General features: G+C 41.4%; 1 protein-coding gene across 4 annotated transcripts; it reads right to left on the bottom strand.

Annotated features, from left to right (window-relative positions):
- Positions 1-27,002: 27,002 nt before the first annotated feature.
- LOC126284476 (uncharacterized) lies at positions 27,003-118,231 on the bottom strand. Of its 4 annotated transcripts, none has more exons than XM_049983431.1 (9): positions 118,150-118,231; positions 107,096-107,215; positions 101,891-102,016; positions 101,049-101,165; positions 93,199-93,324; positions 87,771-87,887; positions 77,717-77,842; positions 33,521-33,637; positions 27,003-27,120 (listed from the first exon to the last, which is right to left on the bottom strand). In XM_049983431.1, the coding sequence occupies exons 1-9, from the start codon at positions 118,223-118,225 to the stop codon at positions 27,092-27,094; spliced, it is 954 nt and encodes a 317-aa protein (XP_049839388.1). In that variant the 5' UTR covers positions 118,226-118,231; the 3' UTR covers positions 27,003-27,091. The 4 variants fall into 4 exon arrangements, with proteins under 4 accessions (XP_049839388.1, XP_049839387.1, XP_049839390.1 ...); XM_049983430.1 differs by lacking the exon at positions 77,717-77,842 and adding an exon at positions 53,679-53,804 and having other exon boundaries at positions 27,032-27,120; positions 118,150-118,228; XM_049983433.1 differs by lacking the exon at positions 27,003-27,120 and adding an exon at positions 39,314-39,418 and having other exon boundaries at positions 33,550-33,637; positions 118,150-118,228.
- Between the last annotated feature and the right edge of the window lie 25,948 nt (positions 118,232-144,179).

Here is a 144,179-nt window from a genome sequence, read left to right as displayed (position 1 = left end):
AGTTTGTGGAAGTTTTCTTCAGTTTCGTGCATCAGCGTGCTGTTTAATAGCAGTAGTGTGACTTTTACGCAAATTTTTTGCCAGCGGTGGCTTGCCCAAGCGGTCTTCAAGTCGGGCCGTTTTTTTGCTCGCTCCGCTGAGTCGCTGAGTGGGGGGCGCCCTGGGGTTTACGAGCGGTGAAAATCCGGTGTCCCTCCACGGGTCTCTTCTGGCGTCCCGGGTCTCTTATGGTGTCCCGTGGCGCCTCTACAGGGCTGTCACTGTGCGGCTCCCTGTTCTATCCCAGCAAGGTTCCACCTAGCGGGCAAATTTATTGCCCACTTTCGCTACAAGGGCTTTCTGTTAGTTTCGCTGTCCTTTCCCTTTTCTCGACGCTCCTGCTATGTAGGAATCGTGTCTTGCTAATTACGTCCTTTTCTTTCTTGATACATCTCGCGTTGCAACTTGTGGGTTGTTGCATCTCTTCCTTGCTGGAGTTTTTACAATGGTTCTTACAAAAGTTTTACTTATAATCATGTGACATATATCTAGTACCTACTTGTTATATGCCTGCTTAATAAGCTTTACAAATTTTGGCGCCCTTTCCATGTTATAATTCTAAGATATTTGTAGTCTTAATGTCTACTCAAGAATCCTCAAATTCGTTTTTTATTTTTGTGTAGTGTCGTGGTGTATGGCATTTTAGTATTTCATGCTGTTAGACTATCTACCCTTTATCCCTTCACCTTAATCTATGGTATTATATGTGTTATTATTGAAACTACTTTTTCTTCCCACCTTCCTCTCTCTTCATTCTTCTTTCACCTGACGATCTTATGTGCAACATAATCTTGAAATATTGTGCTGATTATTTACCAATAATAAAATTAGTCTTCAAACTTTTTTATACGGCTCACATGGTGAAGTCCTAAGGTTTTGCCTGTTTTTGGGTTCATTAGTTCCACAGCATTATCATGAGCAATTTGGCTAATTATGACAGGTCCTTTGTATGCAGCTTAAAATTTATCTATTTTGTGTTTCTGTTTGCTGGAGAGATGGTGTCTTTTTACAAATACTTTCTGGCCTACTGAGAATGTTCTTTTAATTGCTGTTCTGTCTCCTCTTTCTTTTCTTTTAATGGCTGCCTTTCTGATGTTGGAGATTGCTGTTGCTATGATTTGTTTGTGCTGTCTACATGGTACAATATGAAATCTAACATTTTCTCTGGTTATGTTTGGGGGTTCAATATTTTTAAGTACAGTAACTGGAGGTAGTAGTGTAGTGCTATGTGGCATTTCATTTATTACTTCTTGAAAATCTTTAACGTATATATCCCAAGTGTTGTGTCTTTTGCCTGCATATAATCGGCACAAAGTGCCTATGTCCTTCATAGATCGTTCTGCTGGATTTTCGCTAGGTTTGTACTTAGATATGTAGACGGGTTACAGTAGTACAAGTTTATATGCCAACTAGCTCTGCAGATGATGAAGAAATTGAAGAAATGTATGATGAAATAAAAGAAATTATTCAGATAGTGAAGGGAGACGAAAATTTAATAGTAATGGGTGACTGGAATTCGAGTGTAGGAAAAGGGAGAGAAGGAAACATAGTAGGTGAATATGGATTGGGGCTAAGAAATGAAAGAGGAAGCCGCCTAGTAGAATTTTGCACAGAGCACAACTTAATCATAGCTAACACTTGGTTTAAGAATCATGAAAGAAGGTTGTATACGTGGAAGAACCCTGGAGATACTAAAAGGTATCAGATAGATTATATAATGGTAAGACAGAGATTTAGGAACCAGGTTTTAAGTTGTAAGACATTTCCAGGGGCAGATGTGGACTCTGACCACAATCTATTGGTTATGACCTGTAGATTAAAACTGAAGAAACTGCAAAAATGTGAGAAATTAAAGAGATGGGACCTGGATAAACTGAAAGAACCAGAGGTTGTACAGAGTTTCAGAGAGAGCATAAGGGAACAATTGACAGGAATAGGGGAAAGAAATACAGTAGAAGAAGAATGGGTAGCTCTGAGGGATGTAGTAGTGAAGGCAGCAGAGGATAAAGTAGGTACAAAGACGAGGGCTGCTAGAAATCCTTGGGTAACAGAAGAAATGTTGAATTTAATTGATGAAAGGAGAAAATATAAAAATGCAGTAAATGAAGCAGGCAAAAAGGAATACAAACGTCTCAAAAATGAGATCGACAGGAAGTGCAAAATGGCTAAACAGGGATGGCTAGAGGACAAATGTAAGGATGTAGAAGCTTATCTCACTAGGGGTAAGATAGATACTGCCTACAGGAAAATTAAAGAGACCTTTGGAGAGAAGAGAACCACGTGTATGAATATCAAGAGCTCAGATGGCAGCCCAGTTCTAAGCAAAGAAGGGAAGGCAGAAAGGTGGAAGGAGTATATAGAAGGTTTATACAAGGGCGATGTACTTGAGGACAATATTATGGAAATAGAAGAGGATGTAGATGAAGACGAAATGGGAGATACAATACTGCGTGAAGAGTTTGACAGAGCACTGAAAGACCTGAGTCGAAACAAGGCCCCCGGAGTAGACAACATTCCATTAGAACTACTGACGGCCTTGGGAGAGCCAGTCATGACAAAACTCTACCAGCTGGTGAGCAAGATGTATGAGACAGGCGAAATACCCTCAGACTTCAAGAAGAATATAATAATTCCAATCCCAAAGAAAGCAGGTGCTGACAGATGTGAAAATTACCGAACTATCAGTTTAATAAGCCACGGCTGCAAAATACTAACGCGAATTCTTTACAGACGAATGGAAAAACTGGTAGATGCAGACCTCGGGGAGGAGCAGTTTGGATTCCGTCGAAATGTTGGAACACGTGAGGCAATACTGACCTTACGACTTATCTTAGAAGAAAGATTAAGAAAAGGCAAACCTACGTTTCTAGCATTTGTAGACTTAGAGAAAGCTTTTGACAATGTTGACTGGAATACTCTTTTTCAAATTCTAAAGGTGGCAGGGGTAAAATACAGGGAGCGAAAGGCTATTTATAATTTGTACAGAAACCAGATGGCAGTAATAAGAGTCGAGGGGCATGAAAGGGAAGCAGTGGTTGGGAAAGGAGTGAGACAGGGTTGTAGCCTCTCCCCAATGTTATTCAATCTGTATATTGAGCAAGCAGTAAAGGAAACAAAAGAAAAATTTGGAGTAGGTATTAAAATTCATGGAGACGAAGTAAAAACTTTGAGGTTCGCCGATGACATTGTAATTCTGTCAGAGACGGCAAAGGACTTGGAAGAGCAGTTGAGCGGAATGGACAGTGTCTTGAAAGGAGGATATAAGATGAACATTAACAAAATCAAAACGAGGATAATGGAATGTAGTCAAATTAAATCGGGTGATGCTGAGGGAATTAGATTAGGAAATGAGACACTTAAAGTAGTAAAGGAGTTTTGCTATTTAGGAAGTAAAATAACTGATGATGGTCGAAGTAGAGAGGATATAAAATGTAGACTGGCAATGGCAAGGAAAGCGTTTCTGAAGAAGAGAAATTTGTTAACATCAAATATAGATTTATGTATCAGGAAGTCGTTTCTGAAAGTATTTGTTTGGAGTGTAGCCATGTATGGAAGTGAAACATGGACGATAACTAGTTTGGACAAGAAGAGAATAGAAGCTTTCGAAATGTGGTGCTACAGAAGAATACTGAAGATAAGGTGGATAGATCTCGTAACTAATGAGGAGGTATTGAATAGGATTGGGGAGAAGAGAAGTTTGTGGCACAACTTGACTAGAAGAAGGGATCGGTTGGTAGGACATGTTTTGAGGCATCAAGGGATCACAAATTTAGCATTGGATGGCAGCGTGGAGGGTAAAAATCGTAGAGGGAGACCGAGAGATCAGTACACTAAGCAGATTCAGAAGGATGTAGGTTGCAGTAGGTACTGGGAGATGAAGCAGCTTGCACCGGATAGAGTAGCATGGAGAGCTGCATCAAACCAGTCTCAGGACTGAAGACAACAACAACAACAGTGCTGTCGAATGTCTGGAAAATCCTTACTTCTCCACTTATGTTTGATTCCTAGTATTTCGGGATCCTTGTCCTGTTCTTTGCCTATGTTTTTCAATGCTGTCGTAATGTAGTTTTCGAAAGGTACTTGTTTCATATACTACATTGTAAACTGGTCTTCTGGTGCTTCCAAACCTATCTTTATGGATGCACCCTGTGGACATCGTGATAAAGCAACTGCTAATACATTTGCTGGTCCTGGTATGTGTGTAATAGTGAAGTCAAATTCTTGTAGTATTAACATCCATCTGGCTAACTTCCCATGAGTTAGTTTGGCGGATAACAGAAATTCTAATGCTTTGTGGTCAGTATATACTTTTGTTTTTCTTCCGAAAAGGAAGTATCGAAAAGGTTCGAAGCCCCATACAATGGCCAATGCTTCCAGCTCCGTGACTGAATAGTTTTTCTCTATTTTTGTGAGTACCCGACTGGCAAAGGCAATTGTTCTATATGATCTTAGCCCTGCCTGTTCGTATTCTTGGAATAACACAACTCCTAAACCTGTTTTCGCGCTATCATTGGCCATACAAAAATTTTGTGTTAGATCAGGATGTGCTAAAATCTGTGCTGTTGTTAGTGCGTTTTTCACTTTTAAAAATTCTTCATTGGCTTGTTGATCCCATACCCATGGCGTGTTTTTTCCAGTCAGTGCACATAGGCGTGGTGTTGCGAGAGAGTCGATCCAAATAAATTTTTTATAGAATCCGGTGAGACCTAGAAATCCTCTGAGAGTTTTCTTATTATATGGAGTACAGAATTCTTTGATTGCCGTTAGTTTTTCTGGGTCAGGCATTACCCCTTTCTCGGAAATTATGTGTCCTAGAAATTTGATCTCTCGCCTTCCAAATTTGGATTTTGTTATATTTACTGTGACCCCATGCTCTTTCATGATCTGTAAAAACTGATTTAATGTGTCGTTGTGATGTTCCCAAGAGGGTTCTGCTATAATCACATCATCAACATAACAAGTAATTTTTTGTAAAATTTCAGGACTGAGTATAGTATTAAATCCCCTAATAAATGCTGCTGATGATATGTTTAAACCGAATGGCAATCGTGTAACTGGTAACATCTACCGAATACGATAAATGCTGTAAATTTTCTACATTATGGGGCCAATTCTATCTGCCAGAAACTACTCCGTAAATCAATTGATGAAAATATTTTAGCACCGTGGAAGTTTCGTATCAATTCCTCTAACTTTTTCTGGGCGATCTGTCTCAGTGATTATGATTGTGTTGATCTGTCTGGAATCAAGCACTAACCTGATGTTCCCATCTCGTTTTTGTACAATATGGAGCGGGCTGTTATATGTGGAGATAGCTGGTTCAATAATATCGTCATCTAACACTTTGGATATCTCCTGGAATACTTTATTCCTGTAGCTTAATGGGATTGTATAGGGTGGCACTCTAAATGGTTTGTGCTGTTTTACTTCAAACTTGTACTGAAAGTGCTTAATACTGCCAGTCTTAGGTAAAAATACCTCTGCTTTATCTCGTAAAATATCATCTAATTCTCTTTTACTGTGTTCCGAAATACCTTGAACTTCTTGTAATTTTTCGTCGATTTCTTTATGAACTTCTAACATGAGTTGCGGGCGATTCCCCCTTTTGTGCATACCACTCTAATTCTTCATCCTCTTTATCTCGCATCATTCTTAATTGTTTGTTTATAACTGGTATCTCTTCTCATTTTAGCTTTTGCTCAAAGAGAAGTTTGACATTCTCGAATGTTACGCTACCTTTCCCCATATCTATTATCGCTCGTCTCTCATTTAAAAAATCTGCACCTATAATCAAATCTACAGTTAGTTTAGGTATAATCACGAAGTTGGCTTCGATCTTTTGTCCTTGGCACGAAAGAGTTAACCTTGTTTGTCTCGTAACTTCCTCAGCATTGTTTCTAATAGGACCTCTTACTTTAATCTTACGTGTTTTCAGAACTGGCAATTCCTCATTGGCATTACACTGCATGAATAAATTTTCTGACATCGCAGTCAGTTCACTTCCACTATCAATTACAATATTGACTGGGATATGCTTTACCATGGCCTTCACAATTGGTTGAATTTGAAAGGGTTGGTTCTGTTCTTCTTCCTCTTGCATCAACGAATCCTCCACTGAATCATACATGAGTTTTTTTAGGAATTTCCTTTGTGAATTCGAACTTTCTGTAGGATAAGCTTAGACTGCTACTTCTCTCTCTTTTATTTCCTCTTCTCTGTTTCATCCTTCATTTACGCTTTCATCTACATCCTCTACATCTTCCTCATCCTCGTCTATCTTCTCCTTCTTCGTCGCTACTTCCATATAATCGCATCTAAATGCTCTTATTATCGCTTCATAACTTCCTTCATTATATACGTTGGGTTGTGTGCCCACTTGTAACTTATTTTCAACTTCTGTCGACTGCGCATTATCCTCATTGAATTCGCTTTCCCTGGTTTTCATGTCAAACAGCTCTGCAATACTCATTACTTCGTCCTTTCCTCCTACATTCGTTGCGCATGCCTCTGGTAATTCATCTTCCTTGTCAGTATTCTCCCAATTAATTTCGTCCCAACACAATATTGTTGTTTTCTTGTCTTCGTTTTCATCTGGTCCCTGCGGATTTGTTTCTTCCTTCTTCTCTTCTCGTGATAAGATTTTTACTTCTCTGTTCAAGGTGCTGCAATTGTCCTGGGTCGGTGCGTCATTCTCTTTGGCATGGGCGCTTAATAGTCAATCCGAACGTTTAACGGGTTTTGGTGGTCTTACCTCAACCTCTTCTATCTGCATTCGCTTTTCTTGTTCAGCTCTGTTGATAGTGGTTTCTTTGTTGATTATTTGTCGGTCTATTGGTTCTCCAGTACCCGTTCCTGTGGTCGTTATTCCCTCTGTAATAGTTGTTTGCGTTCCTGGATGAATTATATTTATTGCCATATTCTCTTCTGAATCCACATCCGGTTCTTTGTTGAAATCTATTGTCGTTTCTTGGTGCAAAGTTATCACGTGGTTCGTAATTATTGTTTCTTCATGCTGTGTCTTGTGGATTCCACTGCTTTTTGCTTTCGTTTTCACGTGCGCTTCTTCCTTTTCTTGCATCATATTCCGAAAATATGAACTCTAGTTCCCTTAGGATACCTTTAAATGCTTCGACGTCATCGCCTTCGCGACCTACTAATGATTGCTGGTATTTCAATGGTAGCTTCGTCGCGCATAATTTAATCAACTCTCCGTCACTGTATGGTACATCTAAGCATTGATTTTTGTTTGCCATTAATTCGAAAAATTTCACGGGACTCTTCTCTCCTGAATTTTCAAAATATGGGTTCTGTAATAATCCGTACTTCACTCTGTTCTGTGCTTCGCTGGACCAGTACCGCGAGAGAAACTTCTCTCTGAAATCTTCGTACGATCGGCATGTCGCTGCAACATTTTGCATGATTTCTGCGACTGTTTCTGACATGTGTGCACATATAAAGTCTAATTTGTGTGCTAGCGTCCAGTGTTCTGGTAATCCTACTCGGAATTGATGAATAAAAGTTCGTGGATGTAATGAGTTTCCTTCTCGAAAGCGTTGAAATTTTCTGACTGAGAGGAAATGATCGTTGTCGTACTTCGTCATAGTTCCATATGAAATTCGCGATTCTTCGCTACTTTTGTTTCTGATCATTTCTCCCACCGTTCTTTCCGGTTGTGGTAGACCCATTGCATATTGTCCACTGTAACTTTCGCGTACCCACGGTGCAGGCTGTCTGATTTCACATATGCTACTTTCCGCTTGTGATTGGAATCGCAAATGCATAATGTCTTGCTTAATTACTTGTTTTTCCGGTGCTGTTAGATACGGATGTGGTTGCAGACTCAGTGCTTGTTCGATCTTGTTCACTACGCTCTTCAATGGTTTGCAACAACTCTGTTCGTAATTTCTGAAATTGTCGCTTCGTTTGCGCTTCTATTTTGACTATGCGGCTATCATATCTTTTCAGTGCTGCTTTTGTGATACGTTTGTGTAACACACTGTTTTCAATAACTTCACACGTTGTACCTGCTGCTTGTCTAGTAATTTCGTTTATCTGTTTCTCTAGTTTCTTGACTTCTCCCTGGGTGTTTTTACGTAATGTTTTGATCTCGTCCTGAATGTCATTACGCAGTGTTTGTACGTCCACTTGTACCTTGTCAATGTCTGTTCTCAATTGATTGTGACCTGTTATTAAGTTTCCTATCACTCCTCGAGATTCTTTTGCCTCGTCTTCAATGACTTAGGTGTAAATGAATTTTTTTGTTTAGTTCTTTAATCTCACGCATTTGTCCCGTGGTTTCTGCATTCTGAATTTGAATTTGGTTCGCTACTTCTTTATTTTGCCTTGTCGTAATTTCCGTAATTTGTTGTAATAATTCTGCCAGATTGTTGGGTCCTATTGCCTTTTCTTCCGACGTCCTATGCTCTGTGTTTTCTCCCAAGTGTTGGTTTGCAACCGATTGCATTGAACTGTGCTGTGACACGTTTCTGTTCGCATTCCTTGTACTCTGTGGTGAGGGAGCTCTGATTACTTGTACTATGGGTTCTACGTATTCAAGACGTAAGTTAGAATCCTCATCGATCGTATCACTACTTTCCTGCTCCTCTGTCGTATGCTGGCCTAGGTTTTCTGTGCCTTGGCGTACATTATCCTCGTTATGGTTCGTTATCTGTCCTGGGTCTCTACCTCATTTCTGTCAAGGTCTCGATCTACCATTGCTAATCTTTCCGAATCCCTTATTTTCTGTTTTAAAAGCAATTCACGCGCCCTACTTCGCGTCACCATACGCTCATACGATCTTACGCGTTTCATAAACTTTTTGTTCACACGACTTGACAAACAATTCACTTACTTGTTGGGTCAGAACCAACTTGTATCCGCCACCTGTGCGCTTGCATAGGAGAGAAAACTTAATTCTAACAATTTTCAAAATTCATAATTAATTATGCTATTGTCTCTGCCAGAACGTCTCACATTTTTAGAATACTTTCTTACTATTTATCGCAGCAGCTACTGATTTCGACTATGTATAACTTCAAAAAAAAATTTTTTACTACCAAAATTTTTCAACAGGGTATTTTTCTGACCTAGTTGGGTATATGTGGTCGACCTTCAATCATGGTATTTTACCATCCTGGCAGGGTCGCCATTTTCTAAACATTCATAGTGGTGTCTGTTTGCTCTATATCGTGTCTCCCTACCACTTTCACGCAACGACGCTCTGAGCGTGTTTTTTTAGGGAATTAACTAGTTTGAACCTGGGACCTGTTGCTGCTAAGGAGACGCCAGACCACATATGACATGTAGAATTCGGAAGAGTTCAGTGAAACTATCGATGATATAACCAAATACTAAATGATCTCAGCGTCAGCTCCATTGCACTGCCTGTAAAAGAATCTTAATACTAACTAAATTTAGTGGAAAGGGTTCAAGGCTTTCCTATTTTTAGTTAGCTGGTAAAATAACGTCGAAAAGCAGTTAAATTTACCATTGGAAGTTTTATTCTACTCACAAAACATCGTTTATAAATTGCACTATTGATAAAAGGAAATGTTTTAATACAGGATGGTAAAAACCAACTGAGTTCAACAAAAATGTGAACGAATATTCCCTGAAAGGGTTTCCAAGTTCTACAATCGATCGAAGGATGACCTATGCCATATCACATCTATAATCTAGGTGTAATTTAAGTTTCAAAAAAGAGAAAACTATCAAAATGGTCTACAGTGACCCTCAATTATCTTTAACTACTTATCTAACTTGTAAATTACAGTGGCTGATGTGGCTTCTCAATAACTATATAACAGAAAAATCATTGCATTTCAGATCTGTTCTTCAAGTGGCAAATGTGAACACCATGAGTTTTAATTAACGATCGACATTAGTACTACGCAGAAAAGGGGTGTAACAGATGAGTCTTCTGCAGTTCTGAGTGAAGCCTTATGCGCTCAAAAATGCAGCATCGCGTGCGTTTATTACCTTGTCGGTGTTTAGGCAGCGTCAGGGCGACAGCGGACGGCGCACCAGCCATCCAGTTCGCCGTCTCGGAACTCACTCTTAACTTCTCCTTACCACAATTCACCGAAGTTGGTTTAAAAAAAAAACTATCTGGCTGTGTTTTAATCTGACCAATCAGGGTCTCAATGTTAACCTTAAGCTCCGCCTACAAAAATTCTGTCTATCCAATGAGAAACGTTATACTTTTCGTGGTGGGGCAATGTTTTTAAAGTTTGCAACGTAACAGAGACGCTAAAACATGCGGGTGGTGTGGTTCTTTTAGCGTTATCGTAAGATCTATACTGTTCTTCTGGAGGGCTCTATCTTTTAACATGGGATGGGGGGTGGTCCTTGACGTACCTGAGACACTTAAAAACCTCACACTAAAACTTGCGGGTGTTAGTCGCCCTTTTTGTGCTATCGTAAGATCTATACTGTTTTTCTGGAGGGCTCTAGCTTTTAACATGGGCTGCGGGGTGGTCCTTGACGTAACAGAGACGCGAAAAAGCCTCACGCTAAAACGTGTGGGTGGTAGACTTAGCGGTGGGCTAGCGACGTGGGTGTCCACTCCGTCCGTTATCGTAGGGCCTTCTAGCTTAACACGGTTCTGCTCTCGGCTTCTGTCCTCGTTTCTCCCCTCGGAACTGCGTCTGCTTCACGGTGGGAAGGTACGACATGCATTTAGGCATTCTTGTGTTAGTCTGTGGTATTCCATTTGCTCACTCGTTACTCGTATTACTTTGGTTAATTTAATGTCACGATTTATTCAGAGCTATGTGACTTACTACTGGATTTGCTTATTATGTCAGGGTTTTAATGGAAGGTGTTGGATTTAACTGACACCTTTCAAAACTCTATTGTATTTTCTATAACAACACACAAATCCTCAGGCAGTTGCTACCTTCGCCTTACACGTCTAATCACAGTTATATCTTTTTATTGGTTGTTGATTTTCAGCACTTTGTCACACGCAATGCTGATGGTTATCACTCACAACAATCCTAACTGCAATCCATGGTTGTTGCAGGCCGACGAGGATGACGCGAAGCACGTAATTTGGCATTTGTCACTTTCTGTTTCATATCGCTCACAAATCGGTATTAGTGAGGGTCAACCCCTCGACAATCAGGGGGACCCGCTCACTCGTAATACTCCGGTGAATTTTTCCATTTACAACTCACTTGACCATCATTCCTGTCTGTCTCTCCAACACAGCCACTCGCTCAACACTCTCCAGTACTACTCCTCACTCGACACTCTACACTACTCTGCACTCAACAGTCGTCTCACTGCCTAGTGCAGCACTCGACAATCGACTCCTGTCTACTATCGACCTGGGCGTCGGATACTAGCATCTATGTTCATGGAATCACAGATCCCTTAAATCCCTGCCCTAAAAACCTTCTTTGTAGCCACAGGCGAAAAAGAATAATAGGGTAAAATTATCTCATAGCTTATGCATGAAATTGAGGAACATTAGATTCTGGTTCACATAGAGAAATTTACATCATATAACAAATAATACCCTATGGACTGCTGTACAAATTGCCCCTACAGAAACATCTCACACTATCAATCTATCTTAATTAACATGGCATGGTAAATATTTTTATTAACTTGTGTCTTACATTTAGTTACCAAAAATCTTCACATTCAAAGGTTTGTCTGGGACATTAACTACATATTTGTTACTGGTCCATCTTTTATAACTATCTACAGCTATGACAAGAAAACAAAGTAGTTGAATGCCAGCTACCCCTTTGGTCCATACTACTATCACTCTAACTTATAATTCACTTGTCCAAAACACATCAAAGCTAAGGAAGAAATTCACAACTTCTTCATTTGAGTCTTTAACACAATCAAATTGAATATGAGAACAAAATATAGCATTTACACCTTGACGTACGCAATTATTTTACAATTCCTCATACCTGTACACATTGATTCAATAATATGAAATACTCCGTTGTGGCACTAAATATGTCTCACATAACTATTTGCATCGCTATAACTAATGTGGTCACCCAATGAAAAATATTAAACTACTGATCATTTTGCCAAACATTTATACTGCAATATGTAAATTATGTGGACATTAATTCAAATCTGCTGTATGGATATTTTTTTATTCATTACACAGTGCCAGAATTCCGCTTCTAAAGCTTGATGTAAGCATAACCATAATTGACTCTGATAGCTAATTGGATACATGAGTTACTCATTAGTCATAAGTTACACTTTCTGTTTTATCAGTATACTTCAGATAAACATGTATACCTACAAATAACTTGTAAACAGATGTTGCTCATGTGCTAGATGACATACTTCAATACTTCAAACATCTCATACTCAATACACTTCATTACACATAACTCCCTCAACAGCAATTTCAAATAGATGTATATCTATCAACTCCATCAACCCTCCATATTTTCTGCAATAATTACATAAAAATATTACTCCAGGATCCTTGGCCTCTCTGTTCATCACATTTCACATCGTTTATTCGAGCAACTATCTCCTCATGTTTTTGTTTCTTTATACGCCATCCTAATTACAAGCTGATACATTACTTTAACTTTCTTACAATAGTTTGACCTTTTCATGCCTCACAAAACAACTCTATTACACAAACTATTGTTTGACTAATTAGCTCCCCACAACATTTTATAAACGTTAGCTTTCTGATCTGGTTCTCATTTTATTACTTTTGGCACTATTAATTTTATAATGTACTGACACTAAACTGAGTTTCACCTTATTGATTCTTTGACATCTCACACACTACATCAACAGTAACTACTTATCCTCATTTTAAGTCAACTATAAATCGGCTAGATGGTTCCTGACTGAATTACAGGGATGATCACTACCAATCCTAACTGCTACACTAACTTTCTTAACCTATGGATAGAGAAATATGGTAGAGGAGTGAAACTTGAAATGAGAAATAAAGTCTCACCCAGCTGGGAGTGTACCAGTCGCCACTTGATATACCCGCAAAAGAGTTGCTGGCTCCCTACACCTAACTTTCTTCAATTCGCTCCTCATGATCCCTTTGTCCATCCTCTCTTCTCTCATAATTCCTGTCATCATCACCTCTCCGATGATTGTGATAAAACTGTCGACCATTTCCATTGTTCCTATGTCCATTACCCCCACCTCTACCTCTGTAATTTGGTGGGCCATTAAACTGACTTTGACAGTAATTATTTTCACCTTGGTCCTGACTATGCAACTGATCATTTTTCTGTGCATGAATAGTTTCTAACTGCTCCAATACTTCCATTAAGGTATCTTTATCTTTAACCAGGCTTCTGAATAAGTTTTCCTGCATCCTGCGACTTAACCTTCTTTTAATTGCTGATATCATTATGTCATCATTCAATGGCTGCTCCAATGTTTCATTCAAGCCCATAGATGCTCAGGAAATTCTCTCAATGTACCTCTCCAGATATTAAGGGACTTGCAGTGTAGTAAATCTTCAAGTGATGTCCACTGGTGACGTTTGGACCAGTATTTCTTTAAAACCTCTTCCTCAAATTGACTGTAGCTGGTAACTTCTTCTTTCTTCCTAACTTCTCAGGTGAAAGCATCATCTTCCATTCTGTCTATTGTGAACTGAATTTCATCTGCATATTGTAAATGTGCTGGGAAAACACCTAGTAACCACTTAGTAAATATCACTGGATGCAATGCCCTTTGGGTTTATATTTTTGTCCCATATTTTCAGCATTTATTAATGTAACGAGCTTGCCCTCCCCTACTGTTAAGGTGGCACTATTTATCTTCCTAACAATCTCTTTGGTTTTAGTTTCTAGGTGTTGGACTCCCTCCTGTAGCTTTGTGGTCTCATTTGTGGCTATATGTTCCACTGCCTCCTCCAATTTCACTTGCCTATTTCCCAATTTACCAATATTTACCTGACACAGCTGCTGTACTTGTACTACGTCTTTAATCTGCTGGTGTTGTTGTGTTTCCATTTTCTGCAGTCTCCCTTCTAATTCAGTTTTGACACCCTAAATATCTCCCTCAGCTTCTTCAATTATATCTGTCTTCATATCGTTCATCCCTTCTCGGAGTTGATCTACCTTCACCTGTAGCTTGTCATCTCACTCCTGAAGAGTTATTCTCATCTGTTCCTGGAATTCCTGCAGTCCTTTCCGTAAACTTTCTTGGTTTTCTTGGGACATCTGTGCTATGTTTTTCTTGAATTATTTGTTCTCTTTCTCGATTTCGTCATTTCCCTCTTCTATTCACTTCTAATCGGTTTTACCAGTGTCTCAGGATAACTGGTTGAATGACCCAATGGGCTGTCCATTGAAATTCCACGATTACCAATTCCTGACTCATCCTTGTCGTCCTGAACTATATCCATTTTTCTAACCACCTCCTCCACAACCTTTTCTTTCAATTCGGGATCCATTCTAACTATTCACTATGCACAGACAAAAAGAAGGAATAAAATAAAATTAAAATAACCTTCTAGTAACCCAAACACTTACTAATTAGCTAATAACGAAATAATCCTTCACTGTATTAGGTTAATGCAGAGTGGCAAAGAACATAAATTACAGAAGAACATAAATTAGAGAAGCCTATCCACATCAAACATCAATGACTGCATTTATACACAAAACCTCGATGTAACATACACCAACTTAAAAGACATATAAACATGTAATTTACAATAAGTAATGCAAATGAGACACTATTCTATGCTGTGCAGCATGAAAACACACGCATATTAGCATACCATGCTTCACAGTAAATTCGCAAGGAAATGTTAAAAAAAATATTGTTTTTATCATTTCTGCAATTGTCAAATTTAATGTGATGTTCCTTCCGCACTGTGAAGATAGTGCAATATTAATTAGTCTCGTGCCAGCAAATCGTCCTCACTCACTCCTCGACGCTTGTCGAAGTCGCGATGTTTTGACGTTTGAAGTTGCGCTACTAGTCGTGTTGGCTTTGGCTCCTCCGGAGCGGCGGCTGTCAGGCGATGCGTTGCTGTAGCTGGTGTGTGGTGCCGTGTGAAAAGCGAAGCTCGCGGCGAATCGCGCTGACGCAGTCTCGTAGTTCGTTGGTTGGCGACAGGATGGAGCTGATAGATATTTCGTTGATCGACGGGTAGGTTGCGCAGACATCGTATACTTCGAGGGTTCGCCATTAGATGTCGAACTCCGCGTCGTCGTTGTTTCTACTTCTACCACTTGGCTCCGCTGTAGTCACTGGTTAGTGTGGTACATCTCCGCTGTCCAAATCCTTGCTGTCGCGGGGCGTGGAACTGCTGCACTGCTTCAAATGCTCTGGCTAGCTGCTCATAGTCTGGGTGACGTCATTCAACAATTACGCCACAGTCAACACTCGCAAAAGCGGTAACAGTTTATGGGTCCACATCAAATAGAGCGATTTACACCGTTTAAAACACAATTCCGGATACGAAGTCACTCGAAAACATGTTGCTGATACTTTCATAACGGAATTTTGGCGGTTCACTCGCTATTATGCACAAACGCGCCTCTTCTTAGAATATGAATATTACAGTAATTAACGCGGGTTCTCGTGTCCATACTTCATTGTTTATTAACACTGCTCTTGTCATTTCAACTCGTAAAAACAACTGTTTACTGATTCTCAGTCACTTCTGCACTGTATCGTCTAAATAATGTGCTTCGTTCCCGCGATTTCTAATTTCACCATAAATACGTTACATTTCACTGTTTCTAGTTGGAATACTATAATTTTTGTCACGGTAACGACAATACCGAATTATTCTTGCACTAAAATCGTCCGATAATTGCAAATGCCTTTCCACTGAAACCAAAAATGGTGCTTAATAAATCATTGTTTGGATCCGAAGTTTGCAACTGTCCTTTTCGTGGGATCCAAGACGAAATACCCCCGTTTAAAATTCCTTCATTTGGTTTCGTGTAATTTATCGAAGCCGACAAATAGTTAATCATTATGATTATATGACCGTGTGCTTCGTGGATGAAAGGCTATCGATTTTAGTGCTGTGGTTTCGGGGATATTTCAACCGAATGCCGTTATTCTAACACTGAATAGTGGAATGATTTGAAAGTTTGTCTTTTATTAAGGACCACGAAGGTTGCGATGTACAAATTCTGTTGTATTTTCTATAATAACACACAAATCCTGAGGCAGTTGCTACTTTCGCGTTACACGTCTAATCACAGTTATATCTTTTTATTGGTTGTTGATTTTCAGTACTTCGTCACACGCAATGCTGATGGTTAACATTCACAACAGTCCTCACTGCAATCCATGGTTGTTGCTGGCCGACGCGGTTGACACGAAACACGTAATTCGGCACTTGTCACTTTCTGTTTCATATCACTCGCGAATCGGTATTATGAGGGTCAACCCCTCGACCATCAGGGGGACATGCTCACTCGTCATGCTCCGGTGAATTTTTCCGTTTACAACTCACTCGACCACCATTATTGCCTGTCTCTCCAACACCGCCGCTCAATCGACACTCTCCAGTACTACTCCTCACTCGACACTCTACACTATTCTGCACTCAACAGTTCTCACTGCCTACTGCAGCACTCGACAATCGACTCCTGTTTACTATCGACCTGGGCGTCGGATCACAGATCCCTTACAATTTCCACAGTGTGTGACATTATAAAATGTAATAGTTCCCTGTGAAAATTTGTATAAAATAACATTATTGTATATACCTTCCCTCTTATTCCTCAGTAAAATATTAAAATAAGTTAATTTAAAACAGTTGTCTGTGAGTCAAGAAATTATTACTAGACAACGTAGGTCTGCACAGTAGATTTTTGTAATAAATGCAGAGACTTATGTGTACTTAAATGAAGCTTACCTTTTCGACTTTGGAATCGTATCTTTAATAATATTATACGAGGGGTAAGCTTATGTTTACATTAATCTTTGACTTCCATGGAAAAAAATTAACTAGATACCATAATAAATTTTAGTAGAGATCAATAATTACGCCTGCAGTGATCAATAATCAGTTATGTTCAGTGATTACTGATCATTGAACAGTGATAATCAGCAATCTCTGATGGTTAGTGATCGGTGGTGGTAAGTAATCAATAGGTAGTATACATAAGCCTTTAGCGATATCTTTTAGTGATAAAGATTTATCGTTTGGTGGTAACTACCGTAGTGTGAACGGTGGCCATAAAACGGAGGGATGTTGGCCATGTGTGGGAATGGTTGCTATATAGTAGGGGATTTGTGAGCACTTAGGGCGAATGGTGGGCACCTAGGGGAATGGTAACCGCCTAATAGATAAATGGTGACCACTTCGTTGTAAACTAGTGCTGCTTAAACAAAAAATATTTATCAGTAGTGACAATAAGCAAGCCGTGAGTATTTTAGAAAGGAATAGACGATTTAGATGCAGCGATATTCATTCTGCTTGCAATGTTCGAGAAATACTATATATAATGATGAAATTTTTGTTTTGTTAGAATTTTCTTAGGTCTTGCATATCTTACGGTCACGATGCAGAAAGTGCTGAGATATTCAGTGTTTGAAGCATCAGGGTGCTCACGAAGTGTGAGAAACCTCACAAAAATGAAAATTTTATTTATTCTCAAAATATCGACTCTAACAACGTCTTTGAAATTGCCACATCCCTCAATGTAATCGTCTTTGACTGTCTCTCTTCTGAGTGTGTGTTTGTAAACAGTCGACGTCATTTTGCAGTTGAAGTGATACGTCGTAAGAAAAGGCCTTCTTCCTTCCTAAAATCGAACATCTTATTATTTCCTTTCCTGAAAAAATCGTTTTGCGCATGTTGTGGTATCTTTTATTACACGTTGTAACAGTTGATTACTTTTAGCGATCCATAGTTTACTGAAATGCCACAGCAGTTTGTCTTCAGTAATACGTAACGTCTACTGTATTTTTTATTGTGATGCATGATCTTCGCTCCCTTCTCGTAAAATGTTGATGAAAGAAAGAAATGTTAGACGATAATAATACACATACTTCATCGAACTAAACACACTTTACATATTTAGATATTGTTCCAACATATTCATTACATATTTTCATTCGTTTTAGAGTATATTGTGATATCATAGCTTTGTATAGTGATTAATTTGAGCTTTACTATATTTTTCTTGTACATGACAAGACAAGTGCCTAATCATTTTTGTAATAATTGGTATCTATTATATTTTTCTAGTGATAAATTATCTTCACTCTCCCCTTACCCCTGCCAATAATTTTGATGTAAACAGATTGTGACAATCTAAGCATTAACATCACACTTTTTGCACAAATTTTACGTACTTCAGGTATTTAGATACTATTGTAAAGTAAACATTACATTTTCTGTCGTATACTGTATGCTCACAGATGAGGTAAAACAATTGATCTTAGCCTCATAACATTTTTTCTTTCACTCACCTTGAAGTAGGTTCCCAGATAACGGATGTAATCACTGCACTTTTTTACATTCCCGACGTATTTTGCAGACATTTAGAACATTGTGAGACCATGGGTATGGAAAATAATTAGTTTATAGCTCCGATGTATCTCAAACCATGTGTGCTTCACAGATCGAACTCTGAACGCTTCTACCCATAACAGAAACCTGTTGGTGACAGTGAGAACAACTCGTGGTACAGAGCACAAACTTTTTGTCACTTTAAAAGTGGAGCCATCTGTTGATGACAGTATGTAACTGTGGTGAGAAACAGGACATCGATTGTATTGCATGTTTTCAAGGGTATGGAATAGTATTTACGATAAAACTCTTGTTCAGCAACTACACGTTTCTAATTCGTTACTTCTGTTTTATGAGAAATACTACGTTTTAATAATTTATAGAGAAATAATTTCTATTCTTTCCAATAATGTACTGTGAATGATGTGTAGGTTCTAATGCAATTTACAAATGTGATTGCTAAGCCAGTCCATAAACGAATTTTTATATCTCAGAAATGCAAACATATTTGACACAGTTTTCGGTATTTTATTCAATTCAGACACTTTAAATCATTTTTTGTTGAAAGATATTTTGACTACATTTCAGAAAGTCCAGAGGGAACTACCTAGTAAAGGTATACTAGGCTGTGCTTGTTGAGAGAGGAGACATAGGTGTGATATTCTTTTATAAATGATTCAGGTCGTTCGGATACTTCTGAACACACATCCCAGATGAGGCTACATTGAAACTGGCTCTTGCAGGTTAGTACTAGGTTTTAACTAGAGGAGATGAGAGAAGAGAGAGGTGAAACACAGAGCAGAATGTGCCTCATGTTACGTATGTAATGAATATCTTTGAGCTTATAGCCATTTTAATTACTTACTTTAGAGATATATATGCGTGTGTATATAATGTAATTTGGCTCTCTTTTTATGTCCTTAGGAAATAATGAATATACTTGGCCTTAATCTGAGGGTTATGTAATTTTATACCATTACATGCGCCCGTCTTTAATACTACACTCTGATTACCCTCCGTAACCTCAAGTGTGAAACTGCACTATCACCTCACCAACGTATCACCTCGGTACTGGTCCCTACAGGTTAATCTGCCACAGAATAACCAACAGGGAGTGCTAGTTTCTCTTTTTAGCCCCCCAACAGGTAGTGTTAGCTCGCTTTTAAGTCCTCGCTTCCCCCATCAAAACTGGAAACGTACTTAAAGACACAAAACTGACTCCCATTCGAAAAATAAGTTACGAATTTGACGTATGGTTTAAATACAAGCTCTTTTTTGCTCTCTATTTGATGGCCGTGTCACATCTTAGAGTTTACCACTTTTAAATCGCGAGTGTTTTTAATACCGACCGAATTAACTTTTAATTAAGTAAGTTAGATACCATATAACTTAGACTATGTCATAAGGTTAAATAGGGAGATACACAATGAAGAGCCAAAGAAACTATTGCATCTGCCTGATATAGTGTAGGGCCCTCGCGAGCACGCAGAAATGCAGCAACACGACGTGGCATGGGCTCTACTAATGTCTGAATAGTGCTGGAAGGAACTGACTATGAATCCTGGAGGGCTGCCCATAAATACGTAAGAGTACGAGCGGATGGAGATCTCTTCTGAACAGCACATTACAAGGCATCCCAGATATGCTCAGTGATGTTCATGTCTGGGGATTCTGGTGGACAGCTGAGGTGTTTAAACTCAGAAGAGTGCTCCTGGAGCCACTCTGCAGCAATTCTGGACGCATTGTCCTGCTGGACTTGCCCTAGTCCATCGGAATGCACAATGAAAATGAATGCATGCGAGTAGTCAAATACAATGCTTATGTACGTGTCATCTGTCAGAATCGTATCTAGACGTATAAGGGGTCCCATATAACTCCAACTGCACACGCCTCTCACCATTACAGAGCCTCCACCAGCTTCGATGATGTTTGGTTGAATGGTTCGGACGCTGACACTTGATGATGGCCCAGCATTGAAATCTGCAGCAATCTGCGGAAGGGCTGCACTTCTCACTTCTCTCACGTTGAACGATTCTCTTCAGTCGTGGTTGGTCCCGATCTTGCAGGATTTTTTTTCGGCCACAGCGATGTCGGTGATTTGATGTTTTACCGGGTTCCTGGAATTCATGGCACATTCTTGAAATGGTCGTATGGGGAAATCCCCACTTCTTTGCTACCTCAGGGATTCTGTGTCCAATCGACCATGCGCCGACTATAACACCACGTTCAAAGTCACTTCAATATTTATAACCTGCCATTGTAGCAGCAGTAAGCGGTCAAACAACTACGCCAGAAACTTGTGTTATATAGGCATTGCCGTCCGCAGCGTCGTATTCTACCTGTTTACATATCTCCATTTTTTGAATAAGCATGCCTATACCAGTTTCTTTGGCGCTTCATTGGATAAAGAATGCCATACTTCTTTCATCTGCAGTATAACCGTGGAGAATACGATGATGTGACAAATTTACATAACTGAAAAAATATAAAAATCTAATAACTCAATAAATATAGCGTTTCAATACATAGCTTACCATTAAGAAAAAAGGGTACTTGATTTACTCCTGTACAGGAGAGCTTAGGAGAAATGAAAATGATTAAGCTGAATGTCGAAAACTTCAACAATATTCATTTTATGTGTGGTTGCAGTTTTTCGTAAGAGCATAATAAAAGTGGCTTTCTTGCTTACTTCCATCCATTAACGTCGTAAAGAATAATTAACTACCACAATTCCACAGTTGGGTTTAAGGCATTAATTGCTTATGAACATCTTGTTAGGGCAATGTCCAATGTTCATCCTCGAAATTTGTAACGGTACATACACCAGTACCTTCACCAACGACCTAGCTGGCATGATTCACTAGCCAGTGTGCCTAATCTTCTAGTATTTCCTCATTATGGGACGTTGTCCTGTCGCGCCGATAATGGTTTTAGTAATAAGCACGTGAACTCAACTTTTTGGGTGTGCTTACCACCTGATGCAAGAGTCACAGGAGATGACCAAGTGAAACTGGGGAAATATTTAGAAGTCGTCGCAAGCAGCATCCCTCGCTGCTATATGCAGATGAGTGAGGAAGAGCAAATTCGAGAGTGGTTCGGGTCGAGCAGGAATGAATTTGTGGAACAGAAGGTAACTTAGGCGATTCATGGGTAATACGTTATACAGGCTGTTCGGAAACTCCTGTTCCAAACTTCTAAGACTTGTAGAGAGGAATGAGTTCTTTGATTAGAAACCCATGTCCGTAAACTTACCGTTTCTATTCTATATCCATTTGATAATATATTTTGCTAGGTAGGTATGCAACAGGAGTGTCATGATGGGTGGTGGTTACGTGGAACGACTGATGTCATTCGACGTCTATCCTACCTCTCCGACCCAGCTTGTGCCTCATTTATGTGTGTGTGATCGTTAGAGAAATACGGTTAGGTACACGTTTGCAGGATACACTGAGATGATCCTTCTGAATCGTTCTCGCAAGACTTGCTCATCGCCTTTATCAAGATGGTTCTCCACAACGTCCGACCACGTCGCACACCGTTTTCGCCACAGTTAAGAACGGCTTCGAGAAAGGGTACCTTCACCGTCAGCAGGCGTGACCGTGGTGCTCCAAGGAGATGCCGGACAGCCAGACTAGAGGAAGCTGTACTCCATCACGTTAAAGAGAACCTATCAACGAGTACATGAGCAGTTTCTTTCACTAATAACGAGTGGAACTGTGAAACAAACGGTGTAATGGGTCACGCCTAATCACTCAGTTTATAACGGTACTTTGCGGGCAGGCGTGTCAATTAGCATCATATTAATTAAAATCGGGGATAAATAGACTTGATTTTGGAAGAATTAAAAAGGGGAAAGTAATACGAAACTTTAATAACTTCTCAGTATTGCTAAGAAGCAATATAATGAAAAGTAATAAAAAGCAAAGTAGCAAAGACCAAGCGGGACAGAAAGATATAGCGGCGCGTTTGTTTTTTAATACATATAAAAGAACATGTAACACATTATTGAGCTCTCTACCTTCAGTTATCGCGATCGGGCTTGTCAATCAAAAACTGGTACGCGACTGCGAAATCCGTTAAGGAGATTATTTAAAGACTCTTCAAGCACGTTTAAAATACATTACGTGTGACGAAGTGATCAGAGACGTTTATTGTCGGGTGAAGTGAAAATGATTCCGACAACATAATTCGACCTTTGTGTTAGCTGGGAAAAATACTCGTGGGAAACTATTATGGTTGTGGAACCCAGAAAAGTTGTAAGCAACGGAAAGCTATAGTTTACGTAATTCTGCATTTTATGAAATGGTGAAACGCGTGTGCGCGGAACATTAAGAGAATCTTATCCTTTGACGGTTGCGGGGGTAACTGATACAGCCGGCCGTTGGTGGCCGAGCAGTTCTAGGCGCTTCAGTGTGGAACTGCGCGACCGCTACGGTCGCAGGTTCGAATCCTGCCTCAGGCATGGATGTGTGTGATGTCCTTAGGTCAGTTAGGTTTAAGAAGTTCTAAGTTCTAATGGACTGATGACCTGAGATGTTAAGTCCCATAGTGATCAGAGCCATTTGAACCATTTTTTTGAAATGATACAAACAACGCGTCAGCATAAAAATAGTTCGCTTATTAACTACCAGATATTAATTAACGGGGACCTAAATTACTAAAAACAGTGCATACATAAATTGAACCCTGCGTGTAAAAGACAATCACATCGAACCTTTCGAGAGCGAAGAATAGACATTTAAGTGCCGAATTGAGAGCCTGGGTAGTGTCGGTATTTGGACATTATATGACACGCGTTATTCAGAACACGATATAGACCATTTTAATGCTGGAAAGAAGGATAAAATCGTCAACCAATCCCGATTCATATTTCATATTTAGTTAGTGAAAAGAAAAGTGCTAATAAACAAACTACATTTCAATTTTATACACGATTTTGGCTTCATTACGTAGTCTCGACTACATGATAAACAATATCTGTGGAAGTTGTATACAACGTATCGTCATAATATTTATCCAACCAATATTGTGGGACACCAAAAATGTAAATGCATTAAATTGTTCTTACAGTGGATGTATAATGTGTGAATGCGACGAGCTATATTGAGAAATTGAACACCCATTACGTACTTGCATGTTTATCTGCGAAAATGGTCATTGTCGGTACATCAGCATAGAGTTCGAATAGAATCGCTGGAACATTGCAAACCATTCAGATTAATCGAACATCTTAACACACATAATGGTGGTACCACCAGGATGTGTTCTTTCTCCTCACCCCCGTGGCAATAATTGAATTAAGAGGTAGCCGGGAATAACATTTAAATCAACTGACGACCATTGAGACAGCGTCATGAATTTTCAAACGTCCACTGCCATGTATGAAGGCGAGTGACACCACGAGTGCTAACGTCGATCGAGGGGTGTCGTCGTGATCGTCTTGAATGACATTGAGCGGTCACACGTTGTAAAAGTGGTCGCGTTACCAACATATTTTCCAATGGTTGTTAACACCGGAACGATAGGTTGGCAGTCACGCGTTCAAATTCAGAATATTATCTACTTACTGCCCTTGCTTGTAACGGGAATTTCCGAACATCTTGTAGACACGATTATTCGAATTAAATTGAGATTCGTGCTTTGATAACGTAAATAGTCTGTAGTTCTTTGGAATCAGGGACCTCGCTCTGTAAATTACTTCAGGGTGAAGTTGTGGGAAATATTTACGCTTGTTTTATTGTTTGATGTTCTATAAACCGGGTAAATGGACATCGTCTTTCATTGGAAAGTATCCTTGTCCTCATTCGTGATTAATTTTATGTGACATTAATAACACACACGTCACAAACAATTATCGTAACAGTTTTTCTTTCCTGACGGTCGTGGTCTGCTGTATCGCCTCACGGTTTTGTCGTCAAACATTAGAAACACAGTGATCCAGTTAGAATTTTTAACTGAGAATTTACAACCTCATGCAACAAGGCATGCTAAAAGGCACAACAGTACATCTGTTCTCTTATGAAACTTTCTGTAAAGAACCAGATGCAAAATGAAATTAGTAGTTACGTTCACTATGAACAGTAATACGCTTCAAAGTCCATACTCCTAACTCTTACAGAGAAAGTAGCATAGCATGCAGACATTGTATTATTTTATTAGCTTCCTTGTGAACTGAAGCTGGTGGTACATAATGAAAGTTAGAAGACAAGTTCAAAACAGGTTCTGCTTGACAATTCCTGCTGCTGCTGCTGGTTAACGCTTTGAAGAGACTGAAGATCGGAGGTCATCAGTCACCGAGAGACCACTCAGGATGGAATCAGCATACCGTCTAGAGGTAATGTTGTGTACAAGTGTGAGAGCATTCTCTATGTGCGTTGTGTGTGCCTGAGATGGAACGTGGGTACCAATCTGCCATTTATCAATTGCAGTTGTAGAACTGACTACAAACCACATTCAGGCTGTCTGGTTCACAGTCCCTAGAAGTTATTGAGGCAGATATGATTCAGGCCAGGGGAGCCTCCCCAAGTTCCAGATGTGGCATGTTGACGAGCCCGTATATCCGGATGGAGCGGGGGTGACAACACGAAAAATGTGTGGAAGAACTTTACTTTCAAATTTTTTCTTTTGCTATTAATGGTGTTACAGTCTTTTTAATTACTTCTTTTAGACTCTATTTTATATAGGTATGGGCGTAAATGTGGACACCCAGTTTTCTTTTACTGTATAAAAGAAATGTTTGCTTCTTTTTCAGCTTCAAAAATTAGCCAAAGCTAATTCATAATGTTTTAGCAATGAATGTAATATTATGAAACACATAAACTAAATACGTTAAAAATTAAAAAACAAACATTTTCTGCACAACAACTCACTAATTTTTCAAGAAGTGCAGGTAATGTGGAAACGCCTTAAAATTGTTGGAAACTGACTACTTCAAACGAAAACTACTGAAAATGTAAGAAACTATTTTATTTTATATTAAATTTAAATTACACAAAAACACATCTGTATGAGAAAAATGCTTCATAAGCGAAGTTCGATTGCAAAAATCGCATATGTCAATATCTCCTTCATTTCCGTCGCCCAAAGAGTGACTCCACTCCTCACACACTACACACTTAATCCTCAATTCTCCCCGTATGTCTTTGGAAAATGCGCCTTTACAAAAATTCAAATTGTATCCTCTTCAGTAGGTTTTTCTTCCCCAACTGCGAGATCCAAATGTGACTCGCCTGAAGAGACAGTTGGTGCATTGGGCTCTTCATCTGAATCCTCAGAAAACTTAAGCCGTTTTGTGCACGGTTTTCTAGGAGGAGCTTCAAGTTTTTTCTTGCTTTTGGCAGGTGCCTTACGAAGCTTCTGTTTACCCTTCGGTAAGGAGTCTTCAAGGCGTGTTTTATAAGGCGAAGATGTCAAAACAGCTGATGAACCTGGCTTACGACCTCTGTTGGAAACTGTCCTCTTTAGGGGAGGGACTGGCATGATATCTCGTGGAGACACACACGCATTTGATGAGGTATTTTACAACGTTGTTTACCTTCTGTTTTATCCAATTCAATGAGATACTGTACCAACTGTTTATCAATAGCATCAGGTAGTACAAGATTACGTCAAAGTCTAAAAGAAACACATTCTTCAGGTGACATATCACTATGCACAAACCTTTGACGTGTCGTCTGAGGTACACTGAAAGCTTTTACTGCTCTTCTCAACCCCACCTGCTTCCTCTTGAGGCTATCATAGCCTTAATCATGTTTTTAGCATCCCACATCTTGACAATATCTCTTGGTTTCCTATCAGTTAGCTTTAGTGGCATCTAGAACCAGACGCAAAACGTATTAGAAGTAATGTATTTGATGTTGGTATTGTGGAAACGTTTCCACAATGCCACCGTATGTATGCTTCCACATTACCTACACAATGGCCATTTTAAATTTCGGTAGATTACCTTGAGCAACTATCCATTTCAGGTTGACAAAGGACTGCTAAAACCTTCTATGCACCTCCCTTCATAAGCTATCAGACGTAAAGAAAGATAACTACAAAGTATACAGGTAAATATAATAGCACAACTTACCTCGAAAAAGGTTTAGAAAATGCGCGATCGTAAATTACATTACAGTCACGGTGTCTTTTCCTGAACCGACTTCTGACCCTCTACCGTGACAAATAGGAACTATTGCAACAACTTCTGGCTGCCCCACTACAGTGCAGCACTCTGCAGGCCAGACACTAGACGTTTCCGTATTACCCACACGCTTCCACATTTACACCCCTACCTCTACTAATTTCCTCGCAAACTAAGCGTCAGCTTACAGTGTAAATCTTCCGGCATGCTGTTAAGGAGGTATGTCATCGTTTCTTGATGATTTTTTCTTTCACTTGCTTAAATTGTTTGCCTGTTCCTCCGTTTCTTCACAGGTATACTCTTCAGCGTACAGAGACAACTTATGTCTGTAACGTTCTCGCATAGCTGTCACGAACGTGCAAATGAAAAGAACATCTGTAGTTGCGAAATTAATTTATTTCTTTTTACACAACTTTGGTATTATCAATTAATTTCGACATATCTTCTTCATGTGCCTCGTTTGATCGTCAGAAAGCGACCCAATATTCAGCGGACACTAGAAAACAAAAGATAAAATAAAATAAGCAAATAAACCTGCAACAACTCTTGAGAGACACTCTAAACTGTCTCCTCATTTTCAAGAAAATGCCACAGCAAGTAAGTATTAATTAGCTTGATAGGTTCCCGGGAATTACGCAGGATAATATTGTAGAAACCGCACAATATTCCCGCTATCTTCAGGTGCTGAAGATGGCACCTGAAGATGGCGGGCAGTTGTCTCGCTGAAATATTGTGCGGTTTCTATAATATTATCCGGCGTAATTCCCGGGAACCTATCAAGAAGATGCAGGGCCGGGAAAGCTTCAAATAGCACATCAAGTATTAATTACTCAAAAAGTCTGAGGAAAGTAAAATAGTCAGTTGTAATGGAAGCCCGTAGGTATATAGCTTATCCAGTATGGAAAATGAGAGCGTTTAGAATAATTCACAACACTTATGAACAAGATATACGGACTATGAATTTTTCCATGCGTAGTGATTCTCTCTAATCATGAGGCAAAGCTGTATATCCATTTTCAGGGATCGAAATCGATGCTCGCCATGGAAGCAGCACTTCTCGAGGAGTTATGACTGCATGGGGAAACTATGAACGGCACTAATGTGGAGTGTCCCTCTGCATTATTCTGTCAGGGGACTCTATTATGAGTGAGAAAGAGCTGTGTGTCCACCAAGTAACGATGGAGACTGACCAGTAATACCGTTGGGGAAGAATTGACTATGGCCCAGCGCTGGTTTCCACAACAACACAGGTAAATACCTGACACTTCACAACAGGTCGGACGCACGCAACGCCACACCGTCCCCATTATGATGTTCACTAAGAAAGAAATAATAACGTCATGCATACAATTAAAAAATAGTATATCAACAGGAGTAATGTTTCCAAGACTGATGCATGGAACGTACATCGAAAAGATTTGCATTTTGTGGTAAGTTCTTGGGACCAAACTTCTGAAGTCATCAGTTACTAGGCTTACACACTACTTAACCTAACTTAAACTAACTTATGCAAAGGACACACACACACACACACACACACACACACACACACACACACACACACACACAGCCATGCCCAAGGGAGGACACGAACCTCCGAAGACGCCTTAGACCGCACGGCTACCCCGGGTGGCTCGAAAAGACGGATTAGACGCAGTAGTATGGGAATGTACATTGCAGTATATCAAAATGGAAACTGAGTCTGACGGTGAAGTTATTTAAGCACGTGTAACCGATATAGGTGAACCTTAGTTAACTATGGTATGTTCTCACTGGTCACCCGATCCCGAAAGATACAGGTAGCTCTGTACACGAGGTAGTAATTGACAGCGCCTTTCATTAACAAAATTAACATTACCCCTGACGCTAAGGTTTTCGACACAAGGAGTCAGTGCCAACCGTGCCTACAGGGCTGCAGTACACGTCGAAAAAGTTGCTCCATCGAAATCCGACCATTTTGTCCAGACAGCCAAGTGTTGGGATCAGGTCTTCTCTAAGAAGAAGTTTGAAAGGAAGACAGCGTAGACAGAGTAGTGGACATGGGTTACTTAGAGATGTGGTTCCATTGATATCTGCAGGCAGCCAAAAGGGGGGACCAGATATGTTACAGCTAGTGCCATGGATTACTGAACTTCTGAACTTCGCCTTTGTTGCTCTAAGTGTTGTGCTGAGTTGCAGCAGAGCCTGTGTGAATGAGCGAGAAGTATCCATACGAATCATTTGAAAAGGTTTGTTGGCCTCTTACATCTGTGGAACAAAATTTGCTTATTACTACACTGAGCACTATATTCACAGGGTTTGCTGATTTTTAAACAGTTTTTCTCTCCTGTTTGCGTGTTTTACAACAGTAATTTTCCACATTGTGTTCTGTGACTCAATGACTTTTCTTGCACTGCTAAGATAAAGTCGTGCGCATGTCTTAGAAATTTGGCAACACAACTATAAATCGTCCTCACATTGTTTTTTATGCACTACCCCATTATGAGCTCAAAACTGTGCCTGAGTCACAATGTGTTGACAGTCTTGGTTAGTGGCCTGAGGCTTTTGCCGTAAATTTGCAGAAATGTCATAAGATTCTACCATTTGTACCTTATGACACTGTTCATCAAAGCAGCTGTTTGTTTTCCTTTAGAGCTGTATTACTTCAAAACAAATTGACTCAGCTGTAAAGCTAATCAGGTCAAGTGGATTGTAAGGGCCTTAAGGCTAATCAGCCATTTTTATTATTCATGATTCATTAAAACTTTGAAGTTCCTGAGTAACATTGCAAATATGTAATACCATAACGCAGCCTAAGCATCTCCTTTTCTGTGGTAGAGTAATACTTTTCTGCCTTATTCCAGATGTGTGATGTATAGTGATAGTACTAGAAAGATAATGTGTTTAATTTTCCCAGTTCTTTTCGTTTTGAGAGAGAAGGGCTAGAGCACACATAATACTGTTTATGTGGGATAATGTGGGAGGTGATCCCAAGGCAGTATTTGATCCCTGAGGATGTGCATCTGCAGATGTAGTTGAAGGAACGTTTTGAAGCCACAGGCAGACACAGTGACAGAATAAGAGCCATCGAAGTGACAGTGTGCTGCTTCATAGAAACAGAGTTGTTATTGTGTAAACTAAAGGCTGTAGTACCTAAGTACATATATTGGGTTTATACTTATCCTCGTAGCTACAGAATTTTAAGATCGTGATATTGTATATGTTAATGAACAAGTAATGGATATAAAGATGATTAAATTTTTCCTAAGAGCTATAATAACAGCTTAACAATTACTCCTGATCTCAGAGTAAAGAGTAGATAATATTTTTCAGTTCATGTGAAGAGTGTTGGTCTGAGTGGTATGGCCAAATGGCCAATCTCTCCTACCAAGTAGCTTGTGGTGCACTCAAAGAGTTCTTGTGAAGTGTGGTTCGTAACATACTAACCGTGCCCAATGGGAAATCGTATGCATTAATGCCCACCTCTGAGTTGTTACAATGTTGGTCTAAGCGAGTTACAGTATACCCTTCAAAGCTCATAACATGGTACCATGGTATTGTGAACCCAACCTATTCCATATGGGGAAGCCCCGATGTGGAGCTCTTAGGAACTAATTATAAATAAAAGTGATTACTTCCAAAGGGTAGCCTCACATCTGTTATTGTCAGTGACCGAGCTGGTCGCTATCATCTTCACTTGAAGCGATCAAGGTCACTTAAGTACCACACAAACGTTAGAGATGCAAGGGCAGGTTTAACAACCAATGGAACCTGTTGCACAGGGTGTTACAAAAAGGTACTGCCAAACTTTCAGGAAACATTTCTCTCAGTCAAATAAAGAAAAGATGATATGTGGGCGTGCGTCTGGAAACGTTTAATTCCCATGTCAGACCTCATTTTAGTTTCGTCAGTATGTACTGTACTTTTTCGATTCACCTCCACTTGGCCCAATTGAAGGAAGTTAATGTTGACTTCGGTGCTCGTGTTGACATGCGACTCATTGCTCTACAGTACTAGCATCAAGCACATCAGTACGTTAACATCAACAGGTTAGTGTTCATCACGAACGTGGTTTTGCAGTCAGTCAAACAGATGCCCATTTGATGTATGGATTAGCACGGGGCAATAGCCGTGGCGCGGTACGTTTGTATCGAGATGGATTTCCAGAACAGGAAGACGTTTGATGCAATTGATCGGCGTCTTAGGGAGCACGGAACATTCCAGCCTATGACTCGCGACTGGGGAAGACCTAGAACGACGAGGACACCTACAATGCACGAGGCGATTCTTCGTGCAGTTGACGATAACCCTAATGTCAGCGTGAGAGAAGTTGCTGCTGTACAAGATAACGTTGACCACGTCACTGTATGGAGAGTACTACGGGAGAACCAGTTGTTTCCGTACCACGTACAGCGCGTGCAGGCACTGTCAGCAGCTGATTGGCCTCCACGGGTACACTTCTGCGAATGGTTCATCCAACAATGTGTCAATCCTCATTTCAGTGCAAATGTTCTCTTTACGGATGAGGCTTCATTCAAGTGTGATCAAATTGTAAATTTTCACAATCAACATGTGTGGGCTGACGAGAATCCGCACGCAATTGTGCAATCACGTCATCAACACAGATTTTCTGTGAACTTTTGGGCAGGCATTGTTGGTGATGTCTTGATTGGGTACCATTTTTTTTCCACCTAGGCTCAATGGAGCACGTTATCATGATTTCATACGGGATACTCTACCTGTGCTGCTAGAACATGTGCCTTTACAAGTACGACACAACATGTGGTTCATGCACGATGGAGCTCCTGCACATTTCAGTCGAAGTGTTCGTACTCTTCTCAACAACATATTCGGTGATCGATGGATTGGTAGAGGCGGACCAATTCCATGGCCTCCACGCTCTCCTGACCTCAACCCTCTTGACTTTCATTTATGGGGGCATTTGAAAGCTCTTGTCTACGCAACAATGATACAATACGCCATTCTCCATGGCTGCATCAGCGCATCAGGGATTCAATGCGACGGAGGGTAGATGCATATATCCTCGCTAACGGAGGTCATTTTGAACATTTCCTGTAACAAAGTGTTTAAAGTCACGCTGGTACGTTCTGTTGATGCGTGTTTCCATTCCATGATTATTGTGATTTGAAGAGAAGTAATAAAATGAGTTCTAACATGGAAATTAAGCGTTTACGGACACATGTCCACATACCATATTTTCTTTCTTTGTGTGTGAGGAATGTTTCCTGAAGGTTTGGCCGTACCTTTTTGTAACACCCTGTATATCTATGGTCCCACTTCTCAGTTACCTGCCTCCATTACCAGAACAACATATTGATATACAACTTATTCCCAACTCTGATTTCCCGATATTCATTTCGAATTCGTTCCTATAGATGGCCTTACCTATCTGAATGCTACCATGGACTCGATTCCTGTTGCCCCTCCAGGTCCAAATATTAACCACCCAGATTGGGGAGATTTCTGTGGACATGTATTTGGGCATATAAGGCAGTATCATAACGAACATCAGCGTTAAGTTCATTGTGTGAGACCCTCAATGTTACTCTCTTTATTTTCATGGCAACAGCCGCCGTGTATTTCTATACCGAGTTGCACAGACCCCACCTCTACTTATCTTCCATCTCCAGGCATATACCAACAGTTTCAGCACTGGTGAGAAAGCAGTTTAACTGTTTGAAAATCTAGAATGAACTCTTGCAAATAGTGTGGGACAAGTACGAAATGGTATGTTCCTGAAATGGAGTATGAAAGCCGACGGGTTTCGGATTTAACCTCAAAAAGGAATTCGGAGGGCTGACTTCTTCTAAGAGGAGGAGAGTGCAACTTTGAGAACCGTAAGGCAAGGTCTCGTTGCTGAAAGCGTACTGCTTGTCACAACCTGCTGGCACTGCGTGACTTCACACCACTAGCGCAGGCGCCGCAGCACTCCTGTTCAGACGAGGGTTAACGAAATCATCACAACCCGGGACTCTCAGCACGTGGCGGCCAGCATTAAATAAAATTTAGAATGGTCTTCGGGCGGCATGTTACATATCCTGTCCCACCTCCACCAAAGAACAACTGTGTCCCTCCACAGAATATGGATATAGATTAAGAATGGTTAATATTACGTGTGTACACTGCAGTCAGAATCTTGTCGCTTGATGTAAGATTGTATGAAAAATCTTACCAGACTAATGTGTAACGTTTTTACAAAATAATGTTTTTACAAAACTTAACTGTATGTAGCGTAGACAATAAAAGGCGTGATGTCAGTTGGATTGCAATGTGAATTACAGTGTATGGAGGGGCACATGTACCGTTCAGACACAGAGGTGTGGGCGATGTAGCGTTATTATACCAAAATGCAGTTCCAGAATGAGATTTTCACTCTGCAGCGGAGTGTGCGCTGATATGAAACTTCCAGGCAGATTAAAATTGTGTGCCCGACCGAGACTCGAACTCGTGACCTTTGCCTTTGGAGGGCAAGTACTCTACTATCTGAGCCACCGAAGCACGACTCACGGCCGGTCCCCACAGCTTTACTTCTGCCAGTGTCTCGTCTCCTACCTTCTAAACTTTACAGAAGCTCTCCGAGTTCGAGTCTCGGTGGGGCACACAGTTTTAACATGCCAAGAAGTTTCAAAATCCAGTTGCTTATAAGGCACACCCCCAACATCACTTCCAGGTTTAGGCGACGTGGTAGCACGTACTGTCTTTCCTTTTCCATCTCCAATGTGCTTACAAAATTCTCCCTTGCAACTTCTACTAATTGTGGAATCCACTCCCCACCCCCTCTATATTAAGTATTGACAAAAATTCTCCTTTCATAACATTATTGTTACCAGCCTTTAGAACTGGTGTGTTACCATGCCAAGTAGAAACGTGAATGGCGTTCTCGCTCAGTGACTCACCAGGCTTCTTGGGGCACAGCATTTTCGTACACCTCCCGGGCTTCCCGTCCTCACCGCACCAACACTTGTTGCAGTCATGCTTGTATGATGTTCCAGGTTTGCAGGGTTTTCCTGGAACTGTCCAGAGGCAGCTGTTAGAAAAACAACACTTCGCTGGTGATACACGTGAGTATCATAAGCAAACCCCAGCAGCTGTATAATAACAAGAGGAGCAAGAAATCAAATAAGCTGTAAAATATTGATTGGTTTTCAGTCAATGTCTCTATCAACAAAATTAGAAAAAAAAAGAACTGTAATAGAATTCTGTACGTAGTAGGGTATGTATTATCATCATCAGTTACACAGAAAATGTGGTTGAGACAAATATGTAAAAATGAATGTTTAGAATATCAGAATTTTTTGTGTTAGCAAAGAAACTTGTTGCTGGAAAACGATATAGACGTAGTGCTGCAGTGCCATTAAGGACTTAGTCTCTGGACAGCAGTAGGCGAGAGGCGGGCAAGGTGACCATAGTGGGGAAAGTGGCCACTGGATTCCTGGGTGTCACAAGTGCTGGAGTGACGAGGGAAATGCACGAACTTGTTCTCCATGGAAGGCCTGGTCACGCGATGAGGTCTAATCTGCTGCGGCGCTCTTCAGATATACAGCAACGTTTATTTTTAGTAATTCTGGCGTAAGGTAAGTGGTCAGTTTGTGTATTTATTGTGCAGAGGTATTGTCTTTATGACAAAATTGCGTTGAAACCGTCGTACCTTGACTCCATAATGCCACTTTAGTAACTGAGAGTTCGGTCATGCTATTACAGGGTATACGGTTTTGTGTAATGGCGTCAATGTCGGCAAGGTGGCTATCTCAGCGGTGGCTTCTGACAACTTTGTGTAGGGGGGAAAACGTAAAAAGCAGCGGCCGAAAGAAAGGCTCCGCGACGATATTTGCACCAAGTTCTTGTAAGAGTCATCGAGAAGCGGCAGATAAAGAAAGAGAAGAACCAGTAAAAAGATGGAAAAACGGGATGCAGCCTAGGAAAGGAAAGGCAATAAAAAGAAAGAGTGCGAAGGACAGAAAATCCACCCCTAGAAAAGTTCTTTTCGACGACAACGATGAAGACACAGAATGTATGTACCGCGAAGAAAAATTTTTCCAATTCAAGACCAGAAGAACAGTGGATTTAGTGCCAATTTTGCTCCCTCTGGCTCCACGATCTCTGTATAGGTATTGGGGAACACAATGTAAATAATTTAATCAAGTTTTGCAATGAAATATACTTAGTTTTTTGTTAGAACGGTTATTTATCCCTTATTTTTTATTTTAAAACTAAGTGGTCACGTTATGAAAATCGAATTGTTTGAAGTACTTAATTTTATCCTTAGGTAATTAAATAATTCGATAATACTCTTCAGGAGTTGCACATTACCATCACTCATTTCTATGTATCTGCGTCTACTGCTATACCGATTGAAAAATAGGAATACCGTAGCCTGTGGCTCCACTCTGTTGCTGATCATTATTTTCTCACGGACCAATTTCCTGTTGTATGAAATATTTGTGCAGTCATAACAAGATATTTTGTGAGTCATAATAAATAGGAGTTGTTTTAATTGGAGTAATTTGTTGGACTATTAGTTTCAGAACGCTCCGCGAGCGCAGTCGGTAATAGGAACTTAGCTCAATAGAAACAGAGAGCCCATCGCAAGACTGAAGCAGCGAGTATTATGACTTGACAGCTACACCTACGCTTCAGTCAATACCGGAGCAAGGAACGTCCACATCAACTACATTTCTTCAAGTATTTGGCACATTTATAGTCAGCCGTGGAAGTGGATATTCATGAGTGGACACGTTTGTACCCCACTGAAGGTGTGCAGTACAGTGTATTTTTTCTAATTTTTACATATTGCCGGCCGCGGTGGCCGAGCGGCTCTAGGCGCTTCAGTCCGGAACCGCGCGACTGCTACACTCGCAGGTTTGAATCCTGCCTCGGACATGGATGGATGTGTGTGATGTCCTCAGGTTAATTAGGTTTAGGTAGTTCTACGTTCTAGGGGACTGATGACCTCAGATGTTAAGTCCCATAGTGCTCAGAGCCATTTGACCCCTTTTTATATCTTCTCGTGTTGACTTCAGAGCTTTCATAACTTATGGACACAGTGGTCGACGCAAAACTCTCTCTGAACTCCCGTCTCATTTGCAGGATATTAAATAAATTTGATTATTTGGTGGACACCGCGTTAAAGAAGGAGTATCTTAGCGGGTGGAGAGGTTTGTGGACGCTGAAGAGGCTACGGGATACGTCGGCGGCAGCATAGCTGCAGGTAGGGTCGCCATTGCCGATAAGCCCCTGACTGAGGAGCCAGGCCAAGTCTGTCCTGCATCGATCTGTCATTCCCTCTGTTTTCCCCATCGGCAAGAGCCAATGAGGGTAACGAAGTAACTCTGTGTCTGCTGCTATCCTTGGATATTACTTCTCCATCTTTTCCTGCCTAACATATTGTAACCACCGTCATAAGAGTCCCTAGCCACCCATGTTGGTAAATTGTGCTTAGGGCTAACAACCCTCTCAAGCAGAAACAAATTGTTGTGAATCTCTCGCTTACGCTTCGGAATGATATAAGGAACAACCTTATACGACGACGTGGCAAACGAAAAATGGATTTACGAATCGGTACGTAGGATACAAAGAGTCTGTAGAAACCTGGACGTATGCAAAAATTGCAAGACGCATACGAGAAATACAAAGTAAAAATTTCTGCAATATAAGATAAAAAATTTGCTAGAGAAGTCTTACAGGAATCCGGAGAATAAACTACACTCCTGGAAATGGAAAAAAGAATACATTGACACCGGTGTGTCAGACCCACCATACTTGCTCCGGACACTGCGAGAGGGCTGTACAAGCAATGATCACACGCACGGCACAGCGGACACACCAGGAACCGCGGTGTTGGCCGTCGAATGGCGCTAGCTGCGCAGCATTTGTGCACCGCCGCCGTCAGTGTCAGCCAGTTTGCCGTGGCATACGGAGATCCATCGCAGTCTTTAACACTGGTAGCATGCCGCGACAGTGTGGACGTGAACCGTATGTGCAGTTGACGGACTTTGAGCAAGGGCGTATAGTGGGCATGCGGGAGGCCGGGTGGACGTACCGCCGAATTGCTCAACACGTGGGGCGTGAGGTCTCCACAGTACATCGATGTTGTCGCCAGTGGTCGGCGGAAGGTGCACGTGCCCGTCGACCTGGGACCGGACCGCAGCAACGCACAGATGCACGCCAAGACCGTAGGATCCTACGCAGTGCCGTAGGTGACCGCACCGCCACTTCCCAGCAAATTAGGGACACTGTTGCTCCTGGGGTATCGGCGAGGACCATTCGCAACCGTCTCCATGAAGCTGGGCTACGGTCCCGCACACCGTTAGGCCGTCTTCCGCTCACGCCCCAACATCGTGCAGCCCGCCTCCAGTGGTGTCGAGACAGGCGTGAATGGAGGGACGAATGGAGACGTGTCGTCTTCAGCGATGAGAGTCGCTTCTGCCTTGGTGCCAATGATGGTCGTATGCGTGTTTGGCGTCGTGCAGGTGAGCGCCACAATCAGGACTGCATACGACGGAGGCACACAGGGCCAACACCCGGCATCATGGTGTGGGGAGCGATCTCCTACACTGGCCGTACACCTCTGGTGATCGTCGAGGGGACACTGAATAGTGCACGGTACATCCAAACCGTCATCGAACCCATCGTTCTACCATTCCTAGACCGGCAAGGGAACTTGCTGTTCCAACAGGACAATGCACGTCCGCATGTATCCCGCGCCACCCAACGTGCTCTAGAAGGTGTAAGTCAACTACCCTGGCCAGCAAGATCTCCGGATCTGTCCCCCATTGAACATGTTTGGGACTGGATGAAGCGTCGTCTCACGTGGTCTGCACGTCCAGCACGAACGCTGGTCCAACTGAGGCGCCAGGTGGAGATGGCATGGCAAGCCGTTCCACAGGACTACATCCAGCATCTCCACGATCGTCTCCATGGGAGAATAGCAGCCTGCATTGCTGCGAAATGTGGATATACACTGTACTAGTGCCGACATTGTGCATGCTCTGTTGCCTGTGTCTATGTGCCTGTTGTTCTGTCAGTATGATCATGTGATGTATCTGACCCCAGGAATGTGTCAATAAAGTTTCCCCTTCCTAGGACAATGAATTCATGGTGTTCTTATTTCAATTTCCAGGAGTGTATGTTTAACTGCGGTGTAACAACTGAAAAGCACGAATTAGGAACATGATTCGTCAATTCAAAGGAGTTGGTTGAAACAGCCATCACGTTTGAGACAGTTAATGAAAGAATGTATCACACACAAGGGAAACGTCAATGCGCCTACAAACGACAAAGAAGATGCTATAAAAGTACTCCTGCATGACAGCCTACCACAAACTCGTGCTGGGAGACTTAATTTAAAAGGTAGGAAAAGAGATGCACTTTTAACTGACGATCGACAATGAAAGTAAACATGAGGAAACCAATGAAAATTGACATCATTTCCACACAAAGGCAAACACGAAGACACTTGGCATTTGGGAGATCGAAAGACAGCAAACGAAATCGACAACCTATGAATCTGAAACACACATGGGAGTGTCATTGATATTCGTAAACACCGGCATGCCTGTTCTCATTGTAACTTTGTGATTGTACATACGGAATTCAGACTGAAAACAAATCTCGGGAAGCACCAAGGGCACACAGTGCAGTACTAAGTTCAACCATTGAGGAACAATCCTAATACTTGTCGGTATGAAGTGGAAATTAGCTGGAGGTTTTTAGTACTAAACAAAGATACGCAGAAAATGGATGTGATAGTAAAGACATAAATGGATTCTGGACGCACTTCAAGAATGTGTTTCAAGCGTCAACCAAAAACACATTATCAAAGGTAGTACTAAAGAAGCGGAAGTGGTTCAACGACATATGCAAAACGGCGATAGAAGCTATCATCACGGCAAAGAAGGCGTGGCTACAGGAGAGGAAAGACGAGGAACTAGAGCAGGGTTACAGAAGAAAAGAAACAAAACCAAAAAGAAAAAAATTCCCGAAAAGTTTATGGCATTGTAAATTACATCAGGAAGGTATACCAACTGCCGACAGCAGCTCTTCACAACACCGATGCAAACATTGTGGTAGATTCAAAATGGTTCAAATGGTTCTAAGCACTATGGGACATTACATCTGAACCGGCCGTTGTGGCCGATAGGTTCTAGGCGCTTCAGTCTGGAACCGTGCGACCGCTACGGTCGCAGGTTCGAATCCTGCCTCGGGCGTGGATGTGTATTAAGTCCCATAGTGCTCAGAGCCATTTGAACTTAACATCTGAGGTCATCACTCACCTAGAACTTATAACAACTTAAACCTAACTAACCTAAGGACATCGCACACATCTATGCCCGAGGCAGGATTCGAACCTGCGACCGTAGCAGCAGTGTGGTCCTGAACTGAAGCGCCTACAACCGTTCGCCCCTAGCGGCCGGCTGGTGGGATCATATGAAATATTACAGGCTATGACAACATCCAACAGCAGATAATTATTTGACAGCTGTAAGACTCCTCCTCATCCCAGATCTATTTACCAGTAGCCATTCGTCTTCCAAAATATTGGAAATGCAGCACATCCCCCTATCTAGTCCTCCCTCCCCCCCCTCCCCCCCCCCCCTCACACACTCAACTATCGTATAAGCGCACTGTTCCGCCATGAAGATACCTGATTACTGTCATGCACAGTTTAAATGTCTCGTTATGCTTCTCACCTCCGTTTTCCGGGGGACACAGCCGCTCGGTGCACAACTAACGCTTTCCGCCCACACAGTGACACTCGTTGCAGTCTTGCCACTTCTTCTCACCTGGAATGCACACTGGAAAAGAAAAATACATACTATTACAGTTCGCCGACCGCTGGTGGCCGAGCGCTTCTAGGTGCCTCAGTCTGGAACCGTGCGACCGCTACGGTCGCAGGTTCGCATCCTGTCTCGGGCATGAACGTGTGTGATGTCCTTAGGTTGGTTAGGTTTAAGTAGTTCTAAGTTCTAGGCGACTGATGACCTCAGATGTTAAGTCCCATAGCGCTCAGAGGCAGTTCACAACAACTCCGGTCTTTCCACTGCTTGTTGTTTGATCTTTTTATGGGGTTACGTCTGTACCGATATGTGGCTGATTTCCTTAATTTACATTCAGCAGTGTTATGGCACTCTCTGTCACGCAATAGTGTGTACGTGGCTCAATTCCTGCACTGTCACACTCCCTCCCTCGCATATTTTAAATAGTTTTAATTTACATTTTAAAATAGGTCTTGCCACAGTCGTGAAAGACTTCGTAGCTATCCTGCGATAGACAATTAGCACATTGCGCCCGTAAAACGAGGAAGTGAAATGAGCGGGTATGTAGTACAGCAAAAGGATAAAGGACAAATCCGCCATTCATTTATTACGTGTAGTTTTGAGTTTGTACTGCTATCGAAACGAGATTAGCATTTCCATATGAACAAAGTAAACAGTGAAACAAGTCGCGTTAGTCCACGCAGGAAGTGTCATACGTGGTACTCTATTATGGTTAATCGACAAGTAAGTGTCACGTGCGCTGAACGGCTGTCTCAGTGCCGCAATTCAAAACCCGAGAAAAAATGTTCAGCAGGTTTTTCCAGCGCCCTGGAGGCCACCGTGATTCGCAAGAAGGATAAGAGCCAGCTGTAATCCCGAAACCGACGCCTTATTATAGAGTGACTGCTGGTGCAACGACTAGAAGACTATCTCTAAACTAGTGTGCCAATTATTGCAACAGGCGAAGGCAAAAGCAACGATCTTCCTTAAACAGTTCTGCACGAGCAATTATTTTATCCATTTCACTTACAACGGGTGAAAACTATTCGGTACAGCACCACCATGTCGGATTACGGAACGCTGAAGATCCGCAGCTAACAGCTAGTATTTTCTTTAGGCCTAATAATGGGCTCTCAATTAAATACCATTACAGGCACATGACAGTAAACGTAAGCCCTCGAGTGATCACAGAAGCAGGGCATTAGATTCGCTGTAGATCGCGTGTGTGGACAGGAAATGTGGGTAACAGACTCGCAGGACTACACACTTTATCAGACGTATTAATAGGTTCAGTTTGTCACCATTTCATTCTCGACAAAATACAGGCAAAGAAAGAACAGATTGTTTCACGGAAGATAAGGGACCACACCGTATCCTAAGACTCGTAGTGCAGTGACTGCCAGAAACGTTTAATGGACGACTGTTTTGTACCTGAGGTCAGCTGCCAATAGCTTCCCGTTTGACTCAACTTAATCCCTTTAATTTCTTGTTATGGGGACATTGAAAGCCACTGCTGTTTTTCACATTCCCAAAAAACGTGTCGGTGTTACAGGAGAGCGTGTCCCACGGGCTGAAAGTTGAGAGTAGCCAAATGTGTTCGCATAAACTCGTGATCCTTTGGTAATCAGGAAGGAGGGATATGTAACAAACAGTATCAATCACACTGAACACCTCTAGTGCCAAAAAACATGTGGTTATCGTCTACACCTACATTTACATACACACTTCACAGGCCAACATGTGGTGTGTGGCAGAGGGTGCGTTGCACCATTACTGATCATTCCCTTTCTTGTCCCATTTACAAAAGGAGCCAGGAAAAACGATTTTCAATATGCTTCCTACGAGCATTAATTTCTCTTTCATCGTCGTCGCGGTCCTTAAGCGAAATTAGAGAATGGGATAGACCCTCTTGGATTAATAGCCATGCTAGACAACTGCTACGTAAACAGTTTCATCGCAGATTCAAGAGCAGTGGAAACCTAGCCGGCAAATAAAAGCTGAACGAAGCGTAAGGAGAGTAATGAGAGAAGTGTCGGTGACCCTGCAAGGAAAATCATTCTGACTAAAAACCGTAAGAGATTTTGGTTTTACGTAAAATCAGTGATTGGTTCGAAATCACTTATTCGGTCATTGTCAATATTGACACCGAAACTGAAATTGAAAGAGAGAAGGCCAAAATACTGAATTCGGTCTTCCAAAAAAGTTTCACCGCGGAAGATCATAACACAGTACTTCCTTGCGATCGTTGTACGAATTTCGAAATTGTAGATTCTGAGATAACTTATCACCGAATAGACACCTGTAAGATTCTACAGAGGTTATGCAAAATAACTTACTCCCCTTTCACTCCATTCTATTGCAGATCGTTGGAGCTACTAAGGGTACCTAGCAACCGGAAAAAGTGCAGGTAATCCTAGTTTTCAAGAAGGGTAGCAGGGCAGATGCATGTAAATATAGGCCTACGTCGCAGACATCAGTTTGTTAAGGAACGTGTATAATGCACATGTTCTAAACATTCATGGTGGTGTCTTTTTGTTCTATGTCGTGTCCCCCTACCACTTTCGCGCAACGACGCTCTGAGCATGTTTTTTAGGGAATTGACTAGTTTGAACCTGGGACCTCTTGCTGGTAAGGAGACGCCAGACCACACATGGCATGTAGAATTCAGAAGAGTTCAGTGAGACTAGCGATGATATAACCAAATACTAAATGATCTCAGCGTCAGCTCCACTGCACTCCCTGTAAAAGAATCTTAATACTAACTAAATTAAGTGGAAGGGGTTCAAGGCTTTCCTATTTTTAGTTAGCTGGTAAAATAACGTCGAAAAAGCAGTTAAGTTTATCATTGGAAATTTTATTCTACTCACGAAACATTGTTTATAAATTGCACTATTGACAAAAGGAAGTGTTTTAATACAGGATGGTAAAAACCAACTGCGTTCAACAAAAATGTGAAGGAATATTCCCTGAATGGGTTTCCAAGTTCTACAATGGATCGAAGGATGATCTATGCCATATCACATCCATAATCTAGGATTAAATTAAGTTTCACAACAGAGAAAACTATTAAAATGGTCTACAGTGACCCTCGATTATCTTTAATAACTTATCTAACTTGTCGTAAATTACAGTGGCTGATGTGCCTTCTCAATAACTATATAACAGAAAAATCATCGCGTTTCAGATTTTTACTTCAAGTGGCAAATGTGAACACCATGAGCTTTAATTGACGATTGACACTAGTATTACGCAAAAAGGAGGTGTAACAGATGAGACTTCTGCAGTTCTAAGTGAAGCTTTATGCTCTGTTATGCGGCATCGCGTGCGTTCATTACATTGTCGGTGTTCGTCAGGGGGGCGGCGGCCGGCGCAGCAGCCATCCAGCTCGACGTCTCGGAAGTAACTCTCTCCTAACTTCTCCTTACTACAATTTACCGAAGTTGGTTTAAAAAAAACTATCTGGCTGTGTTTTAATCTGACCAATCAGGGTCTCAATGTTAACCTTAAGCTCCGCCTACAAAAACTCTCTCTATCCAATGAGAAACGTTATACTTTTCGTAGTGGGGCAATGTTTTTAAAGTTTGCAACGTAACAGAGACGTGAAAAAGTCTCACGCTAAAACGTGCAGGTGGTGTGGTCCTTTTAGCGTTATCGTAAGATCTATACTGTTTTTCTGGAGGGCTCTAGCTTTTAACATGGGCTGGGGGGTGGTCCTTGACGTAACAGAGGCGTGAAAAAGTCTCACGCTAAGACGTGCGGGTAGTGTGGTCTTAGCGGTAGGCTGGCGACGTGGGTGTCCAGTCCGTCCCTTATCGTACGGCCCCCTAGCTTAACACGTTTCTGCTCTCCGCTTCTGTTCTCGTTTCCCCCCTAGGAACTGCATCTGTCTCACGGTGGGAAGGTATGATATGCATTTAGGCATTCTTGTGTTAGTCTGTGGTATTCCATTTGCTCACTCGTTACTTGTATTACTTTAGTTCATTTAATGTCACGATTTATTTGGAGCTATGTGACACTACTGGATTTTCATGGAAGGTGTTGGATTGGCCTGACACCTTACAATGTATTACAACGTTTTAGTAGAACGAAAATCTTCTTTGTAAAAATCAACGAGCATCCCGCAGACAAAAATCTTTGGAAACTCAGCATGGCTTCAGAAAACATCGCTCTTGTGCAACGCAGCTAGCTCTATATTCGCACGAAGTAATGGCCGCTATCGACAGGGGATCCCAAGTTGATTCCGTATTTCTAGATTTCCGGAAAGCTTTTGACACCGTTCCTCACAAGCGACTTCTAATCAAGCTGCGGAGCTATGGGGTATCGTCTCAGTTGTGCGACTGGATTCGTGATTTCCTGTCAGGAAGGTCGTAGTTCGTAGTAATAGACGGCAAATCATCGAGTAAAACTGAAGTGATATCAGGTGTTCCCCAGGGAAGCGTCCTGGGACCTCTACTGTTCCTGATCTATATAAATGACCTGGGTGACAATCTGAGCAGTTCTCTTAGACTGTTCGCAGATGATGCTGTAATTTACCGTCTAGTAAGGTCATCCGAGGACCAGTATCAGCTGCAAAGCGATTTAGAAAAGATTGCTGTATGGTGCGTCAGGTGGCAGTTGACGCTAAATAACGAAAAGTGTGAGATGATCCACATGAGTTCCAAAAGAAATCCGTTGGAATTCGATTACTCGATAAATAGTACAATTCTCAAGGCTGTCAATTCAACTAAGTACCTGGGTGTTAAAATTACGGACAACTTCAGTTGGAAGGACCACATAGATAATATTGTCGGGAAGGCGAGCCAAAGGTTGCGTTTCATTGGCAGGACACTTAGAAGATGCAACAAGTCCACTAAAGAGACAGCTTACACTACACTCGTTCGTCCTCTGTTAGAATATTGCTGCGCGGTGTGGGATCCTTACCAGGTGGGATTGACGGAGGACATCGAGAGGGTGCAAAGAAGGGCAGCTCGTTTTGTATTATCGCGTTATAGGGGAGAGAGTGTGGCAGATATGATACACGAGTTGGGATGGAAGTCATTACAGCATAGACGTTTTTCGTCGCGGCGAGACCTTTTTTACGAAATTTCAGTCACCAACTTTTTCTTCCGAATGCGAAAATATTTTGTTGAGCCCAACCTACATAGGTAGGAATGATCATCAAAATAAAATAAGAGAAATCAGAGCTCGAACAGAAAGGTTTAGGTGTTCGTTTTTCCCGCTCGCTGTTCGGGAGTGGAATAGTAGAGAGATAGTATGATAGTGGTTCGATGAACCCTCTGCCAAGCACTTAAATGTGAATTGCAGAGTAGTCATGTAGATGACATGTAGATACACAGCACTGAAGAGGTCGGCGCTCAGGTTGATGCCGTTTTCCTTTACTTCAGTAAGGCTTGTGACACGTTCCCGCTTGGACGTTTAGCGAGAAAAAAATTACAAGTTTACCGAGTATCAGACCAGATTTGCGTCTGGTTTCAAGGCTTTCTTGGAAATTCAACATGTCGCTCTTAACAGAATAACATCGAAAGGTGTAAAGGGAATTTATGGTATATCTCAACGAGATATGATAGGACCGTTACTGTTTACACCATGCACAAATGACCTAATTGAATGCCTGGGATGCTCTTTACGGCTCTGCACAGAAGATGCAGTTGTTTGTAAACAGGTAGCAAGGCTACAAGAAAGTTACGATTTGCAGAATGACCTGGAGTGGATCAATGAAAGGTCCAGGCTCTGGCGGTTCACCTTGAACCTACATAAATGGCATACTGCGCATACGCAGTAAAAACAATAAGTCCACTACTGTGAAACTACAGTATTGATAAAAGTGGCTGGAAACAGCAACTGGAGGACTGTGACGCAAAATGAGAAGATTTGTTACGTAAATCAACCAATGATAAATTTATGTAATAAATATTCTTTTTTCATCACAAACTTCTCATTCAACTCACTTCCTTCCGCCTTGTGACTTATTGATGTTTCTCCGCTTTCCTTTCATACAGTATAAATCTTCGATACTTTGGCTCCTTGGTGACAAAAGCAGCCACCATACGAGTACCAACAATTTCCCAACTTTAGAATTCACTTTGTTCCGAGATGATGCACTCACAACTAACCGGAATACGTTTGTGGCCTTGACTGACGCAAAGTATTGAGGATATTAGATAGGTGCTGTTCGCGGTTAGATGCCTGTAGCTGGATGCAGGTGTCCGTAGTATGGTGACATATTTGTTTTGGGTGATGATGAGAGGTGGGAGAGGATGAATCCCAATGCAGGCAAGCAGCCTTCTTCTCTCGAATATCTCCAAGAGAGAAGCTGAACGTAAGGCCCCCACCTGCCGGACGGGTCAGAATTAAGTGTCTCACATACTCTCACTTCGTGAGATACTGTGTACAGGTTTGGAATTTAATCCGGGACACTGGCTTAAGAACTGATCATCAGGGACATTACGCCGCAAGCCTTCCTCTCCTTTGCCGTAAAGCCAATAACATAGAAACTAAATATGCAGGAATAGCATAGAATGTGTCTGGAAAAATATCAGTAGTGATGTTCTTTCGTCTGACGTGAGAACAGCGTGGTACAAGGTAGTCAATAATATCATCAGCACTAATGAGCGTGTCTTTGCCATCGGTTTAAGTGACACTAACCTCTGCAGAAAATGCAACCTCTTTGATATTGTCCCTCATCGTTACACATGTGGAGATCGGATTATCAACTGGAGGTGGACCAGGGAGAAAATTGCTCAAATAACAAGAACTTCAGCAAACAATGTACCGACTAACATTTTCTTCAGACCAGAGCAAAGTTACTACCCTCAGGCAAAAAATAACGCAGTGATTTGGTTAATGGGCAAATATGCAAGTTACGTTTTTAACAATATTGGGAGCGATGAACATATTGAATACAAGATTTACATGGAAAATGAATTCGAGAAAATACTTAAATATCACAATCACAATAAGAAATATGCTAACATGCTCCGATTTGTCTTCAACAGAAAGGGTATAGGTTAGGAACTGGATTCCTAGTAGAGAGGGAATAAGTTGGGTCACGTTCCCGACCCTAACCTCACCTGCAACTCACACATGAAAAATAAATCACTAGTACAGCAGATACAAGAATATGGCGACAAACATCTGGTGTCTGATATAAAGGAAGATCTTGTACTCCCTATAGATGCGCTTAGAAGGCTGGAACTGACAAAAATTACAAGGCAGTGAAGATTTTGCGATGTCGCTGTTCGGGACTTCTCTTCTGTCCATGTAATTTACCCTAGAAGGAACACACATCAAGGATTTACTGAATGATTAATTTGGGTCTGGGAAGTGATGGTGAGGAACCGGCCGCAGAAGAAGAAAATGTGCTGAACTGCCACTGGTTGAAGGTGACAGTGAAGGTGCTAAATGCGTGCTACTGCTAAAGACTCATTCTTTGAATGCTGTAATTTATGAATGCAGGTATCTGTCATCTTATTTATGCCATCTCATTATAGCCATTTTTGTTACTGTTTTTGTGGAAAAAAGTGTCATTTAATCGAGCGGTTATCCATCCAACCATTGGCTACGTCCAAGGTGGCTTACCTTCGACAGGGAACAGTGTATCCAACAAGATGAGGTAGTCGGGGTTTAGAGGTAACAGCGAGAAGGTACACGAAATGAGATATTAAAGTCACATTAGTATTAAGTCAGATGAATGGAAGATTTGGACTTGTTGGAATGATTCTATGAAAAAACGATGCATGTGTAACGGAGCTCGCATACAAGATGCTAGAGTGACCAATCTTGCAGTATTACTGCAATTTTTGAAGCAAGGCAACAAACATCGGATGATTTCAGAGATGCGGTTCTAGTATCGCACAGATGGGCACAGGCTACATGAAAGTGTAACAGAAATTTTCAGGCAACTGAAAAGGGAATAAATAGGAGAATTACAACGTCGATACTCGCCAAACCTGCTCCTGTAAATTACTAGAGGCTGTATTCGAAAACGGTGCGGCCATCATGGTGCCACAAAAGCATGTTCAACGTGGAATGGAACAGCACCGGCAAATTATTGAGACTTGCTGTGTCTTTTGGTATAAGCGATCCATGGTATCTCGTGGTTCCTTGCTTAGTAAATACGTTTCGTTCGATTTCATACCCCTCGTTTCGGTTGGTTGGTTTGGGGGATTGAAGGGACCAGACTACAAGTGCTCGTGTCGGTATTGCATTGAAAATAACTACACAACACTGCAAATGTCTTAAGCGCTGCTCGTCTTATTTGAAACCAAACTTGTTCCATTCACTCACGGTACTTGATGTTGGCAACATGCACATTACCACACGTCCTCCGCAAGCCACTGTATGGTGTAAGGCGGAAGGTACTTTGTACCACTACTACTCATTTCCTTACATGTTCCACTCGCATGCAGAGGGAAGGATATCGACTGTCTATATGCTTCCGCACTAGCCCCAACTTGCCTCACCTTTTCGGTCCTTGCGCGTATTGTGTGTTAACAGCAGCAGAATATCTCTGCGGTCATCTTCATCTAATTTTTTTAAAAACTATGTTTCTGGAAGAGAATGTCATCTTCTCTCCAGGGATTCCCATTTAAGTTCACGATGTAATTCCATAATACTCATGTGTTGATCGAACTTAAGAGTACAAAATCAAGCAGTTCACCTTTGAACTGCTACAATGTCTTCCTTTAATTCGAACTGATAGGGAACTCAAAGACTTGAGCAGTACTCAAAATAGGGCCCGAAATTTTGCTGGGGAATTTCTTGTTCACGCTGTAGATATAAATGCCAGGAAAAGTGACGTGAATCACGTCATATGCTGAGCAAAAAGTACAAACAGGCGTAGTGTCACCTTGTTCTCCGCAGATCACGACTGGTGTTGGCTGAGAGCTGACCATGCAGCGAAACGCAGTTCAGCCTTGGTGGTACAATGACCTTTGTCGTTTAATCTGGTGTTTGTGAAGTACAATATTGTATAGTCGCCTAGGAAGTGACTTCGAGCGCTGCTCCAAAGCTTTGTTTAGAAATGTGACAAGGTTTAGACGTGGCCATATCAGATGATCAGTGCTTATATCTTGGTACTGTAGTAGATAATCGCCGATGGCATTCTGGTCGCGACTGACTATGGAAATTTAATACTCGGGCAGAATCTTGTGGAGCGAGGCGGTAAGGCGGCATCAGAACTATCCTGGTACAGGGTGTAACAGGTATTGCTGTTGTTGTTGTTGTTGTTGTGGGCTTCAGTGTAGAGTCTGGTTTGATGCAGCTCTCCTGCGCAAGCGTCTTCATCTCTGAGTAACTACTGCAACCCACATCCTTCTGAAACTGCTTATTGTATTCATCCCTAGGCTTCCCTCTACGATTTTTACCCTCCACACTTCCCTCCAATTCTAAACTGGTGATCCCTTGATGCTTCAGAACCTGTCCTAGCAACCGATCCCTTCTTCTAGTAAAGTTATACCACAAATTCTCCTCACCCCAATTCTGTTCAGAACCACCAATCTAATCTTCAGCATTCTTCTTTGGCGCCACATTTCTAAAGCTTTTATTGTCCATGTTTCACTTCCATACATGACTACAGTCCATACAAATACTTTCAGAAGAGATTTCCTCACGCTTAAATCTATACTCGATGTTAACAAATTTATCTTCTTCAGAAACGCTTTGCTTACCATAGCCAGTCTAATTTTATCTCCTGTCCACTTCGACCATCATCATTTATTTTGCTCCCCAAACAGCAACACTCATCTACTACATTAGGTCTCTCATTTCCTAATCTAATTCCCTCAGCGTCACCTGATTTAATTCGACTACATTCCTTTATCCTCGTTTTGCTTTTGTTGATGTTCATCTTATATCCTCAATTCAAGACGCTGTCCATTCCACTCAACTACTCTTCCAGGTCCTTTGCTCTCTTTCTTCTCCATACATTTTAATTCTTACTCAAAATTTTTCTTTTGTTTCCTTTACTGCTTGCTCAATATTCAGATCGAACAACATCGAAAATAGGCTACAACCCTATCTCACTCGCTTCCCTACAACTTCTTTGCTTTCGTACCGCTCGACTCGTATAACTGCCAGATGGTTTCTGTACATATTGTAAATAGCCTTTCGCTCCCCATATTTCACCCCTGCCACCCTCAGAATTTTGAAGAGAGTATTCCAGTCAACATTGTCAACAGCTTTATCCACGTAGGTTTGCCTCTCCTTAATTTATCGTCTTAAATAAGTAGTAGGGTCAGCACTGCATTGCGTTTTTCCACATTTCTACGGAATCCAAACTGATCTTCCCCGACGTCGGCTTCTACCAGTTTTTCCATTCGTATGTAAGGAATTCGCGTTAATATTTTGCAGCTGTGAATTATTAAACTGATAGTTCCCTAATTTTCACACCTATCAACATCTGCCTTTTTTGAGATTAGAATAATTCTATTCTTCTCGAAGTCTGAGCTCCGTAACAGGTGTGAGTGGCGGTATTTTTATATGCGGTGTCTTAATGCGTACACACATCAATTTGCTGGTTTTTTTTTCTCTTGATCATAGTATGAAGACTTTCGCGACCGGATGACATATCTTCTGGTAAATCTTCCGAGATGTAAGGCCGTGGTCCATGAAACTCTTCAGCTCCTAAAGTTTCGTCCAGAGCTGCGCTGGACATCTTCAGAGGGGTGTTTCTCCTCCGGTGAGTTTACAACCATATATTGGAAAAACTGACTCATATATAAAGGACTCACGTCATCTTATAGAGAAAATTGAAGGTTTAATTCTGACTCCTGAAGATACTTTAGTAAGTTTTGATATAGTATCTTTATTCATTATGATTCCAGTTAACAAAGTTATGGATTTTATAACGGATATTTTTCCAGAAGATCTGACTGCTCTTTTCAGACATTGTCTTACTTCCAGTCAGTTCCAGTGGAATAATGAATTTTATGAGCAACTTAATGGCCTAGTAATGGGTAACCCATTGGGTCCTGCAGTATCTAATTGCTACATGGAGAAATTCGAACAGTCAGCTTTGGAAAAAAGCAGATAAGAAACCATCTCGCTGGTATCGGTATGTAGCCGATACATTTGTGGTCTGGCCACATGGCAGAGAAGAACTTTTTGATTACCTTAATAATATAAATCCAAGAATCCAATTTACCATGGAGAGAGAAAATGAAAACAAAATACCGTTTTGGATGTTTTAGTTATGAGACAGACAGATGGAAGATTGAAACAACAGATTTTTAGAAAAATAACGCACACAGACAGATACGCACATAAAAACTCTAACCACCATCCACAACAAAAGAGAGGTGTGACTAAAAGTCTCGTTGACAGAGTCAGACGGATTTGCACGCCGGAGTATATCGTCGTCGAATTAAAACATCTGAAGCACGCTTCTCAGAAAAATGGCTACTCAAAAAAAAAGAAGTAAGCAGAATTTTGCACCCAAACAACAGAAAGCCTAAGGACTAGCCCGAGAAACGATGGAAGAAGACAGTCTCTCTCCCTTTTATAAAGAAAGTAACGGATCAGATTGGAAAGATTTTAAGTAAACACGATATTAGACCTGATTTTAGACCAACGAAGAAAATTTGTCATGTTCTCCGGTAGGTAAAAGATAAAGGCACTCCTCTATCAGCCAGTGGCGTATATAAAATTCCGTGTACATGTGGTAAAGTTTATATTGGAATAACGAAGAGAAGCGTAAATACACGGTTAAAAGAACACAGAAGTATTTGCCGATTAGGGAAAACGGACAAATCGGCTGTAGCAGAACACGCTTTTCAGACAGGAAATCATCAAGTGAAGTTTTCCGAAACAAAAATTTTATCTACAACGACGAACTATTACCCACGGCTTTGTAGAGAAGCAATTGAAATATATAAACATAGGGATAATTTTAATCGGAAAGAAGAGACCATGAAACTTGGTGATATTTGGACAGTAGCACTACAGAATTGCTAGACAGTTTTATCTGTGACGAGATTAAGATCGATAGTTAAGTTTTATCTCTGACAAAGATTACCTCTGCATATCACGTGTAACTTTGGCCACGCCCACTTTCTACGAAATATAAGTCGCTCTCAGACGTTCGACCCGTCAGTCGGCAAGACTCACCGGAGGAGAAACACCCCTTTGAAGATGTACAGCGCAGCTCTGGACGAAACGTTAGGAGCTGAAGAGTTTCATGGACCACGACCTTACATCCCGGAAGGTTTACCAGAAGATATGTTTTTTCTCTGCTGTGAACAGTATTCCGACAACCAGATCACAAGCTTTGCGACCTAACGTTTTCTGCAGAGTCCTACTGCACTGCTAACTGGACTATGCCTGTCAGTATGGACTAGCTGTTTTGCATCTACGAGTCCACACTTCAACATCTGACCTACTGCCCATGGGAAAATAAACATTAATGGCTCGCTCTTGCCACACGCACTTAGAGGTACTAACCGACCTAAAAACATATGGCTTGTAATGACTAGAATTATTACTCTGTAAATCACGCAAATACTGATGTAAAGTTTCGTAAACCGTCCTCAGGCACCAACAGAAATATCTGCACTTACAGCCGTTACAACCCATATATGATACCCTGACTGGGAGGATATTTTGTTTGATAAAAACTCACTAATGTTTTAAATGAGTCTCAAAAGCACCAAGAAGCGTAGTTAAGATCTTCTCTTCGTCCTCCTCTCTCTAAAAGCATCTTCCTTTGTTCTGATCTTGCTTCTTTGGAGCTGAACTCAGCGCACAATATGAATTGGCAACTCTTGTTGGTCTAAAAGTTACACTCCCTTTACAGCCAGGGTTGATGATTTGCCTTAACACTCTTATTCTTCCCACGTTTTCATCATTACTTGATCACAAAGTGTCACTGACTACCCGTTTCAGAATTTACCCTCGCAAATATATGCTTGGGCACTCATGTTCGAAACATATTTCCGAATGACCCATTGGGATTCTGAGTCTGCTCACGCAGAGACTTCTGGGGAGGTCTGGGAGAGCTAGGTCCCTATAAACTGGCTTGATGGATTGCTTTTCAGCATCAGGAAAGGAATTCTTGCGTTCGAAACACACCCTTGAAACTTCAGACTTTCGGAAATTGTACCATGTCTCAGATCGAGGTTGAAACAGTAACTGAATTGATTTCATGTAATTTTAGATTTTGTGGCTCCTGTTCTGCTTCGAAAATAGCTTCTATATCTTTTTCGTTACCGTAATGGACATTGCCACATTTATTACTGAAGGATCTTCATCTATACTTATTTGCCCACCAAATATTGCAATATAAAGAGTTAATATTAAAATGATCATATCAACTAACACATAGCCTAAACCACAAATGCTATTTGATAAAATCTCCTCGAATGATCCTAGTTCCTCAAATTGAGGACTTAATTTGGATTCACTAATAAGGATGGTGGTCGTGTCTCTTGCTCTCTGATGTCACATTCTGATCAACTGTATCTACACTGATGGTGGATTCGTCCTAATGGTAACCAGATAATTTTTTCTTTCCTATCATGTTGGTTACCACCAAATGTACGCTTCTTAAACAGGGTGGCAGCTCTAGGCATGTTTATAATGTGTCGAACTACACCGAAGAACTTTCAAAGACACAGTTCTACGCTAAAGTCACCTATTTTCAAATAAAACGTAGTGAAGCGACAGACAAATTGAAAACAGCAGTGCAACCATCATTGAGCATTGCATATCTTCTCTCAGTAATGTAAACCCAGCCATTTATGTGGTGTAGTTTCAATCATAGCTTTATATAAAGAGATCGATATTCAAAATTAGTTAGCTTCACAGATACGTAAGTAATGCAATAGAATTAAAAATAAAATGTTTCCAATGGTCATACAGATAAATTATATACGATATAGGCTGGAAAAAGTGAACATTATAGAACATGTTTTGAAAAATACTAAAAATTTCCGACTTTTGCTTACAAGTTCCCCTCTAATCAGGAGATGCCAATTATGAGGGAATTACATTAGGATAAGTGATAATATTTACGGATGAGTTTTCCTATTTGGCCAGAAAAATAACTGACAATTGCTGAAGTAGAGAGAAAATGAAATACACAGTGAAATTGACAATAAAAACTTTTCTTAAAAGAGAACTTTGTCAACATGGAATGTAAATTTAATAGGAAGTATTTTCTCAAGGTATTTAGAGTATTTCAAGGTGGGTGATAAAAAATACAGACCAGAGCACAAGACTCTGTAACACTTAAATTTAAATTTGATGTCAAATAGTTCTCTATTTACACATACATATATAGAAGTATATATAAATGCATACTCACCTGGGTATCCAGGCCATGGCAGGGAGCAGTTACGAGTAGTGCAACATGCCTTGGTTCCTTCAGCATTACAGGTGCAGTTGTTACAGTCGTTCTTGAATGTTTTATTAGGCTTGCATTTTATTTCCACTGTGGACATTGTAAGCTAACAATTAACTCTTGTCAAGCAACGTAATGTTACATGCAGTACACGTAATTCGAAACGAGGCAAAGTAGAGAGTAAAGTTTTGAACTTATGCGGAGATACATCTCTACATAATCCAATACATGGAACTTATAGGGATAAATGAAACATGAAAGAATACACATCACACACTATGCATGAAAAATAAATTGAAAGTCATGATCAGTCATTGTCATAAAACTTGGTGGCTCTGTAGTCACTCACAACTAACACAAGTCCAAGCAGCCTTTGCTAGGCAGTGCTGCAATCGTAGGATTTAAGGGGGCAGTGGCAAGAAATTGATAATGCAAGGTGGGAGTAGTGTGAGCTTGAAAAATTCAAGATGGGGGAACTGACCCAGTTATGCTGTTGGGAAAGTAAAATGAGAATGCAAGATGGTGTAACTAGCCCAGTTATTTTCTGTAGTCCCTCTGACATCACAATCCAAATTACATGTTCAAAAACATCAAAATGACCTGAATTACCTATCAAAATACATAAAGAGTACAACTTACAGTATTTTCACGTCTGTGTAATTTATCAAAGAGCTCCCATTCACACACACAAAAACAAATACACACACACACACACACACACACACACACACAACCATGAACATACACATAACACACACACACACACACAAAACGGTTATATTAATGTTAGCCATAGTGGTATATCCATGTCTAAATTGCCTGTAGTATTGTTCTATAAAACATTTGTTAGCTAAAATAATGTTTTATCTACTGTATGAGTGCAATTATTGCTTAATTTACGCACGACTGATAAAACAAACTCAAATTGAAGGCCACAGTGATATTCCAAGTGTAAATTATTCTATAACAATACTTTGCCAAAATAACACACTTCAATAATAAAAGTCACTTCAACTTAGGTAGAAATGAGGCTATTTTACTGCTACAGCAAAAACAAATTGACTGAGTACTGTTTTAAGAAGTAAGAAGATAATGCACCAATAAAACTATAATTAATAAAATTGACTGGTCACCATATTTTTCTTCTTACTGAGTTTGACCTAGGACCTACTTGTGGTAGCGTTTTCATCCACTAACCCTAGATATTACGACAATTTATCACAACAAACCACATTCAAAAACTGCATTTTATCATTTAAACTGCACATTGTCATTATACACAACTGTAACTTCGAAATGTGTCAGATAAGGTATATAGGTACAACATGGTAAAAGACAATGTTTGACACAGTTCCATACAGAGAGGAAAATCCGATCTGTGTAAAACTCAACCTTTGTATCAAAATAAAATAATTTATCACACAATGCTACGATTTTGACTACAGAACACATATGGGTGACTTATTATAATAAACAAGTGTAACTACAGATTCGATGAGGAAAGAAAGGTTGATCATTGATTATTTATCAAAGTACTTAAAGTTTTCAAGTACAAAACACATCTAATGTACTGTCATTACTTAACTGTTCTATAACAGTAAAAAAAAAAAAACAATCATGTCTCACCTGTTGACACTATTGATATAACTTACAGGTTAAAGTGAACTTGGCAGTCAGCATAGTTTGATTACTGATTCTACCACACTTTAAGGGGAGGGGGTAAGACGTAAAACGGGCCGACTTGGGGCAGGAGAGGCATCTCAGGACATTTTAATTTCCAGTGTCTCTACTTTTACAAATAAATTCATAACACTTTGTCAGCAACACCAGGAATAACTCCGGATTCACACTCATTGCAGTGGAAGTTCGAAAACATAACGAAATAAATTATTTTACGTGCGAAATTTCATCATTTTTGTCACTTACTAATGGCTGCATTTGTTGCTATAGGTATACTTTTCACCATACGTTAGAGATTTTCTTCGATGAATTTTGCACATCATACATACCATACCCACAGGTGTATCAAACTCTAGAATTTATTTAATTTATGAAAAAACGAAGGAACTGTTATACACTCCTGGAAATGGAAAAAAGAACACATTGACACCGGTGTGTCAGACCCACCATGCTTGCTCCGGACACTGTGAGAGGGCTGTACAAGCAATGATCACACGCACGGCACAGCGGACACACCAGGAACCGCGGTGTTGGCCGTCGAATGGCACTAGCTGTGCAGCATTTGTGCACCGCCGCCGTCAGTGTCAGCCAGTTTGCCGTGGCATACGGAGCTCCATCGCAGTCTTTAACACTGGTAGCATGTCGCGACAGCGCGGATGTGAACCGTATGTGCAGTTGACGGACTTTGAGCGAGGGCGTGTAGTGGGCATGCGGGAGGCCGGGTGGACGAACCGCCGAATTGCTCAACACGTGGGGCGTGAGGTCTCCACAGTACATCGATGTTGTCGCCAGTGGTCGGCGGAAGGTGCACGTGCCCGTCGACCTGGGACCGGACCGCAGCGACGCACGGATGCACGCCAAGACCGTAGGATCCTACGCAGTGCTGTAGGGGATCGCACCGCCACTTCCCAGCAAATTAGGGACACTGTTGCTCCTGGGGTATCGGGAAGACCATTCGCAACCGTCTCCATGAAGCTGGGCTACGGTCCCGCACACCGTTAGGCCGTCTTCCGCTCACGCCCCAACATCGTGCAGTCCGCCTCCAGTGGTGTCGCGACAGGCGTGAATGGAGGGACGAATGGAGACGTATCGTCTTCAGCGATGAGAGTCGCTTCTGCCTTGGTGCCAATGATGGTCGTATGCGTGTTTGGCGCCGTGCAGGTGAGCGCCACAATCAGGACTGCATACGACCGAGGCACACAGGGCCAACACCCGGCATCATGGTGTGGGGAGCGATCTCCTACACTGGCCGTACACCTCTGGTGATCGTCGAGGGGACACTGAATAGTGCACGGTACATCCAAACCGTCATTGAACCTATCGTTCTACCATTCTTAGACCGGCAAGGGAACTTGCTGTTCCAAAAGGACAATGCACGTCCGCATGTATCCCGTGCCACCCAACGTGCTCTAGAAGGTGTAAGTCAACTACCCTGGCCAGCAAGATCTCCAGATCTGTGCCCCATTGAGCATGTTTGATACTGGATGAAGCATCTTCTCACGCGGTCTGCACGTCCAGCACGAACGCTGATCCAACTGAGGCGCCAGGTGGAAATGGCATGGCAAGCCGTTCCACAGGACTACATCCAGCATCTCTACGATCGTCTCCATGGGAGAATAGCAGCCTGCATTGCTGCGAAAGGTGGACATACACTGTACTAGTGCTGACATTGTGCATGCTCTGTTGCCTGTGTCTATGTGCCTGTGGTTCTGTCAGTGTGATGTATCTGACCCCAGGAATGTGTCAATAAAGTTTCCCCTTCCTGGGACAATGAATTCACGGTGTTATTATTTCAATTTCCAGGAGTGTATTTTAAACTTCGTGTTTATAAAAACACAGATTTTATAGATAATTACCTCAATTTTTATCACAGTTTTTAATAGATTTGGAAAATTCTAGAGTCTCATATACCTTTAAGTATGGTTTGTATGCTCTGCAAAATTCATCGAAGAATCTCTCTTACGTATGAAGAAATGTGTAACTATAGCAACAAATGCTGCCATTAGTAAGTAAAAAAAATGATGAATTTCACACGTAAAAAAAATTACATCGTTATGTTTTAGAACTTCCACTGCTATGAGTGTAAATTTTGAATCGTTGCTGGTCATGCTGACAAAGTTTTATGAATTTATTCGTAAAAGTATAGAAAGTGGAAATAGAAATGTCCTGTGGTGCCTCTCCTGCTCCAAGTCGGCTCCTTTGACGTCCTACCCCCTTTAAAGAAACTGAAAGTCGTCAGTATTATTTATCAAATTTGTTAAAGAATGATATAAAAAAACATCTATGACACTATTGCTGATTTAAATTATAGTTTAATGTCCACTTGGCAACAAGCATAGTTCAATCGTTGTAACATACTTAAAAGAAATAAAAGTCGTGTTATTTATCAAAACAAATGTGTTCTATTGTTGGTACTAGAAATTTGACTGACAAGTTAAAGTGCACTTGTGGATGATGACTTATACTGTCACACAGTGGAAACTACATGAAACTTTGATGAAATGCCATTCTCAATAGTAATAATACACATTTGTATAAGTAATAAATGAGAGTTCCTATGATTTCAGCTACCCTGAATTAACTATTGTCCAAGTATCCAAAATCGACTCCATGCTAGGAAGAAAAATTATCTTTCAGCTTAAAATGTTTTTCACCTACAGCCAACTTCGCCAACTTATACATCTATAAAGTGACAATTCCATAACACTTTGGAGAAATACTGATTAGCAATTTTAACATCTGAATTTAATATATGTTTATAGACACAGAGCAGGCTGTTACACCTTAAAAACCAGCCGCAACAAAATTGTAAGAAACTGCTCGATACATTAACAGATATAGATAAACAAAAAACCAAAATCTAAAAAAATCCATATAACCACTGCACATGTGCACATTTAAATCGTTTTTTCTTCATTTACAAACCCAATGTTTCTTACATTTATTTCTGTGGTACCACACAAAATCTCTGACAGTATAAAAATGGATAACGTTATGAGGAGGGGGTAATGATGGTCAGCTGACAAGCTGACTGCCAGTACGCTGACCATGGTGATTACTATCACCCCAGATACTATTTGGTGAAGCAATGATGATCATTTGGCATGGTGACTACTGTACCCCAGTACTTTTGGGTGTAGCAATGATTGTCACGTGACATAATGATTATCAGCAGGTCAACGACAGTCAGTTGATAAAGTGAGTGCCATTACTACAGATTTCATTGGGGCAATGTTGCTCAGGTGACATGGTGACTACCTTTACCCCAGACACTGAAGAGTTGGGGCGCAATGATGATTACATGAGATGGTGGCTGCCATAACCTTGAATGATGTTGAAACAGTGATGACTTGGTCACTGTTATTAGTCAAAACTTGGTGATTACCTTTACCCCAAACATTTGCTGGATATTATTAAGTTGCTGTAATGATCAATTGACATGGCGAGTACGAATACTTTGGGTACTATTATGGGCAATGGTGGTTGGTTGGCATGGTGACTGCCATCACCTCAGATCATGGTGACTACCATTACCCTGAATGCGTGGTGGAAACTGCTGCAGAGAGTGATGGTCAGCTGAAATTATGACTGCCATCACCCCAGTGATGGTGACTATCATTCCACGAAATGCAAGCTTTCACTCAACAAGTGAAAAGTTATTGGTGACTGCTGGATCCCAAATAGTGTGGCAACACCAGAAGTTGACAGCCTACGTGCCACAACGTCGCAGAGGGTATCAGCTCCCAGAAGTTAAAACTAAATTGTGGCACCAGCAGCTGAAACTGTATCCACCATAACATGACTACATGAAATCAGAGATGGTCTGTATTATAACAAAAAATATAACCGCAACTTAATTGCAACACCTTGAATGTCAATGTGCAGACATTAACTCGACTTGTCTGAAAAAGTGCATGTACACTCCTGGAAATGGAAAAAAGAATACATTGACACCGGTGTGTCAGACCCACCATACTTGCTCCGGACACTGCGAGAGGGCTGTACAAGCAATGATCACACGCACGGCACAGCGGACACACCAGGAACCGCGGTGTTGGCCGTCGAATGGCACTAGCTGTGCAGCATTTGTGCACCGCCGCCGTCAGTGTCAGCCAGTTTGCCGTGGCATACGGAGCTCCATCGCAGTCTTTAACACTGGTAGCATGCCGCGACAGCGTGGACGTGAACCGTATGTGCAGTTGATGGACTTTGAGCGAGGGCGTATAGTGGGCATGCGGGAGGCCGGGTGGACGAACCGCCGAATTGCTCAACACGTGGGGCGTGAGGTCTCCACAGTACATCGATGTTGTCGCCAGTGGTCGGCGGAAGGTGCACGTGCCCGTCGACCTGGGACCGGACCGCAGCGACGCACGGATGCACGCCAAGACCGTAGGATCCTACGCAGTGCCGTAGGGGACCGCACCGCCACTTCCCAGCAAATTAGGGACACTGTTGCTCCTGGGGTATCGGCGAGGACCATTCGAAACCGTCTCCATGAAGCTGGGCTACGGTCCCGCACACCGTTAGGCCGTCTTCCGCTCACGCCCCAACATCGTGCAGCCCGCCTCCAGTGGTGTCGCGACAGGCGTGAATGGAGGGACAAATGGAGACGTGTCGTCTTCAGCGATGAGAGTCGCTTCTGCCTTGGTGCCAATGATGGTCGTATGCGTGTTTGGCGCCGTGCAGGTGATCGCCACAATCAGGACTGCATATGACCGAGGCACACAGGGCCAACACCCGGCATCATGGTGTGGGGAGCGATCTCCTACAGTGGCCGTACACCTCTAGTGATCGTCGAGGGGACACTGAATAGTGCACGGTACATCCAAACCCTCATCGAACCCACCGTTCTACCATTCCTAGACCGGCAAGGGAACTTGCTGTTCCAACAGGACAATGCACGTCCTCATGTATCCCGTGCCACCCAACGTGCTCTAGAAGGTGTAAGTCAACTACCCTGGCCAGCAAGATCTCCGGATCTGTCCCCCATTGAGCATGTTTGATACTGGATGAAGCGTCTTCTCACGCGGTCTGCACGTCCAGCACGAACGCTGGTCAAACTGAGGCGCCAGGTGGAAATGGCATGGCAAGCCGTTCCACAGGACTACATCCAGCATCTCTACGATCGTCTTCATGGGAGAATAGCAGCCTGCATTGCTGCGATAGGTGGATATACACTGTACTAGTGCCGACATTGTGCATGCTCTGTTGCCTGTGTCTATGTGGCTGTGCTTCTGTTAGTGTGATCATGTGATGTATCTGACCCCAGGAATGTGTCAATAAAGTTTCCCCTTCCTGGGACAATGAATTCACGGTGTTCTTATTTCAATTTTCAGGAGTGTATATTAATGTGGACTTGGCAAAATATGGTATGCTTGGAGATCATGACAATGTTCATACAAATGAAGTCATCAACATTAATAATTATGTAATTTATGCACCTAATTAAAGTCTCATCTCATCTAACAGCTTCCTAACTAAGCACAATTATATATATCTTTTCACAGCCCCCTGTGACATTACATACGTGAGGAGGGAGGGGGGGAGGGGGGCGAGGGATGGGATGGATGCTGCATGTGAGTGACGTCAGTGGCAACTGAGATGTGTTGTGTACATATGCTTAGTTAGCAAGTTCTAAGACAAATCAAAATTTGTTCTAAATTTAGGAGACACAACTGTGTGAGTTGATTAGACTTTATGACGTCTGCACAGGCATATTGATGCAATCTCCAAGCATTTCATATCTCGCCATATCATAATAAATGGATGTGCATCTTTCAGAACAAAATGACACAGTGCAAACTTAATTAGTCTTTAGCGTCTTGCCACCAGTGCATCTTGTCAATAGACTAGTAGATGCATGTCTCTGAAAGACAAGTTCTATTTTGACCATTTTGTCAACTGTCAGTGTGCCACAGCCTCTCGCACAGTCCATTCTTCGAATAAAATCTTAGACATAATTGTAATTTAAAGACAGCCAAATCGCGTTGGGAAGTAAGAGTAAACATTCCCAAGATGTGAATTAGTCGTGATAATGTTTTTGAAAAACACTGCAGTATTAGGGCGGAGTTGCATCGAAGCAATTCAGAGGCTAGCTGCTAGTATTCTTACTGGTTGGTCTGATCAACAAGTGAATATTGTTGAGAAGCTTCGTGAACTCATGTGGCAATCCCTGGAGGGAAGACGACGTTCCTTCCACGGAAAACAATTGAGAAAATTTAGATAACCGGCGTCTGAAGCTCACTGCAGGCTGATTCACCTGTCGCTAACGTACATTTTGTGTAAGGACCACGAAGATAAGAGAAATTAGGGCTCGTGGGGAAATATAGTCATTTTCTCCTCGTTCTTATTGCGAGTGGTACAGGAAAAGAAGTGACAGAGCGGTGCAACGAACTCTTCGCCACGCACCATGCGGTACCTTGCGAAGCATCTACAGTAACATTTCGAACATTTGTGATGACACGTCCACACATAAATCCAATACACTGCTCTTACAGCTGATGGCGTGCATAAAGAGAAAATTGCAGCACGAGGATGGATAAACGAAACTGAAAGGAACTTCACACCCCACGTTATGAACGAATGCCATACTGAAAGTCATCGTGATTCCGCTGTTATAAAACAAAGTTTATTTCTTATATAATCCCTGTACATAGTTCTCTAAGTTTGAAATTCCCTTACATCTTAAATCTGTTCAGGTTGGCTAGAAGCAATCGCATACTTCTGTATATACCTTAGCATCTCTTTGCATTGCGTTCTAAACGCCAGCAGTAGGAGGTTGAAAAGTCAGGCATGCAGGTTTGTGAGTAATACTTCTCTGCTACAGTGTCTCAGCTTTTTTGGAGTCTCTGTAGTAGTGCTAGGTCACGTGTTATCCTGTTACACAATGCTCTTGTCCCAAGGATTTTATTGTGCCGTGTGTGAGGGAATTCTAGAACTGTCTAAATGTAGTGGAGAGCAGTTATGTTTGTATAGCCTGAGGAAAATTAATCAGAATGCAATCCTGAGCACCCCAGAACACGTTGCTCATTTCTTACTCAACAGATAACACTATTCTTTCAAACGATTTTTATGGCAAGCCCAAATGATAACATTCCTTAGTCACATTTTGTTTCAGATGGAAACGTCATAAATTGCTTGTCCAATACTCATAGAAAAACCGTGTCCTTTAGTCCGAGACCTGTGAAAATTTTTTGTTGTTGTTCTACGATGACGTCGTGGGCCTACAAAGGTGCATACAACCAGCACAAACGTTTCGACAACCCAAGTTGCGAAACCCGTCTTGCATATCACCGTATGCTGTCTCAAGATATTTGGTATTTCATTTACACTGAAACGGACGTAGTGTCTAATGAAATCGACAACTCTTTCTTTGTTGGCTCCCATGCTAACTTTACCATATGTACGCTGAGTGAGCTGCAATTTCGGCAGCAAACATATGGTCCTTCAACAAGCAGACGTCTGCTGCAGAAGTGACAGTTCACTTAGCGTACATATGGAATTCAAAGACAGCGCGGTTTCGACGACACAGTTTGGCGACACACCTTATAAAGTCAATGGATTACGATAATGAAGTGGATTCTATTGCGTTGTTGCAGTTGCACGTACCCACAAACGAAAGTCAGCTACGAATACCAGCACCGCTCCCTCGGCAGTATTCAAATGAGCAAGATGGTATAACTGTACATTATTTTTGAAAATTTCTTATAGAGTCAAACACAAGAGGAACTGGTAAACGCAGTGATTTGTTAAGTCCCATAGCGCTCAGAGGCAGTTCACAACAACTCCGGTCTTTCCACTGCTTGTTGTTTGATCTTTTTATGGGGTTACGTCTGTACCGATATGTGGCTGATTTCCTTAATTTCCATTCAGCAGTGTTATGGCACTCTCTGTCACGCAATAGTGTGTACGTGGCTCAATTCCTGCACTGTCACACTCCCTCCCTCGCATATTTTAAATAGTTTTAATTTACATTTTAAAATAGGTCTTGCCACAGTCGTGAAAGACTTCGTAGCTATCCTGCGATAGACAATTAGCACATTGCGCCCGTAAAACGAGGAAGTGAAATGAGCGGGTATGTAGTACAGCAAAAGGATAAAGGACAAATCCGCCATTCATTTATTACGTGTAGTTTTGAGTTTGTACTGCTATCGAAACGAGATTAGCATTTCCATATGAACAAAGTAAACAGTGAAACAAGTCGCGTTAGTCCACGCAGGAAGTGTCATACGTGGTACTCTATTATGGTTAATCGACAAGTAAGTGTCACGTGCGCTGAACGGCTGTCTCAGTGCCGCAATTCAAAACCCGAGAAAAAATGTTCAGCAGGTTTTTCCAGCGCCCTGGAGGCCACCGTGATTCGCAAGAAGGATAAGAGCCAGCTGTAATCCCGAAACCGACGCCTTATTATAGAGTGACTGCTGGTGCAACGACTAGAAGACTATCTCTAAACTAGTGTGCCAATTATTGCAACAGGCGAAGGCAAAAGCAACGATCTTCCTTAAACAGTTCTGCACGAGCAATTATTTTATCCATTTCACTTACAACGGGTGAAAACTATTCGGTACAGCACCACCATGTCGGATTACGGAACGCTGAAGATCCGCAGCTAACAGCTAGTATTTTCTTTAGGCCTAATAATGGGCTCTCAATTAAATACCATTACAGGCACATGACAGTAAACGTAAGCCCTCGAGTGATCACAGAAGCAGGGCATTAGATTCGCTGTAGATCGCGTGTGTGGACAGGAAATGTGGGTAACAGACTCGCAGGACTACACACTTTATCAGACGTATTAATAGGTTCAGTTTGTCACCATTTCATTCTCGACAAAATACAGGCAAAGAAAGAACAGATTGTTTCACGGAAGATAAGGGACCACACCGTATCCTAAGACTCGTAGTGCAGTGACTGCCAGAAACGTTTAATGGACGACTGTTTTGTACCTGAGGTCAGCTGCCAATAGCTTCCCGTTTGACTCAACTTAATCCCTTTAATTTCTTGTTATGGGGACATTGAAAGCCACTGCTGTTTTTCACATTCCCAAAAAACGTGTCGGTGTTACAGGAGAGCGTGTCCCACGGGCTGAAAGTTGAGAGTAGCCAAATGTGTTCGCATAAACTCGTGATCCTTTGGTAATCAGGAAGGAGGGATATGTAACAAACAGTATCAATCACACTGAACACCTCTAGTGCCAAAAAACATGTGGTTATCGTCTACACCTACATTTACATACACACTTCACAGGCCAACATGTGGTGTGTGGCAGAGGGTGCGTTGCACCATTACTGATCATTCCCTTTCTTGTCCCATTTACAAAAGGAGCCAGGAAAAACGATTTTCAATATGCTTCCTACGAGCATTAATTTCTCTTTCATCGTCGTCGCGGTCCTTAAGCGAAATTAGAGAATGGGATAGACCCTCTTGGATTAATAGCCATGCTAGACAACTGCTACGTAAACAGTTTCATCGCAGATTCAAGAGCAGTGGAAACCTAGCCGGCAAATAAAAGCTGAACGAAGCGTAAGGAGAGTAATGAGAGAAGTGTCGGTGACCCTGCAAGGAAAATCATTCTGACTAAAAACCGTAAGAGATTTTGGTTTTACGTAAAATCAGTGATTGGTTCGAAATCACTTATTCGGTCATTGTCAATATTGACACCGAAACTGAAATTGAAAGAGAGAAGGCCAAAATACTGAATTCGGTCTTCCAAAAAAGTTTCACCGCGGAAGATCATAACACAGTACTTCCTTGCGATCGTTGTACGAATTTCGAAATTGTAGATTCTGAGATAACTTATCACCGAATAGACACCTGTAAGATTCTACAGAGGTTATGCAAAATAACTTACTCCCCTTTCACTCCATTCTATTGCAGATCGTTGGAGCTACTAAGGGTACCTAGCAACCGGAAAAAGTGCAGGTAATCCTAGTTTTCAAGAAGGGTAGCAGGGCAGATGCATGTAAATATAGGCCTACGTCGCAGACATCAGTTTGTTAAGGAACGTGTATAATGCACATGTTCTAAACATTCATGGTGGTGTCTTTTTGTTCTATGTCGTGTCCCCCTACCACTTTCGCGCAACGACGCTCTGAGCATGTTTTTTAGGGAATTGACTAGTTTGAACCTGGGACCTCTTGCTGGTAAGGAGACGCCAGACCACACATGGCATGTAGAATTCAGAAGAGTTCAGTGAGACTAGCGATGATATAACCAAATACTAAATGATCTCAGCGTCAGCTCCACTGCACTCCCTGTAAAAGAATCTTAATACTAACTAAATTAAGTGGAAGGGGTTCAAGGCTTTCCTATTTTTAGTTAGCTGGTAAAATAACGTCGAAAAAGCAGTTAAGTTTATCATTGGAAATTTTATTCTACTCACGAAACATTGTTTATAAATTGCACTATTGACAAAAGGAAGTGTTTTAATACAGGATGGTAAAAACCAACTGCGTTCAACAAAAATGTGAAGGAATATTCCCTGAATGGGTTTCCAAGTTCTACAATGGATCGAAGGATGATCTATGCCATATCACATCCATAATCTAGGATTAAATTAAGTTTCACAACAGAGAAAACTATTAAAATGGTCTACAGTGACCCTCGATTATCTTTAATAACTTATCTAACTTGTCGTAAATTACAGTGGCTGATGTGCCTTCTCAATAACTATATAACAGAAAAATCATCGCGTTTCAGATTTTTACTTCAAGTGGCAAATGTGAACACCATGAGCTTTAATTGACGATTGACACTAGTATTACGCAAAAAGGAGGTGTAACAGATGAGACTTCTGCAGTTCTAAGTGAAGCTTTATGCTCTGTTATGCGGCATCGCGTGCGTTCATTACATTGTCGGTGTTCGTCAGGGGGGCGGCGGCCGGCGCAGCAGCCATCCAGCTCGACGTCTCGGAAGTAACTCTCTCCTAACTTCTCCTTACTACAATTTACCGAAGTTGGTTTAAAAAAAACTATCTGGCTGTGTTTTAATCTGACCAATCAGGGTCTCAATGTTAACCTTAAGCTCCGCCTACAAAAACTCTCTCTATCCAATGAGAAACGTTATACTTTTCGTAGTGGGGCAATGTTTTTAAAGTTTGCAACGTAACAGAGACGTGAAAAAGTCTCACGCTAAAACGTGCAGGTGGTGTGGTCCTTTTAGCGTTATCGTAAGATCTATACTGTTTTTCTGGAGGGCTCTAGCTTTTAACATGGGCTGGGGGGTGGTCCTTGACGTAACAGAGATGCAAAAAGTCTCACGCTAAAACGTGCGGGTGTTGTGGCCCTTTTTGTGTTATCGTAAGATCTATACTGTTTTTCTGGAGGGCTCTAGCTTTTAACATGGGCTGGGGGGTGGTCCTTGACGTAACAGAGGCGTGAAAAAGTCTCACGCTAAGACGTGCGGGTAGTGTGGTCTTAGCGGTAGGCTGGCGACGTGGGTGTCCAGTCCGTCCCTTATCGTACGGCCCCCTAGCTTAACACGTTTCTGCTCTCCGCTTCTGTTCTCGTTTCCCCCCTAGGAACTGCATCTGTCTCACGGTGGGAAGGTATGATATGCATTTAGGCATTCTTGTGTTAGTCTGTGGTATTCCATTTGCTCACTCGTTACTTGTATTACTTTAGTTCATTTAATGTCACGATTTATTCGGAGCTATGTGACACTACTGGATTTTCATGGAAGGTGTTGGATTGGCCTGACACCTTACAATGTATTACAACGTTTTAGTAGAACGAAAATCTTCTTTGTAAAAATCAACGAGCATCCCGCAGACAAAAATCTTTGGAAACTCAGCATGGCTTCAGAAAACATCGCTCTTGTGCAACGCAGCTAGCTCTATATTCGCACGAAGTAATGGCCGCTATCGACAGGGGATCCCAAGTTGATTCCGTATTTCTAGATTTCCGGAAAGCTTTTGACACCGTTCCTCACAAGCGACTTCTAATCAAGCTGCGGAGCTATGGGGTATCGTCTCAGTTGTGCGACTGGATTCGTGATTTCCTGTCAGGAAGGTCGTAGTTCGTAGTAATAGACGGCAAATCATCGAGTAAAACTGAAGTGATATCAGGTGTTCCCCAGGGAAGCGTCCTGGGACCTCTACTGTTCCTGATCTATATAAATGACCTGGGTGACAATCTGAGCAGTTCTCTTAGACTGTTCGCAGATGATGCTGTAATTTACCGTCTAGTAAGGTCATCCGAGGACCAGTATCAGCTGCAAAGCGATTTAGAAAAGATTGCTGTATGGTGCGTCAGGTGGCAGTTGACGCTAAATAACGAAAAGTGTGAGATGATCCACATGAGTTCCAAAAGAAATCCGTTGGAATTCGATTACTCGATAAATAGTACAATTCTCAAGGCTGTCAATTCAACTAAGTACCTGGGTGTTAAAATTACGGACAACTTCAGTTGGAAGGACCACATAGATAATATTGTCGGGAAGGCGAGCCAAAGGTTGCGTTTCATTGGCAGGACACTTAGAAGATGCAACAAGTCCACTAAAGAGACAGCTTACACTACACTCGTTCGTCCTCTGTTAGAATATTGCTGCGCGGTGTGGGATCCTTACCAGGTGGGATTGACGGAGGACATCGAGAGGGTGCAAAGAAGGGCAGCTCGTTTTGTATTATCGCGTTATAGGGGAGAGAGTGTGGCAGATATGATACACGAGTTGGGATGGAAGTCATTACAGCATAGACGTTTTTCGTCGCGGCGAGACCTTTTTTACGAAATTTCAGTCACCAACTTTTTCTTCCGAATGCGAAAATATTTTGTTGAGCCCAACCTACATAGGTAGGAATGATCATCAAAATAAAATAAGAGAAATCAGAGCTCGAACAGAAAGGTTTAGGTGTTCGTTTTTCCCGCTCGCTGTTCGGGAGTGGAATAGTAGAGAGATAGTATGATAGTGGTTCGATGAACCCTCTGCCAAGCACTTAAATGTGAATTGCAGAGTAGTCATGTAGATGACATGTAGATACACAGCACTGAAGAGGTCGGCGCTCAGGTTGATGCCGTTTTCCTTTACTTCAGTAAGGCTTGTGACACGTTCCCGCTTGGACGTTTAGCGAGAAAAAAATTACAAGTTTACCGAGTATCAGACCAGATTTGCGTCTGGTTTCAAGGCTTTCTTGGAAATTCAACATGTCGCTCTTAACAGAATAACATCGAAAGGTGTAAAGGGAATTTATGGTATATCTCAACGAGATATGATAGGACCGTTACTGTTTACACCATGCACAAATGACCTAATTGAATGCCTGGGATGCTCTTTACGGCTCTGCACAGAAGATGCAGTTGTTTGTAAACAGGTAGCAAGGCTACAAGAAAGTTACGATTTGCAGAATGACCTGGAGTGGATCAATGAAAGGTCCAGGCTCTGGCGGTTCACCTTGAACCTACATAAATGGCATACTGCGCATACGCAGTAAAAACAATAAGTCCACTACTGTGAAACTACAGTATTGATAAAAGTGGCTGGAAACAGCAACTGGAGGACTGTGACGCAAAATGAGAAGATTTGTTACGTAAATCAACCAATGATAAATTTATGTAATAAATATTCTTTTTTCATCACAAACTTCTCATTCAACTCACTTCCTTCCGCCTTGTGACTTATTGATGTTTCTCCGCTTTCCTTTCATACAGTATAAATCTTCGATACTTTGGCTCCTTGGTGACAAAAGCAGCCACCATACGAGTACCAACAATTTCCCAACTTTAGAATTCACTTTGTTCCGAGATGATGCACTCACAACTAACCGGAATACGTTTGTGGCCTTGACTGACGCAAAGTATTGAGGATATTAGATAGGTGCTGTTCGCGGTTAGATGCCTGTAGCTGGATGCAGGTGTCCGTAGTATGGTGACATATTTGTTTTGGGTGATGATGAGAGGTGGGAGAGGATGAATCCCAATGCAGGCAAGCAGCCTTCTTCTCTCGAATATCTCCAAGAGAGAAGCTGAACGTAAGGCCCCCACCTGCCGGACGGGTCAGAATTAAGTGTCTCACATACTCTCACTTCGTGAGATACTGTGTACAGGTTTGGAATTTAATCCGGGACACTGGCTTAAGAACTGATCATCAGGGACATTACGCCGCAAGCCTTCCTCTCCTTTGCCGTAAAGCCAATAACATAGAAACTAAATATGCAGGAATAGCATAGAATGTGTCTGGAAAAATATCAGTAGTGATGTTCTTTCGTCTGACGTGAGAACAGCGTGGTACAAGGTAGTCAATAATATCATCAGCACTAATGAGCGTGTCTTTGCCATCGGTTTAAGTGACACTAACCTCTGCAGAAAATGCAACCTCTTTGATATTGTCCCTCATCGTTACACATGTGGAGATCGGATTATCAACTGGAGGTGGACCAGGGAGAAAATTGCTCAAATAACAAGAACTTCAGCAAACAATGTACCGACTAACATTTTCTTCAGACCAGAGCAAAGTTACTACCCTCAGGCAAAAAATAACGCAGTGATTTGGTTAATGGGCAAATATGCAAGTTACGTTTTTAACAATATTGGGAGCGATGAACATATTGAATACAAGATTTACATGGAAAATGAATTCGAGAAAATACTTAAATATCACAATCACAATAAGAAATATGCTAACATGCTCCGATTTGTCTTCAACAGAAAGGGTATAGGTTAGGAACTGGATTCCTAGTAGAGAGGGAATAAGTTGGGTCACGTTCCCGACCCTAACCTCACCTGCAACTCACACATGAAAAATAAATCACTAGTACAGCAGATACAAGAATATGGCGACAAACATCTGGTGTCTGATATAAAGGAAGATCTTGTACTCCCTATAGATGCGCTTAGAAGGCTGGAACTGACAAAAATTACAAGGCAGTGAAGATTTTGCGATGTCGCTGTTCGGGACTTCTCTTCTGTCCATGTAATTTACCCTAGAAGGAACACACATCAAGGATTTACTGAATGATTAATTTGGGTCTGGGAAGTGATGGTGAGGAACCGGCCGCAGAAGAAGAAAATGTGCTGAACTGCCACTGGTTGAAGGTGACAGTGAAGGTGCTAAATGCGTGCTACTGCTAAAGACTCATTCTTTGAATGCTGTAATTTATGAATGCAGGTATCTGTCATCTTATTTATGCCATCTCATTATAGCCATTTTTGTTACTGTTTTTGTGGAAAAAAGTGTCATTTAATCGAGCGGTTATCCATCCAACCATTGGCTACGTCCAAGGTGGCTTACCTTCGACAGGGAACAGTGTATCCAACAAGATGAGGTAGTCGGGGTTTAGAGGTAACAGCGAGAAGGTACACGAAATGAGATATTAAAGTCACATTAGTATTAAGTCAGATGAATGGAAGATTTGGACTTGTTGGAATGATTCTATGAAAAAACGATGCATGTGTAACGGAGCTCGCATACAAGATGCTAGAGTGACCAATCTTGCAGTATTACTGCAATTTTTGAAGCAAGGCAACAAACATCGGATGATTTCAGAGATGCGGTTCTAGTATCGCACAGATGGGCACAGGCTACATGAAAGTGTAACAGAAATTTTCAGGCAACTGAAAAGGGAATAAATAGGAGAATTACAACGTCGATACTCGCCAAACCTGCTCCTGTAAATTACTAGAGGCTGTATTCGAAAACGGTGCGGCCATCATGGTGCCACAAAAGCATGTTCAACGTGGAATGGAACAGCACCGGCAAATTATTGAGACTTGCTGTGTCTTTTGGTATAAGCGATCCATGGTATCTCGTGGTTCCTTGCTTAGTAAATACGTTTCGTTCGATTTCATACCCCTCGTTTCGGTTGGTTGGTTTGGGGGATTGAAGGGACCAGACTACAAGTGCTCGTGTCGGTATTGCATTGAAAATAACTACACAACACTGCAAATGTCTTAAGCGCTGCTCGTCTTATTTGAAACCAAACTTGTTCCATTCACTCACGGTACTTGATGTTGGCAACATGCACATTACCACACGTCCTCCGCAAGCCACTGTATGGTGTAAGGCGGAAGGTACTTTGTACCACTACTACTCATTTCCTTACATGTTCCACTCGCATGCAGAGGGAAGGATATCGACTGTCTATATGCTTCCGCACTAGCCCCAACTTGCCTCACCTTTTCGGTCCTTGCGCGTATTGTGTGTTAACAGCAGCAGAATATCTCTGCGGTCATCTTCATCTAATTTTTTTAAAAACTATGTTTCTGGAAGAGAATGTCATCTTCTCTCCAGGGATTCCCATTTAAGTTCACGATGTAATTCCATAATACTCATGTGTTGATCGAACTTAAGAGTACAAAATCAAGCAGTTCACCTTTGAACTGCTACAATGTCTTCCTTTAATTCGAACTGATAGGGAACTCAAAGACTTGAGCAGTACTCAAAATAGGGCCCGAAATTTTGCTGGGGAATTTCTTGTTCACGCTGTAGATATAAATGCCAGGAAAAGTGACGTGAATCACGTCATATGCTGAGCAAAAAGTACAAACAGGCGTAGTGTCACCTTGTTCTCCGCAGATCACGACTGGTGTTGGCTGAGAGCTGACCATGCAGCGAAACGCAGTTCAGCCTTGGTGGTACAATGACCTTTGTCGTTTAATCTGGTGTTTGTGAAGTACAATATTGTATAGTCGCCTAGGAAGTGACTTCGAGCGCTGCTCCAAAGCTTTGTTTAGAAATGTGACAAGGTTTAGACGTGGCCATATCAGATGATCAGTGCTTATATCTTGGTACTGTAGTAGATAATCGCCGATGGCATTCTGGTCGCGACTGACTATGGAAATTTAATAGTCGGGCAGAACCTTGTGGAGCGAGGCGGTAAGGCGTCATCAGAACTATCCTGGTACAGGGTGTAACAGGTATTGCTGTTGTTGTTGTTGTTGTTGTGGGCTTCAGTGTAGAGTCTGGTTTGATGCAGCTCTCCTGCGCAAGCGTCTTCATCTCTGAGTAACTACTGCAACCCACATCCTTCTGAAACTGCTTATTGTATTCATCCCTAGGCTTCCCTCTACGATTTTTACCCTCCACACTTCCCTCCAATTCTAAACTGGTGATCCCTTGATGCTTCAGAACCTGTCCTAGCAACCGATCCCTTCTTCTAGTAAAGTTATACCACAAATTCTCCTCACCCCAATTCTGTTCAGAACCACCAATCTAATCTTCAGCATTCTTCTTTGGCGCCACATTTCTAAAGCTTTTATTGTCCATGTTTCACTTCCATACATGACTACAGTCCATACAAATACTTTCAGAAGAGATTTCCTCACGCTTAAATCTATACTCGATGTTAACAAATTTATCTTCTTCAGAAACGCTTTGCTTACCATAGCCAGTCTAATTTTATCTCCTGTCCACTTCGACCATCATCATTTATTTTGCTCCCCAAACAGCAACACTCATCTACTACATTAGGTCTCTCATTTCCTAATCTAATTCCCTCAGCGTCACCTGATTTAATTCGACTACATTCCTTTATCCTCGTTTTGCTTTTGTTGATGTTCATCTTATATCCTCAATTCAAGACGCTGTCCATTCCACTCAACTACTCTTCCAGGTCCTTTGCTCTCTTTCTTCTCCATACATTTTAATTCTTACTCAAAATTTTTCTTTTGTTTCCTTTACTGCTTGCTCAATATTCAGATCGAACAACATCGAAAATAGGCTACAACCCTATCTCACTCGCTTCCCTACAACTTCTTTGCTTTCGTACCGCTCGACTCGTATAACTGCCAGATGGTTTCTGTACATATTGTAAATAGCCTTTCGCTCCCCATATTTCACCCCTGCCACCCTCAGAATTTTGAAGAGAGTATTCCAGTCAACATTGTCAACAGCTTTATCCACGTAGGTTTGCCTCTCCTTAATTTATCGTCTAAAATAAGTAGTAGGGTCAGCACTGCATTGCGTTTTTCCACATTTCTACGGAATCCAAACTGATCTTCCCCGAGGTCGGCTTCTACCAGTTTTTCCATTCGTATGTAAGGAATTCGCGTTAATATTTTGCAGCTGTGAATTATTAAACTGATAGTTCCCTAATTTTCACACCTATCAACATCTGCCTTTTTTGAGATTAGAATAATTCTATTCTTCTCGAAGTCTGAGCTCCGTAACAGGTGTGAGTGGCGGTATTTTTATATGCGGTGTCTTAATGCGTACACACATCAATTTGCTGGTTGTTTTTTCTCTTGATCATAGTATGAAGACTTTCGCGACCGGATGACATATCTTCTGGTAAATCTTCCGAGATGTGAGGTCGTGGTCCATGAAACTCTTCAGCTCCTAAAGTTTCGTCCAGAGCTGCGCTGGACATCTTCAGAGGGGTGTTTCTCCTCCGGTGAGTCTTGCTGACTGACAGGTCAGACGTCTGAGAGGATATTATTGCAAATGTAGAAGCAGGTATACGTACTCTCCCCAAAGAAACTGCAAATGCAATCCGGATTGAAACCACCAGAGTACTATGCCGCAGTAAACCTCTGGAAAGTAATTTAACCAATGACGAAAGAAATGCTCTGAGAGATTTAAATGCAGATGAAGACATAGTGATTTTTCCTGCTGATAAACGGAATGCTTATGTCGTTTTAAATACAGAGGATTATCAAAGCAAAATTTTGAATCTTTTAACGTCAGGACAATACAAAAAACTTAAGAAAGATCCTACAGCGAGCGAACTACGGAAAACAAATAATCTGATAAAATCAGCCACTTCTATTCAAAAAGAAGAAAAAAGAGCTTTATTAAAGACTGAAGCTATATGTCCTAGACTTTATGGCCTACCCAAGGTACATAAGAGGGACCTTCCTCTCAGACCGATCGTTAGTGTTATCAATTCTCCTACGTATGAAATAGCAAGATATCTATCAACTCGTTTACAACCATATATTGGAAAAACTGACTCATATATAAAGGACTCACGTCATCTTATAGAGAAAATTGAAGGTTTAATTCTGACTCCTGAAGATACTTTAGTAAGTTTTGATGTAGTATCTTTATTCATTATGATTCCAGTTAACAAAGTTATGGATTTTATAACGGATATTTTTCCAGAAGATCTGACTGCTCTTTTCAGACATTGTCTTACTTCCAGTCAGTTCCAGTGGAATAATGAATTTTATGAGCAACTTAATGGCCTAGTAATGGGTAACCCATTGGGTCCTGCAGTATCTAATTGCTACATGGAGAAATTCGAACAGTCAGCTTTGGAAAAAAGCAGATAAGAAACCATCTCGCTGGTATCGGTATGTAGCCGATACATTTGTGGTCTGGCCACATGGCAGAGAAGAACTTTTTGATTACCTTAATAATATAAATCCAAGAATCCAATTTACCATGGAGAGAGAAAATGACAACAAAATACCGTTTTGGATGTTTTAGTTATGAGACAGACAGATGGAAGATTGAAACAACAGATTTTTAGAAAAATAACGCACACAGACAGATACGCACATAAAAACTCTAACCACCATCCACAACAAAAGAGAGGTGTGACTAAAAGTCTCGTTGACAGAGTCAGACGGATTTGCACGCCGGAGTATATAGTCGTCGAATTAAAACATCTGAAGCACGCTTTTGAGAAAAATGGCTACTCAAAAAAAAGAAGTAAGCAGAATTTTGCACCCAAACAACAGAAAGCCTAAGGACTAGCCCGAGAAACGATGGAAGAAGACAGTCTCTCTCCCTTTTATAAAGAAAGTAACGGATCAGATTGGAAAGATTTTGAGTAAACACGATATTAGACCTGATTTTAGACCAACGAAGAAAATTTGTCATGTTCTCCGGTAGGTAAAAGATAAAGGCACTCCTCTATCAGCCAGTGGCGTATATAAAATTCCGTGTACATGTGGTAAAGTTTATATTGGAATAACGAAGAGAAGCGTAAATACACGGTTAAAAGAGCACAGAAGTATTTGCCGATTAGGGAAAACGGACAAATCGGCTGTAGCAGAACACGCTTTTCAGTCAGGAAATCATCAAGTGAAGTTTTCCGAAACAAAAATTTTATCTACAACGACGAACTATTACCCACGGCTTTGTAGAGAAGCAATTGAAATATATAAACATAGGGATAATTTTAATCGGAAAGAAGAGACCATGAAACTTGGTGATATTTGGACAGTAGCACTACAGAATTGCTAGACAGTTTTATCTGTTACGAGATTAAGATCGATAGTTAAGTTTTATCTCTGACAAAGATTACCTCTGCATATCACGTGTAACTTTGGCCACGCCCACTTTCTACGAAATATAAGTCGCTCTCAGACGTTCGACCCGTCAGTCGGCAAGACTCACCGGAGGAGAAACACCCCTTTGAAGATGTACAGCGCAGCTCTGGACGAAACGTTAGGAGCTGAAGAGTTTCATGGACCACGACCTTACATCCCGGAAGGTTTACCAGAAGATATGTTTTTCTCTGCTGTGAACAGTATTCCGACAACCAGATCACAAGCTTTGCGACCTAACGTTTTCTGCAGAGTCCTACTGCACTACTAACTGGACTATGCCTGTCAGTATGGACTAGCTGTTTTGCATCTACGAGTCCACACTTCAACATCTGACTTACTGCCCATGGGAAAATAAACATTAATGGCTCGCTCTTGCCACACGCACTTAGAGGTACTAACCGACCTAAAAACATATGGCTTGTAATGACTAGAATTATTACTCTGGAAATCACGCAAATACTGATGTAAAGTTTCGTAAACCGTCCTCAGGCACCAACAGAAATACCTGCACTTGCAGCCGTTACAACCCATATATGATACCCTGACTGGGAGGATATTTTGTTTGATAAAAACTCACTAATGTTTTAAATGAGTCTCAAAAGCACCAAGAAGCGTAGTTAAGATCTTCTCTTAGTCCTCCTCTCTCTAAAAGCATCTTCCTTTGTTCTGATCTTGCTTCTTTGGAGCTGAACTCAGCTGCACAATATGAATTGGCAACTCTTGTTGGTCTAAAAGTTACACTCCCTTTACAGCCAGGGTTGATGATTTGCCTTAACACTCTTATTCTTCCCACGTTTTCATCATTACTTGATCACAAAGTGTCATTGACTACCCATTTGCTTTTCAGCTTCAGGAAAGGAATTCTTGCGTTCGAAACACACCCTTGAAACTTCAGACTTTCGGAAATTGTACCATGTCTCAGATCGAGGTTGAAACAGTAACTGAATGGATTTCATGTAATTTTAGATTTTGTGGCTCATGTTCTGCTTCGAAAATAGCTTCTATATCTTTTTCGTTACGGTAATGGACATTGCCACATTTATTACTGAAGGATCTTCATCTATACTTATTTGCCCACCAAATATTGCAATATAAAGAGTTAATATTAAAATGATCATATCAACTAACACATAGCCTAAACCACAAATGCTATTTGATAAAATCTCCTCGAATGATCCTAGTTCCTCAAATTGAGGACTTAATTTGGATTCACTAATAAGGATGGTGGTCGTGTCTCTTGCTCTCTGATGTCACATTCTGATCAACTGTATCTACACTGATGGTGGATTCGTCCTAATGGTAACCAGATAATTTTTTCTTTCATATCATGTTGGTTACCACCAAATGTACGCTTCTTAAACAGGGTGGCAGCTCTAGGCATGTTTATAATGTGTCGAACTACACCGAAGCACTTTCAAAGACACAGTTCTACGCTAAAGTCACCTATTTTCAAATAAAACGTAGCGAAGCGACAGACAAATTGAAAACAGCAGGGCAACCAACATTGAGCACTGCATATCTTCTCTCAGTAATGTAAACCCAGCCATTTATGTGGTGTAGTTTCAATCATAGCTTTATATAAAGAGATCGATATTCAAAATTAGTTAGCTTCACAGATACGTAAGTAATGCAATAGAATTAAAAATAAAATGTTTCCAATGGTCATACAGATAAATTATATACGATATAGGCTGGAAAAAGTGAACATTATAGAACATGTTTTGAAAAATACTAAAAATTTCCGACTTTTGCTTACAAGTTCCCCTCTAATCAGGAGATGCCAATTATGAGGGAATTACATTAGGATAAGTGATAATATTTACGTATGAGTTTTCCTATTTGGCCAGAAAAATAACTGACAATTGCTGAAGTAGAGAGAAAATGAAATACACAGTGAAATTAACAATAAAAACTTTTCTTAAAAGAGAACTTTGTCAACATGGAATGTAAATTTAATAGGAAGTATTTTCTCAAGGTATTTAGAGTATTTCAAGGTGGGTGATAAAAAATACAGACCAGAGCACAAGACTCTGTAACACTTAAATTTAAATTTGATGTCAAATAGTTCTCTATTTACACATACATATATAGAAGTATATATAAATGCATACTCACCTGGGTATCCAGGCCATGGCAGGGAGCAGTTACGAGTAGTGCAACATGCCTTGGTTCCTTCAGCATTACAGGTGCAGTTGTTACAGTCGTTCTTGAATGTTTTATTAGGCTTGCATTTTATTTCCACTGTGGACATTGTAAGCTAACAATTAACTCTTCTCAAGCAACGTAATGTTTCATGCAGTACACGTAATTCGAAACCGGGCAAAGTAGAGAGTAAAGTTTTGAACTTATGCGGAGATACATCTCTACATAATCCAATATATGGAACTTATAGGGATAAATGAAACATGAAAGAATACACATCACACACTATGCGCGAAAAATCAATTGAAAGTCATGACCAGTCATTGTCATAAAACTGGGTGGCTCTGTAGTCACTCACAACTAACACAAGTCCAAGCAGCCTTTGCTAGGCAGTGCTGCAATCGTAGGATTTAAGGGGGCAGTGGCAAGAAATTGATAATGCAAGGTGGGAGTAGTGTGAGCTTGAAAAATTCAAAATGGGGGAACTGTCCCAGTTATGCTGTTGGGAAAGTAAAATGAAAATGCAAGATGGTGTAACTAGCCCAGTTATTTTCTGTAGTCCCTCTGACATCACAATCCAAACTACATGTTCAAAAACATCAAAATGACCTGAATTACCTATCAAAATACATAAAGAGTACAACTTACAGTATTTTCACGTCTGTGTAATTTATCAAAGAGCTCCCATTCACACACACAAAAACAAATACATACACACACACACACACACACACACACACACACACAACCATAAACATACACATAACACACACACACACAAAACAGTTATGTTAATGTTAGCCATAGTGTTATATCCATGTCTAAATAGTCTGTAGTATTGTTCTATAAAACATTTGTTAGCTAAAATAATGTTTTATCTACTGTATGAGTGCAATTATTGCTTAATTTACGCACGACTGATAAAACAAACTCAAATTGAAGGCCACAGTGATATTCCAAGTGTAAATTATTCTATAACAATACTTTGCCAAAATAACACACTTCAATAATAAAAGTCACTTCAACTTAGGTAGAAATGAGGCTATAATACTGCTACAGCAAAAACAAATTGACTGAGCACTGTTTTAAGAAGTAAGAAGATAATGCACCAATAAAACTATAATTAATAAAATTGACTGGTCACCATATTTTTCTTCTTAGTGAGTTTGACCTAGGACCTACTTGTGGTAGCGTTTTCATCCACTAACCCTAGATATTACGACAATTTATCACAACAAACCACATTCAAAACCTGCATTTTATCATTTAAACTGCATATTGTCATTATACACAACTATAACTTCGAAATGTGTCAGATAAGGTATATAGGTACAACATGGTAAAAGACAATGTTTGACACAGTTCCATACAGAGAGGAAAATCCGATCTGTGTAAAAATCAACCTTTGTATCAAAATAAAGTAATTTACCACACAATGCTACGATTTTGACTACAGAACACATATGGGTGACTTATTATAATAAACAAGTGTAACTACAGATTCGATGAGGAAAGAAATGTTGATCATTGATTATTTATCAAAGTACTTAAAGTTTTCAAGTACAAAACACATCTAATGTACTGTCATTACTTAACTGTTCTATAACAGTAAAAAAAACAATCATGTCTCACCTGTTGACACTATTGATATAACTTACAGGTTAAAGTGAACTTGGCAGTCAGCATAGTTTGATTACTGATTCTACCACACTTTAAGGGGAGGGGGTAGGACGTCAAACGGGCCGACTTGGGGCAGGAGAGGCATCTCAGGACATTTTACTTTCCAGTGTATATACTTTTACAAATAAATTCGTAACACTTTGTCAGCAACACCAGGAATGATTCCGGATTCACACTCATTGCAGTGGAAGTTCGAAAACATTACGAAATAAATTATTTTACGTGCGAAATTTTATCATTTTTTTCACTTACTAATGGCTGCATTTGTTGCTACAGGTATACTTTTCATCATACGTTAGAGAGATTCTTCGATGAACTTTGCACATCATACATACCATACCCACAGGTGTATCAAACTCTAGAATTTATTTAATTTATGAAAAAACGAACGAACTGTTATACACTCCTGGAAATGGAAAAAAGAACACATTGACACCGGTGTGTCAGACCCACCATACTTGCTCCGGACACTGCGAGAGGGCTGTACAAGCAATGATCACACGCACGGCACAGCGGACACACCAGGAACCGCGGTGTTGGCCGTCGAATGGTGCTAGCTGCGCAGCATTTGTGCACCGCCGCCGTCAGTGTCAGCCAGTTTGCCGTGGCATACGGTGCTCCATCGCAGTCTTTAACACTGGTAGCATGCCGCGACAGCGTGGACGTGAACCGTATGGACGTCCGCATGTATCCCGTGCCACCCAACGTGCTCTAGAAGGTGTAAGTCAACTACCCTGGCCAGCAAGATCTCCAGATCTGTCCCCCATTGAGCATGTTTGATACTGGATGAAGCGTCTTCTCACGTGGTCTGCACGTCCAGCACGAACGCTGGTCCAACTGAGGCGCCAGGTGGAAATGGCATGGCAAGCCGTTCCACAGGACTACATCCAGCATCTCTACGATCGTCTCCATGGGAGAATGGCAGCCTGCATTGCTGCGAAAGGTGGATATACACTGTACTAGTGCTGACATTGTGCATGCTCTGTTGCCTGTGTCTATGTGGTTGTGGTTCTGTCAGTGTGATCATGTGATGTATCTGACCCCAGGAATGTGTCAATAAAGTTTCCCCTTCTTGGGACAATGAATTCACGGTGTTCTTATTTCAATTTCGAGGAGTGTATTTTAAGCTTCGTGTTTATAAAAACACAGATTTTATAGATAATTACCTCAATTTTTATCACAGTTTTTAATAGATTTGGAAAATTCTAGAGTCTCATATACCTTTAAGTATGGTTTGTATGCTGTGCAAAATTCATTGAAGAATCTCTCTTACGTATGAAGAAATGTGTACCTATAGCAACAAATGCTGCCATTAGTAAGTAAAAAAAATGATGAATTTCACACGTAAAAAAAATTACTTCGTTATGTTTTAGAACTTCCACTGCTATGAGTGTAAATTTTGAATCCTTGCTGGTCATGCTGACAAAGTTTTATGAATTTATTCGTAAAAGTATAGAAAGTGGAAATAGAAATGTTCTGTGGTGCCTCTCCTGCTCCAAGTCGGCTCCTTTGACGTCCTACCCCCTTTAAAGAAACTGAAAGTCGTCAGTATTATTTATCAAATTTGTTAAAGAATTTCCATGATATAAAAAAACATCTATGACACTATTGCTGATTTAAATTATAGTTTAATGTCCACTTGGCAACAAGCATAGTTCAATCGTTGTAACATACTTAAAAGAAATAAAAGTCGTGTTATTTATCAAAACAAATGTGTTCTATTGTTGGTACTAGAAATTTGACTGACAAGTTAAAGTGCACTTGTGGATGATGACTTATACTGTCACACAGTGGAAACTACATGAAACTTTGATGAAATGCCGTTCTCAATAGTAATAATACACATTTGTATAAGTAATAAACGAGAGTTCCTATGATTTCAGCTACCGTGAATTAACTATTATTCAAAGTATCCAAAATCGACTCCATGCTAGGAAGAAAAATTATCTTTCAGCATAAAATGTTTGTCACCTACAGCCAACTTCGCCAACTTATACATCTATAAAGTGACAATTCCATAACAATGTGGAGAAATACTGATTAGTAATTTTAACATCTGAATTTAATATATGTTTATAGACACAGAGCCTTCTGTTACACCTTAACAACCAGCCGCAACAAAATTGTAAGAAACTGCTCGATACATCAACAGATATAGATAAACAAAAACCAAAATCTAAAAAATTCCATATAACCACTGCACACGTGCACATTCGAATCGTTTTTTCTTCATTTACAAACCCAATGTTTCTTACATTTATTTCTGTGGTACCACACAAAATCTCTGACAGTATAAAAATGGATAACGTTATGAGGAGGGGGTAATGATGGTCAGCTGACAAGCTGACTGCCAGTACGCTGACCATGGTGATTACTATCACCCCAGATAATATTTTTGGTGAAGCAATGATGATCATTTGGCATGGTGACTACTTTACCCCAGTACTTTTGGGTGTAGCAATGATTGTCACGTGACATAATGATTATCAGCAGGTCAACGATAGTCAGTTGATAAAGTGAGTGCCATTACTACAGATTCCATTGGGGCAATGTTGCTAAGGTGACATGGTGACTACCTTTACCCCAGACACTGAAGAGGTGGGGGCGCAATGATGATTACGTGAGATGGTGGCTGCCATAACCTTGAATGATGTTGAAACAGTGATGACTTGGTCACTGTTATTAGTCAAAACTTGGTGATTACCTTTACCCCAAACATTTGCTGGATATTATTAAGTTGCTGTAATGATCAATTGACATGGCGAGTACGAATACTCTGGGTACTATTATGGGCAATGGTGGTTGGTTGGCATGGTGACTGCCATCACCTCAGATCATGGTGACTACCATTACCCTGAATGCGTGGTGAAAACTGCTGCGGAGAGTGATGGTCAGCTGAAATTATGACTGCCATCACCCCAGTGATGGTGACTATCATTCCACCAAATGCAAGCTTTCACTCAACAAGTGAAAAGTTATTGGTGACTGCTGGATCCCAAATAGTGTGGCAACACCAGAAGTTGACAGCCTACGTGCTACAATGTCGCAGAGGGTATCAGCTCCCAGAAGTTAAAACAAAATTGTGGCACCAGCAGCTGACACTGTATCCACCATAACATGACTACATGAAATCAGAGATGGTCTGTATTATAACAAAAAATATAACCGCAACTTAATTGTAACACCTTGAATGTCAATGTGCAGACATTAACTCGACTTGTCTGAAAAAGTGCATGTACACTCCTGGAAATAAAAAAAAGAACACATTGACACCGGTGTGTCAGACCCACCATACTTGCTCCGGACACTGCGAGAGGGCTGTACAAGCAATGATCACACGCACGGCACAGCGGACACACCAGGAACCGCGGTGTTGGCCGTCGAATGGCGCTAGCTGCGCAGCATTTGTGCACCGCCGCCGTCAGTGTCAGCCAGTTTGCCGTGGCATACGGAGCTCCATCGCAGTCTTTAAGACTGGTAGCATGCCGCGATAGCGTGGATGTGAACCGTATGTGCAGTTGACGGACTTTGAGCGAGGGCGTATAGTGGGCATGCGGGAGGCCGGGTGGACGTACCGCCGAATTGGTCAACACGTGAGGCGTGAGGTCTCCACAGTACATCGATGTTGTCGCCAGTGATCGGCGGAAGGTGCACTTGCCCGTCGACCTGGGACCGGACCGCAGCGACGCACGGATGCACGCCAAGATCGTAGAAACCTACGCAGTGCCGTAGGGGATCGCACCGCCACTTCCCAGCAAATTAGGGACACTGTTGCTCCTGGGGTATCGGCGAGGACCATTCGCAACCGTCTCCATGAAGCTGGGCTACGGTCCCGTACACCGTTAGGCCATCTTCCGCTCACGCCCCAACATCATGCAGCCCGCCTCCAGTGGTTTCGCGACTGGCGTGAATGGAGGGACGAATGGAGACGTGTCGTCTTCAGCGATGAGAGTCGCTTCTGCCTTGGTGCCAATGATGGTCGTATTCGTGTTTGGCGCCGTGCAGGTGAGCGCCACAATCAGGACTGTATACGACCGAGGCACACAGGGCCAACACCCGCCATCATGGCGTGGGGAGCGATCTCCTACAGTGGCCGTACACCTCTGGTGATCGTCGAGGAGACACTGAATAGTGCACGGTACATCCAAACCGTCATCGAACCCATCGTTCTAGCATTCCTAGACCGGCAAGGGAACTTGCTGTTCCAACAGGAGAATGCACATCCGCATGTATCCCGCGCCACCCAACGTGCTCTAGAAGGTGTAAGTCAACTACCCTGGCCAGCAAGATCTCCGGATCTGTCCCCCATTGAGCATGTTTGATACTGGATGAAGCGTCTTCTCACGCGGTCTGCACGTCCAGCACGAACGCTGGTCAAACTGAGGCGCCAGGTGGAAATGGCATGGCAAGCCGTTCCACAGGACTACATCCAGCATCTCTACGATCGTCTCCATGGGAGAATAGCAGCCTGCATTGCTGCGAAAGGTGGATATACACTGTACTAGTGCCGACATTGTGCATGCTCTGTTGCCTGTGTCTATGTGGCTGTGCTTCTGTTAGTGTGATCATGTGATGTATCTGACCCCAGGAATGTTTCAATAAAGTTTCCCCTTCCTGGGACAATGAATTCACGGTGTTCTTATTTCAATTTCCAGGAGTATATATTAATGTCGACTTGGCAAAATATGGTATGCTTGGAGATCATGACAATGTTCATACAAAGAAGTCATCAACATTAATAATTATGTAATTTATGCACCTAATTAAAGTCTTATCTCATCTAACAGCTTCCTAACTAAGCACAAATATATATATCTTTTCACAGCCCCCCGTGACATTACATACGTGAGGAGGGAGGGGGGGGGGGCGAGGAATGGGATGGATGCTGCATGTGAGTGACGTCAGTGGCAACTGAGATGTGTTGTGTACATATGCTTAGTCAGCAAGTTCTAAGACAAATCACAATTTGTTCTAAATTTAGGAGACACAACTGTGTGAGTTGATTAGACTTTATGACGTCTGCACAGGCATATTGATGCAATCTCCAAGCATTTCATATGTCGCCATATCATAATAAATGGATGTGAATCTTTCAGAACAAAATGACACAGTGCAAACTTTCATTAGTCTTTAGCGTCTTGCCACCAGTGCATCTTGTCAAAAGACTAGTAGATGCATGTCTCTGAAAGACAAGTTCTATTTTGACAATTTTGTCATCTGTCAGTGTGCCACAGCCTCTCGCACAGTCCATTCTTCGAATAAAATCTTAGACATAATTGTAATTTAAAGACAGCCAAATCGCGTTGGGAAGTAAGAGTAAACATTCCCAAGATGTGAATTAGTCGTGATAATGTTTTTGAAAAACACTGCAGTATTAGGGCGGAGTTGCATCGAAGCAATTCAGAGGCTAGCTGCTAGTATTCTTACTGGTTGGTCTCATCAACAAGTGAATATTGTTGAGAAGCTTCGTGAACTCATGTGGCAATCCCTGGAGGGAAGATGACGTTCCTTCCGCGGGAAACAATTGAGAAAATTGAAGCTCACCGCAGGCTGATTCACCTGTCGCTAACGTACATTTTGTGTAAGGACCACGAAGATAAGAGAAATTAGGGCTCGTTGGGAAATATAGTCATTTCCTCCTCTTTCTTATTGCGAGTGGTACAGGAAAAGAAGTGACAGAGCGGTGCAACGAACTCTTCGCCACGCACCATGAGGTACCTTGCGAAGCATCTACAGTAACATTTCGAACATTTGTGAAGACACGTCCACACATAAATCCAATACACTGCTCTTACAGCTGATGGTGTGCATAAAGAGAAAATTGCAGCACGAGGATGGATAAACGAAACTGAAAGGAACTTCACACCCCACATTATGAACGAATGCCATACTGAAAGTCATCGTGATTCCGCTGTTATAAAAAAAAAGTTGATTTCTTATATAATCCCTGTACATAGTTCTCTAAGTTTGAAATTCCCTTACATCTTAAATCTGTTCAGGTTGGCTAGAAGCAATCGCATATTTCTGTATATACCTTAGCATCTCTTTGCATTGCGTTCTAAACGCCAGCAGTAGGAGGTTGAAAAGTCAGGCATGCAGGTTTGTGAGTAATACTTCTCTGCTACAGTGTCTCAGCTTTTTTGGAATCTCTGTAGTAGTTCTAGGTCACGTGTTATCCTGTTACACAATGCTCTTGTCCCAAGGATTTTATTGTGCCGTGTGTGAGGGAATTCTAGAACTGTCTAAATGTAGTGGAGAGCAGTTATGTTTGTATAGCCTGAGGAAAATTAATCAGAATGCAATCCTGAGCACCCCAGAACACGTTGCTCATTTCTTACTCAACAGATAACACTATTCTTTCAAACGATTTTTATGGCAAGCCCAAATGATAACATTCCTTAGTCACATTTTGTTTCAGATGGAAACGACATAAATTGCTTGTCCAATACTCATAGAAAAACCGTGTCCTTCATTCCGAGACCTGTGAAAATTTTTTGTTGTTGTTCTGCGATGAGGTCGTGGGCCTTCAAAGGTGCATACAACCAGCACAAACGTTTCGACAACCCAAGTTGAGAAACCCGTCTTGCATATCACCGTATGCTGTCTCAAGATATTTGGTATTTCATTTACACTGAAACGGACGTAGTGTCTAATGAAATCGACAACTCTTTCTTTGTTGGCTCCCATGCTAACTTTACCATATGTACGCTGAGTGAGCTGCAATTTCGGCAGCAAACGTATGGTCCTTCAACAAGCAGACGTCTGCTGCAGAAGTGACAGTTCACTTAGCGTACATATGGAATTCAACGACAGCGTGGTTTCGACGACACAGTTTGGCGACACACCTTATAAAGTCAATGGATTACGATAATGAAGTGGTTTCTATTGCGTTGTGGCAGTTGCACTTACCCATAAACAAAAGTCAGCTACGAATACCAGCACCGCTCCCTCGGCAGTATTCAAATGAGGAAGATGGTATAACTGTACATTATTTTTGAAAATTTCTTATGGAGTCAAACACAAGAGGAACTGGTAAACGCAGTGATTTGTTTGTTTGTTTCTTTTTATTAGGGCACAAAAACTAATAGGGTCATACGCGCCCTCGTCAGAACTATAGAACGCTAAGACAAAGAAGAGCTAAAAACGAATACACGTTAATCCGAATTGAAGGAAGAGAAGACAGCTAAAAACAGGGCCTTGGGAGAAAGGTCTACAAAATACGCCATAGATCAATGGAGATCATGAGCTAAAAATTAAATGGCTTTCGCCATACTGGTTCGAAAAAGTAAAACGTCGTCGACATCCCGCGTGTCGTTCGCTGGAAAGGCCGATAACTCAGACGGCACACAAAACGAGAACGTAAATGGTTAACAAAGTACTTTCAATCGGCAAATGGCGGACCGTCAAAGGTTTAGCGCGATGAGTACAAAGTGGTGGGAGAGCACCAGTTTCGCTTCCTACGCCCGGGTTCCCGGGTTCGATTCCCGGCGGGGTTAGAGATTTTCTCTGCCTCGTGATGACTGGGTGTTGTGTGATGTCCTTAGGTTAGTTAGGTTTAAGTAGTTCTAAGTTCTAGGGGACTGATGACCATAGATGTTAATTCCCATAGTGCTCTGAGCCATTTTGTTTTGAGCACTAGTTAAAAAATGGCGATGGCCAGAAAGACAGTGCCCGATATGCAACCTAACCAAAATGACCTCTTCATGGCAAGAGGGCCGAGATGAGGTCGCCCAAGCCGCTGGGAGGCGCTTAATAACCCAGAGCTCATTCCCGTGAAGGGACGACCGGTGGTGATGCCAAAGTGACACCACCTGCTGACAGACGGTAGCACAGATGTCATCGGATGGAATGGAAGTAGTAGCGGGCCGAGGTACGAGGACTGCAGCCTCGGCAGCAGCGTCAGGCAGAATCTAAGAGGTGGGATTTTCATTCATGCATCACCACCAGACGTGCTGTAAATTGAAAATGTTAGACTGTAAGGCAGGAATCTCTGAGCGATTTTGCTTATCCGTTGCCACTCTTGATGTATGATGTAAGTAGGTATTCCTCTACAGGTGTAGATACCATAGGAGCGGTTAAAATATTGAGCTGCAGCCAGTCCCTTTACGTGGACTTCTTCACCTGAGGGTCGTGGAAACTTCTTTCGATTGCCATATGGGTGTAAGCAGTGTGTGTTTACCTATGTGCACCTTGCGACTAGTCGCCCTGTCGGAAGTGCAGACTAGATGCGCCCAGTGTGACGCGCGCCTCCGCTGGTATGTGGGGCAAGTACAGTCTCACGGCGACTAGCCGGAGGCCGCACACGTGTAAACACACTATAATTCAGTGGACTCTTAGAACTACTCACCTTCTTTTGTATGGGGGCAAGCCATCAAGGTGCACGCCCACACTCCTGGGCCGATGCACGTGCATGCGTTGCAGCAGTCTACCTGCTTCTTCTCGCCAGGTTTGCAGGCAGGGCAGCCTGTACAACCCACACTTAAATTAATGCAGTTTCTTGTGAACAATCACAACGATGTAAAACGCACACTTTATAGTTTTCAGGCCTAAAATAAAGAGTTCCTGAGAAATATAGCTATATGCGAGGCACTTTTGACTGTACAAATTATTTTAAATTGAAGAAAGGCATTTATACATTTATAGCATTTAAACAGTTGGAGAAAGCTTTTGACAATGTGTAAGTAGGCTGTTTAGGTTTTCATGTTGGCAACGCCATGTAGCGCACTATATGAAAATCGCTGACTGTGTTCTGTGCAGTCTGTGGCTGGTTTGCATTGTTGAAATTTGCTATTGTAGTGTTGGGCAGTTAGCTGTTAACAGCGCGTAGCGTTGCGCATCTGGAGGTGAGCTGCCAGCAGTGGTGGATGTGAGGAGAGAGATGGCAGAGTTTTGAGTGCGGATGATCTGGACGTGTGTCCATCAGAGATAGTAAATTTGTAAGACTGGCTGTCATGAACAGCGTGGACGTGAACCGTATGTGCAGTTGACGGACTTTGAGCGAGGGCATATAGTGGGCATGCCGGAGGCCGGGTGGACGTACCGCCGAATTGCTCAACACGTGGGGCGTGAGGTCTCCACAGTACATCGATGTTGTCGCCAGTGGTCGACGGAAGGTGCACGTGCCCGTCGACCTGGGACCGGACCGCAGCGACGCACAGATGCACGCCAAGACCGTAGGATCCTACGCAGTGCCGTAGGGGACCGCACCGCCACTTCCCAGCAAATTAGGGACACTGTTGCTCCTGGGGTATCGGCGAGGACCATTCGCAGCCGTCTCCATGAAGCTGGGCTACGGTCCCGCACACCGTTAGGCCGTCTTCCGCTCACGCCCCAACATCGTGCAGCCCGCCTCCAGTGGTGTCGCGACAGGCGTGAATTGAGGGACGAATGGAGACGTGTCGTCTTCAGTGATGATAGTCGCTTCTGCCTTGGTGCCAGTGATGGTCGTATGCGTGTTTGGCGCCGTGCCCGTGAGCGCCACAATCAGGACTGCATAAGACCGAGGCACACAGGGCCAACACCCGGCATCATGGTGTGGGGAGCGATCTCCTACACTGGCCGTACACCTCTGGTGATCGTCGAGGGGACACTGAATAGTGCACGGTACATCCAAACCGTCATCGAACCCATCGTTCTAGCATTCCTAGACCGGCAAGGGAACTTGCTGTTCCAACAGGACAATGCACGTCCGCATGTATCCCGTGCCACCCAACGTGCTCTAGAAGGTGTAAGTCAACTACCCTGGCCAACAAGATCTCCGGATCTGTCCCCCATTGAGCATGTTTGGGACTGGATGAAGCGTCGTCTCACGCGGTCTGCACGTCCAGTACGAACGCTGGTCCAACTGAGGCGCCAGGTGGAAATGGCATGGCAAGCCGTTCCACAGGACTACATCCAGCATCTCTACGATCGTCTCCATTGGAGAATAGCAGCCTGCATTGCTGCGAAAGGTGGATATACACTGTACTAGTGCCGACATTGTGCATGCTCTGTTGCCTGTGTCTATGTGCCTGTGGTTCTGTCAGTGTGATCATGTGATGTATCTGACCCCAGGAATGTGTCAATAAAGTTTCCCCTTCCTGGGACAATGAATTCACGGTGTTCTTATTTCAATTTCCAGGAGTATATATATATACACTCCTGGAAATGGAAAAAAGAACACATTGACACTGGTGTGTCAGACCCACCATACTTGCTCCGGACACTGCGAGAGGGCTGTACAAGCAATGATCACACGCACGGCACAGCGGACACACCAGGAACCGCGGTGTTGGCCGTCGAATGGCGCTAGCTGCGCAGCATTTGTGCACCCCAGCCTTCAGTGTCAGCCAGTTTTCCGTGGCATACGGAGCTCCATCGCAGTCTTTAACACTGGTAGCATGCCGCGACAGCGTGGACGTGAACCGTATGTGCAGTTGACGGACTTTGAGCGAGGGCGTATAGTGGGCATGCGGGAGGCCGGGTGGACGTACCGCCGAATTGCTCAACACGTGGGGCGTGAGGTCTCCACAGTACATCGATGTTGTCGCCAGTGGTCGGCGGAAGGTGCATGTGCCCATCGACCTGGGACCGGACCGCAGCGACCCACGGATGCACGCCAAGACCGTAGGATCCTACGCAGTGCCGTAGGGGATCGCACCGCCACTTCCCAGCAAATTAGGGACACTGTTGCTCCTGGGGTATCGGCGAGGACCATTCGCAACCGTCTCCATGAAGCTGGGCTACGGTCCCGCACACCGTTAGGCCGTCTTCCGCTCACGCCCCAACATCGTGCAGCCCGCCTCCAGTGGTGTCGCGACAGGCGTGAATGGAGGGACGAATGGAGACGTGTCGTCTTCAGCGATGAGAGTCGCTTCTGCCTTGGTGCCAATGATGGTCGTATGCGTGTTTGGCGCCGTGCAGGTGAGCGCCACAATCGGGACTGCATACGACCGAGGCACACAGGGCCAACACCCAGCATCATGGTGTGGGGAGCGATCTCCTACACTGGCCGTACACCTCTGGTGATCGTCGAGGGGACACTGAATAGTGCACGGTACATCCGAACCGTCATCGAACCCATCGTTCTACCATTCCTAGACCGGCAAGGGAACTTGCTGTTCCAACAGGACAATGCACGTCCGCATGTATCCCGTGCCACCCAACGTGCTCTAGAAGTTGCAAGTCAACTACCCTGGCCAGCAAGATCTCCGGATCTGTCCCCCATTGAGCATGTTTGGGACTGGATGAAGCGTCGTCTCACGCGGTCTGCACGTCCAGCACGAACGCTGGTCCAACTGAGGCGCCAGGTGGAAATGGCATGGCAAGCCGTTCCACAGGACTACATCCAGCATCTCTACGATCGTCTCCATGGGAGAATAGCAGCCTGCATTGCTGCGAAAGGTGGATATACACTGTACTAGTCAGTGTGATCATGTGATGTATCTGACCCCAGGAATGTGTCAATAAAGTTTCCCCTTCCTGGGACAATTCACGGTGTTCTTATTTCAATTTCCAGGAGTATATATATATATATATATATATATATATATATATATATATATATATATAACTTTTGAACAACGTTAAGGTAAATACATTGATTGTTCTTTATCAAAATCTTTCATTTTCCAATTATGCCTATCAGTAGTTAGTCCCTTCAGTAGTTGTTTTTTTTTTGGGGTCATCAGTCTACTGACTGGTTTGAAGCGGCCCGCCACGAATTCCTCCCCTGTGCTAACCTCTTCATCTCAGAGTAGCACCTGCAGCCTACGTCCTCAATTATTTGCTTGACATACTCCAATCTCTGTCTTCCTCTACAGTTTTTATCCTCTAACGGCTCCCTGGAGGTCATTCCCTCATGTCGTTGCAGATGTCCTATCATCCTGTCCCTTCTCCTTATCGGTGTTTTCCACATATTTCTTTCCTCTCCGATTCTGCGTAGAACCTTCTCATTCCTTACCTTATCAGTCCACCTAATTTCCAACATTCGTCTATAGCACCACATTTCAAATGCTTCGATTCTCTTCTGTTCCGGTTTCCCCACAGTCCATGTTTCACTATCATAGAATGTTGTCTTCCAGATGTACATCCTCAGAAATTTCTTCCTCAAATTAAGGCCGGTATTTGATATGAGTAGACTTCTCTTGGCCAGAAATGCCTTTTTTTCCATAGCGAGTCTGCTTTTGATGTCCTCTTTGCTCTGTCCGTCACTGGTTATTTTACTGCCTAGGTAGCAGAATTCTTTAACTTCATTGACTTCATTGACTTCGTGACCATCAATCCTGATGTTAAGTTTCTTGCTGTTCTCATTTCTACTACTTCTCATTACCTTCGTCTTTCTCCGATTTACTCTCAAACCATACTGTGTATTCATTAGACTGTTCATTCCGTTCAGCAGATCATTTAATTCTTCTTCACTTTCACTCAGGATAGCAATGTCATCAGCGAATCTTATCATTGATATCCTTTCACCTTGTGTTTTAATTCCACTCCTGAACCTTTCTTTTATTTCCATCATTGCTTCCTCGATGTACAGATTGAAGAGTAGGGGCGAAAGCCTACAGCCTTGTCTTACACCCTTCTTAATACGAGCACTTCGTTCTTAATCGTCCACTCTTATTATTCCCTCTTGGTTGTTGTACATATTGTATATGACTCGGCTCCCCCTATAGCTTACCCCTACTTTTTTCAGAATCTCGAACAGCTTGCACCATTTTATATTGTCGAACTCTTTTTCCAGGTCGACAAATCCTATGAACGTGTCTTGATTTTTCTTTAGCCTTGCTTCCATTGTTAGCTGTAACGTCAGAATTGCCTCTCTCGTGCCTTTACTTTTCCTAAAGCCAACCTGATCGTCACTTAGCGCATTCTCAATTTTCTTCAGTAGTTAGAATCTTTTATTTAGCTGGCATAGTGGCGCTCGCTGTATTGCAGTAGTTCGAGTAACGAAGATTTTGGTGAGGTAAGTGATTCATGAAAGGTATAGGTTATTATTAGTCAGGGCCATCTTTTTGTAGGGATTTTTGAAAGTCAGATTGCGTTGCGCTAAAAATATTGTGTGTCAGTTTAGTGTTGATCAGAATAAGTAAAGAGCTAAATATCTGAGTACGTTCAGTCCTGCTCAGCTGTTTGAAAATCAAATAACGTAAGGGGTTTGCCAGCACAGTAATTCAATAATTTTTCTAAGGGGACTTTTCAACTGGTGCGCGAAATAGACGTTCTGATGAATGATGGGGATAGAACACACGGAGTGGTAGGTTATCCACAGCATCTACTAGACTGTGGTTATAAGAGTTATGGACCTGCAACGGAAGCAGTAGTTCAGAAGAGTATGAGACAGAGATATGGCCCCTCTCCAATGTCACTTGATGAATATGTTGATCGAACAGGGATAACTAATGAGATATTTAGAAAGGAAATTAAAATTCAGTGGAAGTTATGACTACGTTGTTTCCCAATGACATTGAATTCAGTCAGAGACTTGAAAAGACATTGAAAGATCACCTGAACGAAATGGATAGTGACTTGAAAAGAGTTTGTGAAACGAGTATCAACAAAGGCAAATCAGCGGTAATGGAATCGGTAGAAATTTAAACAGGCGATGGTGCTTGCATCAGATTAGGACACGAGTTGTGGTAATGGGTGAGTTCTGGTATATTGGGCATAAAAATTATTGACGATGTGCGAAGTCGTGAGAAATAAAGATGTTGACGGAAAACGTTTCTGATTTTTAGAAAAGGTTTCTTTGCTAGTATCATTGTGCTTTATAGATGTGTATACAAATGCATACTAACCTGGTTTCCCAGGCAACGGCTGGGAGCAGTTACAGGTAGTGCAACACGCTCTGGTACCCGCCGAGTTACAGGTGCAGTTGTTACAGTCCTTCTTGAATACCGTATTGGGCTTGCATTTTATCTCCACTGCGGGCATTTTAAGCAGAAAACAAACTCTCATACATCGAAATAATGTTTTATGCAATACACTGTCTTCGAATGTGAAAAATCTGAAGAATAAAATTTCTAACTTTTGTCAAGATACATCAGTACATAATTGCAATACATAGTTCATAAAAATGATTGTATCTATAAACATTTGGCAGAAATGAGAAACATGTGACAGAACTGAAACATTTTGACCGAGGGTCATACTGGAAGTCATGGCCATTACATTGTTATAAAATACGACGTTTATTGAAATATAATGTTTTATCTAACAATCCATGTACACCTTCTCCATGAAAGTTCCCTTACAGCTTGTCAATGCAGGCTGACCAGAAACAATAACCCGCAAGTTTCTCGATGTACTCTAGCATCTCGGTGCGCTGGCTTCTAAGCACCAGCAGTCGTAAGTTGGCAAATCAGGCATGCTACACGTCTTTCCTACCAAAATGTCTTTATAGGTAACATGTTAATTTTCTCAATGTGCTCTACTTTGTTTAAAAAAATTAATGTATTTATGAAGAACTATCGGAAAATATTTCTTTATTTAAAGAAACCAGTTTCGACAGACTTTGCTGTCATCTCTAGCCCTTGAAAAGTCTTTTTGTTGTGAAACATTTTCATTTTAAGTTGGACCTCAAACCAAGTTATCATGTGGATAAAGACAGCACATTATAAAAGATTTGTCACAACTAAAATATCGTAAAACATGAAGCACCTTGTGTAAATGGTCATATACCACTCACAGATGATAGTAATATCATAAAACACAATACACAATAGCACATCTGTTTACATAAGATAAACATACTCTGTTTTTTTATGACCTGGAGATGATAGCAAACTCTGTCGAAACAGGTTGTTTCAAATGAAGAAATATTAATGTGAACTAGGCTTATGAATGTTTTAAGCAAGTAAAACAGATAGCCCCATCTATCTTCTCAAAATGAGAAAATTCAAACTTTCAGAAAACAGTATTGTAAACATTATGGTAGAAACGCTGGAAAAGTGAGGGAAATTAGTACTGTTTAAAAACCAAAGAATATGTTTCAATTATTACAATATTATTCCTGGGCGGGAGCGTGCAGAGAAAGAGGAATACTTTCTAGTTGCAAATTATCGGTGGTGAACTATGTGTGCATTGAAACGACGCTCAGAGGCGTAATGAAGAATATATTGCCGAAACAATGTTGTAAATATGGCGAGGTATTGTATATGGATGAGCGAGCGTATATCTTGTAACAGTACAAGGAACTCAAGGAGATCTCGTAATTTAAGTGTTGGAAGAAGAGTACTGGGTGACGAAAATTATTAAAAGATAGCTTGTTGTTGAAGAAGAGAGGGTTGCTATTAATTATCACCACAATACGAATTATGATGCACCAGCTTCAACCCACCTGAAAGCAAAATCGATTCATTTAATGGTTTAGATATGTATACCCCTAGCCAGCATCGTAATTTCACGGTTCTGAACATTGTAGTGTTTCTAGTTTAACTATAATTGACTTAATTGTTGTTCATTATCTATACCTACATCTACATCATTGTTTCGAAACCAACTTTTCGGCGTATGACGGAGTGGATCCATGTCTCTACTTGCTACTAGTCACCAAAATGACTGTCTATATTCCTCCGCCTTTGCTTTTTTTTTAGTCACGAGTCTTCTGGCTGGTTTGATGCGGCCCACACGAATTCCTCTCCTGTACCAACCTCTTCATCTCAGAGTACCACTTGCAACATACATCTTCAGTCATTTGCTGGATGTTTTCCAGTCTCTATCTTCCTCTACAATTTTTTACCTGTACCGCTCCCTCTGGTACCATGAAGGTATTCCCTGATGTATTAACTGATGTCTTACCTACCTGACACTTCTTCTTGTCGGTGCTTACCATGTATTTCATTCCTCTCTGACTCTTCGTGGAAACATCTCATTCCTTACGTTATCGGTCCGCCTAATTTTCAACACTCTGTTTTAGCACCAAGTTCAACAAGTGACTGGATGGAAGCCTTAGACCCACCTGGTGATTTTATATCAAACCAGAATTTTCTTGGGTTCTCTGCCAGATCTTTTGCTAAGGTATGACGGTGGTAGTAGTTGTATGCTTCGTGCGTAGATGTTTTCAGAGACGCACGCATCTCTCCTAACCTCTGCTTGTCGTCATTTAAGCGTTCTCTTTTGAGTCGAGAGTGCAACAGCCTCTGCTCAATCAGCATTTACCAAACCTCTTTATTAAAGCACGGTGGGTCTTTTCCGACCATGATTCACTTACTAGGCACATAATTCTCCAGACCACTGTTTACAGTCTTCTTGGGTCAAAATGGTTCAAATGGCTGTGAGCACTATGGGACTCAACATCTGAGGTCATCAGTCCCCTAGAACTTAGAACTAATTAAACCTAACTAACCTAAGGACATCACATACATCCATGCCCGAGGCAGGATTCGAACCTGCGACCGTACCGGTCGTGCTGTTCCAGGCTGAAGCGCCTGGAACCGCGTACAGTCTTCTTGAACGTTGTCCATAATTCCTGTACGTCCATCTTAATGGAACTAATTTATGTCAATTTACTGTCTAATTGAGATGCTAATAACTGTTTATCTGCTCTTTCTAGAAGAAACAGTCTCCTAACCTTCTTAACTGATGTATTAACTTCGTAGCCATAGTTGCCATAACAAGATGGTGACCGCTAGTCCCCTTCCTATAACGTCCGAGCTGTTTGTAGCTACAAGGTCTATGGTACTTCCATTGCGTGTAGTCTAACTAGCTGCTCAAGACAGGCTTCACAAAACGTGTTCAGGAGTATTAAGCATGACTGACTCTCTGTATCCCCCTGCAATGAATCCGCAGACCTCCCAGTCTGTACTCGATAGGCTAAAATCGCCTACAACGAGTGTCGCGTGATCTGGTATATATGCGCTACTGACTATAGACATTCTTCGACTGACCCTAGAACTGTCACAGCAGAATCGGGTGGTCAGTAAAAACATCCAACAGACACCTTTATTTCACTAGACCTGTTATACGCGACCACATAACTTCACTGTCACACTCAACTTCGACCTCAATAGAGACAATATTTTTGTAGGCAGCAATGAACACTCCCCCTCCTACGACCTCTAATCTTCCATTCAGACATACGTTCCATGACTCGCTCAATACCTGAGTGCTTTCCATTTCAGTTTTCAGTGAGTTCTCGGTCCCGAGAATAATATGAACGTGAGAACATACCTGGAGGGTAGTAAATTCGGGATCTTTGCTAATAATTCGACAATAACTAATAAAATTTTGTCAGTGGAAGTGTCTTTAATCTGAACGCAGTCTGATTTCCATTGCTGCGTATCGACTAAGTCAGTATTGATCAGAGTGCCTCAGTCTACTGTCTAGCCTAAAAAACCTCAGGTGCACTCCACAAGTACACTGCTACATGAGTAGCTGCTTCCTTTGTGTAGTGCACCCCAGACCTATCAAGGTGAGTCCTACAAATCACCAACCGATAAAGCACATCTAGAAATGTGTTCTAACTCAGTCACAGAGTTGACTGATCCTTTGCTTGAGACCCTACACTCGGCTCCAAACCAAAGGAAGTCGATCATCTCTGGGAACAATGCGTGCTCTGCTTGCACCAACGTGTGAGGTCAATAATCTTGAAATGGTTGAAATGGCCCTAACCACTATGGGACCTAACATCTGAGGTCATCAGTACCCTAGACTTAGAACTACTTAAACTTAACTAACCTCAGGACATCACACACATCCATGCCCGTGGCAGGATTCGAACCTGCCACCGTACTCGATAGCGCAGAAACGCTCGGCCACAGCGGCCGCAGCAATCTTCACAATCTTCACTAGCCGCCTGTATGAACTGAGGATGGCCTGAGAACCCATGCTGCAGGAGTTGTTGTATCGGCGCGAGCCACAACTTGCAGACCATTTACACACTTGCACACTCGATAGCCGCACGTAAGACTGCTCCACACCCCGGATGAGCCCATCCAGCATCCCTACCGAGTGCACATTGGCTTTTTTTCTAGCCCTGAAGGCAATCTACCTAAACGGCTCTATAGCGCGCCTATCGTTGGAGCTCCCAGTAATTACAATCATGCTCATAAATTAAGGATAATGCTGATACATGGTGAAACAACGCTCTGGTGGGCGGTTTTCTGGTTGAAATCACCTCGGGTTATGACCATGCGGTGCATTTGACCTGCGGTGGTCGCACGCTGGCGCTGGCAGCAGTCCACATGCGCAGAGGTGTGTTGGTGCATGTCAGAGTACGGTGCAGCGAGTAAGTGAGCAGACGATTTCAGACATGCTAATGGTGACAGTGTGTTGAAAAGACATATTGATGAGGTTATGAGGAGTAGTATACTAGGGCGACAGGAGGATGGTCAAACACAGGTGGTCAAACACAGCAGGTCGTAGCACGGACTCGTGTCCAGGCGCTACAGTACGGGACGTCCACAGTGTACAACACCACAAGAAGACCGATATCTCACCATCAGTGCCCGCAGATGGCCACGCTGTAGCTAGCCTTGCTCGGGACCTTACTGCAGCCACTGGAACAGTCTCCAGACACACAGTCTGCAGACGACTGAACAGACATGGTTTATTCGCCAGGAGTCGTGCAAGGTGCATTCCACTGACCCCTGGTCACAGGACAGCCCGTAAAGCCTGGTGTCAAGAACACAGTACATGGTGTGGGGTGGGATTATGATTGGTGCACGTACACCCCTGCATGTCTTTGACAAAGGAACTGTAAGAGGTCAGGTGTATAGAGACGTCATTTTGCACCAGTATGTCCGCCTTTTCTGGGGTGCAGTGGGTCCCAACTTCCTCCTGATGGATGACAACGCACGGCCCCAACGAGCTGCCATCACTGAGGAGTACCTTGAAACAGAAGATATCAGGCGAATGGAGTGGCGTGCCTGTTCTCCGGACCTAAATCCCAACGAGCATGTCTGGGATGCTCTCGGTCGACGTATCGCTGCACGTTTTCAAACCCCGACGACAGGCACTGGTGCAAGAATGGACAGCTGCTCCACCATCTGATCCAGATTATGCCAACCCGTTGTGCAGCCTGTGTATGTGTGCATGGTGATCATATCCCATACTGATGTCGGGGTACATGCGCAGGAAATAGTGGCGTTTTGTAGCACATGTGATTCTGGACGGTTTTCTCAACTTATCACCAATACCGTGGACTTAGAGATCGGTGTCGTGTGTGTTCCCTATGTGCCTAAGCTATAAGCGCCAGTTTTGTGTAGTGACATGTTGTGTGGCACCATATTCTGCAATTATCTGCAATTTATGAGCATGAGAGTATTAAATGCCTCTCCCGGGCGCGTGCTCTGACTCTGCTGAAGGAGCGGCTGCAATATCCACTCACAGGGTGAATGGGCGAAGCCAGACAACTACTGTCTACATTGGCCCTCCGCTTCGAGCGACACGAACGCGTTACCACCCGTTACTCACCCTGCTGTGAGGGCGGATCCACTGATTCGTGCTTTAGGAGGTGCCTCGGTAACAAAACCCTTGGGCAAGACAAGAGGAACCTGTGGTGTCCCATGCGACGCGCCGCATTCTCCGTCACCGCTACACCCCGAGGCAGCAGCCTGAAGGTGACTAGCCGTAGCCAAAAGCGCATTCTGCTATTCGCGAACTGCGGCCAACTCCTCTTGCGTCCGCACACAGCATGCACACATCCTAGCCATCCTAGCAAGACTAACTGAAGAATTACACTATAAAAGCAGATAGAATCCTAGATATGCAGGTTGCTGCCGCCGAATATGTCACCAACGGACGCTGTTGATTCAGTATGCTATGTGGCTGGCTGTCCAGAAGAAACGAAAACTGCGCTACAGGCTGCCCGAATTTACACTTACAAAATGCGAGCTTACACCTCTTCAAAAGTAACACGCACGAAATTTAATAAATCTACTATGAGGAAAAGACATGAAAAGGTAAACAATTAACTTGCCGCTCTATAGATCTGTATCTGCCGAGAGTTGCAGCCTCACTGACTGTCTTACTAAACGAACAGACGCTTGTTTACAAAACAAAACAAATGAGCAAATACTGCGCTATAGACTGAATCAATTTACACTACCAACAACCGGAGTTGACTGTCTTACTAAACGAACACACGCTTGTTTACAAAACAAAACAAATGAGCAAATACTGCGCTATAGACTGAATCGATTTAAACTAACAAAAACCGGAGCTGAAACCTCTTAAACGGAAAAACACGCATTAAATTGAATAAATCTAATACAAGGAAAACACAAGAAAATATAAACATCCAACTTTCCGCTCTGTGGATCTGTATGATCCGAGAGCTTCAGCCCCACTGGCGTAACTAACCATCACTACAGTCCAATCATTTCACCATTATCGCTGAGTAAATTAAGTGAAAGAGGTAATATCACTTCATCTGAGAGAAATTTAATTGCACATGCCAGTTAACATAAATTCAATCAGTTCATGAAACTAGTGCAGTAATGATTAACTAAAGAAAACTAATTAAAAAGAATACAAAGTAAAAGTAACTTAAGATATCAGGTAAATTAAAAGGAGTATCCAATTTGGACAAAATCAATTGCTATAAAATCTGGTGTGTGTTTTCAGATATTACATGTGTCCCAATTTTCGTAACGTTGGTGTTGCCAAAGTGTTTATGGTGACTGTGAGTTATTTCTCCTAAGCAAATTTCATATAGTTTCAGTGGCATATTCAAAATTACAGCTAACTACAGCGCAATGTTTATTTTCACACGAAACTTATTTTTTATCTTTGTCACATACGATATGTATCTGTGCAATAGCGATCAAGATAGACTCTTTATTGCATTCTACTGGTTACCATTACTCATCGGAATCGACGAATTTTCTTTAAAATGTGGAACATTAGGTAATACGAGTCATTGAATCATATAATTAGAGATGAGTGCGGGTAGGTTATAACCATTTCATACTTCCGTTTGTTTCTGGCTCATCATTCGCTTTTCACAATCATCAACCGGTTTTCACAATACTCATAAAAAAATCGTCTCCTTCATTTCGAGACCTCTGACGAAAGTTTAGGGTTATTTTACGATGTTGTCTTGTGTCTGTACACGCGCATACAGATGGCACAAACATTTCGATAACTCGAGCTTCGAAAAATTTCTTGAACCATCAATGTGCCCTGTTTCAAGCTTTTTGTTATTTCATTTACACTGAAACTGATTTAGTCCTATCGACTAACACATGTTAGACATAAGTTTCAGAACTGCCCTCGTACGTGTCAATATTCAAATGAGCAAAATGACAGAGCTGCACTTTGTTTCTGAAAATTTCTTGTGGAATCAAATCTCCGCATATTGCTAAAGGAACTGATAAACTTAGTGAGACAGAATCTAAGAGATAGGATTCACCTACTGTGCAACTCCACCAGCCCTACTACATACTGGAATTGTTTTAGGCTGAAAGAGTAAGGCAGAATCCCATTTCCCAACTTGCTTATCGGTTGCCATTCATGAAGGATAATGTAAAAAATAATTCGTTTCCAGGCTTAAAAATTATAAGTGAGGTTACCATACAGTGGTAAAATAAAACATTCAGCCGTGGCTAGTTTCATTCTAGACTTCTTAAGATGGAGGACGTGGAAACTTATTTCGATCTCCCATATGGGCGTATACGCAATGCAATGGAAACTGAGAGCGACTCACCTTCTTTTACATCGGGGCAAGCCATCAACGTGCACATCCATCCTCCTGCACTCGTGCACGTACAGTTATTGCAACAGTCTATCTGCTTCTTTTCGCCAGGTTTACATACAGGGCAGCCTGAAGAACACATACTTAAAACTGATGCAATTTTTTTGAGAAATGTCAAGAAGATAAAATGCACAAAATAGAGCTTCCGGGAAAAATAGTTACATTCGAGACACTACCGGTCCTACATTTTATTTGAAATTAGAGAAATGAAACCTTTCTTTCACAGCAGTAGCAGATTTGGAAAAAACTTTTGACAATGATGACCGATACAGACTCTCTGAAATAGTGCAAATAGTAGAGATATAATACAGTGAGCGAGATGTTATACACATAGTTTTTACCTAAAGTAGACAACAATTTTAAGAGTCGAGGGATATGTTAGGAAGGAAATAGTTAAGAGGAGATTAAGATTCCGCCATTGTTATTCGATCCGTTCTTTGAGTAGACAGTAAGGGAAAGCAAAGAGAAATTTAAGTTGAAATTAAAATTCAGTAATAAGATATAAACTCTTTAAAGCTAGTCATTGACACTGCAGTTCTGTAAGAGGCAGAAAACAACTTAGAAATGACTTGAACGAAGTGGATTTTGTGTTTGAACAAAGGTTACAAAATGAATATCAAGAAAAGCATGTCAATGATAATGGAATTTATTCGAATTAAACCAGGCTATTTCTGGGGGAATTAGACACTAATTGTAGTAAATGTGTTTTGCCATTTCGGTAACAGAATAACTACTGATGGCCAAGACAGAGCGTGTTGTGTATATAATATATAAGTAGATTAGTGAATGCTGACCTGTGGGCCAAGGATATGGCAGGGAGCAGTTATAGTTTGTGCAGGTTGCCTTATTGCCTGCAGAGTTACAGGTGCAGTTGTTGCAGTTCTTCTTGAAGGTTGTATTGGGCTTGCATTCTGTTTCCACTGTGGACATTTTAAGCAAATAATAAATATAGATTTAGTATTGTCACAAAATTGTTCTTGGATTTAACTTAGATTGAATTCAAGCTAACTAGAGACGAAAATTTACAACTAAAGCATGGATACGTCACAAGATGAATCAAATTGTATTGATGGTACACATGAACGTTTATCATAATTGAGAAAATTCCAGCGCAAATAACAATAAAAAACTGAAAAGAGCATCTCAGTGAACAATCTGCGCAAGGGACATACTGTTGTAAAATTAATTAGTATTTCTTCATTAAAACATATACACAGATCTCATCATCATCATCTTGAACAATTTCCATCTCCAGCTAGTTTCTATTTGGAACATAAGCCGCGTCAGCTAGTTTTGTCTTCCAACCATCTCCCTGTGTTCACTCTGGTCCAATCCTCAGGTCTTTCCTCAACACACGGCACCACAACTTTCAGCCATCCATCGCTTGGTCTTCTTCTTGGTCACTTCCTTCGCGTCTCCATTTCCTTTAAGTTTTTGGGAATCCTTTTGTTTTTCATTATCTTTAAATGACCGTACCGTCATGACCTTGATGTTTCTATCCTGCTCTGCAAGGGTTCCGTACCCGTTCATTCTTAATCCTCTGTCTCCTTGATATTCCTATCCCACGTCCGAGGAAGTTCATTTGACACACCCGTATTCTGCTTATACCAGGTGTAGAAGTATGAAACGGGAATTTGATTGCAATAATTATATGTCTGTTGTTTGAAAGTGATAAAAAATATTTTATCGAAAATAATCTACATTGCTATTTATACATTTCTCCCACCTCTCCAGCAGGCTATGAATGCCACGCCGTAAAAAGCAGTTCTTCTTTTGAAACGAACCAGTAAGCGAGCCTTTTTCGTACATTTTCATGCGATGTGAGGCGTTTTTCAGGGAGAGCGTATCCCAGTGACGGAAATAGATGATAATGGGAATGAGCCAAGTCTGGAGAACAAGCCACAAGCCCGAGTATTTCTCAACTGAACGCGTCGATCGTTTTCCTGACCAGATTATCTGTGTGTGATGGCGGTGCCTTTTCCATATTACGGTCGTTTTTCATGTAATGGTCGGTTTAAATCGATAATTTGCTGATGGTTGCAATGTGTGTTAATGATTTTACGAGGATTTAGCCGTTCATAATAGATGACATCCTTCTGAGCCAACCAAACGCAGAGCATTGTCTTCTTTCCAAAGCGATTTGGTCTTGCTGTGGATATCGATGGTTCGCCTGAGTTCACCTACGCTTTACGACGCTCAGGATTCTCAAAAAGTGTCCATTTTCCCTCACCTGTCACTAATCGATGGAGAAACGACTTTCTTTTGTATCTGGTGAGCAGCATTTCACGAGTGGTCTTTCTACTTGCTTGCTGTCCTTCATTCAGTTTATGTAGAACCCATGCGCACAACTTTCTGCAATTTTCCCATAGCTTTCAACCGAACAGAAACGGCTTTCTGCGTCACATTCAATTGCTCCGCGAGTTGCTGTTGAGTTTGAGTATCATCTTTATCCAATAGGGCCTCTAGTTCGTTGCCGTCCAACTTTTTTGGTGGTTTCCCAAGCTCGTCGTTTCCCGCATCAAAGTCACCACTTTTGAGTTTTTTGGACCACTTGAAACGCTGTGTTTTGCCAAGAGCATGTTCACTGTAAGCTCCGACAAGCATTCGATGCGATTCTGCAACAGTTTTCTTCAAATGATAACAGAATACCAATGCTGTCCACAAATCGTAGTTAGTATGCACAAAATTCGACATGTTTACGGGTTTGAAACAGATACGAATTTGTGGAAAGTGGGTTACTGTTTATTGAAGTTAGTCATCAGCCATTATAGGAAGCAGATGGCGCTGCAGACGCGGTCTCACGGGCATTGCACTGACGGCTATCACCATCTATAGAGAAATTCCGGTTTCATACTTCTACACCTGGTAATTATTTTCTTCATTACCCATGATTCAAATGCATAGATCAGTACTGGAATACAGTAACTTCTTTATATCACCTCTCTGCTATTTTGTGGGACGTCTTTGTTACAAACCAGGCTCCTAATACTGGCTGCCTGTCTGCCACTTTCACTGATATCTTTCAAATTTTTTCGATTTTCCTCTATCACACTTCCCAAGTAGTTGTTACTTTCCACTTTATAATTGTTCACCTCCAATCCTTATTCCGCTAGTTGATCTACCTTTCTTTCGAGTCATAACCAGGATCTCACATTTGTTGAAATTAACTTTCATTCCATAGTGTCTTACAGTTTCTTCCGAAGCGTCCAGCATCTTCATTGTATCCAGGATCTCACATTTGTAGACATTATATGAAGGGCTTATTTCAATAGTGGTACAAGTCCATTTTGTTCATTTAGAGATACAGAGTCAAAAAGTTAAATGAGCCCAGTTGAGATACCAGAAATATCCAAGCATATGGCTTCTTGAAAGAGATGAATCTTTCTTTCTGTTTCTTTCGATCATTAATTTCTGAAGCATAATAGACAGAAAATTGGAGGTAATGGACTTGAACCACTATTGAAATAAGCCCTTCACATTTCATTGCATATTGTCCCACAGTTTCCTCCCAAGCATCCAGAATCTTTATTGTGGTCTTCTATGAGCTAGTGGCTAAGCTGGCAGAAAAATCTGCAGAAGACAAAATGAAAACAATGGTGTTCTCTGGTTACTTGATGATATGGGAAAACAGGAAGGAGAAGATTCAGGATCAGGTGGATGCTTAGGAAGAAACTGTGAGACAGTATGACAGGAGAATATATACAGATGTATATCTAAAAATTTACTTGGAGCCCGAAGTCTTTTCCGGATGCCTAGAAATAATTAAGCGTCTCGTTCTGGATATCCTCAAGCATCTCGTAGCGTTGGCATTGAAAGGACAATAGTCGTACGGTGTCAGTTCAGGTCATTAGGGAGGTTCTGGCAGACTTCCTTACCAAAAGGATTGTTTTACGTCACAATCTCATGAGAAATAATAGATCATGCACTATCGTACTGCACGAGGATATTCTTCCGAGGGCGTTAATTGTGCAAAGAATCAGGGAGTTCTAAAAATCTGTGTGTGAAGCGGACAGTATTTATGCCTGTTTAGGTTGAATGATATCACAGAGAGAGCAAACCTATACACCCTAAAAGACGTTGCTCATAACTTACTGAAAAGACCACATTGTCCTTTCTATCTTTTTTACGAAGAACTCAATTGATAAAATTTCATACTGCATTTAGTTTTACGGTCAAAATGACAGAACCAGCATCAGTTACTTGTCGCGATACACCAATAAATCGACTCTCTCCTTTAGAAACGAAAGGTTTTGCTATTTGTTTTCTTCGTTCTACAAACGTACATAAAACTTCTGAAACTGTTTCAAATTTTTCGACGGGCCGAGCTTTGCAACAGTTCCTGCATAGCACTATATCCTACCTCCTATGCCAGATTTCAGTAGCTCTTTGCACCAAAGATTTCAACGACAGCAGGCTGAAGAAACGAAACCGTTGTTTGCCATTTTGGAAATATATCCCATGGTCAGGTGGCACACAATTTTAAGTTTGTACATTGTGATACAATAAAGTGGCTTTTTCATCGTATTGGTGTAGTTACAGGTACCGATTAACAAAATGTCACTGTCGACATTTAGCGTGGATCTCATGCATGGCAATATGCAAATGAAGTAGATGGCTCAACTGTATATTAATATCTGAAAATTCGTAAGGGGCCGAAACACTCACATGCTATTAAGAGAACTGCAAAATGAAATGAAATGTACCTTTAAAAGGACCCATCATCTATGCAACTCAATAAAGCCTTTTACGTTTTGAAAACGTCCATACAACTGGAAGTGTAAAGTAGGAACCTCTTTGCGATTTCCTTATCATTTTCCATTAACCAAGTATGATGTAAACAACAAATTCCGTAATATAAGCTGATATTACAGATGTGGATACCAGACATGAGTTAAAATATTTAGATACGACCTATTTTACTCCGTAGACTTGTTCAGATAACGGACATGGAAACGTAATACGATCCAGTATAGAGGAGTATGCTCAGCGCAGTTGTTACCTTAAGGGACACTGAAAGCTACACCCCTTCCACCTTCAGTATTTCTGAGGAAGGTTTTGGGTTTTTTGTATGATGTTGTCTTCTATCGTTGACGCAGGTGGTAACAAACGCTTCCACAATAATAACTACAGGTGGTAACGAACGTTTCCATAATACTAACTTTGAAATGTTTCCGTATCATGATATCTTATCGCATGCATTTTTGCGATTTCCTTACAGTGAAACATCTGATGTTTCCAAAGAACTCGGTTGTTCTTTCATTGTTGCGTACTGTGGAAGAAGTTCGAATCAGTCCATCTACGAAGCTCATCTTGGATGTCGTTTTCCCATCTCTGAAGTGTTTCACCCATTTTTAGAGAACCTGACTCTCATTCACATTTTTCGGTATGTACTGTGAAGTCTGCGTCTGATTACAGTATCAGGTGCTTACCCTCTTCGAAAAAGAATTCAACGACAGCACTCTGTCGAAACGAAACCGATACCAGCTATTTCTAAAGTTGCATCGATGTAGTTGCAGTTACCGATTAACAAAAAGTTGCTTGGGACACTGAAGTTGCCCCTCGTACATGGCAGTACGAAAATGAGATAGACAGCGCAACTGCACATTACAACTGAAAATTCATTATGGACTAAAGCCCCGATATGAAACTAAAGGGAGGGCTGAGACGTAATCGAAGATCTATCTTTATCTGAACCAACGATCTATGGAACTTGCCCAGAAGTAGGGCATATTAAAAAAGTAAACACAAAATGTAGAGCAGGAATTCCTGTGTGATTTGCTTACCAGTTGCCAATCACCAAGGATTGTTTAAATAATGAATTACTTGCCTGGACTACAAATCACAAGTGATGATACCACGCAAGGAATAAACATTTAGGTACGACCAATTTGATTTTATAGACTCTCACTGACTAATGGTGTGTTAAACTTTATTGTGTCTGTTACGTAGATGTAAGGTTAGTATAGTTGATAGTTTGGAAGATACTCAGAGCTACTCACCTTCCACCTTATCAGGGCAAGTCCTGTTGGTGCAGACCCATTTTCCGTTTAGGCCACAGATGCAGCAGTTACAGTCAACCTGTTTATGCTCTGCGGGTATACACTCAGGCACAGGCCAACCTGTACAGTCCCAGACATGAAACTAATGCAGTTTATTGTGAACCGCCACAACAAATGAAATGCACTTATATATACTTTGGGTTAAAATAAAGGATTCCTGGGAAAGACAATGTTGATCTTGTGCCTTGTGTTAAAATGGGAAAAAGCACCCCTACATTAAAAGCATTTGTGTATTTGAATAAAGCTTATTGCAATGTGTACTAAGATATGCTTTTTGAAGTTCTGAAAGTAGTAAGGATCTAACAAAGCGAGCGAGATATCATCTACATTTTGTACCGAAAACTGACTGCGCTTACGAGAATCGAAGGAAATAAATAGAAAGCAGTAGTATAGAAAGGGAGTGAAACAGTTGTTTTGCAGCGACATAACCGGCCCTGGATTAACACAGCTGTCAGCTGGGTAAACAGAGACGAGTGTATTGCTTTTGATTGAAACTAAGTGCAATATCTGCGACGCGCCTGTTGCTGCAATTGGGAGACAATGATGCACAAATCGTGACCTGCACCTAAATGGGAGGCGGAAGGACAATTTAAGGGGGACGCAGACACACAAGGAAAAATCCCGGAGTTTTCTGTAATCTGAGGGGCACATTTGTTTGGTTAAAGTCAGTTTACAGACTACCAAAGAAATACAGGACTATAATTTATGTACCAGTTTCCAGAAAAGTAAAGTTATTTGTTTCATCAAAACTTTATGGAGCTGAAAAAGTAGATAATTGAGTTTCTTCTATAGCTAGGAAATGTGGAAAATTCTTAAGTTAAACATTTTCTGTGCCTCTTGAGCGTCATGCAACCACAGAGACGGAGAAGCTAAACGTGTAGGGTTTATAGCATCATTTGCGTGTAGAGTGAACATGCAGAAAGGAGGAGGTACAACATATGTAAAAGTTGGACACAAAGCCAAAAATCTTAGAAGTATGTGCTTGTGGGTTGTTACTGTAGAATAATGTTGTGTTTGATATTCCACGACCTGCATCTGTATATAGCAGTCACTTTATAAACGTAGCAGTAAAAATATGATTAAGTGCTTCAGTTGAAAAAACAACCGAAAATATTAAAAATGTCATTCCACAAAACTAGAAGCAACAAGAAACATCGTTAACCGAAATTAAATGGTGTGTAGAAATGCTAATACGCAAAAGCTCATATGGTGTTGATGAAATTGCAAACAAAATTCTGAAAAGTCGAACTAAATAAGTGATGTCTTTAGTGATATATGTAATGCACAATTGGCACAGGGCTTTTGTCCATAAAGATTGAAGTGTGCCATTGTTAAAACTCTATATACGAAAGGCTACACGAAAGAAATAATTATTATCGAATTTCCTTACTGATGCCTTTTCCCAAATATTCGGAAAAGTAATGTGCCCAAGAGTAGCCTCACAAGTAGGTAGACACTGTTTACTTGGCAAATCACAGTTTGGATTCCAGAAATCTTGCTCGACTGAGAGTGGTATCGATACGTCAAGTTAGCAAATATTGCAAGCATTAAAAATAATCATATATCACTAGTTGGTATTTTATGTCCTCTTTCCAAGCAGTTTGACTGATGAGATGATGTTACTCTCTTAGAAAAACTTGCGTTCTATGACATTGATGACTTTACATATACCTCGTTTGAATCACACTCAACAAACAGAAAGCAGAAATACTTTTTTGAGTATTTCAAAGAATGTTGAAAGGAAAAAAATGTTACTAGCTGCTGAGAAATAACGAAGGGATTCCCACGAAGCTCACTTTTTGGACCATACCTATTCTTCATACATCTGAATGGCTTCCCAGTTAAGATTCATAAACCAGAATTGGCACTTTCTGCGAATGAGACTAGTGCGGAAATCAATAAATAAAACAGCTCTCCTTTAATTTTGATAAAATATTGTATTCAGTTCTATACAAGAGGCCCAGTCAGACTAACAACTGCTGCAGCGCATGAATAGGAGTCAGTAAACAGGGCACAGTCGCAAAATGTTTGGGTGTACATACTCCTGAAAATTTGAACTGGAAGAAGCATATTAATGGGTTTCTCAAACAATCAACTTCAGCTACTTTTGCTGTTCTTCTAATTTTTAGTCGGGGAAACAAATGAATCAAGTTTCAGGCATAGTTTCCACATTTCCATTCCATTATGCCTTTTTCACTTTTGAGTCACCAGTCTTATGACTGGTATGATGTGGCCAGCTACGAATTCCGCTACTGTGAAAACCTCTTAATCTCAGAGTACCACTCGCAACCTGCTACCCATCTTCTCAAGTATTTGATGATTGTATTCCAATCTCTGTCTTCCTCTACAGTTAACATCCTCTACAGCTCTCTTCTTCTTGTCCGTGTTTTCTGTATACAGGGTGGTCCATTGATAGTGAGAGGGCCAAATATCTCACGAAATAAGCATCAAAAGAAAAAACTACGAAGAAAGAAACTCGCCTAGCTTGAAGGGGGAAACCAGATGGAACTATGGTTAGCCTGCTAGATGGCTCTGCCATAGGTCAAACGGATATCAACTGCATTTATAAAAATAGGAACCACCATTTTTTATTACATATTCGTGTAGTACGTAAAGAAATATTAATGTTTTAGTTGGACCACTTTTTTCGCTTTGTGATAGATGGCGCTGTAGTAGTCACAAACGTGTATGTACGTGTATCACATTCCGCCATGGCGCACGATATTTGCTTCGTGATACATTACTCGTGTTAAAATGGACCGCTTAGCAGTTGCGGAAAAGATCGATATCGTGTTGATATACGGCTATTGTGATCGAAATGCCTAACGAGCGTGAGCTACGTATGTTGCTCGGTATCCTGGACGACATCATTCAAGTGTCCGGACTGTTCGCCGGATAGATACGTTATTTAGGAAGACAGGAAGTGTACAGCCACATGTGAAACGTCAACCACGACCTGCAACAAATGATGATACCCAAGTAGGTGTTTTAGCTGCTGCCACGGATAATCCGCACATCAGTAGCAGACAAATTGCACGAGAATCGGGAATCTCAAAAACGTCGGTGTTGAGAATGCTACACCAACATCGATTGCACCCGTACCACATTTCTATGCACCAAGAATTGCATGGCGGCGACTTTGAACGTCGTGTATAGTCCTGCCACTGGACACAAGAGAAATTACGGGACGATGACATTTTTTGCACGCGTTCTATTTAGTGACGAAGCGTCATTCACCAACAGTGGTAACGTAAACCGGCATAATAAGCACTATTGGGCAACGGAAAATCCACAATGGCTGCTGCAAGTGGAACATCAGCGACCTTGGCGGTTTAATTTATTGTGCGGCATTATGGGAGGAAGGATAACTGGCCCCCATTTCATCGATGGCAATCTAAATGGAGCAACGTATGCTGATTTCCTACGTAATGTTCTACCGATGTTAGTACGAGATGTTTCACTGCATGGCAGAATGGCGATGTACTTGCAACATGATGGATGTCCGGCACATAGCTCGCGTGCGGTTCAAGCGGTATTGAATAGCATATTTCATGACAGGTGGATGGTCGTCGAAGCGCTATACCATGGCACGCACGTTCACCGGATCTGACGTCCCCGAATTTATTTCTGTGGGGAAAGTTGAAGGATATTTGCTATCGTGATCCACCGACAACGCCTGACAACATGCGTCAGCGCATTGTCAAAGCATGTGCGAACATTACGGAAGGCGAACTACTCGCTGTTGAGAGGAATGTCGTTACACGTATTGCCAAATGCATTGAGGTTGACTGGCATTATTTTGAGGATTTATTGCATTAATGTGATATTTACAGGTAATCACGCTGTAACAGCATGCTTTCCCAGAAATGATAAGTTCACAAAGGTACATGTATCACGTTGGAACAACCGTAATAAAATGTTCAGACGTACTTATGTTCTGTATTTTAATTTAAAAACCTACCTGTTACCAATTGTTGGTCTAAAATTGTGAGCCATATGTTTGTGACTATTACAGCACCATCTATCACAAACCGAAAAAGTGGTCCAACTCCAACATTCATATTACATACTACACGAATATGTAACAAAAATGGGGATTCCTATTTTTTTTAAAAAAAAAAACGCAGTTGGTATCCGTTTGACCTATGGCAGCGCCGTCTAGCGGACCAACCATAGCGCCATCTGGTTTCCCCCCTTCAAGGGTTCCTTTTTTTCGTTTGACGCTTATTTCGTGAGATTTTTAGCCCGGTCACTATCAATGGACCACCCTGTATTTCTTTCCTCTCGGATGCGGAGAAACTCCTTTTTGCATACCTTACCAGTCTACCTAATTTTCAACAGTCTTCTCTAAAATCACGTCTCAAATACTTCGATTCACTATCATACAGCGCTGTGCTCCAGACGTACATTCTCAGAAATATTTTCCTCCGACTAAGACCTTTGTTTGATATTAGTAGACTTCTCTTGGCCAGGAATGCCCTTTTTGCAATTTCTTGACTGCCTTTTATGTCCTCCTTGCTCCAACCGTCACTGGTTATTCTTTTTACCTAGGTAGCAGAATTCCTTAACTTCATCTACTTCGTGATCACCATTCCTGATGATAAGTTTGTCGCCGTTCTCATTTCTGCCACTTCTCATTACTTTAGTCTTTCTTCGATTTGCTCTCAGTGCATATTCTGTACGCATAAGACTCTTCATTCCATTCAGCAGATACTGCAATTCTTCGTCATATTCACTGAGGACAGCAATGTCATCAGCGAATCTTATCGTTGATACTCTTTTACTTTGAGTTTTAATTCCATTCATGAAGCTTTCCTTTATTTCCATCATTGCTTCTTCGATGTATAGATTGAAGAATAGGGAGAAAAGACTGCACCCGTTTCGCACAACCTTTTCAGTCCGAGCACTATTATTGTTCCCTCTTGTTGTACGTACTGTATATTACCCGTCTTACCCTAGAGATTACCCCTATTTTTCTCAGAATTTCGAACATCTTGCACCATTTTACACTACTGGACACCTTTCGCAGGTCAACAAATCCTATGAACGTGTCTTGATTTTTCTTTACTCTTGCCTCTACTATCAACCGTAAAGTCAGAAGTGCCTCCCTGGTGCCTTTCTCTTTCCTACAGCCAAACTGATCGCCATCTGACACATCCTCAGTTTTCTTTTCCATTCTTCTGTTCATTATTCGTCTAAGCAGCTTGGATCCATGAGCTGTTAAGCTGACTGTGCGATAATTCTCCCACTTGTCAGTTATTGCAGTCTCTTGAATTGTACGGACGATGTTTTTCCGAAAGCCAGAGGATATATAGCAAGGCTCATATACAGGATGTTACTAAAAGATACGGCCAAACTTTCAGGAAACATTCCTGACACGCAAATAAAGAAAATATGTTATGTGGACATGTGTCCGGAAACGTTTAATTTCCATGTTAGAGCTCATTTTAGTTTCATCAGTATGTACTGTACTTCCTCGATTCACCGCCATGATTTCATACGGGATACTCTACCTGTGCTGCTAGAACATGTGCCTTTACAACTACGACACAACATGTGGTTCATGCACGATGGAGCTCCTGCACATTTCAGTCGAAGTGTTCGTACGCTTCGCAACAACAGATTCGGTGACGATGGATTGGTAGAGGCGGGCCAATTCCATGGCCTCCACGCTCTCCTGACCTCAACCCTCTTGACTTTCATTTATGGGGGCATTTGAAAGCTCTTGTCTACGCAACCCCGGTATCAAATGTAGAGACTCTTCGTGCTCGTATTGTGGACGGCTGTGATACAATACGCCATTCTCCAGGGCAGCATCAGCGCATCAGGGATTCCATGCGACGGAGGTTGGATGCATGTATCCTCGCTAACGGAGGACATTTTGAACATTTCTTGTAACAAAGTGTTTGAAGTCACGCTGGTACGTTCTGTTGCTGTGTGTTTCCATTCCATGATTAATGTGATTTGTAGAGAAGCAATAAAATGAGCTCTAACATGGGAATTAAGCTTTTCGGGATACATGTCAACATAACATATTTTCTTTATTTGTGTGTGAGGAATGTTTCCTGAAAGTTTGGCGCTACCTTTTTGTAACACCATGTATTCTACATACCAGTGCCACTTCCTCCAGAGATTTAAGAAATTCCGATGGAATGTAATCCATTCCTTCTTTCTTATTTGATCTTAAGTCTTCCAAAGCTATTTTAAATACTGATTCTAATACTGAATACCCTGTCTCTTCTACATCGACTCGTGGATGTTCTTCTATCATGTCATCAGACAAGTATTTCCCCTCATATTGACCTTCAATGTACTCTTTCCACGTATCCCCTCTCTGCTGTGCATTTAACAATGGAATTCTCGTTGCATTCTTAATGTTACCACCTTTGCTTTTAATTTCACGGAATGTTGTTTTGACTTGTTTATATGCTGAGTTAGTCCTTCCAACAATCATATCTATTTCGATTTATTCATAATTTCCACGTAGCCATTTCGCCTTAGTTTCCCTGCACTGCTGATTTCATTCGTAAGTGACTTGTATTACTGAATTCCTGAATTTCCCTGATAATTTTTGTGCTACTTTCTTTCATCTATCAACTGCAGTATTTCACACGTACCAATGTTTTCTTCGCAGTTACCTTCTTTGTACCTATGTTGTCCTTTCGATTGCTGTGATTGCTGTTTTAGAGATGTCCATTATTCATCAGCCGAACTGGCTACTTGAGGAATTTCTTAGCATAGCAGCTGAGTTCTTCGAGCGCATCTCTTCATAACTTTGTGCTTCCGCTTCTCACTTCTTTGCGCATTTATTCTTCCTGGCTAGTTTCTTAAGCCTCAGCCTACTCTTCAACACTACTAAATTGTGATCTGGGTCTATATCAACTACTGTCTATATGAGCTATCTGATTTCGGTATCTCTGTCTGACCATGATGTAATCTAACTGAAATCTTCCCGTAGCTTCTTGTCTTTTTTCAGTATATCTACTCCTCTTGTGCTTCTTGAACCGAGTTTTCGCTAATAAAGTATCACAGAAGAATTATCTGCGGTAACTCGTCAGTTACAAAGTACTGACTGCTCGAAAGCGAGCAGAAATAATAATATATGCTTTCACCCTCGGTGGTAATGCAGGCATCTGCTCATCATCATAATCCATATAGCTGCTAATGAGGTTCGTCATAAAGAGTCCATCAAACTCTGAGATTAAAAGCGATGTTCATACCTACCGCACTACCAGATTAATGGCCTAAAATTACTCCATCAGCCGCCAGTGGCTCAGGAGGGAGTTCAGCGTGCAGCAACAAGAAGTTTCGATCACTTGGCTAGTATTATGAAATGTCTAACAGGGATCGGGGCTGGTTTTAAATCTAACGTAATATTGTTTCTTCTGAGAGCATCCTTGTACTGTATGGACGAACTTTCACTTAAAAACTTTTGGTCTGTAAAATCAGAAGAAAACCTAGTTTTTACCTATAGTTGTACGCTGGAGAATAAAAAATTATATGTTCACCAACACTAGTCGCATATGAATATTCTGTAAATCGATCATTTCTATGAAAGAAACGTTCAAAATATCAATGATATATGTAGCTAACTAACTAAGTATCTGACTAACTAACTTCTTATTGAAGTGGTTGGCTAATGAGGTGGTTCAACTTTCGTTTATGTACATATTTTCGAGAAGTCAATGTCCAGTTACGCACAAACTTTGCAGGAGAGAGAAGCGTGTGAAATGCAATGTTTTACTTCGTTTGAACTAGTAAAAGAGTTATTTCGACGATTTAAATATTCGCAAAAAAGCGAAAAATGTAATAACCAAAACTTTTGTGATGCTGATAATTATTTACCTTGTCAATTCCAGGCACGACATGAGCGTCACTCTATACGATGTTCATTTTATTACTTAGTAATGGATGTCGCTAAGCGATTCTGGCTACAGTAAAGCGTCCGGCGACCATTCAGAATAGTTACTATATTCTCAAAGACTGTCTGCCGATGAAATGAGGTTCAGAAGACATTATTACACATTTAACATAATTGCAAAATACACTGGTGCGCGAAGCTTAAGGGCGAAAGTAACTTTCGCATGATGTGTCACTGGTATTTCATGTAAAAGTTTGAATCCTACGTAGGAAGAACTGCGGTGGTATAGTACAGAAGGTAATCGAGAGACATACGAAATCAGTCGAACAAAAATTACCTTTTTCAGAGAGAAAAATTACGCTGAGACAATGCAATTTACGATGGCACCCTGGACATTACAAAAGGCGGGATTTAGTGTGATGACCACGGTAGGGAGTGCACTCTCCGCAAATGTGCTCCCATGCTGGCAACTGGGTTGTAAAGGGTTCTTGTGACAGGGGCTTCCATTGCTAGACCAGAGGAATTGACAAGTGCTGGGTGGCTTTTGGTGCACTTGGAGTGCTTCGACACATCTCTCCAACGCATCACCCGCATTGCTCGGTGGGATTTCAGGCGGATGAACAAGCGGAGGCCGGTCCATTCACCGAATTTTCGCTCGCTCCAAGGACTCCTCCATCGGCCCAGTTCTATGAATTCGCGCCTTGTCATCCACAAAAATGGAGGCAGGGCGGAATGCAGCGCTGAAGAGACGCTCGTGGGATGGAGTACAGCGTCGCAATGAAGTATACCGGTGAGTGTGCCGTTTTAAAAAATTTAGAAGTCAGTACGTCCATGGAACGTTGTTCCAAATGGCTCTGAGCACTATGGGACTTAACATCTATGGTCATCAGTCCCCTAGAATTTAGAACTACTTAAACCTAACTAACCTAAGGACATCACACACATCCATGCCCGAGGAAGGATTCGGACCTGCGACCGTAGCAGTCGTGCGGTTCCGGACTGAGCGCCTTAACCGCGAGACCACCGCGGCCGGCGAACGTTGTTTCCCCGCACACCACCCCCACACTGTAACAAGCGAACCACTAATCGATCGCGTTCGATAATGTTCCTGGCTGTATTACGTGTTCCCATCTTTCACCACATGAAGGTACGTTATGCATATTTCTGTTTGTCTCTCTGAGTGTTTCTTTCTGTTACCTTCTGCAGTGTAATAAAGCTGTTCTTTTTATGTATATGCCAAAGTTCATCGAACTACTTTAATTGGTAGTGACACACCAACGAAAATAAATTTCGTCCTGATTTTTACACACCGATATACTTATAGCATAATGTAGCACCTGTTTGGTGGTTGGTATACAAACAATTTTCATCTTACAGCCACAGGCTCTCTCTCTAAATGACGAAACACTTATATTAATAGCCGAAATAAGTATGTTTATCATGATGGGTTTCGGCGCGGAACTTGATCACAGATCTGTAGCATGAAATGTAGGACTTAAAGATACAATGTTATAATGAGTGAATGACAATAACACAGTAAAAGCGGAGAAACATATCTATTACAATGAGAACAAAGTATCTTCTCATTTAATACTCCATAACGACACCAGTGCCCAGCTGATGTAGGCAATTTGGCACTGTACAGTTGTGTCAGAGAGAGAGCGAACGACTATCGATAGGGTGCGAGTGGTTGTGGTATCGTGGTCGGTTCGCGGTTGTAAAACGTTGCAAATTTCGGCGTAAAAGAAGGTGATACGTGGAGGATCAATTAATTACAGTGCGTCCGCTGTGTTAATAGGAGATCGTGCATTATTAAATGAACAGTAAAACCTGAAAAGTATATCGAGTGTTTGCGGTGACGATTTTACAAACTGTGTGAACTTGTGACAATTAGCCATGAAGCAGACACCCCTGTCGTGTGGAGGCACTAACTGTTAGAATTGCGTGAAAGTCGATCAAACTAAAATGTTAAATAAAATAACAGTGCTGTGATTTGATCAAGAAACATTTATTATATCGTCCAAACTGTCTTAAAGACGACGACATGATTGAACTGATGTTTAACGGGCTGTTATAGCGAAAAACACATGTGACTGTTTTCCTGTGGCAACACGGTGAAAGAGCTGTACGACGTATTGGCATTAACCGGATATATATCTTAAATGCTAAAGACATTGCATAATTCCGACCTACCGCGTGATTAATAAACTTTTGATAGTAAAACGGCGCGCGCGTAATGACAACGCAGTTAAGACATAAAAAGAAAATTATTACGCTCTCTCGCATTTCAAAATTGAAGACAATTGCAGTTAAATTAACTATTTTAAAACAATGTCAAAATATCTCAAGTTTGTTTAATTACAATAAATATTCTTTCCATTATTTCGTCTTACGAACAGTGTTGAAAACCCGCCAAATTAAAGTTCAATTAATAATTTTCTTTCAAAATTCTTCTGAGACAATTTGCTGCTCATTATAATTTTATTTTAATGTTTGTTTGTAAATTCTTTTGAAGGGAGTACATATTTTATTTTTTGTGTAGTAAAATTAGCTACCATAAAATTAGGTATATTACCAGCTGATGCTGTCCGCCATTGCTGCTTGAAAACTGCACCTATTTTCTCATTGGCTGTCAGCTTCAAAACAAAATTACGTATTTCGTGGGCATCTAGCAGATGCGCGATGTCTATGTTGGCCCCTACAATAATGTGCTTCTACTTTTGCAGTTTTACCGGAATTACATTGACTTTAATTATTCACTTCCCCCCTCCCGTTAAAGTGATTTATCGCAATATATATTTTTTTTCTTTTTCGTCCATGACTAACAGGGGTAATGAGATTCCTTGTATGGGTCATGTTTTATTATTAAAAAGGTTTTTTTTTTCCCTTAGAAGTAGAGAACCAGTTTCTTTACAAGCTCCACCGTTAATCTTTTGGGTATGTGGTTGAAGTGTACTATATTGCTGACATACATATAGAGACACATATTTGGCTCGACAGTCATCTCATTATAAGTGTTTGCAACATTAAAGGCAAAAATTCTGTTTTGTGCCTTGATCTGTCAGTACGTGTAGTGTCAAAATGTAGTGTTCATGACCGACTGTTGCTGGTCTTAATGTCGAGTCCTACTTACCATCCGAAGCGTACACCACGGTTGCCATGGCGGCGCCTAGGAGGAGGGCGAGTGCGAACACCGGTGAGGTCGCCATGTCTGCTGGCGTCGTCTGCCCGCCGGGCCACTGGCCGGGCCTTTTATACGCCCCGTTGTCCACCTGTTGCTGTCCCCACCATCGGTCAATGAGTCTGCTCCAGGCCGTCACGTGAGGGTCGGGAGACGATAGCGCAGGTACCTGCTGGTGTACTGCGGTGTCTCTACAGCTGTCAAGATGAGTATTCCACATTTTAAAATTATTATTGTAATAATAGTGTTAGCAGTCTTCTGGACTGGAACTTACGTCATCGCTATTTTTTCTTTCTTCAAGGCTACCACTCGTTCACGTAACGGTACAGTATAATTGGGCAGCCAGTGCTACTTTACATCATTCTTCAAGCTTTTTCTGCGTTTAGTAACATATTCAATTATTTGTACAACAAGACGAACTGTATGAAAACCGCTGAAGTCAAACTACTGTATAAAAAACGAGGTGAACAAACACCACATAACATCTGTCCAATAGTACTTTCACAGCCGTTTTCGAAAATTGTAGAAACCATCAAACAGAAGAGGCTTCTTAATCATCTGTTTACAAATATTCCAAGGCGCTTCCTCAGGAATAGTAAATATTTTAGGCGGTGGTAGGATGGACTAATTCTAATAAAACACTCCAAAAAAAATGTGACCAGTTTTTAGTGACTACAAACGTACAGTCATTATAATGTAATCCAAACAAATACTTACAGAATATCTCAAACAAAGGAAAATGATTAAATTCGAAGTCGATCTTCATAAATCCAACCTCTGATATCAATGCACTTTCGAATTCTCTTATAACACCACGTGTGGCTCTTCTGCAGTTGTGTCGGCAGTACGAAGGCAGTACTACTCATAATCCGAACGATTAACTTATTTCTTCTATATACTTTTTCTGTTTGAACTTTGTCTTTCAGCCACAACAACACGAAAAAATTGGCAAAGCCGGTGATTTTTTTGACCACGAAACGTGGCCATTTCTGCCGATCCATCTTCCTTCAAAAAATGGTTCAAATGCCTCTGAGAACTATGGGACTTAACATCTTAGGTCATCAGTCCCCTAGAACTTAGAACTACTTAAACCTAACTAACCTAAGAACATCACACACATCCATGCCCGAGGCAGGATTCGAACCTGCGACCGTAGTAGTCCCGCGGTTCCGGACTGCAGCGCCTAGAACCGCACGGCCACCGCGGCCGGCTAATCCATCTTCCTTGCACGGTTAGCACTAGATCATGTGTTACCTGACGACTATAAAGTTCAGGAGATCCGTCATGCTTTAAGCTCGTTTTCGAGAAAGTCTTAGATAATGGGGCCCTTTAACACGATGCCGTTATACAGGAAGCCCAATCAAATGATCGTCTATCGTACCACACTACATATTTGCTAAGTGATTGGTTTTATCAAAAGAATTCTACACTACAGTGAAGTCGAAGATAGCATTTCTGAAAATGAACTTCGAACAAATTTATTTGTTCACCTTCATTTAATGTCCTTTTTGAGTATTTGATTGGGGTTACATTCTAACAGCTGTACGTCTGGAATCGATAAAAATGGCCAGATGTAATGAGGAATATATTATTCGAGATAATCATTGCTAAAATGTCATAAAATATTTACTATTCCTCCTGAAACACCATGTACATTTTCATAATCTTGGTTTCAATTCCTAAAGGGTTGTGATATCTAGAAGACTGTTTACACATGTAGCGAGAATGTAGGGGAAGGCGGGGCAAGAAGGGGATGTGGGGTAGGAGGTGGAAGGGCTGTGAGCTACAGTTAGAGTGCTGCCATCTGTGGATAGCTACGTCAACATCATCAGTGCACAGGTCCCAGTGCGTTGACATTGCTGAACCTCAGTTTCACTGCGGTTTCTTTGAGCTTTGCAAGGTACGTACAATTGTTATACTGATTTGCAATGTTTTACACCTTTCGAGGTGCTAAAACATGTGTTTCGTGAACATTTGTCCAGACTGTATATATACCACAGAATAGTATGTCTTATTAACAGTAAACTGCTGTGTCAGTAGTCAATGTTCACTGCATAGTGTTGATGTAATCGTAACATAACCTGACAGAATGGTAGGGAGCAAGAAGGGGTGGGGCAAGATGGGGAGCTTCCCCGTCTTGCCCATAATATTTGTCCAACCATTACGTTCTTTTCGTCTCATGTGTTTACCTCGCTGCGGGTTTTGAATACGTACATTATACGTTCAATAAATTGTAAATAGAATGGTATTCGTTATTCCAACTCTTTCCTAATTAATTACAAAGTATGCCTTAGGCTATATGGTGAATAAAAATACATAAAACGTGCAAAGTCAGTACTCTTGCCATGCTTTAACAACTGACTATTGGAAATATGGTATTTACTGTATAATATAGATTACCAAGAATGATCCGACTCAATAGTACGTTCCACGTGTTTTATTTCAGATGGTTCGCAAGTATCGGCGACAAACGTCTAGGCAAGATTGGTCATTGGAGTCAATGGAAGGCGCTGTAAATGCTGTTATAGAAGGTCATATGGGTTCTTTCAGGGCTGCTCGACAGTTCAACGTGCCACAGAAATCTGTGTTCCAGCGTCGGAGTGCCCACGATACTTGTGCAGGGACAGAAAGTGACGATGACGAGGCTGTCCACACTTGTGTACTAGGTGAATGTAAGAGGCCTAAATAAAACGTAATACCTGATTCAACAATTCGCAGAACCATGTTTCGAAACCTTATCGTCACATGATTGCGTTAATGATTAGAGATACATTCATGCTAGTTCCCCATCTTACGCTGCATATATGGCAAGACGGGGAATTGGTAGTTTAAGTTTCAAATCGAGATATTTCTAACTAAATGTAACAAGTTTGCTGGTTTCTTTGCATGCTATTGTAATTGAATGGTTAAGTAAACAAATGATAATCAAACCTACTTCAATTTGTTTATTTTTGTCCCTTCTGTAAGGGTTTAAAGTTAGCTTCCCATATCTTGTCCCGCCTTCACCTACTTAAATAGTTACACAATACATTACGTGTTACTAGTATATCCTGTGACCTGTTAAAGGCACTTGACTTTTAGTCACAGTCTCCTTTCAAGTAAATATTTGTGTTGTGGTGGAACAGGAAATGCTGCAGACTGGTTCAAATTATGTTTCTTTGGCAGGAAACAAAGGCTGTAATGGCAAACAGCCCTTTACTGGACTGTCACTACGCACCTAGAAACTGATTACACTTGATGTGCCACATGGTTTCATCAAAGGTCTCTTACTGTTCATTGTGTGTATTAATCTCCATTTTGCAGTAACATTAGCAGATGCAAATCTTATTCAGTTTGCAGCTCATACAAACATTCCGATACGTAGTGAATAAAGAATTCTTTTAGAAAAACAGCTTAATGAACCTTTTATGGACATTAACAAATTTTTCCTTGCCCATTAATTGTCAAAAATTCTGAGAAGATACATTACTTGCAGTTTACAACATATAAGAAGTTCCTTCGAAGTATATGTCTAAAATATGAGAAGTAAACAGAAAAATTTGACAGAAAGATGACAGAGTTATTTTTATTGCTTAAACCGTTAAATTTTGTGTTTTCCTTTTTTGTGCCCATTTTCTCATTTAAGTGGCCAAAAAAAAAATACATTCTTTGCAAACATTTATGAATACAAGTGCATATCTGCTAGCCGTGAGAAAACAGTTTTTATTTTAAAAGCCTTAACGATTGCTTGCACTTGTCTCCATCTCCCTCCTTTCTCTCTCCTTTTCCTCTGTCTCGTTTTTGTTTTCAGTGTGTGTGCTTCACTTTCTTCTGTATCACTCTTTAAACTACGGTGTGTTTGGTGGGGAGAGAGAGGATGGGAAGAGGCAGGCAGGAAAGGGACCGAGACAGAGAGAGAGAGAGAGAGAGAGGGAGAGAGAGAGAGAGAGAGAGACAGAGAGAGACAGAGGGGGAGAGAGAGAGAGAGAGAGAGAGAGAGAGAGACGAGAGACGCTAGGACGGAACTAGAACGGGTAGAAATAGTGAGAGACAGAAGGAATGAAGCGCAGAAGCGAGAAAGAAAAAGAGTATAATGGGTAGGGAGTTAGAAAGAATGACAAAGCGAATGAGGAGAAGGAGCAGTGGAAACAAAACTTTACTTCGGGATCACACTAAGAAAGGAAAACGAATCCGGTATTATGTATGAGAGATGTTTTAGGACTGATTATTCATTTATTGTATTCTTTTATTTGACAAAACCAGGTAGTTTTTGGACTCACTTACATTGAAGCAGAGAATCTACATACCAGTCATACAAAAAATATATTTCCTCAAGCTTCTCAGTTGGAGAAACACTTACGCCAAAGCTAAAGCTATGGTCTGAATAACAATAACACTACTAAAATCAGAATAACAATACGACAACGTATGGTACTGGCCAATATTTGTAATAATAAATGTATACTACTTTTGGCGACATGTTAGCTTCCTCTGAATAAAAGTAATCATGGCAGAGAAGAAGGTTGGAAAAACAGTGGGTATAAGTTTGAAATAAAATATTTCGAGGAACTGTTATCGAGTGACACAAAGAAGATTGCCCTTTCATCAAAACGATTTTTTCTCTATGCTGTTCGTAGAGAAGTATTTTAATTAGAGATAAAGAAGAACAGCAGATAGTAGGAAAGCAAAATGTGTGGTAGCCTTTACATTTGGCCGCTGATAGTAAAATATGACGCGGGAACGTCCTCTAAGAGAAATACTTGCTGACGTATTGCACACAAAACTAGCCAACATCAATTACAACTACCCTGAGCTCTTAAGCACAGTTTCTCACAGAGTAATCATCGAAGATTCTCAGAATTATGTACAATGTTACTTTGTAGTCTAAAGAATGTATACTGTAGTGTGTTGAAGAACAACGAAATCAAAATTTAAAAACGCGTATTCTTTCTAATTTAAGTGATCCCAAGTTCTTTGCTGAAGAGGGAAACTAATTTGGATGCTGTTCGGGTTCAGGGGTGAAAGAATTTTTTCTAATTTGGAGTAATAAATCTTCCTTTTTGTTGGAAACTTACTGTAACTTAATTTTATACTTGGATGCGCTGCAGTCCACGGTTTTGGAGTTATCGATAAACGTTCATGGCGCTCCCTCATACCACTGTACAAATATGTGAGACTGCACGAATTACTTCCCACATTAGACTTTTTTTTAGTCTTCATTGACTGGCCTTATTACGCTACTGGATTCGTCGAGCACTTACAAACTGTAAAATTGACCTCTGTATAAAGTTTACCTAAAATTTTTTGAATTTTAGCAGCACAAACTAAACGATTTCTTCGCTGTATTCGTCAGGACTACGATAATACTGTACACGTAACGGTAAAGTCTGAATGTGGATAACAACGTATTTGATTTTAGAGTGGTATTTACAAAACTTGTTTCTCTTTCAATACATCCACGGTACATATAAACTAACGTCAACGAAAGAGTCTACTATTCTGGTGGCGTAATAGCGCGATCAATAGAGACCAAAGAAGGTTGAATATCGGGAATACTTGTATAGCCGGAAATTTTTCTACGGTGGTAGGAGTGAGTACCATGACCGACATATTAGAAACCCTGGCTGGTGAGGGGTGGTCGTGCGGCTGGAGGTGAGTTTAGTCACTTTTGTACGTTTTTCTTGACTAATTCGAAAACCGTGTTCTCGAGTGTATCCAAAGCGAAAATTTTCTGCTAATTTTTTTCTGTAGGATTAACAAACAGTTTGCGCTTATCGAGCCAGAGAATACGAAAGTCGCTCGTGGTTTATAAAGGACAGCTTTAGCATTACGGGTTGCATAATCATCTGTTCAGTATACTGATCAATGATGTACGCCAAATGATTCTTGAGCAGGCCCTAGAGACAGGATTAGCTCATACGACTGCGCTTCAAATTCTGAAGTAACACATCGGAATGAGAAAACTGCGTCAAATCTTACGAGCCACTCCTGAGACGCCGTCATTACGGGTTACCAAGGCGATCGAAAGTTTGTCTGAATCCCAACAATGTTGATGCTGATTCTCATGTACGACTGTGATTCTGTTGTCCTAATCCACGGGTATACAGGCTTGCTAGTATAGAGGCCGCACACTTCTCTGTGACTATGTAGCTGACTCGCAGAAGAGAGGGAGAGGGAGAGGGAGAGGGAGAGGGAGAGAGGGAGAGAGAGAGAGAGAGAGAGAGAGAGAGAGAGAGAGAAAGTAGCACCATTTATAGAAAATGCAGTAAACAGACTTCCTTGTTATCTCCTTAGGCTATATTCCTCTGAGATGGCTACTACAACTTGCAAAAAAGGCAAATGGTATTGAGAACTGATTGCACAAAAAACCGGTTTTCGCTCCGATCCAGCTATCCTGAAACTGCCGCTTATTGCCCTTTAATTAGCTCTTCCTATTTAGTGCTACCTTAACTAATCTAGGTTTAAATTTAGACTTTCTCCAGCTCAGAACAGGGAATCTTCCCAACAAAGCTTATACCGCACAAAATTCTTTCAGGTCTACTATTTTTCCTACAGGGTGGAAGAAAGCGGCCTGATGTAGCGTCCTCCGAATAAAAACAACGTCTCTGTATCGTGCATGTGTCTTTGTGGGTATAATTCGTTCCTGCAGATCTTTCTCTTATTGAAGAGGCGTCCAGTAAATTATATTCTTTGTGTGTTCTCCACAGGAAAGGTGTTCTTGTGATAAGCAGGCTTTCTGAGCGGGCGCACCTGGCTGGTAAGCCAGAACAGAGTTCGCAGGTTGCCGCTGATGCGGAAATGCTATCTCGCCTGGAATTTTCAACGTCACGCTCGCGATAGCTAACTCCGGTGCTACGTGTTGCCTTCCAAACGCCTAGGACCTGGGACGTGCCTATCGAACGTTACGCGGCGTGGTCACGTACGTGATTGGAACAATTCTCAGTAAGAATGCCAAAAGAAAACAACGTGTAGAATGTATTGTCTCGTGTAGATCGAACTCATTAGTGACAGAACACTAGCTTCGTTGGATAAGTAAGGGAAAGATCGATCATGGCCAGTTCAAAGGAAACAATCTGAAATTGGATCTACAGAAACACCGAAAATCGAATTTGAATAATGCAAGCCAAGTAGGTAACCACTGAGCCATCTCGCTCACTGACTGGCTACAAAGACTGAAATAGGGCTCACGCAACATGTTGCCACTATTGAAATTGACCGTCGCATATGTATAGAGGAGCCGAAGTTGTAACACGGCCGCTTACTATTAAATTAGCAATTCACCCATAATGTGACTCCTGTGAACGGGTTTGAAATGATCGTGAACGTGTGTAGTGGAAATGTATCGGACTGTTTTCCATTTCTCGGAACATTTCTATTGGAAGGAAGCAATAGCAGAACAAAAGGGAATCAAACGAAATTTGCATTAATAACAGTAACTACGTAAAAGGGAACGGTGCCCAGCCTAATTAGGCAGATTGGTACCAAGAACTAGTACTGTCCCCAAACAAAATTAAAATTGGTATTTAATTTACTTAACACTTAAATTCTGGTTTGCAAGTAAGATACAAAGCAGGAGTGCAGTTTAGCAAGCAATGTGACAACAGTCTGGCTTGTAAGTAGTATTATACGTTTTGGCAACAACTGGCTCTCAATAACACTTACTATCTGTGCATTATAGTAGAAAGCTAATGAACATGACACATAAAAGATTACTAATGATTCAGGAATATTAACTTGGATAAGAGGTACTTTTATCAGTTTAGTTACTGGAAAATACTGTCATTTAAATGCTCTCTATTTTGAGTATTGCTTGTTTCCTCAAGGAGAGTTCACACAGCAATTAATGCTAATGCTGGCCCTTCAATTTCATAAGCCAGTAACTATTCTGAATAATCCCAGTTTTATGCTAATAATTTAAATTCTGTACTGATATTTCAATTAGAGTAACGTTTAAGCAAAACAGTTAAGCTTATTTCCTTGTAATTGTACTTCGGTGGAACTTTAACCATACTTTTAATTAAACCTCTTGGAGAATTTCAGAAACAGGGCACACTGAATAATTTATTAAGTTTACTATTCCACAAAATGTAGTTAAAAGAAGCAATTATTTTTCAGAAGAGGGCCCTGCCTCAGTAAATGAAGAGATTAAGCGTGGGTTTTGGACACAAAGCTGAAAGAAAACGGGATCATTATTTGGATAAGAAAACAGATACCTGATCCTTGCAAGTTTACAGTACTCAGCTAATAATTGGAGATGAAGGTGGTGACTTTGACGATTTCTTATGGCTAATCAGAACGGCACCAAAGGTTTTCATGGCTGTAAGCGTATATCAAGCTATGAAAATTCCTGGCGTCAGATTTTCGTAGTACAAAGGCAACCAGTGTATGCCATGAATAACATGCCAAACTGCTTCCGCATCCGAGACTACATTCTACAATCTTGCTGCCCTTCCTGGCTCGTTCGCATCCAGCTTTCCTGTTCCTGCAATTCAGTTTCGTTGCAGAAGAACTTCCCTCCATGTTTCAGATGATTAGAAATCTGCTTTCCACATGTACGAACCAGTATTACAAGTAAATTTATAACATTTCAATTCGTTTACACAACAACATTTTTAAAATTACATCCATAGATTAATTACAATGACATAAATAGTGAATAAAAAAATTATTTATAAAGACCCCACATTAAGCAAAAACAAACACTGAAGCTATATATGTCTGGACAATATCGATATTGGTGTTACAAATGCCCACAAAGTTATAGGCAACCGAGCCATATCCCTAGGTGATCGGATGCAAAAAGTGAAAGAGGCCTCTTGCAATAACGTGTGAATGTTGAAACTGACCATGACATATCTACTGAGGACCCTGAATCGCTTGAGGCAGTGTACGGACTCAGAGCAACCAAGAAGTAGATGTTTCACCGAAGTGGGTACCAAGTAATAGTACACTGCAGTACAGTAATGATGTTGTTGTTGTTGTGGTCTTCAGTCCTGAGACTGGTTTGATGCAGCTCTCCATGCTACTCTATCCTGTGCAAGCTTCTTCATCTCCTAGTACCTACTGCAACCTACATCCTTCTGAATCTGCTTAGTGTAGTCATCTCTTGGTCTCCCTCTATGATTTTTACCCTCCACGCTGCCCTCCAATACTAAATTGGTGATCCCTTTATGCCTCAGAACATGTCCCCCCAACCGATCCCTTCTTCTGGTCAAGTTGTGCCACAAACTTCTCTTCTCCCCAATCCGATTCAATACTTCCACATTAGTTATGTGATCTACCCATCTAATCTTCAGCATTCTTCTGTAGCACCACATTTCGAAAGCTTCTATTCTCTTCTTGTCCAAACTACTTATCGTCCATGATTCACTTCCATACATGGCTACACTCCATACAAATACTTTCAGAAATGACTTCCTGACACTTAAATCTATACTCGATGTTAACAAACTTCCCTTCTTCAGAAACGCTTTCCTTTCCATTGCCAGTCTACATTTTATATCCTCTCTACTTTTACCATCATCAGTTATTTTTCTCCCCAAATAGCAAAACTCCTTTACTACTTTAAGTGTCCCACTTCCTAGTCTAATTCCCTCAGCATCACCCGAAATATTCGACTACATTCCATTATCCTCGTTTTGCTTTTGTTGATGGTCATCTTATATCCTCCTTTCAAGACACTATCCATTCCGTTCAACTGCTCTTCCAAGTCCTGTGCTGTCTCTGACACAATTACGATGTCATCGGCGAACCTCAAAGTTTTTATTTCTTCTCCATGGACTTTAATACCTACTCCGAATTTTTCTTTTGTTTCCTTCACTGCTTGCTCAATATACAGATTGAATAACATCGGGGATAGACTGCAGCCCTGTCTCACTCCCTTCCCAACCACACTGTAATGATAGGAATCATATAACAGTATTATCTCTGAATTGCACAAATCGCTATGGGGTCAATAAATCAAATGTATCAGAAGTTCCAGAAGTCGTGATATGGTATAAAGGAGGTCCTGTGTGCTTTTTCTGGATATTCTTGCACCACATGGAAATTTTTTGTTCGAGTATGTATGTATTTTGAGCACTCATTTTTCTTTTCTTTTTTCTTCAATGTTATGCTGATCTTTAGGAAGGTAGTATCATCTGTCTTTGTCTTCTGTCGTTCACTTCATGTATGTTTTGTACTTTAACCTGTTGTGTTAACTGGTATCATTTCCTCCCTCTTCTTCTTTTTCCTTTTACCACCCCTTCTAAATTAGTGTCTTCTCCTCTTCTAACCAATTACATTTTATTTATAAAATCTCCAAGCTGTTTGTATTTTTCCATCATTCCTTCTGAATACCTTATCGTCCTGCACCCCTTCTGTCCACAATATCTTTATCATCATCCTACATACCACATCTGAAACGTCTCGAATGTTTCTTTCGTCTTCCTTCTTTACTGTCGACGTTTCTGCGACATGCTACACCACGTTCAAACACAGAAATGAACCAGTCTTTTTCTCATTTGCCCGTTCAATTTTCTAATCAGTAGCTTTTCTTCCAGTCGAATACTAGCTCGTTTGAGGGTCGTCTATTCAAAGAAATACTTAGGTGTTACAAGTACGAACAATTTAATTTGGAATCAACACATAGAAAATGTTGTGGGGAATGCGAATCAAAGACTACGTTTCGTTGGCGGAGTCCGATGCAAAAATTCATTAAAGGAACAGCCTACACTCCACTTGTAAATCGTCTTCTGGAGAACTACTGCGCGGTGTGGGTTCCTTACAAGATCGTATAATACTACAACACAGTAATCTAGAATTGCCAATTAATTAATTAATTCTGTATGCACTTTGTTAATTTTGTCGATTTCACCACCTAAAAAACCGGAATGTATTTATGAAAAACCGTTGGAAAATTATATCGTGATACTTCGTGGTAGAAACGCTGCCAAAGTCGTTGAAATTCGTATCGTATAAAATCCTAAGAAGGTGTTTCAGATGTGGTAATAATATAGTCGGAAGCAAATGCGGGCAGAGAAAGAGATGGAAAGAACAGATTAGCTGAAAATTTTCGGTGGTGAAGTATGGACGCAGTGTAGACGTAACAGGGTGTGTATTGTCGAAATAGTATTTTAAACATGGCAAAACGTCGTTAATAACTGAGCGAGTTTAGATCTTGTCAGAGTACAAAACACTCGAGGAAAATTGGTAGCTAAATGACTGGAAGAAGAGTTTAGTGTGCCTAAAGTTCTTAAAATTTGCCTGGTGCGGAGGAAGAGCCTGTAGCCACTACTGTTGCGACCGAACACATTACGTCGCACCATCAGCAACACGCCTAAAAAAAGATCGAGCCATTTAGCTGTTTAGTTATGTATAGGACTTGTCAGCGACCGAGATGCAACGTTTTGAATATTACAGTGTTTTGAGTTAAGCTATAACTGACTTGAGTGGTAGTGATTTCCAATTCACTAATCATCAATAGGATCCTATCTTTCCACCGATATTACCGAGTAAGTCCAAGTGAAAGAGATAACATCATTCCATTTGGGAGAAATTTAATTGCACTTGTGAGTTAACTTAAATTCACTCAGTTCATAAAACCAGGTGCAGTAATAATTAGCTAAAGTTCATCGTGTGTTATTGTACTCATGCCGCAACCTAACACAAACTAAGTAATAGCTGTGCAAACCAAAAGTAACCTCATATTACTTTAAAAGTAAAGTGAAGATTTAATGTTTTGTATGTTTGCAAATATGTCTTGTGTTTTGATTTTCATAACAGTGATGTAGCAAAAATGTTTGTTGTTACTTAGTGAAACTATTACGAGGTTTTCTTAAGTAGTATTTAGTATAAAACAGTGGTCAATCATGGGTTTTGTGCTTCATAATACCGGACAACAGACAGCACTACAGTCTGTAATGTTACTCAGTAGATCTCGTGCCACGCAACGCTAGTAGATAGTAGGTATCGAGCTTTATTACTTACAAAGTATTCCAATGATGCGCAGATACTTACCTTAAACGCATCTAGTCCTGAGTGGCTTTTTCATTCAAACTTTCGCGCGTTCATTTTTACACACTGTTAGCTAACACGGAGCATTAAATCATTACTATAAGGAAGAGTGATGCTTGTTTGCTTGGCTTAACAATAATGTTATTTTCATCTGCAAACGACTCTCCTTCTGTCTCGTAATATGAATACAATGTTGGATAATTCAAACAAAGGAAGAACAGTATTGGGCCAATGATCGACCCGGCGAGAATCCAATCTACTCGTAAGATCACCCCATGCAGGCTATGTATCGCATGTGTGTACCTCGAACAGTCTAGGCTAGCTTTTTGCGGGCTGCTTCTTAACAAGCACGCGCTGAACTATAACCTCCAGAAAATCTTATCTTGTCTAATCGATTATTATGATGACGCAATCAAATACCTTCAATAACTCACAGCTTAATACGTGATGCTTGATCACATAAAAGTTATACTGTGTGCTCAGTAAATGTATAAATATTTGTCTCAGAAGAGTTTTTACATAGTTTCAGGTCGAGGTTAATCATGAAATTACAATTTAACATTTTATTAAAAAACTACTGTACAATCACTATTCACAACGGAATGAGGAAAACGTGAGAAATGTTACAAAATCCAGATTATACTAATTCTTTTAGATTACATGAGGAGGAAATTGTGAAGGAAGAGAAAGAAGACAGAAAATAAGGAGTGAAAAATGAGGCTCAATATCAGTGATCAGAAAGAAAGTCGAGAAATAACGTAATTTCAAAATATTCCTCCTGGTGAAACCAATTTCTAAATATTCTATGCAGGAGATGTTGTATGTGGGGTAGGATTTGTAGCAGCCATTTCACTAAGGAGGTCGGTGGTAATTATCATTCCCATACTTTTCTCATCCACAAAAGGACAAAATTTGCAGCTTCTGACAATGTACCTAGGAAATCAATTACATATGTCAAAAGCAATGGAGAATGACTGATTCCTCCAAACTCGAAGTGCGCATTGCTGTGTGGCAGATTATAGAACTGTCGCTGTGTGGTTTCCTTCTTGCAGACAAAATAAAAAGTTGAGCGTGTTGTGTCTAATACGCTACAATTCATTAACCCTGGCGTGAGAAACTCTTTACCCAAGTCACAAAAGGATTCCCAATGGCAATGATTTATCATTCATTGGTTGAGACGAACCATCTGCAACCGTACACTGCAAAATAATGTCAAATTCTTGGCAGAGGATAAGTCATTGCACCAGATATTACAAAGAGGAGGACGAGGAGGAGGTTAGTTCAGAAATGTGTGTGAAATCTTATGGGACTTGACTGCTAAAATCATCAGTCCCTACGCTTAAACACTACGTAACCTAAATCATCCTAAGGACAAACACACACACCCATGCCCGAGGGAGGACTCGAACCTCCGCCGGGACCAGCCGCACAGTTCATGGAGGAGGTTAGTGTTTAACGTCCCGTCGACATGGAGATCGTTAGAGACGGACCACAAGCTCTGATTAGGGAGGACGGGAAAGAAAATGGGCCGTGCCCTTTCAAAAGAACAGTCTAGGCTTTTGCCTCAAGTGATCTATGATGATTACCTGACATTGTCAACTGTATTGGACGCATTATTCGTTTCTAAATACGGTTGTTATCATTACAGAAACTTAATCACCTTGATCGCATAATAATGCACAATTATTACTGGTTACAGTGAAATTAAATCACCATCTTCCAATCATTTACATCTAAATAATTTTTACGGGGCCAATCTACTTCGTCAACTGTTCACATTAACTGAACACACAGAGACGAAATTCCATAATACCATATCTCGCGATACGGTAAGGGAATAGCTGTGCGACCAGTGCACAAATAATCTGAAGATGGCGATTTCATTTCGCTGAAACAAGTAATCGTTGTGTATTATTATGCGATCTGGTCGAATAAACTTCTGTACTAAGAAGAACAGCCTTGTTTACCAAGGTCTGACAATGTTTGTGCATCTTTTTCAGACTGTATTTCAATATACAGTAAGTTATCGAGACATCTGCGAAGAGTCTGAGGTTACAATTAATATACTCTGAAAGGTCATTAATGTACAGAAAGAACACCAAATGTCCCAACACTCTTGAAGTTACTTCTACATGTGTCGATGACTCTATATTCAAGGAAACTCTCCACGTCCTCCATACCAAGAAATCCTCTCGATAACCCTCGATAACAAGAGAAGACGTACTGAGCCAAAAGCTTTTCGAAAGTTAAGAAATGCTGCCTATACCTGACTGCCTTGACGTATGGCTTTCAAGATGTCATGACAGGTATGTTCAAAGCAAAATTTTGAGGCATAGGAAAGATCCAGCGTGTTTCGACAAGTGTGACAAAAGCTGCTACGAAATCCGAGAGAACTTCATAGCTAGCTAGTTCACTAAAAGTGAACGAAACCAATGTTAGAGTAAGGAATCGACAGGTTAGGGACCATAATAATGTAGAAAAGGAGGATGAAAGACAGATGGCGAAATATTAAACACCTTTTGCAACACAATCTGAAAATTATCAACCATATCGTAATAAAGATCACGTGTAATTACGAGGCGTGATCAAAAGGTAATGGAAGCTTTTATTTTTCTTAAATAATATTTATTTATTCACCATCATCAACTTTGTCCCCTTCAAAGTAAACCCCCTCAAATATAACACACCTGAGCCAGTTCTTTTTCCAATCTTGGAATCACTGCTGTATCTCACTTTTGTTCATGGTGTTCAGCTTCTTCAGCGATTCTGTTTTTAATATCATCAATGTTGGCGAAATAACGTTCTTTAATGGTTCTCTGCAGCCTCGGGAGTAGAGAGAAACGTCAGGAGGCCATGTCAGGCGAATACAGAGGCTGAGGTAAAATAACGGATTTGTTCCTTACCAAAAAATCACGATCAAGTGTTGAGGTGTGAAAGGAAGCATTATCGTGATGCGATTTCCACGAGTGATTTTGCCACAATTCTGGTCGGGTTCTTCGGATTGTTTCAAGTGAACTGCGCGTAACTTCCTTGTAGGTTCCCTATTGACCGTACCACCATAACGCAGGTATTCATGAAGCACTATACCACTGTAACTGAAGTAATAGAACCCAGTATGTTGTATGTTAGATGGGACCGTTGCTATTTTCTATTTACGTAAATGACCTGGTAGAAGCGGTGAGCAGCAGTCTGCGGTTGTTCACTGATGATGCCGTGGTGTACAGGAAGATGTTGAAGATAAGTAACTGTAGGTCGATACAAGTTGACATAAACAAAATTTATAGCTTATGTGAGGAATGCGCCGAGTGGTTCTAGGCGCTTCAGTCCGGAACCGCGCGACCGCTACGGTCGCAGGTTCGAATCCTGCCTTGGGCATGGATCTGTGTGATGTCCTTAGGTTAGTTAGGTTTAAGTAGTTCTAAGTTCTAGGGGACTGATGACCTCAGATGTTAAGTCCCATAGTGCTCAGAGCCATTTGAACCATTTTTGTGAGGAATGCCAGACGGATCTTAATGTTGAAAAACGTAAGTTAACGGGGATGAGTAGGAATAACAAACCCTAACGTTCGGATACAGCATTATTAGTGTCCTGCTTGACACAGTCACGTCGTTTAAATATCTGGGCATAGCGCTGCGAAGCGATATGAAATGGATCGAGCATGTGGATATTGTGGTAGGCAAGGCGAATGCTTGACTTCTGTTTATTGGGATAATTTTAGGAAAGTGTGGTTCACCTGAAGAGACAGCATACAGGACGCTAGTGCCACCTGTTCTTGAGTGTTTGGGATCCGAATCAGGTCGAAGAAACTCAGAGCCGAGCTGCTAGGTTTGTTAGCGGTAGGGTCGATCAGTATGGATATCCTTCGGGATCTCAAGAGGGAATCCCTGGAGGGGAAGAGAGATTCGTTTCGAAGAACACTTCTTAGGAAGTTCAGAGAACCGGCGTTTGAAGTAGACTGCAGAACGATCCTACTGCCGCCAACATATATTTCGCGTAGAGACCACGAAGAGAACATACGAGAAATTTGGGCTCATTCCGGGGCGAATAGATAGTCGTTTTCCCCTCGCTTTATCTGCAAATGGAAAAGGGGAGGAAACGACTTGTTGTGATAGGGGGTACCCTCCGCCACGCACCTTACGGTGCCTTGCAGAGTATGTATGTAGATGAAAATGTAAAACAAAACAGTGAGAAGAATCTTCATAGGTGGTCGAACTTATGGAATTTTTGAGGTCTTGGCTCTTCAGGCAATTTGTTTGGGACGATTGGGCCTTGCTTTGGACGTCATACCCGTACACCCATGTTTGTCACCTATTATAACCAACTTTAGAAGCTCCGAATCATTGTCGACTTCATGCAGCAATTCCTTAGTGACGTCAGTAAGACGTGGTTTTTGGTAGAAATTCAGCAGTTTCGGAACAAACTTTGCTGCCACACGTTTCGTGCCCAAAACATCGGCAAAAATTGCTTAGCACTAGCCAAAGAATTAGCCGACATCTTCAGCAGCCTCTCTGATGGTGATTCCACCATTTCCCAGAACCATCTTCTTCACTTCTTCCACATTGTCGTCCGTAACTGATGTGCTAGGGCGTCCAAGGCGTCTTCTTGACCGTCTTCGAGACGTTTATACCACTAGCGAACTCTTGTGCTACTCTGAATAGATTCGCCGAACCCGCAGTCAATATTTAGAATGTGGAGCTGCACTCTATTCCTTTTTTCAAGCAAAATTTAATGCAAATTGTTTGATCCATCCCTTCCGAAATTAAAAATTCGTCTTCTGGAAGACATAACTTTTTCGACTTTCACTTTCAACAATAGCAAGTTATTCAAAACGACTGAAAACGCAAACTCACTTCAGGCACATCTATAACAACAAGACAAACAAAACTTTTGAGAATCGGATGAATAAAGCCCGCAAAATTAAAAAAATTCCCCTTAGTTCTTGACCAAACCTCTTATCTGATTTAATAACTGCGGAACTTAGATGCAAAGTATGCAGAATGTTCCCACACTGGACGCAGGACGCAATAACGCAAATGATGACACAATTAACCGTCTTAGAAGAGATAGAAATAAGGTTCAATCCCTTGTGCACCAACAACTCCTACTGTAAAAGCTTGTGTACGTTTGACACTCGTTTCCTAAATCTGTATCAGTGCTCCGCGAGTCACACATGGTGGACTCTAGCGAAGTGTACTTCTGATCCCACTAACACATCCCCCCCTACCCTGTTCTACTCGCTAATGGTGTGTTGGAATAATGATTGTCGGTAAGCCTAGTTTTTAGCTCACTCGATTTTCTCCTAGTACTCACTTCAATAGATATATGTGGAATTAATATGTTATCCGACTCTTTCCAGAATATACCCTCTCGCAGTTTCACTAGGAAAACTCTCCGCGAAGCACAACCCCTCTCTAGTAGTAGCTGCCACTGGAGTTTGTCGGGCATCTCTGTAACACTCTCGCACCAACTAAGCGATCGCGTGACGAAGCCACTGATCTTCGTTGGGTCTTGTCGATTTCTTCTGTCAATCACACTTGGTAAGGGTCCCAGACTGTCAAACGATACTCAAGAGTCGGTGGAACAAGCGCCTTGTAAGTCACTTCTGCTTCTCATACATAGTTAAGAATAGTGCTCGTTCACTGCAGTTAACGTAGTCTCTTCACAATGAAGCAAACATTCGAGAAATGCAGCTGATCGTTTTAATATGTAAGCGTTGCTTAAACATAGAGAAGTTTTAGGACATTAGGGATTTCAAAAGTAGACCAGCCTGAGGATATTAGAGTTTATTCAATCTTATCAAGTGAACAATTGACAACGAATAATACACACCTATGTTCTGAAAATTGTAGCAAACTGAACCAAAGGTCTCTAAACCCTTTAGGTCTCGAATCTGGTTAGAACACTGCAGAAATCAAAAATGAATAAAAGTCGCACATCTGGACATCTCGTAACAGCAAGAGACATGAGATGGATATTTGGTATAGATAATTAAGTATTCGAGATGCGTAACGAAATGACATAAATCAAAGCTGCTTAGCAGGTGGATTATGTTACTACCTCAGCGCAGCTTACCCTCTTCAAACACTGCGACAGGGCGGCTTTCCATACCGGTAGTAAACTGGTAAGCCAGATCCTAGCAAGTTCCAAGCTCCACTTGGATGGAGGCTGACTGTTGTTGTCAATCTGATGATTTCCTAGCAGAAATTTCCCACTCAAACCTTGCCAAAAGCATCATTACAGTTAATGAGGTTGGTACTTGTTTCAGTCTTTCTCCTTTGGTCAGCACCGACCCCACTGCGTCTGGAGGAGGAGACATTATTTCGGATTAGACTGTTCATAATTCTGGAGGCCACCAACGATTTTTCTCACACAGGTAATCACCAGTAGGCAGCCTCGTCTCTCATGTATCGACAGAAGGGCATATCTCACCCTCGAACACCCGCAGGAGAAAACTGTGGCAACCTGCCGCACAGTGCCTGTGGCAGGTGGATTATTGCTGGTAACTGCCCCCAATAAGTTCTTCGGAAAACAGGACCATTTCAGCTAAAACTGGTTGTCGCCGTGGAGTCACTCTTTCCCTGCTATTGAGACAGTGTAAAGAGCTTTCTGCTTATCTTACCGGTCCTTAAGTATAACATGTTGGAGGCAACAGAATTGTTCTACAGTCAGCTTCAGATTACAGCTCTCTAAATTTCCTCAATAGTGTTCCTCAAAAAGAATGTCACCTTCCCACCAGGTATTCCCGAACTGCTTAGCTTTCCAGACCCACTCCCTTCTGGTGAGATACTTGTCAATCCCAGCAAAATGTACCAAGTTCACACAGTTAACTATCGCATAATCGCGACAGTGGTGAGATAAAATTGCTGTGTGATATGTGATAGTCATGTCACTTCACCCTTAGTCCCTCTTCAAAAAGGAATAAAATCCCTATCTCACACTGCGTCGTTGGTTTGCCACATGGTTTAGGCACTCCTGGAACAAACTGACCCTTATAACCAAACAGAAGTAAAGAAATGGACCCCTACCAGTTTTCCAGCAAGGATATTTGGTCTATCAAGACATCTGGTTGCCTGCATGACTTCCACAACAAGGAATGAAAATACGAAAAATGTGAGGATAATTACAGTAACTCGGCGTTTGCACTTAGTCAAAATGGTGTACAACAAAACTGCATGTTCACTGTATACTTTTGGTCCCGTGTATCGACTGTAGTTAAAACTGATTAACTTCTCAGTCTGGACTCACGGTGCAAGCTTGATTTTACAGATGCTTCGTTAAGGACTCAAAAACTTTTGAAATTTTTATGATTGGTCGTATAAAAAGACCCGTGGTCTAAGGGTAGCGTCTTTGATTCATAATCAAAAACGTCTTCGGTCCCGGGCTCGATCCCAACCACTGCCTAAATTTTGATAAATAATCAGCATTGGCGGCCGAAGACTTCCGGCATAAGAAGTCAGCCTCATTCCTGCCAACGGCCTTGTCAAAGAGGGCGGAGGAGCGAATAGAGGTTCAGGGCACTCTTGTCCTAGGGGTGGGAAACTGCCCCTAAAGGCGGAAGAATCAGCAATGATCAACGACATGAGGATGCAGAAGGCAATGGAAACCACTGCATTAAAGACACGTAACTTGTATCCACAGGACACGTGGCCTGTAGTTGAAGAAGTGTCATGATGATCTCTCCATTGGCAAAAGATTCCGGAATAGTCCCCCATTCGGATCTCCGGGAGGGGACTGCCAAGGGGGAGGTTACCATGAGAAAAAGATTGAATAACCAACGAATGGATAATGTTCTACGAGTCGGGGCGTGGAATGTCAGAAGCTTGAACGTGGTAGGGAAACTAGAAAATCTGAAAGGGAAATGCAAAGGCTCAATCTAGATATAGTAGGGGTCATTGAAGTGAAGTGGAAGGAAGATAAGGATTTCTGGTCATATGAGTATCGGGTAATATCAACAGCAGCAGAAAATGGTATAACAGGTGTAGGATTCGTTATGAATAGGAAGGTAGGGCAGAGGGTGTGATACTGTGAACAGTTCAGTGACCGGGTTGTTCTAATCAGAATCAACAGCAGACCAACACCGACAACGATAGTTCAGGTACACATGCCGACGTCGCAAGCTGAAGACAAAAAGATAGAGAAAGTGTATGAGGATATCGAAAGGGTACTGCAGTATGTAATGGGGGACGAAAATCTAATAGCCATGAGCGGCTGGAATGCAGTTGTAGGGGAAGGAGTAGAAGAAAAGGTTACACGAGAATATGGGCTTGGGACAAGGAATGAAAGAGGAGAAAGACTAATTGAGTTCTGTAACAAGTTGCAGCAAGTAATAGCGAATACCCGGTTCAAGAATCACAATAGGAGGAGATGTACCTGGAAAAGGCCGGGAGATACGGGAAGATTTCAATTAGATTACATCATGGTCAGACAGAGATTCCGATATCAGATACTGGATTGTAAGGCGTACCCAGGAGCAGATATAGACTCAGATCACAATATAGCAGTGATGAAGAGTAGGCTGAAGTTCGAGACATTAATCAGGAAGAATCAATACGCTAAGAAGTGGGATACGGAAGTTCTAAGGAATGACGAGATACGTTTGAAGTTCTCTAACGCTATAGATACAGCAATAAGGAATAGTGCAGTAGGCAACACAGTTGAAGAGGAATGGACGTCTCTAAAAAGGGCCATCACAGAAGTTGGGAAGGAAAACATAGGTACAAAGAAGGTAGATGCGAAGAAACCATGGGTAACAGAAGAAATACTTCAGTTTATTGATGAAAGGATGAAGTACAAACATGTTCCGGGAAAGTCGGGAATACAGAAATACAAGTCGCTGAGGAATGAAATAAATAGAATGTGCAGGGAAGCTAAGACGAAATGGCTGCAGGAAAAATGTGAAGACATCGAAAAAGATATGATTGTCGGAAGGACAGACTCAGCATACAGGAAAGGTAAAACAACCTTTGGTGACATTAAAAGCAACGGAGGTAACATTAAGAGTGCAACGGGAATTCCACTGTTAAATGCAGAGGAGAGATCAGATAGGTGGAAAGAATACATTGAAAGCCTCTATGAGGGGGAGATTTGTCTGATGTGATAGAAGAAGAAACAGGAGTCGATTTAGAAGAGATAGGGGATCCAGTATTAGAATCGGAATTTAAAAGAGCTTTGGAGGACTTACGGTCGAATAAGGCAGAAGGGATAGATAACATTCCATCAGAATTTCTAAAATCATTAGGGGAAGTGGCAACAAAACGACTATTCACGTTGGTGTGTAGAATATAAGAGTCTGGCGACATACCATCTGACTTTCGGAAAAGCATCATCCACACAATTCCGAAGACGGCAAGAGCTTACATGTGCGAGAATTATCGCACAATTTGCTAAACAGCTCATGCATCGAAGCTGCTTACAAGAATAATATACAGAAGAATGAAAAAGAAATTGAGAATGCGCTAGGTGACATTCAGTTTGGCTTTAGGAAAAGTAAAGGCACGAGAGAGGCAATTCTGACGTTACGGCTGATAATGGAAGCAAGGCTAAAGAAAAATCAAGACACGTCCATAGGATTTGTCGACCTGGAAAAAGCGTTCGACAACATAAAATGGTGCAATCTGTTCAAGATTCTGAAAAAAGTAGGGGTAAGCTATAGGGAGAGACGGGTCATATACAATATGTACAACAACCAAGAGGGAATAATAAGAGTGGACGATCAAGAACGAAATGCTCGATTTAAGAAGGGTGTAAGAGAAGGCTGTAGCCTTTCGCCCCTACTCTTCAATCTGTACATCGAGGAAGCAATGATGGAAATAAAAGAAAGGTTCAGGAGTGGAATTAAAATACAAGGTGAAAGGATATCAATGATACGATTCGCTGATGACATTGCTATCCTGAGTGAAAGTGAAGAAGAATTAAATGATCTGCTGAACGTAATGAACAGTCTAATGAGCACACAGTATGGTTTGAGAGTAAATCGGAGAAAGACGAAGGTAATGAGAAGTAGTAGAAATAAGAACAGCGAGATACTTAACATCAGGATTGATGGTCACGAAGTCGATGAAGTTAAGGAATTCTGCTACCTAGGCAGTAAAATAACGAATGACGGACGGAGCAAGGAGGACATCAAAAGCAGACTCGCTATGGCAAAAAAGGCATTTCTGACCAAGAGAAGTCTACTAATATCAAATACCGGCCTCAATTTGAGGAAGAAATTTCTGAGGATGTACGTCTGGAGTACAGCATTGTATGGTAGTGAAACATGGACTGTGGGAATACCGGAACAGATGAGAATCGAAGCATTTGAGATGTGGTGCTACAGACGAATGTTGAAAATTAGGTGGACTGATAAGGTAAAGAATGAGGAGGTTCTACGCAGTATCGGAGAGGAAAGGAATATGTGGAGAACACTAATAAGGAGAAGGGACAGGATGATAGGACATCTGCTAAGACATGAGGGAATGACTTCCATGGTACTAGAGGGAGCTGCAGAGGGCAAAAACTGTAGAGGAAGACAGAGATTGGAGTACGTCAAGCAAATAATTGAGGACGTAGGTTGCAGGTGCTACTCTGAGATGAAGAGGTTAGCACAGGAAAGGTATTCGTGGCGGGCTGCATCAAACCAGTCAGTAGACTGATGACCAAAAGAAAAATCTAAGTATAGTATGTAAGTGGTGTGTATCAGTGTCCACCTTTGTCAAATTGATGCTGACGTAAGTATCATAATATTTTAAAACATTTAAATGCAAATTTTCTTTGAAAATAGAAGATAAAATTAAGGTTAAAACTAAGATTTCTCATTTTTTGAGAGTGTAACATTCTGCACAAATATTTTTGCCTCATTTACTGCGATGTTATGAATTTACAGCAAAATCCATTCACATAAATCTGAAAAAGACTGACATCTGCATACAGTTTAATTTTTGACCAAAATATAGTTTGAACAGAGTAGTTCATCTAATAGCAAAAAGGCTTTACATTCCCGTGAGTGAATAATATGTAACAGACTGTTATGTAAAATTAAATGTGTTTGCATACGAAAAAATACCATGCTGACGTGGTGGCAAAAGACAAAAAACGGAAATTACTTTTCAAAATGCCATCCCATGGCTCTTCATATGGTCCATACACTGTATTCAAAGATCCCCTACCATAGCAGAACTGAGTACGAGCTGCTCCTTTTATTGTCGTGGCTTTTGCCACATTTTCAGTTCACAAGACAATCAATCACATTCAACTACATTTTGATTGTGGTTTTGTTCTTTTTAAATTCACCCATGTCTTCAAACAATGTTACAGCAAAATGAAGAATGGTCCTTGTGTGTATATTTCAACAAATGGAACATATATTTCTTCGTCTGATCGTGTGCTCAGTAACAACAGAATTTTTTAAATCTTAAGCGCTTGTGTTTTCTCTTGTCTGAGTTGTAAGATTCACAGGTGGCTGTGTTGTATCACCATATGGGACTCCTAAGGTGAATATTCTTGCCATGTACGATTTTTTAAGGAGTGTTAATCTGTGTAAAAGTGTCCAATTAAGAAAAAATTTCGTTTAATCCCATAGTGCCATTGACTTAAGTGACAGGTAAATGTAATTCAAAAACACGATTCCCACAGAAATCAAAGGACATGGTCTTTCAACTTCAGTATTTCAAATCTAAATCAAACTAAAAAATTTACCCCCAAAAATATTAAACATAAATTTTCCAGTGCCCTTCCATTTGTAAGACCATGCCATAGATATTGGTAAGACGTGGGCTAGAAACAGAATATAAAGGATGGTGAACATTATCTTGAAACACATTCTAGCCATCAAAGCTAGTAACCATTCACAAGTGGCACAGAGGGAAACAATAGTCCCTAACACAAATGAGGACAATATCACTCAGTGCCCTTTTTACAAAAACTGGCTTCTGATAGAAACAAATCTTTACATCTCAGCATTGCCCGACAGCATTTATTCACGTCTGGTGTTAGGTCGTATATTTGAAAGCATAGGTCCAGTGCATCCTTTGACCACTCAAAACATAAAAATCTACATGTATTCCACGTGCCATATACATAAATCCGATACATCAGTAAAGTCTGTCTCAACCTTCAAAACTCAGTAGAAGTGGGAGAAACTAACGTCTCCACAAAAAGAAAATTAGCCTCCTCAACGAAACGATAAACATGCCCTACGCCGACACGCATCGAACGAGATGAGACACCATTAACAGGAAATATGAAGAGGATCGATACATAATACCTTGTTACCCTTTTGTCGTAATCCGACATCGCTGAAGCAATAAACATGCATTGGAGTTCTCAACGATATTTCTTACTGACCGTTGTTCAACAACATTACCGTTACATGCATAGGCGGTGAGAGGTAAATTAAAAAATAATTAAAAACAAAAAACTCTGAGTGCTCTGACACTCACGTCTTCTTATGTTTTTGCTAGAAGCATCATGTTCTGAGGGACCTGCACACAACTTCACAAACAAGAGAAATTAATATGCTATCTTACTGCCTTACAAAGATAAAATACTCTCCTACAATATGACCATGGTAATTCCAGTTTCGTGAGCTGTAGTAGTCTCACTTTGTTCTGCGATTAGTCCTGCGCATGGAAAAAGAAACGGACCTCTGCAATCCGAGATGGGTTTCACTCTGACGTTCCGCGGGTCGCAGAGAAAACCAAAGAAAAGTATCCTGGACAGAGGTCGCTGCGAAAATCACCCGCCGTGTCGTAGTAAAGAGGACGTGTGATTAGCTGATTTAGCGCCTGCAGAAATTAGGTGCAAACTACGGAAAATCTTACCTAGGAAGCAAGGGCAAGTGACATTAGGAGTGACACAATTAACAGAGCTGGAAGAGATGAGAATAAAGCTCATTACCTTGTGCACCAGGTATTTGTGCAATAAAATTAATATATGTTTGAGCTCATTACCAACTCTGCACTTTTTTATCATTAAGAATAATTGTGCCTCGCCACTGCGTGCAAAGGAAACTTTACTCAATGAAGTAAATATAATAGAAATGAATAGAAATGCAGTTGATTATGTATGCTATTTAAGGGTCCCCTAATAATAGGGAAATTATGGGACATCAGGTACCTCAAAATGTAAGCCAGATTGAAAATACAAAAATTACAGGGTGTTTCAAAACAAATATACGGGTTTTAATGCATCGTAGCACATATTACGTTCATCTTACAGCTATAAGGTACGTGCCGAGTAAAACTGTGAGGGACGGGAAAAACCCACCGTGGTACAACAACAAAGATAGGAAACTACTGCGAAAGCAAAGAGAGCTTCACTCCAAGTTTAAACGCAGCCAAAACCTCTCAGACAAACAGCAGGTAACGATGTCAAAGTTAGCGTAAGGAGGGCTATGCGTGAAGCGTTCAGTGAATTCAAAAGTAAAATTCTATGTACCGACTTGACAGAAAATCCTAGGAAGTTCTGGTCTTACGTTAAATCAGTAAGTGGCTCACAACAGCATATCCAGACACTCCGGGATGATGATGGCACTGAAACAGAGGATGACACGCGTAAAGCTGAAATACTAAACACCTTTCTTCAAAGCTGTTTCACAGAGGAGGACTGCACTGCAGTTCCTTCTCTAAATCCTCGCACAAACGAAAAAATAGCTGACATCAAAATCAGTGTCTAAGGATTAGAAAAACAACTGGACTCACTCAACAGAGGAAAGTCCACTGGACCTGACGGGATACCAATTCGATTCTATACAGAGTACGCGAAAGAACTTGCCCCCCTTCTAACAGCCGTGTACCGCAAGTCTCTAAAGAAACGGAAGGTTCCAAATGATTGGAAAAGAGCACAGATAGTCCCAGTCTTCAAGAAGGGTCGTCGAGCAGATGCGCAAAACTATAGACCTACATCTCTGACGTCGATCTGTCGTAGAATTTTAGAACATGTTTTTTGCTCGAGTATAATGTCGTTTTTGAAAACCCAGAATCTACTCTGTAGGAATCAACATGGATTCCGAAAACAGCGATCGTGTGAGA

The sequence above is a fragment of the Schistocerca gregaria genome, chromosome 8 (genome assembly GCF_023897955.1).
Source record: "Schistocerca gregaria isolate iqSchGreg1 chromosome 8, iqSchGreg1.2, whole genome shotgun sequence".
In the NCBI taxonomy this organism is placed as follows: Eukaryota; Metazoa; Arthropoda; class Insecta; order Orthoptera; family Acrididae; genus Schistocerca; species Schistocerca gregaria.
This window is presented reverse-complemented; position numbering and strand designations above follow the sequence as displayed.

What these genes read in the sequence shown, in the direction of transcription:
- LOC126284476 (XM_049983431.1), bottom strand. Translation starts at nt 118,225, where the DNA reads ATGGCGACCTCACCGGTGTTCGCACTCGCCCTCCTCCTAGGCGCCGCC. An exon ending in GCCATATCCTTGGCCCACAG is followed by an intron (nt 101,166 to 101,890) that starts GTCAGCATTCAC and finishes TGTGTTCTTCAG; the next exon opens with GCTGCCCTGTATGTAAACCT. An exon ending in TTGCCCCCATACAAAAGAAG is followed by an intron (nt 77,843 to 87,770) that starts GTGAGTAGTTCT and finishes CAATGTCCACAG; the next exon opens with TGGAAATAAAATGCAAGCCT.